The sequence below is a fragment of the Spermophilus citellus genome (assembly GCF_964194105.1).
Source record: "Spermophilus citellus genome assembly, chromosome: 1".
Lineage (NCBI taxonomy): Eukaryota > Metazoa > Chordata > Mammalia > Rodentia > Sciuridae > Spermophilus > Spermophilus citellus.
In genome coordinates, this window is record NC_138182.1 from 265400832 (window position 1) to 265545010 (window position 144179).

The following is a 144179-nucleotide window of genomic DNA, read 5'->3' on the forward strand; positions in this document are numbered from 1 at the left end:
AATTCCAGACTTTATGGAATCTATATTTTAATGATTTAATGCTGATTTAATTCAGAGTTTAAAATGTTCAAGATTATGGTATAAGATCAGATAAATAATTTTATGAGATGTTTCTGAAATTTGCCATATTCTTGTCCTGATAATGTTGCTCTTGAATTTAGCGTATGTGACATTATAACATATCTAGCTATTATGTAGATTTAAATATAACTTGGGTCAACTCATTTCTCCAAACAAAATCTGATACAATAGGGTAAAGCTATAGAACACCATAGTCCTGGACACATTGTAGAGGTTTAAAAAGTTTGAATTAAACAAGAGCATTAAGCTCTGGGCCAAACATTTTTATAGTCTGGGTAGTTAGTACATTATGGTACATTCTGCTACTCCTTCATTTATGTTAACATCTGTAATCTATAAATTAAATACATTCTTCCCAATACAATCCTCTTTGTGTTTCCTGCTTCCTCCTCCCTTCCAATCCTCAAAATCCTGTGCCTGGCACCACCTCTCCTGTTCCCCTTCATTTTTATTATCTTCTGATTGACCCTTGTCTCTCCTTATTCTCTTTAGTTCTCTCAGTCTGAATTCTAGAGGAGCCTTGGGGCTGTTATGGGTAGGTGCAGGGTGACAAATATTAGCTCCTGCTCTCTTTGCCCCATTATGGGGGAGAAAAAATATTGAACAGGCTCTTGTCACAAGCTTACCAGGAAATTGCTGAGGCTGGGAATCCAGGGCCAATACCAAAGTGATTGCCAAAAAGGTTCCCCCAGGGAGGCCACTGTTAATAAACAAACATTATAAAATAAGGTCTGTTGCAATTGAGTCACACATAAATCATATTTTTTTAGAGTTTTGAATTCATTTACTTATTTTATTATTTATTTATTTTTTGGACCTGGGATTGAACCCAGGGTTGCTTAACTACTGAGCCACATCCCCAGCCCTTTTTATATTTTATTTAGAGACATGGTCTCTCTAGGTTGCTTAGGGCCTTGCTAAGTTGCTGTGGCTGGCTTTGAACTTGTGATCCTCCTGCCTCAGCCTCTCGAGCCTCTGGGATTTCAGGCATGGGCTACTGCTCTTGGTCCTTGAATTTATTCATTTATTCATTCATCCCATAAACATTTATTGAACACTTTCTTGGTGTAATGTATATATATATATTTTTTTAACTAGGCATTGAAGGGAATGTTATAACAAGAGCTGCCATTTATTAATTTTCTGCAGTATACCAAGCGTTCAGCTTTCATTTTTTTTCTCAACCTAATTCTATAACCCAAGGATAATACCTCCATTTTAAAAGTGTGAGAATAGAGGAAACTGAAAGTCAAACAGGTCAGAAGATAACGTGCGGACTTATTTGTGAGGCTTCTGAGTGCGTGCTCTTTCTATGCTGCAAAACCCTGAAGACTTATTTCAACTCAGAGAGACTTCCTCATTAAATGGAAATATAATTCAGTGTGATCATGAACCAGGAATGTTATGGAAACTCAGATGGAAGAGCAGAACATTTCCGAGGCTTGGGTCCATTACTAAAGGTTTAAGGAGGAAAATAAATCCCAAGAGAGTAGGACCCACTGACTGTGCATGTTATCCTAAGTGAAAGTTTTCTAAAGTTCCATTTTATATATTTATGTGGCCTTCTAAAATGCTTTTTGGAAGAACACAGTGTGTAACTAAAGAAACCAATTAAACGCAGTCAATATTATACCCATGAAGTTGAAGTACAGATACTTTGGAGGTAATGTAATGTCTTGTTTTGTAATATAATAATCTACATGAAATAACTTTTCCATATGTCAATGAGACTGGGTAGCTTGCATTCTTATCTTAGTACTAAGGTCAAATCACAGAAAAGCAATACATTTTTCAGAGATCTTCCCAGTGCCACTTTGTCTCAGAATATCTTCAAGTAAAAGAATATTGTAATTGATAGACTAAAAGGATAATAATACACACAGTGGATTTTCAATAGAAGCCTTCTCAAGGCCACATTTAACTGCAGTTTCAGATGAAACAGAATCATAAATTTAAATAGAAAAAGACACAATTGCTATTAGAAAAGGAGTCCATTAATAGAATCCCTGCAAAGAAAGCTGAAACCCAGAGTCAAAGTTTTAATTTAGTTTTTTGATGTCTGTTAAGTTTTCTCCCACTTCTTGGGCAGTTAGTTCCCTCTGAAATATCAATTCTATTTTGGAAATGAAGATCTTGACACTCATTAAATTACTCTGGTTTCTCTTCAAATCACATAAACCTTTAAATTACAGAAATGTTCTTAAATTATGTGTCATGTTTTTTCATCTTTTCTGCCTCTAGGGGGAAGTGTGTTTTCAACAATTCTGTCCCCAGAAGGTATTTTCTTGTAGGCTATAGGCTTTCAGAGTGTTCTTTAGTGTGACTTCAGAGCTGACTGGACAAGGAAGAGGCCCCTTGAAAATCTGAACAGTCCACTTTAAAGGTTGCAGCCAGGATTCTGAGGGAGCAGGGTGGTAGAGATTGTTACGAATGGTTAGAGAAAACTTCATTCCAGTAGCTTTTCTACTACGTTACATAGATTCACGCTAGTTGCCTTATGTGGTGCTGTCTTTCCAGATAGAAGCAGAATGATATATGGACACAAATTTCAGTTCACAGAGCTGGAAACTAAGCAGTTGAATACTCTACGGAAACATTGCCTCCTTATATTAGTAGCTTAAAGTTTAAAAATCATGGTTTTTGGATATTGATGAAAACATATCTAAACCTATAAAAATCTATTAATTTCTATAACATCACATTTAGGACTAACATTGTCTTCAGGCTTTTAACTGGTTAATTTTGTTTTGTAGCATTTCTTCATAACTTTTATTTGTTTTCATGTGACATTTGAAGCCAGAAAAGACGCACCCATTAAAAAGCTTAGTGGGGTTTTTTTTTAATATGAAAATATGCTTCTTTTCTCCTATTTCAGTGTTTCACAGAGTGAAAAGGAATCATATTTAAAAATTGAGTCCAAGGATGAGTTATTTTTATTTTTCATTCCTTTTCTTTTTTCTTGTTTTAGTTTTATGATAGTATTACAAAAATTCTGTTATAAAATGATGTTAATTTTAGTTTTAGTGGGCCATATAGCTTGGAAACAGCAATATATAAGATTAAAAAAATCGTTACAAATAATGTTGTTACTTAAAGTGGGAGTTGGCTTTGTCTCTAACCCTCTTAAGATGTTCTCAGGGGTTGAAGAGGTATTTATATGTATGAATTATACTCTTTGGGCCTCAATTCTTCAACTAGAGAAGTGGAGATGTCAAGCTGAGTGACTTCTTGCAGAACTCCACTATATTTACACAAACTCTCAGCTGGCTATTAAAAAAATAATCTGATTTGATGGAAAGAAAACAAGCCCATACCATTAAAATTCATATACTTGTAATACTTGGTGAGTCTTTCTGTAATCTTCTGCCTGTTTGCATTTGAAGAACTTTCTTTGGAATCATAACTTCTGCTCACTGGAATTTTCAAGGGGTGTTTGGAGTATGTGCAAGGGTAGGAACACCAGCTTTCTTGGTGTTCAGTGACAGAACTGTTCAGTGACAAGCTGGAAGTTGAGGCTAAGGTGCTCACCCTAACGTAATCGCACTGCCCTGCAGCTGACCTTCGAGAGAAGCTGGGCAGCGCTGGGATAGGAGAGGCATTCATGCCGGTTGCCACTGAAACCCCAGACTCTCCGAGTAAGCCCACATCACACATTGCAGAATCATATCGCCCTTGGCGGGTGTTCCCCAGACACTGGGCATAACGGGGAGTAATCGGAAACCTCCGTCCTTCACGTCTCCTGGCAACCAGTTGAAATCCATTAAGACCCTTGGAATTTTGGATTTAGCTGTTGTCCTGTTGTCTTTTTTTTTTTTTTAAGTAACTATGATCCTATAAACAAACGTCCGCCCTACTAGAGCTCAGGAAGGATTTAATTGCTGTGAAGCGCTAAATCTAAATTTCCAGTGTGTGTGTGGATTACCTGTTTGTTGGAATTACATTTTATATAGATGCTGCTTTTGCTACTGGTTGGCAGCTCTAAATTAGTTCTCCTAGGAGTTAGAAGCTCCTACTTTAGGATTTAGGCAAAAACGGTGCATAATCTGAAATCTAAATGACCAAGAGGCTGAGAAGTTACCCATAATTACAGTTATGATGCCAGAAAGAGCGATAAGGAGAGTCGTTAAGAGCGAAGAGAGCTGATGCCAAAAGTTGCCACATCTCCGGAAACCTCAATTTGCCTTTTTCTCTGTCACAAATCAGAGCGAGGGCGCTTTAGGGCCTTAACGTTAAAAAAAAAAAAAAAAAAAAAAAAGCGCCTGGGCGGTGGCACCGGGGTTAAGATGTAAGCTTCTGCCGAGAGAGGGCGTACGTTTAAGACTAATAGAAATTTGTGGACTGGGACGCCCAGTCAAATGAAAGAACATTTTAAAACATTTTTCAATTTATGTTAATTTGCGGGACTTAAGTGTTAGAATTCTCTCGTGCAATGCAGCACGTTCACAGTGCAAATGACTTCGGTGTGTTAAGGCGTACAGAGGGTCCAGTTCCTTTTTGACCTGCCTAGCTGCGTGGCGAACTCCTTGCGATGCTCCTCCGTTTCCACCGCGTCTCTACTGCCGTAGTGGCCGTGACCAGTGAATAGACTGGGTCTAGGAAGCAGGACCTTCCTTGGCATCGCTAGCCTCCAGCCTAGTGCCTAGCGCACTCGGGAGAAGAAGCGGATGGATCTCCACGAGCTCGGTCTGGCAGAGTGCGTTCGTCCCCACTCAGGTGATCTTCCAGGAAGCAGAGCGAAGAGACAGTCCCTTTATTTAGTTACCTGGTTTAACAACAAAGCCTGGAGAACGTCTCGGCGATGCATTTCAAGCTTAGTGCCATCTCCAGGAGCCGAATCATTTGCTCGCTCTCGGGAGCAACAAGTTTCGCTTTCTTGCTCTCGGTGCGTTGGCCGAGGGTCTGCAGGCGGAAACATAGTGACCGACACCGACACCGCTACGACTCCCAGAGTGAACCTGCGCGGCTCAGAGGGAGGGGGCTGGCGGAGTCGGGAAAGGAAAGGTGAGGGTAACGCCCGGGTCGGCTGGGCACGTCGGTCCCTCAAATGAGCCTTCTGCATTGGGACCTTGCTCCTAGTTTTCTGACCTTTCTCCAGGCGAACAGGAAGGTCAGGTGCCCGACCGGGATAGGCTCACCAGGGAGGAATGTGCACGGATCATTAAAGAGGTGAGAGCAAAGGGGACCTACGACTTTTGCACCAAAACTATCAATTTCGAGAACCACTCCCTCCTTCCAATCCTGTCGTCCGCCCCCCCCCCCAGTTTGTGTTTGTGTGTGTGTGTGTGTGTGTGTGTGTGTGTGCGCGCGCGCATTTCTTTACTTTCAAACACATTTCCTCTTTTAAAGCCTGGAGCTGGAGAGAGCGTGGCCAGGGAAAGGCGGGGATCGGAGAGGCGCGCGGATCTGTAGGGGCTGCTGCGGGTGCAGACGTGGGCGGATGAGGGTTTAAGGAACCGGCTTAAGGCCGGCCAGGAGTGAGGGTTAGGGAAGAGGGGAGCGGCGGGCAAGGAAGGGGTGCGGGGAGGAGCCCTGATGTAAGAATGTTAATGACAGGCTCCCCCAGCCCAGCCCCCACCTTTCCCCACCCCCACCCACCCCACCCCCTGGAAATACAAGTCCGTCCTTGGCTCGCCTTGTGTGGTAACACGCACAGCCGCTGCCACGCTATTTAAACGCGGGCTATGGATCCAGGAACCGGCGCGAATCAATGAGATCAAACGCGAAGGAGATGCACCGTCAATTACAAGCACTTGGACAAGTCTAACTTTTTTTTTCTTTTACAAATACGCTTTCAAAAGCAACCTTAGCAACGCCCATATAAGAAGCCACCTCTAAGCAAATAGCATATGTATAAAGGGAGGGCGAATATATATATATATTTATAATAAGTATATATGTATATTACAGACGCACAGGTTTACACTCGGTGAACTTTTTCTTTTTTTAAAAAAACTAGTGACATTGAAGAGAAGGACTGTTCCTCTCTATCTTTTGGCGCGTTAGTGAAAGGGGTATTCTGTTTTCTTAGATCGCCCAAGGGGGCGCAGGGACCTCAGAAAGAAGAGTGGGGAAGAAAGAGGAAGGGTGGGTGGGGGGCAGAGGGTGAGTCGGCGGCGAAGGCGACCGCTTTCTTGCGGCACGATGCCGTCCCTGCTGGTGCTCACTTTCTCCGCGTGCGTCCTGCTCGGCTGGGCGTTGCTGGCTGGCGGCGCGGGTGGCGGCGGGGGCATGGGCCTAGGCAGCGGGCGCCGGGAAAGAGAGGCGCTGCCTCCTCAGAAGATCGAGGTGCTGGTGCTGTTGCCCCAGGACGACTCGTACTTGTTCTCACTGGCTCGGGTGCGGCCGGCCATCGAGTATGCTCTGCGCAGCGTGGAGGGCAACGGGACCGGGAGACGGCTTCTGCCGCCCGGCACTAGCTTCCAGGTGGCCTACGAGGACTCGGATTGCGGTAACCGCGCACTCTTCAGTCTAGTGGACCGCGTGGCGGCTGCACGAGGCGCCAAACCCGACCTCATCTTGGGGCCTGTTTGCGAGTACGCTGCAGCACCGGTGGCCCGACTTGCGTCGCACTGGGATCTGCCCATGTTGTCGGCCGGAGCACTGGCCGCGGGCTTCCAACACAAGGAAACTGAGTACTCGCACCTCACGCGCGTCGCGCCTGCCTACGCCAAAATGGGCGAGATGATGCTAGCCTTGTTCCGCCACCACCATTGGAGCCGCGCTGCGCTCGTCTACAGCGATGACAAACTGGAACGGAACTGTTACTTTACCCTTGAGGGTGTTCACGAGGTTTTCCAGGAGGAGGGTTTGCATACGTCTGCCTACAATTTCGACGAAACCAAAGATTTGGACCTGGACGACATCGTGCGCTACATCCAGGCCAGTGAGCGAGGTGAGCAGGAGCGCGTCCCGGACCCCTGGTCCTAACCCATCCTCTCTCCGCGACTCTCCTTACACACCGGTCCTGTCCTCTGCAGACCTCACTGTTCCCTGTGGCGCTAAGGATCCCGGGAGGGTGTGCGCGGGGACTTGCCAGGTGTGAGCTGTTTGGCAGCGATCTTTGAGGATCGCCCATCGCTGTGGAGGGGTGTACTTAGAGGGTCCTGGGGAGATGGAAAGGTCTGGGCAAGGAGAAAGCCGTCTTCTGAGGGTCCATGTCTGACAGGTGCTGTCAAACCACTCGGGGTTTTTCTTCCCAGCTCCCTCTTTGCCAGCGCAGGGTTGGCGATTAGAGGCGCACCACCAGTGCCCTGCTTCAGGGTCTGAAGCATGCCAAGGCCGAAAGAAGTTGTTATCCTCTCCATTGCTGTTGTGCGCTCTCGCTTAGTGGCAGCGTCCTGGGACGCTGTGCAGCTGCGCGCTGCCACTTGGCTCACGCCCGGGCCTCTTGATTTTCCTAGCTGCGCTTTCCCAGACCCCAGGCGTCTTTTAAAAGTCTCATTGTGTCGCTCTGTCATTCCTTCCATGACCCCTCTAGTCCCTTACAAACAAGTTTCTGTGGTTTCTACTAAAAAATGCTTCGTAGTGTTTGGAGTCGGGCAACACTCATTTTCCCCGGGGCTTTCGTCATCACAATCTCTAGAGCGCCCAGAACTAGACTTTGCGGGAGCGCTCTCGGAAAGCGGCCATTGAATCTCCTTTCCACCTGCCTCCACTCAGCGCCAAATTTTCTCGGCGGGTCTCTAGGGGGTTTGGAATAATACCCAAACTGGATAAAGTGCTCAAGACTGGAAATGGTGGCTATGGCTGCAGCGAGTATGGTCGAGGAAAGGTAATAGCGGAAGCCCCTATTGCGGCCCATTTTACTGCAGGTAGACTGCGAGGAGGGGGGTTGGTGGTGAGATCCCAGCATAGTGCAGTTTCCTCCTCCATAGTAGAGGGGTTGGCGTGAACTGCACTCAGGGAATCCCGCCTCCGATTTCCTTCAGTGCGCACGCGCCTGGAGTGCCTGGAGTGAAACCCAGCAAAACTCTTCGCAACCCCTGTGCCACCGAGGGGAGCAGGGTTGAGCCATGCGCAGGGTTTGTCTACATCTTGGTACGGACTGGCATCTGAGCTTTGGCCATAGGGGCCAGCACAACCTGAGGCTGGGAACCTCAGAAGCAGGTGAGAGTAGGCAGAGATTACATTGAGGATGAAGCTGTAGCCATCCCGCTTTCCATCTTGGCCTCGGACTTGAATGAACACACCCTTTAGATCGAAGGGGCAGGAGGTGTTGACAGTAGGGTGCCTGGCATGTTTTGAGCATTCGAACTCCAGGCTGTCTGCGCCGAATCCCTGCCAGCTAAGCAGGCGGGGCGCGGGCTCTGCTGATTGTGAAAAAGAGCATTTGTGTTCAACAGCTGCGGACTCGCCACGCTTGGCCTGGGAACCCACATCTGTTTCTCTCCGCCCTTTCGGTCCCCGGGTTGCCGCAGCCTCCTTGCAGATCTCGGACTGCTATAGACCCTGGAACCTGCTTCTTCAGCTCTCAGTTTTCCAGGGCCAGGAACTAGAAGTTGGAGACTTAGGGCTGGTTGGGGTTGGGGGTGTGTCTCTCTATCGGCGAGATCCGTGGTTTGCAAGCGCGTGTGTGCTGCCTTTGCTGGACTGGTTCCAGTGGGCAGTCAGAGACCTCAGCGCATGTGGCGTGGGATACAAGGCAGAGTGGATCTGTTTGCCCAAGTGAGGGTAGATCTCAGCCAGGGACCTCTCAACCTCACATGAGTTGCTGAGGCCCTGGCACAGGGAGGGCTGTAGTCCCGTGGTGGGCCTGGGGGGGCTGGTGGCCTCAGGCTTTAGAGGATTTGGGCTGCCTTGTGTTGCTACTGCGCGCTCCCTCCCCCCTTTTTGTGTTATATAGACATATATATATATATATATGTCTATATTACACATTATATAAAATTTATATACGTACTATATATATCTCAAAGCCTCATAGATATTACCAAGTCTCTGCTGTTTTTTTTCCTTCTAGATTTGAATTTAGCGATGAAAGTTTGCTGGGCTCAGGTTTATACCTTACAGGTGATAAAGTTATGATTTTTATGATTCTTACTTTAAAATATATTTCCAACAAGGACCTGACATATATTCGGAAATATGAAATAAAATAGTTTCTTTCCTAAACCATTTTCCCTACCTTCCAAATTCCTTGCTCTCAGGAGAGAAAGTTGCTTGATAATAAAGATCTCAGGGGATCTTCTACAAACACATTCAGTTATTACTTTACAGTTAATGTGTTAAATAGGGGGTTCAGTTTCAGTGGAGTCTGTAGCTCAGCCACTCACTGCCTGGTGAATCTTGGGCTGCTATTGAACTCTGTACCTGGGACTCTTTAGGTAAAACTGGGTTAGGGAGAGTGCCTGGTCTTTGGGATGATGGGAGGAACTAACTCCTGGAATGTGCTGAAACAGTGCCAGACCCATAGTAAGGGCTCAATAAATGTGGTTTTATCATAATGGTTGTTACTTTATATATGTGACGATAAGCGCCTTAACTGAGAAGGGAAGGTCCTGCCATGGGAGAAAACCCTGGGTTGAGAAGCAGATGCTTGGGGATCTGGTGTCTTAACTTACCAGCTTGGGTTTACCTGTGCAAGGCACTGTGCAGGAGCTTCCTACCCTGAGGCACAGGGACTCTGGTGAGAATTAGGCCTCTTCAAACTGATGTTTGGTGGTTCTGATTTGTGCATAGGCTCTTTTTTTTTTTTTTTTTAGAAATAATGGTTTTTATTTAAAATAGATTCACTTGTACACCTGACTACTACCTTCAATATTCCACGCTTAATGGTAGATTTATTTTAAAAAAGATAGAATGGACTAATTTTTTCAAGCAATGAAAGTCAGTCATTGTTTTGTTTATACACCTTAAAAGTATACTTTTAAGGTGTAACTGACAGTATTTCTGCCTTTGAAAATTCCTTATTAAGCATTATGAACTAGAGTATTCTCTAGAGTTCCTTTGCCCCTTCTTTTGTTGAGAACATTTAGCACTTGTTTTTGTGCTATGCTTGACTTCATGTTTAAATCCAAATGAATATTTTAATCTCTTAAATGGCACTCTCAATGGCACTATACAATGGCATTATCCCAAATAATCATATGACTATTTTTTTTTACTATAGATTGTATTAAATCCATAAACACTAAAAGACTTCAGTTATTTTTTCATCTTAGGGAGTTACTAAATGTAAGTCAATAATTTAAAACCATTTTTCCTCTCATGTCTTTAGCTTATGTCACCAACATACACATGACTGAGCATACATTTTTAAAATAATGGTCTTTATTTAAAACGGACTCACATATGCATATGAGCACTGCCCTCAATATTTCACACTTACATGATAGATAATAAGCTATATCCCCAACTGATAGATTTATCTTTAAAAAGACAGAGTTAGAATTAAGTCATCTTTTTCAAGCAATTAAAGCCAGGAGTTTTTCATTTATATTCCTTATAAAATACAGTACTCAGAGTATTCTACACACAAGATTTTTTTAAATGAAAAATTGGAGTTTTATTATTTTAGTTATTAATATGTCATCAAACTGGGCCTAGGTAATAGCTGTAGAGATAATAGTAATTAATCAATACAGGAATCATCCATTTTTAATAGTCTCGGGTAAATGAGTGGTAAATGATAAAGTGGTTGATCAGAATTTCTAAATAATGCACTATAAGTGTAAAATAACTTACACAGAATAACATGGAAAAAGAGAAGCACTGTAGGCTGCAATGCAGATTCCAGACCTTCAGAGAAGGTAGCGCTTTGTGAACAACAAAAAAGAAGATATATCTCATTTTTGCAAACAATATCCATTGCTATTAACTGTAGAAAACAGCCAGAGAAAACTTTTTTTTGAAAAAAAATAGATTTTAATTTAGCAAAAATAATTATAAGCCACATAATTTAAAATCAGAAAATTATACAAACCTGATTAAGAAAACTTTCATTGCTTTCTACTCCCCATTTCTGACTTTCCAGAGGCAATCATTTTTAGCTAATGTAGCTTTCTTGTAGTCATTTGTCTTTATATCTCTAAATAACAGATTATTTTATGGAAGATGATGATCAAGGTCGCTTCTACTGTCTGTTAACCACATACACATTTTCCTTTTAACATGGACCTGTCAAAATTTTGTTTAGCTCAGTATTCAGTATCAATATTATTATTTTCTTCTAAATACTGTTCACAGTCAAGACATGCAGGTTACTAGGATGACACTATCTTTCTTGCTCTGCTTTCAGGCTTAGGGTAAAAATTAAAAACAAAAACAAAAACAAAAACAACCTTTTTTTTTTGTTTGTTTTCTTAGTTTCCTATGGACTTAGAATTAAACCATTACAAAATTATCTGTTTTAAGCTCCTGAGCTGCTTCAGTGTGGTAGTGTTTGAGCTATACTTCATAGTTGTCATTCTGCGTCGTTCCTTTAATATCTTCCTAGGTCTCTAGTCACCTCTATTTTTGAGCTAGGTCCTAGTGCTCCTGTTTTTTGCTTCAAGCCCTTGTTTGGGGGAAGCATATCATCTAGGAACTTTCTGAGAAAGAATGAATGAGAATTTTCAGACTTGTCACAAATGGAAATTTCTTCATCTTGCCTTTAAACATGATTGTAGAATTCTAGGTTGGAAATAATTTTCTCCCAACATTTGACAACATGCTCTGTTGTCTTCTAAATCCTGATGTTACTATTAGGAAGCTTGAATAGATTCAGATTCTGGAAGTAATCTTATCTTTTTTCCCCCCTCTGCTGAAAAGTTCTAGAATCTTCTCTTTGCTCCCAGTGTTTTAACATTTCATTAGGATGTGCATTAATACCAGTATTTTGCCTTATTACTCTTGGTAGGCCGATTCTTTCCAGAAACTCTTGTCTTGTAATTCTTGGAAAATTTCTCAAATTATTTCTTTGATGAGTGTTTATTTGTGATGTGTGTGATGTGTGTATGTGTGTATATATTATGTATGTACCGAGCCACATCTCCTTCTTTGAAGATTTTTATCCCCACTGCTTTTCTCTTTCTAGATTTTTTTTTCTTATTTGGATTGATTTTCTATTTTTATGATTTTTTCCTATATACCACCTGATTTATCTTTAAATTTTTATTTTTCATGGTTGGAGGGTTTTCAGATTTTTATTTTTGCATTTCTTCCAAAATTACTATTGAGTTTGGGTTTTTCATTTGTTTTATCACACTTTTGGCTTGCAGGATGTGGTACACTTTGTCTTGCCTCCATGCAGTAACATCTATCTCTTTTTCCCTTCCAAATTTAGAATTAAAAGGAACATAGGTGCAGAAATCAGATGGAGAATATGAAAATGTCCTGTTTATTATTACTTAAATGTATTGGAGAATGTGGATTTAGATCTGATGCTAAAAGGGCCTGCTTACCAGTACTTCCTCCCCAAATTAGGCAGAGACATCTACCAAATCACAGCCAGTGCTTTGAAGCTGTAATTTCCCTCTCCAGGAGCAGTAACCCATAAAGGGTACTCTCTGTTAGTAGACATATCTCAAAGGGGAAGAAAGAGGACAGGGCCTGGAGCGCCCAGTGTTTTCTTTCAGACTCACCAAACATACAATCTCTCCTTTTCCTCTTGCTGGGAAATGTTACTGATGCTGGTGGGTAGTATATTTCTCTGGAATTTTCTAGGCACTTCTCATACTTCTCTGCATACTTTCCAAATCTGTTTATGCCACTTGTGCTTATTACTTAATTTAATTAGTTATTGTATAAACTGATTAGACATGAATAGGAAGAGAAAGCTATTTCAATGAAAACTATTTAAAACCTTTTGATAAACTGTATAAAGACAAGTTCCTAAAAATACTTGCTGTTTACTTAGGCATGAATAAGACAATTGAAGGAGATCAGAGAGCATCATAAAAATTTGGGATTCTGCATTCTGACTGCTTTGCTAGAGTCATTAAATACTTGCTTCAACTTGCACTGAAACTTGATGATAATGTATGTTATGGATTTGGTTTATTCAAGAGAGACATTGAGCTGCCCGTGAACTTGGGAATTAGGGGTTCCTTTTGAGAGTAAATCACAAGGTTAACACAAAATGGTAAGATTGAAAATAATCAAAGTCTGCATAGTTAGATAAATGCTATGTTATAACACTTTTGCTCAGACTAAGTGGGTACTAACATTTAAAGAAAGAATGTGCCCATCAGAAGGCTTGGGGTAGTGTTGATGGGGAGAGAGGAAGAGATGGGCCAGGAGTTTAAAGATAGGAGAAGAAGCCACAGAAGCCAGTGTTGGGCAGAACACACCCATGACCTGGGGAAGCGTGTGCTCTGGCCCTGAGACATAGTCTGTTCAGTCCTAGGCAGGTGTAGCTCTTATGTGGGTGTTTAAGGTTATCAGTGACTCATGCCTTTGGATGCCTGAATCCTTCAAATGATCTTTTTAATTCTAATTCCATCCTCACTGGCATCTTACTGCTCATCATTTGCCCCCTCCCCCACCCCGTTGGCATGCTCAAGGTACAGGGCAAGTTGACCCAAATATATTCATGGCCATTCAGGTCTCCATGAAACTTAAGTAATCTGCAGCCATAAATATCTGATGTAGGTTATTGGAAATCTGCCCCTAAGCAATGACATTACTCTCTATGTAATGGCAGAATCAGGTTTTGCACATGGGAACTGAGAAATACACCCTAGACTACAAGTAATTGATTAAAAAATGATAAGGACTGTCTAGTAGGCAGCCAGATAGAGCTTCCTGGCTCCTTTCGGGAGACGCTTATTCCTGGAATCCATATTCTTCAAACTTGTCTGGCCTTACCTCCTAGCTGGCTATTTTGTGGGACATCTTGACTGTTTTTTTTTTTTTTTTAAGTGAAAGGGCCAGATTTGAATGAGAGCTAAAACAAGGTTCTGTCATAGTGAATAATTAGGAGTTTCTTTGAGAGCTTCCCCACTGAGATATCATGACATTTGTTTATCCCAAATGCATATAACTGTATTTCCAAGCATAAGCAATACCTGCTCCCATCGTTATAGGTCTATTAGCAGTTTTACACTGTTTTAAAAACTTGTTCTCTAAAGCTTTTATCCCATGCACGAAGCCCTTCTGTAATACGAAATGACAGAATCAAGACCTAACCCTCTTGAGTTAATGTGCAGTAAATGAAATATCAGCAAGAGCCCAGCCCTCCATGCAGGTTGCCAAAGCTGCTCAGGCATAGCCTTTCAGCACCCCTGCTTTGACCAAGCACATAAACATCTTGGAGGTCTGTCATGCATCGTGATAACATGGTTTACAAAAACCAGGTCTCTGTGGGTCTCTTCTCTGCACAGTGTGTATGCAGCAAATACATGGTTGCGGAGTCTGAGACCATCAGAAGTGACCAAATTGGACAACAGCCAAGTCCTCACTTTACTTCAGCTGGTGTCCCTCTTAGGTGTCAGGCAACAATCATCTGGAGCTGCTTAAAGCCTCTCAAATCCCATAGCTTGGCTATAAACTGAGAGGACATGAAAAGGGAACATGGGAATCTTGTTAACTATTTCCTCTGTGTTGAGACAACCTGAAAATAATGTTTTAAAATACAGACAGTAAAATGTGTATGGAACTCACTGCATCTTCTGATATGCCAGAAAAAATGTTCTTTCTATAGCCACTGAGTTTTCTTTTTAAGGGAAATGCATTTGCCATGCTATTAAGTATGAAAAGCAGTTAGTACTTTTTCTTAGTTTATAATGGGAAAATCTAGTGATTTACTTAATGTATTACTTAGGAAAAAACCCTTTCATTTTGAGATACTAGAATTGAACCCAGAGCCTTGCACATACGGGTAAGGCAAGCACTCTGCCATGGAGCTACATCCCCATCCCTTTTTTAAATTTAATTTTGAGACAGGTCTCACTGAATTATTCAGGCTGGCCTTGAACTTGTTATTCTCTTATCTCAGCTTCTGGAGTAACTGGGATTACAGGTGTGTACTACCATGCTTAATGGAAAAATCCCTTTATTTTGAAATAGTTGTGCACTTTTGGAAAATCTAAAGAACTTTTATACAGCCTTCTCCCAGATTTTCACCAATTGTAAATATTAACATTTTGCTTTTTCAATACAAATCTGTTCCCTCCCTTCCCTTCCTCTTTTCTGTTTACACACACACACACACACACACACACACACACAGAGAGAGAGAGAGAGAGAGAGAGAGAGAGAGAGAGAGAGAGAGAGAATATGTATTTTTATAAGTACAGGATTGTTTTTCCTCTTTGCCCTCCCTTTTTGTAGCCCTCCCTCCTCCTTCTCCTCTGCTTTCCAGTACTGGGGATAGAATTCAGGTCCTCACACTTGCTAGGGAAGTGCCCTACTGCTGAGTTAAATCCCCAGCCCACAATCATTGTTTCTTTTGATTTTTCCCCCAGGGCCAAGGACTGAACTCAGGGCTTTGTGCATGCCAGGCACTTTGCCACTGAGCTACATCCCCAACCCCATCATTGTTTCTTTACTCCTAAATATTTAAGGGTATGTTTCCTAAGAATAAGGAGGAGTCATGAAAAGTGATAATGCAGTTCTATTATCTAGTTCACAGGAGTTAGTCAAATTTCACCAGCTGTTTAAACAATGCCCCCCTCCCCTTTTTACATATATATACTTAAGGTCCAGAGTCCAATTAAGTATCATACATTGCCATGTTTTATATTGGGAGTTGCCTGGCTCCAAAGACTGAGTTCCTCATTCCCCCCCCCCCCACCAGAAGAGCCGTCCAATGGTGAGCCCTGTTGGCTCACATGATCCTTACCCACTAATCAGACTAGCCCTGCTGGCTCACATGATCCTTACCCACCAATCAGACTAGCCCTGCTGACTCACATGATCGTTACCTACCAATCAGAAAGCACCCCATGCCAACTGTCAAACTGTTCAACCATTAAACTGTCATAACTGTCAAACCACCCCTGGCTCTATAAATATGCAGAGCTGTTCCTCAATAAAAGGGCATTTTTCGTTCTTTCATTTTCTAAGTCTCTTCCAGTCTAGAATGTGTCCTCAAGCTGTCTTTGTTTTTCATGAAGTTGACCATTTTAAAGAGCCCAGGTGAGTTATTCCACAGTCTGTCCCCAGCTGGGTTTGCGGCTGCTTCCTCTTGCCTACTGGCTGTGTTCTGTCAGGAGGCTGGTGAGCCTTCTTTTCCTCAGTTGGTGATGTTGTCTCACTTGTTTATGGTGGTTTCTGCTAGATCCCCCTCAATAAAGTTACTATGTTTTTGATTTTTAAATACAACCTTATTCTATGGGAAGACTAGAAAACACTAAAGATTATGATTGCAAATCTTTGATTTAGAAAAATTTCATTTATTCATCTTTAAAAGTTTATCAAGTATTTATTATAGAAGCTGGGCATGCATAAATGGATACATTTTAATTCAACAAATATTACACTATTTTCTATAACAGTGTTAGCGTCAAAGGGATAAATATTAAGTGAAATAGTTTAAATGATTTATTGTTCCTTTAATTTGAAGCTACAAATATTAAGAAAATATAAAGAAGCATTCCTCCTTATAATTTCTTTCAGTGATTTTTTATTAATTTCCATAAAGTTACCATTTTTCCCTTTGTGAATATAGTAGTCTCCTCTTTATCTGTGGTTTTGCTGTCTGAGGTTTCAGTTGCCTGTATTGAATTGTGGTCTGCAAATATTAAATGAAAAATTCTAAAAATAAACAATTCAAGGGGTTTTAAACACTTTTGTTATAGTATATTATTATAATTGTTCTATTTTATTATTAGTTGTTGTTGTTAGTCTCTTACTCTGCCTAATTTACAAATTAAGCTCTATCATAGGTATTTTCTTATAGGAAGAAATATGATATATATAGGGGTTGGCATCATCCACAGTTCCAGGCATCTGGTGGGTCCTTGGAACATTTCCCCTGCAGAGAAAGGGAACTACTGTAGAAAGTACTTTATGTGAGGAGATGCTTCAGGACCCTTTAACTACCCTGTCCCATGTCCAGCACTCCAGACTGGTTTTGCATGCTTACTGTCTGCTGTGTTGGGTGTCTCACATTTGTTGTTTGTTTCTCTCCCCAGTGGTGATCATGTGTGCGAGCGGTGACACCATCCGGAGTATCATGCTGGCAGCACACAGACATGGCATGACCAGTGGAGACTACGCTTTCTTCAACATTGAACTCTTCAACAGTTCTTCCTATGGTAACTCCACTTCCAGCTTCCCCCATAGTGCCAATAATGTTACTATGCCAAGGTGTCAAAGAGGGATTGGAAGGAAAAGTCAGACATTTGAGTTATACCCATAGAAGTGATTTCTGTAAATATGATTTTGGAAATTTGTGATTTGGAACACTTCTATAACATATCATAAATTCTCAAGCTTTTCTTCTTAAAGAACTCAATGAGAGCAAAATTAAACAGTGTACCTGTGGTGTCAGGGGGTCAGCATAGCTCTATCTCAGACTCCAAATGATCATAAATGCAGCCCCAAACACCCATTGCCCAATACTTTTCCAATTGCAGGTTGCTGCTGTGATGATGGACTAACAGAATAATTTTAATGAAATTTGGGTAGAAGTTTAAATTGAATGAATGCATTGGAACATAACATGATAGAATAGAACAAGGTGTATCACACAGTGTATGTATTGCTTCATAAAACTCTTATTTTAGTACTGTAAATGTGTGTGCTTATATTTATGCACAGTTCACATATGCTTGTAAAAGGTCACAATGGGAAAGTAACAATTACTGAACATTGAAGTAAAAATGTGAAAGCCACTGCTCCAAGCCCCTCTTTCTTCCAAGTTACTATGCTTTAAACCTCTCCTATGTGGAATTTGGGGAGCCATCAACATAGAGATTTGAAAACATTTAATTCCTTATAATGGATCTGGGCAATTCCCAGGGTCCCTGTGATGAAGGCTGTTTACACCCATGATCACGGGTATATTTCCCGCTCCCTCCCACCCTCCAGATGTGGTAAGGCTCTCGGAAATAGATATGAAGGCTACCAAGTATTTTCTCAAGTCTGAACACTGGCTGCTCAAAGCTGAGAAGTTCTGGGGGAATAGTAAGTGTGCAGATCCCACATATGGCATGTTTATATTGAGCTCCACTTTTGAATTCTTGCCGATGATATGTGATTAGACAGGATCTAAACCTTAAAACATACACCCTAGTTTCCTGCCTTGCTGTCCTGGCTTACTTAAGCAATAGACCATTGTGTATATATAGATACTATAACACATTTCTCATGGGGATAAAGAAAAGTCGATGAAACAAAAGTAGACACTGTTTTCTGCCATGGATAAAACAGGAGATTTAAGGCTTGCAAGATCAACTTGCTATCTTGCCCTCATGCCTGCCAGGATGATCTTTTCCTTTCTTCTTTCCAAAAATGGAGTGTTGCTTTCAATTCTTGACCTAACATCAGAATGTCTTTACATTATTGGTTGCACTTTGAGTTTTTAATTTTTTTTTTAGTTGTAGATAGACACAATATCTTTATTTATTTTTAGTGGTGCTGAGGATGGAACCCAGTGCCTCACACGTGGAAGGCAAGCACTCTTCCACTGAGCTACAGTCCTAGCTTTGAGTTTTTTGACACTGTGGTTGAAGCTGATGAAAATGAAAAGCATTTATTCTAAGTTTTGCAAGATGGCCACTGGCAAATATAGAATTTAGAGGCAATGCATATTAATGCATATGGGTGCACATTATATATGAAGAAGTGCATTTACAATGCACATTCACATACATTGTGCATTTAATACTTAATGCAACATGATGCTGCTGTTACTTTCAACTACAGATAAGACTGTATTATTTTTCCCTACTAATTGTAATACATAAATATTGTAGAAAATTTGGAAAACATAGGAAAAACACAGGGAAGAAGACATAGTTATAATTATACCACTTAGATAAAAGTACATTGTAATTTTTACAAGTATGCACACCCTGCTTTATAAATGCACACATATACATATACATTTATTTTATAAAATATTTTTTAATAAAATGATTATATCACTAACAGTATGGCTACATAGTATTTTATAATATTGACATGCTTTCTTTAATCAGTCTCTTATTTTTCAGTATTTATGTTGTTTCTAGCTTTTTGTTGTTGAGAACTGTTCCACATTGAGTACTTTGTGTGCACACATGCATTCACTCACATATTTATGTGTATATATTTTCTGTAAGAGAAATTTATAGAAAAATTGCTGACTCAAAAGTTATGTGAATTTAAGTTTTGACAAGTATTGCTCAGTTGTCCTGTGAAGAGGTTTACCAGTTTATACTTTTGCATAGAGAAGTATGAGATTATCTGTTTTTATTATTCTTGTCAACATTGTATAATCTTTCTTTCAAATTATTTTATTTATTTGAATTTCTTATTATATTCATAAGCAAAGATATGCAGTTTTCTTTTTTCAACATAAATATTTTAAATAATTTTAAATTTTAATAATATAAAGTTAATCACTTTAATGTGAACAGTTTTGTGACTCTTACTACATTGACGCTGTGGTTCAACTACCACCTTTTAATCTTTAAAAAAATATTAATTTAAATCAAATGAATTAACATTTGTCACATTATGTTATTTTTATGGTGATACTTTTGAAACTTACTCTTAGTTATTTTGAAACGTGTTTCCCTCTGTGACACTTTTGTTGAGTTTATTTTTGGGTATTTATGGTTTTGGTTGTTCTTATAATCATGATCTTTTCTGTTACATTTTGTACTATAGTTATATAGAAAAACCTATGAGTTCTTATTAATTTTTTAAGAATTCCACTTATTGAATCCTGTGTTCTAATTGCTTCTGTGTCATTATCACTTTACAGTAGCAGCATTTCCTCTTTTAATAGTTGAACATCTTTTTTTCTTATTCTTATTACATTGGCAAGATCCTAAAAAGTGATATTATATAACAGTGGTGATACTTAAGTTTCTGACCTCTTGTCTTGAAGTAGATGTTAAAGTATTCTTTTATACTTTAAAGTATGTGAATTGTGGGCTGAGGTTGTGGCTCAGCAGTGGAGCGCTTGCCTGGCACATGCAAGGCCCTGGGTTCGATCTCAACCCCACATAAAAATAAATAAAATAAAGATATTGTGTCTAAATACAACTAAAAAATAAATATATTTTAAAAAAGTATATGACTTGTGATTTTAAAAATAAGAGTTGAATGTTGATTTTATCAAATGCGTTTGCCCCATATTTTTAGTAAATTTCATAATAGTAAGCTATCATAACATTCTTAGAAGTAAGTGTACTGCATTATGATGGTATTTTGAGATGTATTTAAGGTTTTAGTATTTTATTTGGATTTTGAATTTGTATTCATGGGTGAGGTTAGATAGTAGTTTTCTTCCTTAAGATGATATTGCTAGATTTGAATGTGAGGTTTGCATTAACTTTATAGAACTAATTTGGACATGTTCTCATTTTAAATGCTCTGGAACAGTAAATATATACCATAGGTACATCCCTTGAAATATGAAAACAATTCAACTCTGTATTTGGAGTTCACTTCTGCTAGAGGTAATTGTTGGACAACTTTTTACAAAAATCTTTTTATTTTAGAATGATTTTAAACTTATAGAAAACTTGCAAAAATAATATAGAGAGTTCATGTATATGTTTTACCAAACTTCCTCTAATGTTAATAACTAAACCAATTATCAACTAAGACAATTAACATTTTTAGAGTACTACTAACTAAACTTCAGGCTGTATTTGAAATTTACCACCTTTCTTCCTAATGTTCATGTTCTGTTCCATATTCTGATCTAGTGATATAGTTGGGTCATATGGTGGTCCCATGCCCAGTGTTTTGAGAACCTGATTTTTGCTGTAGTTGTACTAATTTACAATTCTACCAACAGTGTTCCTTTTTTCTTCACATCCTCTTCAGAATTTATTATTGTTTGTATTCTTGATGGCTGCCGTTCTGATTGGTGTGAGTTGAAAACTCAGTGTAGTTTTGATTTGTATTTCCCTACTTTCTATTGCTGTTGAATATTTTTTTCATGTATTTGTTGGCCATTTGAATTTCTTCTTTTGATAAATATCTGTTTAGTTTATTTCCCATTTACTTATCAGTTTGTTTATTTATTTATTTATTTTGGTGTTCAGTTTTTTTGAGTTCTTTATATATTCTGGATATTAATCCTCTGTCAGAAGAACATTAGCATTTTTCTCCCATTCTTAATTGTTTCCTTTACTCTGAAGGAGCTTTTAAATTTGATGCCATCCCATTTATTAATTCTTGGCATTGTTTCTTGAACCTTAGTATTCCTCTTGAGAAAATTATTGCTTATGCCTATGTGTTGAGTATTAATCTTACATTTTTTTTCTAGGAATTACATAGTTTCTGGGCTAATTCCTAGCTCTTGATTCATTTTGAATTGGCTTTTGTGCAGAGTGAGAGATAAGGAAATAGACTCATTCTTCTACATATGGATAACCATTTTTTTCTAGCACCATGTGTTAAAAAGGCTGTCTTTTCTCCAGTGTATGTTTTTGGCTCCTTAGTATTGTATCAGATGACTGTGTTCCTGGGATTTTTCTCCAAGTCTTCTAATATGTACTTCTAATATGTACCAGTATATATTGATCCTATTTTATCGATTTTGCCTAATTATTTTCTTTCTTCTATTTGTTTTGGAATTGGTTTGCTCTTGTTTTTCTAGGGTCTTGAAATGCATCATTATATTTTTTATTTGGGATCTTTTTGATTTTCTTATGATTGCATTGAGCTCGTATATTGCTTGGTAGTATGACTATTTTAATGATGTTCTGCCTATCTTTGAACAAGGATATCCTGTGTTGTCTTCAATTTGTTTCTTCAGTGTGCTATAATTTTCATTGTAAAGGTATTTCACCTCCTTCGTAGATTTATTCCTTGGTATTTTTTTTAGGCTTTTGTGAATGGGATTGTTTTCTTGATTTATTTCTCAGCAGATTCATTATTGGTATATAAGAAATATATTGATTTTTGTATGTTGATTTTGTAAGTTGCTACTTTGGTGAATTTGTTTATTAGCTCTAGCAGTCTTCTGGTGGAGCTTTTTGGATGTTCTAAATATAAGATCATATCATCTGCAAACAGGGATAATTTAACTTCTTCCTTTCTTATTTTTATCCCTTTTCCTTTTTTTTTTTCTCTTGCCTAATTGCTCTGGTTAGAGTTTCTGGTACTGTATTGATAGGAGTGGTGAGAAGTAGACATCCTTGTCTTGTCCCAGATTTTAAAGGAAATACTTTCAGTTTTTCCCCATGTACTATAATGTTGGCTTTCAGTTTGTCATATGTAGCCTTTATGATATTGAGGTGGGTTCCTTCTATCCCTAGTTTCTTCAGTGTTTTTTTCATGAATGAGTGCTGATTTTTGTCAGAGGCTTTCCTGCATTTATTGAGATGACTGTGATTTTTGTCCTTAACTCAATATTTAAGTGGTGAATTACATTTATTGATTTTCAAATGCTGAGCCATGCTTGCAATTCTGGGATAAAACCAACCTGGTCGCCCTGTACAATATTCTTAATGTGGTGTTGTTATGGTTTGGATGTGAGGTGTCCTCCAAAACTTATGTGAGACAATGCAACAAGTTTCAGAGGAGAAATGATTGGGTTGTGAGAGTCTAAACCCAATCAGTGATTTAATCCCCTGGTAGGATTAACTGAGTGATAACTGAAGTGGTAGGGTGTGGCTGCAGGAGGTGGGTATTCGGGTGTGGCTTTGGATATATATTTGTTGTTGAATATGATTTGCTAATGTCTTATGAAGAATTTTTGAATCTAAGTTCATTAGGGATATTGATCTGTAGTTTTTTTTTCCTTGATGTACCTTATCTGGTTTTGGTATGAGGAGGATACTGGATTCATAGAATGAGTTTGGAAGTGTTCCATCTTTATATTTTATGAAATAATTGAGGAACATTGGGATTAATGCTTTTTGCAAGGGAGATAGAACTTGGCTCAGAATCTATCTGGTCCTGGCCTTTTCATGTTGGAAGACTTATTATTACTGCTTTTATCTCATGGATTGCCATTGGTCTGTTTACATTTTCTGTGTTCTTTCAGTTCTATTTTGGCAAGTCAGATGAGTCTAGAAATGTATCCACATTTTCTAGGTTTTCCAATTTATTGGAGTATAAGTTTTCAAAATAGTCCCTAATGATCCTCTGCATTTCTGTGATATCCATGGTGGTATCCCCTTTCTCATGTCTAGTTTTGTTAGTTTAGGTCTTTTCTCTTTTTCTTCTGGTTACTTTGACTAAGGGTTTATCAATCTTATTTATCGTTTCAAAGAACCAACTCTTTGTTTCATTGATCCTTTGTATTTTTTATTCTCTATTTTTATCGATTTTGCCTAATTATTTTCTTTCTTCTATTTGTTTTGGAATTGGTTTACTCCTTTTCTAGGGTCTTGAAATGCATCATTATATTTTTTTATTTGGGATCTTTTTGATTTTCTTATGTAGGTGCTCATAGCTGTAAACTTTCCTCTTAAAACCACTTTCATAGTGTCCAGAGGTTTTGTTATGTTGTATTGTTATCCTTGTTTGAGTCTAAAAATTGTTTAAAACTAATTTCTTCTGTCACCCATTCATTCAGAATTGTATTGTTTAGTGTCCATGTGTTTATATGTTTTCTGCAGGGTCTTATACTGGGGTCTGCCTGGGTCTTCAGTTTGAATAGTGTCAGTTTTTGTAATGAGGTGCACCAGCGTTTGAGGCATCAGTATTTATGATTCTATCTCTTCTTGTTGGATTGTTCCCTTTACCAATATGACTTTCTTTGTCTCTTTGGACTAATTTTAGCTTGAAGTCTACTTTCTCAGATATGACAGTAACTATTCCTGTTTGTCTTCAGACTCCATTTGTACAGTGTATCCATTTCCATCCTTTAATGTTCAGCCTGTGGCTGTCTTTGCCTGTAAGGTGAGTCTTTATAAACAACACATAGTTGGATCTTCTTTATAAATTCATTCTACCAGCCTATGTCTTTTGGTTGAAGATTTGAGACCATTTGCATACAATGTTATTATAGAGAGATGTTTATTAATTCCTGCCATTTTGATTTTTTATTTTGATTCTGTTTCTCATTTGCTTACTTTTCAAATAAGATTTATTCATTTGTGAGTTCTGGGGTTTTTTTGGGTAGCGTTTCTTTTTTTTTTTTAAGTATTTTCTTTAGTGCCATCTTAGTAGTCATGAATTCTTTAATGCATTTATCCAACCTGTATCTTTTAATTGAAGAATTAAGACCATTTACATTCAGGTTATTATTGAAAGGTTTATACTTGTTCTTGTTATTTTGTTGATTTTCTTTGGGTTGTTTTGAATATTCTGTGTTCATTGCTCATTGTTTTTTCACTTTAGACATTTGAAGGTTTACTATATTGGTAATATTTGATTCTTTTTATTTCTTATTTGCATGTCTACTCATCTAGTAAGATTTATTCTTTCCTGTGCTCTTGTGATTGTTAATCTTTCTTCCTCTTCTGGGTGTAGTATTCCCTTAAGTATCTTCTGTAATGCTGGTCTAGTGGTCATTAATTCCTTAAGTTTATGATTATCTTGGAAGGTTTGTACTTCTCCTTCAATATGAAGTTTAGCCTTGATAGTCATAGTAATCTTGATTGGCATTTATTTTCTTTCAGGACCTGAAATACGTCATTCCATGCCCTCCTGGCCTTTAGAGTTTCTACTGAGAAATCTGCTGAAAGGTTTGCCTTTCAATCTAGATTGGCACTTCTCAGTAGCAGCTTTTAATATTCTTTCTTTGTTCTGTATTTTTGACGATTTATAATGTGAAGCAGAGAGGTTCTTTTCTGATCATGTCTGTTTGGGGTTCTAAATACATCCTGTACCTGGGGATTCATGTCTTTTGTAAAATGTGGAAAATTTTCTGCTGTTATTTCCCTGAATAGGTTTTTAATTCCCTTAGCATGTATCTCTTCTCCCTTCAGTACGACAGTTATTCAGATGTTTAGTCTTTTAATGGTGTTTCAGAGTTTTTCTATGTTATCTTCAATCTTTTCTTATTTTTTCTTTGTATTTGAATTGCAACTATTTTGGCAGAGTTTCCTTCAAACTCTGATGTTCTTTCTTTTGCTTTTTCCTGGTCTGTTGTTAGACTTTCAACTGAGATTATTAACTGACTTATCGTACTTTTCATTTCTAAGATTTCTACTTGGTTTCTTTTAAAAAATTTTATCTCTTTATTGAAGTGCTCATCCAAAATCTCTTTATTGACATGCTCATTCACATCTTTCTTAATACATTCAGCTTTTTATTTGTACTCTCTTGGATTTCACTGAACTTTAAAAAAAATATTTTTTTGAATTATTTGTCCAGCATTGCATCTACTTTGATATCTTTGACATCCATTATCAGAGTTATGAACTTTAGGGGTTTCATATTGTTTTGCTTTTTCTAATTTCTAGTGGTTCTATGTTGAGATTTGCACATCTTTTATGATGAATATTTCTTTCACTTTTATGTTAGAGTTTGTTTTAGTAAATAGCCTTATCTTTATGATGTGTCCTGGGATATTGGTTTGCTGTGTTGAGTTTAATTTTAATTCAGAGTGTACTTTTCCTCTGGTTTCTTTGACTGTGATTAGTGGATTTTGAGAAAGTATTAATAAAAATTTTCCTTTGTTAAAATGTGCTAATAGAATTTCCCATCTTATGCTGACCAGATCTTTTCTCCATGTCTTCTTAGGCTGTGTACCCCTTGCTTAGAGCAAAACCTCGGGATTATTCACCCCCTCTTCTTTCCTTTGTGGTGCTCCTCAGGTGACTAGCAAGAGTGATTTGTGGCTGTAGTCAGTCATAGGGAAGAACACAGAGCTCCCTAGAAACAATTCTCTCCAGAGCATTTGGGTTATGCACTAAGAGCAGGATAGAAGTTGATGCTGTGGCTTATCATGGAGCTAGTGCAGAATGCAGATAACCCCAAAGTGCTCTGGAACTATGCTCTCAGAGGAAAGGGGGAACACCAGTCTTGTGACATGCCCCCTCACCACATGTCTCTCAGGGCATAACCTCTCTCTGCCCACAGGGACACAGAGGCAGGGGAATGCTACAGAGTGAGGTTATGGAGTTTCAAAGACCTGTGCTGTTGGGGGGATGTCGGTAATTTCTGAGTGATCCACCAGACCTGACTCCCTTGTGTCATAACACACGACTGCTTGCTTCTCCAGACTTTTATAGCTGGCCTGGAAAACCACTGATTCCCAAAGGAAATGCCTCTGTTCCTCCATGTGTTGATTCCCAAAGCAGTAAGCTCAGACAACGGGGCCTTTCTCAAAATGACTTCCAGTTATGGTACCATGAGAACATGTTGGCAAGTTCAGAGAACTTCTCCAGAGCCAGTTCACCTTGTAAATCTTAGGAATGTTGTTTGTTTAGCTTCTGTTTCTGTAGGATGCTGAATCCTGGGTAGTGGTACTCAAGGGGACTCTCCCCTTTCTCTTCTGTCCTTGCCAGGGGGCCCTTCTCCTCTCTCTGTCCTGCTTCTGTGCCATTGGTGCTGGGGTGTTTTCTTTCACTCTCTGTTCTCTAACCCATGTCTCTGGGTTTCTCCAAGTCCTGGTTGTCCATTGTTGAACTCTGGTGTTCTCCATGGTCATTCACCTCAAGGAGCAGCTAAATTCCAGTTGTTTTAATTCTATCACATGGAGAGATAGGTGAGTGTTCTAATCTGCCATTTTGGAAAGCTGGACAACTTTTAAAAACTTGTTATCCTGTGAGTGGAATTTTCTCCATCTTTAAAATTTAATTGCACAGAATTATACAATTTACAAAAATTCTTGAAGTGTCTTTTTTTTTTTTTTTTTTTTACCTTTTACACTGTTTGTTCAGACTGTGGACTCTTAGTATAAATCTACATGAGAGGCTAAGCCACATAGTAACTCATTTGTTGATTTATTTATTTTTGGTACTGGGGATTGAACCCCGGGGCACTGACTGAGCTACATTCCCAGTTCTTTTCAGTTTTTATTCTGAGACAGGGTCTTGCCAAGATGCTAAGGGCCTTGCTAAGTTGCAGAGGATGTCCTTCAATTTGTGATCATCCTTCCTCAACCTCCCATGTCACTGGGATTATAGGAGGGCACCACCACACCAGACACTGACTCCTCATTCTAAGAGCTAAAGATTAATATCTTAACTCTTAGCCCTGGCAAAGTGACTTAACCCTGCCCTTTTGGCAAGCCTTAGTTTCTTCTGATAGTAATAGCACTAGCCTTATGGCATCAGACTGACTAATAAATGAGGGGTGTATGTAAAATACCTAGCAAACTTTCTGGAATGTAACTTTGAACAAATGTTAGTTATATTTATTATTAGTCTTAGTTCACTTTGACCATTACACATGGTACTTAAAATTATAATTAAGTTTCTCTAGTTGTAGTTTCTTGATAAATTTAGGGCCATAAATTCTCTTATGAAACTAACAAACTTTTATCTACTATATCCTAAGGACATGGGTGCGTTAGGAATTACACCTACATGCACAAAACCAAGACTCTCAATTACAAAGGTGGAGATTTATTATCTCACTTTAAATAATTCCATAGGTAGAAAGTCAAAGGTGAAGATGAGAATCCACAATGTCATCAGGGTACAAGCTTCTTTTGTCTTCCTGTTCCCTCAGTCTTAGTGCATGGTGTCCATTTTCAAGATCAAAGATGGTGCCTAGGGCACCAAAGATCATGTCTTAATTCTAGACAAGATAGGGGAAAGACAAGAAAGGTGAAAAGAGATCCTTCCAGTTGACTTGGTTCTTTCAGGGCTCTTCTAGAAGCCTCACTCATTAACTTTTGGTTACATAAGATTGGCTATCATTTATTGCAAGGGAATTCAGGAATTGTATGCTTTTCCTTGTACTCACTGATACCCTAAATCAATTTGGGAATCCTTTAGTAAGAAAGAAAGGAGAGTGTTTATAAAAAGGCACCTGTCTTTCTTTGTTCTTGGAGCAGAAAGAGCAGATGGGTACATTCACCTAGACCAAAGTTCTGTTATACATCATTAATAAAGGGCCTTCCTAGAGATTTTATGTTTTAAAATGTATGCTTATGAAAAGTTCTTCAATACCCACTTTCCCTATGCCTCCTCACATCAAATCCTTATACTTGTTCTAGAGAAAGCCTTCTGTTTTAATCAATATTTACTTGATATTAGATTTTTAGAAAATATGTTGGTAGTATATCCATTTTTACTAATTACTAGATTGGTCTTGGTGAGCGCTCACAAAATATTCTCGAATTTGCCCAAATTATATGGCTATAATTCAGTACATAATATATTATGGGGTAGTTCAAATGGTTTAAAACAAGATTTAAAAGATAGGTTTAAAAATCTGGAGAGAAGATGATAGATATATTATCCTGTAGAGGTTTTAATAGCATCTATTGGCGTTTTTGTCCATTGGCATTATCTTAGAATGTAAGGTAGAAAGTTATTTGGGAAATCCTATCTGAGATATTTGAAATCATTACTATTAAAATTATTATAGAGCTTTCCTGCCTTCCAAGAAATCAGAAGGCACTAATTAAGGTGCTCCATGCTTTCAAAATAGTCCTGTCCAATGGAACTTTCTGTGTGATGTCTAGTTCTCTTCTGTGCCATTCAATATGGTAGCCACTAGCCATATGTGGCTGTTGAACATTTGAAAGGTGGCTAGTACCATCGATGAACTGAATTTTTAATTTTAATGAGTTTAAACTTAAACATGTGTCTAGTGGCTACTAGGTTAGACAGCATGACACTACAGCATCCAATATTGTTTCCATCCACCTGTTTCTGGAAATCCTATGCTCCCAGCTTTGATGACACAGCATTCTTCTGGTTCTGTTAGCTACTCTCTGTCTCTTCTTACTCCTCCTGCCCTCTAAAAATAGCCTCCCCAAAGTGTTTGTGCTTAACCCTTCCCCCTCTCTTCCTATACTCCCTTCTCCAGGGGAGGTAGCCCCTGAGCTCTAACAGTGAGCTCTGTGGAAATGACACCCAGGTCTTTTTCCCCCACACCACTGTTTCCAACCCCAGCCTGGTGGTGTTACTTGGACATTCTGTGGTCACCTTGGAACTGAACTGAAGCCATCACATCCATGTCTGTTGTTCACCTCCCTCCCCGCTCTTTCTTCTAACGATCACCTGATTTCCTCTTCTCCTTAGCATCCTCCCTCTCTGGCATCTCTTCCTCTCTGACTGTTGTGGAGTTTTGGAATTCCTCTGGCACAGCTCTCTACTTTCATTCTCAAGAGTGCTATCTTTTTTTAGGATGACAAAAAGTTTTCCTAAATGTTTATTGTTGCAAACTTAATGCATTGAGAAAAAAAATGTAAGAAATAAAAAAGAATGAAAGTATGTCATAAGCCTCAGCACCCAGAGTGCCATTTTTTTATTTTTTTGGTTGTGACTTCCCCCATGTGACCTCTCACAACCTCTTGTCTGCATCACTGTGGCTGTGAATGTTCAGCGTCTCCTCACTCTAATCCACCACTATTTCCCAAGGCATGATTCTCATCATGTCACTCTTCTGTTCCGCCCATAAATCTCTGAGGCACCCAGTTGTCTACTGAATTAAATTTGTCTCCACTGATGGGGTGTCATGCCAACCTGACCTTTGCTTTCTTAGTTTTCAACAGCGCTGATATGGGACACATGGCACTAAGAAATGCCCACAGGAGCAGGACTTGCAGGTTGTGAGTGGTTACTTATTTCACTTGGCTTCGATCCATGAAGCACTATTGTTTTCATTCTTTCTTCACGAAAACAAAACTCCAAAATTATTACCTGTTAGACTGTGGTAGACAGATTTATTGGCCTGGATTTCAATTCTTTCCTCCCAAAATATGTTTTTTTTTTCCATTTCTGTAACTGAGATAGTTGCTGTTTCTAGTTCTACTGTATTTTCTGATTACATAGCATAAAGCCCCATGGAGCTGAGTGTTCTTCATGTGCCCATGGAGAGAATTCTTTCCCTGAACTGAGAAACTCTAAGAAATTTCACTTCTGTGGAGTCTTGAGGCCTCGAGTCAATTAAAAATGAATCAATAAGTGTTTATTGCAAGTCTGTTCCTTCATGGGATGAAAATTTCCTAGGCATTCTTGAATTTGGCGTCTTTCTGGCCAATGGGTTTGGACCTTAGCAAACACCACCACATTTGTGTTTTGGGGCTTGGACACCCTGCTGGGTTTACCCAGCCTGGCGATGGTGAAGCTGGACTCACCGGCTCCCTGAGAACAGGCTTGCCTTTGCTCAGGCTGTAGCCTCTTCTGGATTTGGGAGGATTCAGAGCAGAGGAGGAGGACTTTGTCAAGTTGGGTTTGGTAGCTTGAAATTTAATCTACTGCTCATTGGGCATGCATGGATCTACTCCTTAATGAATTATGTCCTCGGCTCTGTCTTATTTATCTTTTAGCAGCTCCCTGGCACATGGTAAGCAATTAATAAATGGTTGCTATTATTAGGATTGTGATTATACTGATGCCTCCACAAACACATTCTTTGTCTCTGCTTTTTCTCTTGCTCCAGACTGAGGTTCCCAGCTGCCCACTGGATGTCATACACATTTGCACCTTTGCCCGTGTTGTAGATTCTGCCAGGCCTGCCTTTCCACCCTTCTCTCCTCCTATTAAAATCCTATTCACACATTTAGGACGAGGCTAATGCCTCCTTCTCGCATGAAAACTTCCCCCTGTTTGGAGAACATTGCCTGTTCATCTGTATTCTGCTCTGCTTCCTCTCCCCCACCTCTCCTCCCCTCCCTGGCATAGTAAACTGTTAGTTCTACCCTTTAATAACTTTAGTTGTTTACACGTCAGATGCTAAATTGCTCTTGAATTTGATGGAGACTATTCAAGACATTTATGATGCCCACCATGGCTGTCAGATTCTTGCATATAACGTGTACATAGTTTAGATATCTTTGGTTCAAGCTGTGATAGAAATTCAAGAGCCACCAGGTCTTTATTGAACTTCTGGAAGAGTACAGTGAGCACCGTATTCCAGAGATATCCTTGCTGCTTGGCTGTTGGGCTCCAGGCATTTCCTGTGCATTGGGAGCTTGAGGTGCACAGATTACTTGTGTTGGGACTTCAACAGATTGTGTTCCTTGTATTTTCAGAGATCTCTAGGAATTATAATCATAATTCAAAGGAAAAAAATTGTCAAAAACTGAGTGTCCCTGTTGCCTTTTAGGATCCCACAAGCCACATGTTTCTCAAAAATGAAATAAATAGAAGAATAATGATTTTTCTCCATGTAACTTGCCTTTGTTTTGGTGAAAGGCAGAGCTGTGAAGCAGCCAGCTCTCCAATGTCTCTGCCTCAGTTTCCTCATCTGTAAAATAGAAAGGATGATTGTACTCCCGTTAGAGCATCTCATGAGTTTATACAAAATGCTCAATAAATAAAGCCTTTATTATTATTACATATGTACTCAATACATTTATTTATTACCATCAATATATTGATGGATATTGTCCAATAAATGAGAAAGATACAAATCCTCAAATTTACCTAAGTTACTTTTCACCCCAGAGAGATGCAAATTCTTTTTTTTTAAACAGTTCCAAATTTATAATACTCATGCATATCCATTGTTGTGCGTGCTATAACCTGCTATTGCATGCCTACATAACATCAAGTTTATTATGCCATGCAAACAACTTGGTTCACCTCCTTGGTTGACTGTAGGTCTTGAAAAATAAGTATGAATGGAAAGGAACAAAGGCTTACTTACTTCTTGCTCTTGTAGTTCTGCAATTCCACAGGGTGTGGGGTGCGCTGAAAATTGCAGTTACATGGTTATTATAAGGCAATTACATCAACAGGGCTTTTCTTTCTCTCTCACATTTCAAAGGAACATGTGTCCCAAGAGCCTTGTTCTCCTTTAATGATCTCGACATTGTCACTTTATACCCAAGTGTAAAACTATGACAATGCCTTTCGCCCTGGCTGCCAAAAGTAACATGTAGGACACATTGCAGTTGAAAAGAGAGAATGGCCTCTTTATGGTGACTGGCCTGGAATTATAAATATTTTTATTTCTCCCGTAGGAGATGGCTCATGGAAGAGAGGAGACAAACACGACTTTGAGGCTAAGCAAGCATACTCATCCCTCCAAACAGTCACTCTACTGAGGACCGTGAAACCTGAGTTTGAGAAGTTTTCCATGGAGGTGAAAAGTTCTGTTGAGAAACAAGGGCTCAATGAGGAGGATTACGTAAGTGCTTGATTATGAGCCTAGCCCTTCAGCATTCTGAAAACGGTCTTATAATTAAGTCAAAGGTGACAAAGGGTTCCATTCTGAACCATTCAGAAATTCCGAGTTCAGGTCTGAATGTCACTGTCTCTGTGTTTTTTTCCCCCTGGCCAATTTTCCTCCCTCCTTCCCCCACTACACCTCTATCATCTCTGCCCTTCACTTATACTTTTTCTGGAAGGAAAATTGCTTTTTTATGGGGGTCTGTAATGCTGAGCAGAATGTCTGCAGACATCCATCACCTATTCAGCTAGAAGGGATCAGGAAAAGATGACCAAAAGAACACCCAGGTTCTGCATGCCTGATTTCTCCAAAGCATGGTGGCAGAAGTTATTTTTGGATTTGGAAGTCTCTTTTGACAATCTGTCTCTGCTTTATGGTCGGCTGCTTCTCTTTCTTGTAGACAGTGCCCTTGCTCCCTTCTGCTGCAAGCTGCTGCTTTTTTAGGCTTCCCACTCCTGCAGTGTTGTTGTTACTATTGCATTCCTAAGAATGGACTGAAGTCAGAAGCTTAGCCAGGACTAAGGATTAAGCAGGGGAACTTGTGTAAGAACTGCTGAAGTCAGCCAGCTACACCTTCCTGGGTGTCTTTGTTTTGCCATGTGTCTGAGGCGTCTGTGGTATCACCATGGCAAATCCTTTCTCAGAGCAGCAAGAACAGTGGGCCCTTGGGCTGGCTGAGTAGGTGTGCTGGTTTTCAAAACTGCTTACTCTACACTATCCAAAACAGAAGCCTCCTTAATGATCAATGTATGGCTTGGATAGTCCCTGCCCAAGTTAGATCAGGATCAACTTTACAAGAGATGGTCACTTCCAAACAGGTCGTCTCCCAGAGTCTTTGTTGAAATATGACAGTGTGCTGGTATTGGCATCAGACAGAACTACACTCAGCCTGTATCTCACACTTCTTCATGTTGTGTGAGCTTGGACAAATTACTCAGTCTCCTAGATCCAAACTGACACCTCACTGCTAGGAAAATGCAGATAATTGGTCTGATGCTTTTAGCACTATCTCTATCAAAAAGTTGGAACTTTAATAAATAGTACCTCTGTTATAAACAGTTACTGTTATAAGATTATACCTGTCTTTATAAAAATTTGCTTAACAGCCGGGCATGGTGGTTTACGCGTGTAATCCCAGCAGCTCGGGAGGCTGAGATAGGAGGGAGGATAGTGAGCCAGCCTCAGCAGAAGTGAGGAGCTAAGCAACTCAGTGAGACCCTGTGTCTAAATAAAATCCAAAATAGGACTGAGGATGTGGCTTAGTGCTCAAGTGCCCCTGTGTTCAATCCCTGGTCCTAAAAAAGAAAGAAAAAGAAAAAAAAAAAGAATATGCAATACAGAGAAATGCCTTGCATATATTGCCCAGTTTTTCCCAAGAGTAACATTTTGGAATTTGGAAAATTATTTATAAGCTCACAACAGGATATTGACACTGATACAAAGCATTGGTCATACTCAGATTTCTCTCCTTCCTTCTTGGAATTGAAGCCAGGGGTGCTCTACTATTGAGCTACATCCCCAACACAAGGTCCCCCTCAGTTGCTGAGGCTTGGCTTGAATTTATAATCCTCCTGCCTTAGCATCCCATGTTGCTGGGATTACAGACATGTCATGTAATGTGCTATTGTGCCCGGCTCTCAGATTTCTTGTGTGCATGTGTGTGTATGTGTGTTGAGTTCTATGCAATTTTTTCACCTGTGTGATTTGGAGCTTCAAATTTTATCAAATGCCTTTTCTACATCTATTGAGATAATTGATAGCTTTTTAAAAATTTGTTCTTTTTAGATATACATGACAGTGGAATGAACTTTGACATATTATACATACATGGAGTATAATTTATTCTAATTAGGATCCAATTCTTGTGGTTGTACATGATGTGGAGTTACACTGGTATTCATGTGCAAGGATAGGTTAGTTACGGCTGATTCCATTTACTGTCCATTTACTGGCAAATGCCATAATTTCATAATTTCTTGATGGCTGAGTAATATTCCCTTGTGTGTGTGTGTGTGTGTGTGTGTGTGTGTGTGTGTGTATGTGTATGTATATATGTGTATGATAATCTATCACATTTTCTTTATCTATTCATCTGTCGTAGGGCACTTAGATTGGTTCCATAGTTTGCTGTTGTGAATTAAGCTGCTGTACACATTGATGTGGCTGTGTCACTATAGTATGCAGATTTTAAGTCCTGTGGGTATAAACCAAGGAGTTTATTCTGTTATAAAATTGTAATGTGATGAATTGCATTACTAGATTTTTCCTAATTTTTGCCATCTGTATTCTCTCTACCTTAAGACTTTAAGGGGCTGGGGATGTGGCTCAGGGGCTGGGGATGTGGCTCAAGTGGTAGCACGCTCGTCTGGCATGCGTGCAGCCCAGGTTCGATCCTCAGCACCACATACAAACAAACAAAAAAAAGACTTTGAGCTTCTCAAAAAAAAAAAAAAAAAGACTTTGAGCTTCTCCCTCTCTCTCAGTTCATATTTTGGAGAGTATAAGTTTTAAAATATATATATCTTTTATTTTTTAGTTGTTCATGGACCTTTATTTTTTAAAATTTATTATGTGTGGTGCTGAGACTTGAACCCAGTGCCTCACACATGCTAGGCAAGTGCTCTACCACTGAGCCACCACCCTAGCCCTGGAGAGTGTAATTGTGGTCAATCCTCTACCTGTTTAGGTGGAACTCTTCAGGCTGGGCCATCTTAAAGGCTCTGGCAGCCTGTGAATCAGCTTTTCTGGGTCAAATATGTCCACTCCTGCTTTACTGAACTTTAGTGGTTGGTTGGGCAGTGTGTGTGTGTGTGTGTGTGTGTGTGTGTGTGTGTGTGGTGTGGTAGAAGCTGGGAGTGCTTACGGCTGAGTTTCTATCAGGACTGTGAGTGTTACATGTGCTATAATCATCTAGTTACTGGTGCATGTCACCTTGTATATTCCTTTGGGTAACATTTTATAAGTACATTTTCCTTGCTTGTGAACCTGTTGTATCCATTCCAATACAACAAGCTTTAATGGGGCCAGTGGCTACCATTGGATGAATCATTGCCCAGTGGTTAAACACACAGGCTTGGAGTATCATAGCCCTGGCTTTCTCTGTTACTAAGTAATTGTTTTTTGGGGCATGTTTCTGAAGCTGCCTTAAAAGTTTACTCACTATTAAACAAGAATGATAATTTTTAAAAAAATGTATTAGTTCTTTTTAGTTATACATGACAGCAGAATCCATTTTGATATAGTTACACAAGCATGGAGTGTGTCTTATTCTAGTTAAGATTCTATTCTTATGGATGTATATGATGGTGGGATTCACTGTGCTGTTTTCATATATGTACATAGGAAAGTTATGTCAGATTCATTCTATTGTCTTTCCTATTCCTACCCCATTTCCCTTCTCTCCATTCCCCATTGTCTAATCTACTGAATGTCTGTTGTTCTGCCCACCTCTGCCTTATTGTGGGTTAGCTTCCACATATCAAAGAAAGCATTAGGCCTTTGTCTTTTGGGGATTGACTTATTTCACTTGGCATGGTAGTCTCCAGATCCATCCATTTACTGGCAAATGTCATAAAGTCATTCTTCTTTATGGCTGAGTAATACTTCATTGTATATATATATACCACATTTTCTTTATCCATTCATCTGTGGAAGGACACCTAGGTTGGTTTCCATAGCTTGGCTATTGTGAGTTGTGCTGCAAGAAACATTCATGTGGCCATGTTACTGAAGTATGCTGATTTAAAATCCTTTGGCTATATACTGAGGAGTGGGATAATTGGGTCAAACGGTGGTTCCATTCAGGTTTTCTGAGTAATTCCTATTCTGTTTTCCATAGCAGTTGCACCAATTTGCAGTCCAATTTATGAGTGTACCTTTCCCCCACATCCTTGCCAATGTTTATTGTTACTTGTATTCTTGATAATTGCTATTCTGACTAGAGTGAGATGGGACCTCAGTGTAGTTTTAATTTACATTTTTCTAATTGTAGAGGATAATAATTTTTAATTGTTAAAAGTTGTTGATAGAGCTCAAGAATTGTATAAACAATAATCCACACTATTCCAGGCCCTTAGTGAGGATTCAGAGGGTTGTAAGTACTCAGTGGTGTTTTTCTTACTTTCTTTCCTTACACTCCAGGTCAAGTGAGTGATGCTCCTGCCTGCCCTGTGTCCCTAGTACTCCCCATATCCTGGTCAAATTCCACTTTCTCAGTATGTCCTCCCACACTGACTCACTTCACTCTAATCCCTTCTAGTAGAGCATATCTCTTAGGCATATCCCCATACCTTTGTGTAGGATTTTCTAGCCTTTGGTCTCTTCCACACCCTATGAGAACAGGTCCATGTCTGTTCACTCTTGGCATCCTCTTACTGTGTGTGTGGCACAGAGGAAGCAACTAATGAAAGAACTATTATAACAACAGGAGCATCCTCAATCTGAAAATCCCAAATCCCAAATGCTCCCAAATATGAAGCTCTCTGAGCACTGACACAGCATCACAAGAGGGAAATTGCCTACCTTACCTTGTTCTCACCTGACTGTCACAGTTGAAATACAGGTGCACTAAAGATGTACAATCTTACCTTCAGACTATGGTGTAAGGTATATATGGAACATCAGTGAATTTCATATTTAGACTTGGGTCCCATCCCCAAAATATCTCATCATGTATATGCCAAAAAAAAAATTCAGAAATACTTCTGGACCCAAGCATTTCAGATTAGGGATACTCGACCTGTATTATGCTTATTATTTTGTTATCATTGAATCAGAAACATCTCAGATCCAACCCCCTTCTTGTCCAGTGATGGAACAGGGAGTGTGAGGTAGCCTTTCCAGATGGAACTGGGGAATCACAGTCAGCACAGCAGTGTGTCTGTCCACTGTGCTTAGCCCGTCTCAGGTACACAAAGCCAGGTGTTCATTTGCACTTGTACTGTGGGGGATGGCTATGGGGAGCAGTAAAAGGGCTCCACATGGAGGTCCTGGAGACAATCTGGGGCTCATCAGAGTGGAAAGAAAAGCCCCACTGGAGAGGCCCTCAAGTATCAGAAGGGCTCTGGGCATGGCTTAGTCAAGTTTTTCCAAGTGCCTGCCTGACCTTCTCTAGTGGATTTTATTGGGTTGCCTACATGTGCAGTGGCTCCCACTCAAGGGCATCTTAATGGAGCTGCTTGGCCGCTGCCACACGAGCCTTTCCAATTCCAGAGCCCTGGCATCTGGCTTTAGAATGTGCTGTGATGGCCAAGCCAATATTAGTTGCATCCCCTCACTCCTGGGCCAGTGACTTTCTTTTTCCACTACATCAGTCTGACCCTTTAAACAACAAGGTGCCCAATAAGGAGGCAAACCTATGACCCGAGGATTAAGTGTCTCAGGCCCTGAGCAAGCCTGGCAGGGACCAGAAGCTGCAGCAGTTCCTTCTTTTCCTTGCACCCACATGCACAAATACACACTTTGAAGATGTCAGTTTCTTTTCACTCCTTTACACACTCAACGAAGTCTGGCTACGACTCTTGTCTTCATCTGCAGTGATCTGTCATCCCTATTTTTTTCTGAAGTGTAAAATTTGTTTTCTTGATCATCAGCTGCTATTGCTGGAGTGCTCCAGGGAGCATGGTTGTCAGCTTGCTTCTGGATAGTGAGTGGTACCATCAAGGGCAGGATCCTCACACCTACACATTCTTAAGTAGGCATATAAAATCTGTGGCCATGAGCTTCGGGGGTTTCTAAGAGCTGCATCCCCATGCCAGCACGCATGTAAAACATCATTCACTGTGGTGTGAAGCACTCTGAAACACTGATGGCACTCACGGAAGTGTGGGCACCAATTGTGGGGTATTGTGTGAAAATCTCCATTTTCTTAGGTAGATGAAATCAAAGGGCATGGGTTCACTACTTCTTCTTCTTTTTTTTTTTTTAAAGAGAGAGAGAGAGAATTTTAATATTTATTACTTTTTTTTTTTAGATTTTGGAGGACACAACATCTTTGTATGTGGTGCTGAGGATCAAACCTGGGCCGCATGCATGCCAGGCGAGCGTGCTACCTCTTGAGCCACATCCCCGGCCCCATGGGTTCACTTCTTTAGCAGGAGACTACTTTTCACATTCATCCAAGTTCCTATGAGCTTTGTCAGTGGACAAGGTTTCTTGACCTAATTTGCATTACCTTGTCATAATTATGTACAAAACTTTGGGTATAAGTGTTCATGTGTGTACTTTTGGGGAAAAGAGTCAGTACCCCTCATCTGATCCTTACTGGGATGGTAGGTGTGGGTTTACTAATTGCTAATTGTATTTGAGAGAATAAAAGCAAACCACAAGTTGACTTTTAACAGTAGCAAAAAGCTGAGAATCACTGAACTAGATCATAACTGTTTAGCATACCACTGGCTCAGTTATTGTCCTGACCCTGTTTATTCACATGGGTAGGGGATGATAACATTGTACAAACAGGGTGCATTGAAAAAAATCACTCCCTGGAAAAGAAGGAAGAAACACATAAATGCTCAACTACTACCTCATCTTATATTAAAAAATCACTTAGTTTTATTTCTGAGATTAAAGAGGTATTCATTCATTCATTCATTCCAGAATAGAGGATCAGTCCAATCTTTCCAATTCTATATTCTTGCTTTATGCCTTTAAAAGGTAGACTTAAATTTGTCCCTGCTGCTATTTCCCAGGCTAGACTGAGCCAACGTTGGAGACACTTTTTCCTCTCTGGCACCCTCTCTGGCTTCTCCTCCCTGTAAATCCCGCTCTTGGCCTTAACCCATTTTCCCTATTGTGTTTGGTATTTTTGAGACCCATTCACTGGCTGACCCTTTAACAGTTGGCTCTTCCCTCTCATGAAGCTCACCTTCTTTCTTTGATGTTGTTGTTTAAATCAGAATGATACATGAGTTTCCTGATTGAAAGGGCCCAACACAATGAGTGTAAAAAGCTTTGAATTAAAAATAACTCCATAGGACCATGAGAGTTATAGACAAATGTGAATTCTCTCTTGTCCTGTCCTTCTCTCCTTCTGATTCTCAGTCCTTTGGAGCAATAATCCTTCATGTTTTCATCTGATCTTTTTGCTCTTCCATATTTTTAAAATATTAGAGACATCATAAAATATTTGTATTGCTTTTTCCTCTTTTTTTGAGTTTTAAATTTCTTTTTAGATATATATGACAGTAAAATGTATTTTGACATATTATACATATATGGAGTATAACATATTTGAATTAGGATCCCATTCTGTATTGCTGTTTCTGATATTTTAATATTATCACTTAATTTCCTAAAATGGGAAAATATTTACCTTTTTTACATACTCTTCCTCTGCCAAAACTACTTTTTACTCCCACTCTCTCAATATTTTCCAATAACAGTTTCTGGTTAAAGAGATATTCACAAAATAAAATTTGAAGAAATGCTAAAAAAATCACATTCAGAAATTTTGTTATTATGATCATATAAATGTTCCCTTTGTAATATCTGGAGCTAGGAATTGTGTTCCATGTAGTCCCAATCAGGAAAATAGAATTCAGGCCAGATAATTCAATGGAAGGATTTTTTTTTTTTTTGTACTGCTGGTTTGAACCCAGGGGTGCTTAACCACTGAGCTACATCTCCAGCCCTTTTTATTTATTTTTTAAAATTTTGAGATAGGGTTTTGCTAAGTTGCATAGGGCCTTGCTAAATTGCTGAAGCTGGTTTTGAACTAGTGATCCTCCTGCCTCAGCTTCCTGAGCCACTGGGATTACAAGTGTGTGCCACTTTTACTTGGCCAGAAGGAACTTAATAGGAGGAACTTATTTTACGGTGCAGGAAGAGCTGCAAAAAGAAAAAAAGAGTAAGGCAAGCCAGAGATTAGCCACGGCAAAAAGGTATTAGCACCCTAGAGCTGGAAGGCCCAAGGACAAGAGAATTATTACCAGGACTCAAAAATCAGGGCTCTCCATGGGAGCTAGGAGCATGGAGCAATACAGTCTCTTCTGGAGATGGGACCCAAGGCAGCAGGGATGAGGAGAAATAAGTACCCTGATTTCCCTCCCTCCTGCCTCCATTTTCCCACCAGTTCTCATTGGAGCTGTTGTGGAGTGCTTGAGAAGCTCTGTGGGTATGGGTGAACCTTGTCTAGTGGTGTACTTTATGGTAGGTCATGTGTCTGTTCAAATGGTTATACCTAATAAAACCACTGGGAACTTGTTTCCCTTAGGTTGGTGAGTTTCACTGGAGAATTCTCCTTGGAGTCCTTCTTGAGGGTCCTAAGGCTGCACTGCATTCTGGGAGCCCTGGGAAGGGAAGTGTCTCCTGCCTTCAGGATTGCACACTTAGCACTTTAGCTCCTTTTGAGTTTCACATCTCAGCCAGTCTCCTTCAGGCCCAGGTACTCTCCTGATCACATCTCTCTGTTTTTCTTCAGCTCCAAATCGTTTGCCATTCTATGGCCATGCAAACTCCAATGTTGGACACACAGATTAAATAATCGCAGTGTTATCTGTCCAATTTGCATCTATAAAGAACTGCAAGTGTAATTTTGCAAGCATAGAATTAGAGGCTACATTCAAAGAGTGGATCAAAACTTCTCTGACTTACATCAGAGACAGATTTTGGGGGGTTTTGTTTAAGGTGTTTTAGTTATAAAAAATGTGTAGAGTCCAATTTTTTAATGAAATAATGCTGCATCCTTAGTATTTTGGCTTTCAAATTCAGTTTTATACTTCTTAATGAGACCTCTGTTCTTGACTTGGGGTAGAATTTGGTAAATGCTGTTTTTATTTCTAACCAGGTATTCTGAGCAGGGGGTGATTTTATAACTTTGGATATTTGCTCGTTTGAGGTTAGCAGGCCACCCATAGCTTGTTTTTTCCTCCTTATTTAAAAGTTGAAAATTTAACTAATTAAACAAATATTCCAGCAGTGTCCAATGCACAGAAATATTGTCAGGGAGGTGGGACATGTCTTTGGACATTTCCTCTGTCCCAGGCCTCCCTCTGACACTCAGAAATGAAATGTGAGGCTGAGGAGTGTGTAGTTTATCTAACCAGAGACAGGGTTTAATAAATAATTGTTTAAAGAGGCCAGACATTACATTTTGGAAAGTCCAAGATGTTGAAAAACAACATTCTAATTTCCTTAAAGGAGGAAGAAGCCCAGCCACAATGCTTTTGAAACTAACTTGTATTTTGACACTGATTTTGCACAGAAGCTGTGTGGGAGGTGACATTATTTAAAAGTTATCAGGTCATCAATAAAATCTTGGCCAGACATTTAATCCCCTCTTGTCTTATATAATATCACTTAATTGGGACTGTATACTCTACTGAAAAAGTTAAAAGATAGTTATTCAGTTAAATTAATGAAAGAAAAAGAAATAGCGATGCAAGCTGTATTTGCCTCACTTGTGGCGACACTACACAGACAAGCTTTTCTGCAAGAGCTGCTTCAGAATGCGGGGAGGCTGCCCTCTGCCCTGCTTGCCCTCACCCCTTTCTTTAAAACCAGCCAGGGAATAATTTGTCCAAATGAAAAGGCCCTTTCAGGCACTGGAGGGCTTTGCTAATTGTATTTGAGAGAATAAAAGCAAACCACAAGTTGACTTTTAACAATAGCAAAATCATGAGTTCACATGCCAGCATATTAATAAGATTAGCTCTATTGGGAAAATGTAATCAGATGGACAGAGGCAGTGCAAGAGGTTTTTTTCTAGCCAAAGAAATATTTTTCAGCTTTCCAAACACATTTAAATAAAGATGTATTGAAATGAAAAAAACCTTCACTTTACTTTTCTTGAAATAAAGGAGAAAATTGCTTTAAATTGTTTGTCCATGGAACATTTAAATAGCTTTCATTGTGCTATTTAAACGTTCCATGAGTATTTGAAGAGCTTGGAAATATCCTAATTAAATGTTTTTTGGTTTGATTATAAGTAAATATTCATTGTGCTTGTCACATGGTGGTAGGTGTGGGTTTACTAATTGCAAGAAAAACTGGTGAACTGGTATAATCTCCAAGTACTCAGTGAAGAACCACAGTGCTCATGAAAAAAGACTTTCCCCAGCAGTAAGCTTCATTTTGTCCTTTTGAAAGACAGTCACTAATTTGTTGTTGTTGTTGTTGTTATGTGTAGTGATGTAATTAATTTGAGTTAGAAAAATATTTTGCAGGGGCTGCAGTTGTAGCTCAGTGGTAGAGCACTTGCCTAGCACATGTGGGGCACAGGGTTCAACCCTCAGCACTGTATAAAACTAACTAACTAAATAAGGATATTAAAAAAAGAAAGATATTTTGTAGTGGTGACAATTATGTCACAAGTATGCATGACTAGAATAGCAATGCAGTGTGGAAATATGTTTCATGATCAAGAAGCTAAACTATTTTATTTCCCTTTTCCCCCTTTTTATTGTCACTGCTTAGAAAAGAAGAGCATTTCAGCTCACTCATATTTACCAACTTTTTTACAATTGAAATACAACTTAATTTTTTCCCCCAGAATGGTCAGATCACTTCAAATATGACATGTGACCAGTTTAGCTGGTGCAAGAACACGCATCAGCCTTAATAATTATAGCCATGAGTGTTAAGTGAAGGAGGCCAGCCAACTGATGGAGGGTGAACACTCAGATTCCTTGCTTCTCCTTTTCTCCCTCCTTCCAATTCCCATGCATCTCAGCATCCTTTTTTCTTTAGTTGGTGAAGATCTTAGGGCTGCAGTAGATCAACTTTACCAGAATGTTGTATTGAAAGGAGGAACCTGAAAAAAGTAGCCTAAAAGCAAGTGAATCTAAAGGTGGTGTTTTGCTGTCTAGTAGAGGAGACGAGATAGTAACCCTCAAATGCCAGGATTTCCTCCTTGTGCAGGGGAGCTCTACTCATGAATGTGTTGTTCATCATAGCACCCAATGGCTAGGGTGGTGTGGTACTTTCAAAACTTGAACTCTCTTCCATGAGAGTTTGCATGTAACTCACAGACCAGCAACGAAATAACTGTATTTCAGATCATTTGACAGGAACCAGAAGGGAACTCCCAGGTATTGAGCCTTCCAGCTTGGAATTAACGTGGCCGCTGCCAGCTGCCTTGGCCACTGTACTCACAGAAGACTCTGGTGTTTGATGCTGACAGCAGCCACAGGTTTTTAAAGTCTCAGGGCAGAGTTATGGTTCATAAGGCCTAGCCAGTGATGTTGCCATCCATGTGGGTAGATGTGGTGAAGCAGCCCAACACAGTGGTACAATAAATATTAATTGATGGGCATTAAAACAATTGATGACCCCCAGGCATCCGATCCTGTGTGCCAGAGACTTCATTCTGTTACATGGAGAAAACCACACGAAGTTGCCCTTGGACGTTATGAAAAATGATTGTAAAGGAGTTTTAAAAGCTTAACTGTGTTGAGTGACAGTGTCCAAAGAAAACAGCCCTGTCTGCTGCAAGAACATCCCTGTGGCCCTGTAAGGAGTATGTAGTAGCAGTTTTAAATGACATCCTTCTTTGGGTCCAGCCAGTTGTTAAAAGAGAGGAACTGGGATGATATATTCCTGGGGATTCAACCCTCTTAACTGGTCATGAAATCTGAAAGTAGCTTGTACTTTAGGAAATTATTTTGGAATTGATATTTATCTTCTGACATTTTCCCCCTGCAGTGAACTTGCTTCATTTTATAAAGATCTAAAAACCTTACCCCTGCAGGCTATGATTGGAGGTGGGGATTTTATTTTTTTGTGATATAGTGAACAATTTGACTTTTGGCACTAATTTGAGGATCTTTATTATTTCTTCTATCTATCTCTGTGTGGGTTAAAGAATAAATCTGAAGTCTGATAGATGTGTCTCTATCCTATTTTAGAGATCTTAAGGGGATTTAATTTTTTTTTAATATATTATTTTTAAAGAGAGAAAGAGAGAAGAGAGAGAGAGAGAGAGAGAGAGAGAGAGAGAGAGAGAGAAAATTCCTCAATATTTTATTTTTCAGTTTTCAGTGTACACAATATCTCCTTTTTAAAAATTTTTTTATGTGGTGCTGAGGATTGAACCCAGCGCCCCGCACATGCCAGGCGAGCACACTACCGCTTGAGCCACATCCCCAGCCCCATAATTTCTTTATTAATAAGCAGTCTTGTATGAGATTGGCATACTAATTCTCCCATTTTCACTGTACAAATTATATGCATTTAAATTTTAGGCCATTTTTTCTTTTATATACTCATTGGTGACATATTTATGGCTCCTGTATGTCCAAGAATTCCTTGAGCTGAACAGATTTTAGATTTAGTTCATTTATTTGGTGTCCTCTAGGAGCAAATATATTTTTCTGACCTCTTGACCAAGGTATAGCCATGCATGTGCAGTCAGGCCTGAAGATGGTTGTTGTTTGACCCTCTGTGCACACAAGCAAGCTTGCTGAGCTCCTCCTTTGGGTAAAGATTGTGTAGGTGAGGACAACTCAGTGCCTGAGTAGTGGCTTTTGGTGGATCAAAACAGAAGGGAGGGGAGGGGATGGGATTTGGGGATAGGAAAGATAGTAGAATGAAACAGACATTATTACTTTATGTGACTGCATGACCAATGTGATTCTATAACATGCACACTGAGAAAAATGAGAAATTATATCCCATCTATGTATGATATATCAAAGTGCATGAAAGCATTCTACTGTCATGTATAACTAATTAAAACAAAAAAAAATTACAAAAAAAGAGATGGGATCAAATGAGCCTCTTAAATGAAACAAAAAGGAATCCAAGCTTAGAAATAGGAATGGATTAGACCCATTTAAGGAATAGTGCAACAATTCAGCTTGAATGGAGCGATTCCTTAGGATGATACATTGGAAAGGTCTCTCTCTTTTTTTGAAGTGTGCTTCTCCACTGGCTGCACCCACACTGTGGTCTCCCAGTTCTCTGTCTACATTGCTGTGTGTGGCTGCTTCTTAGATAATTCCTCCTTTCTGCTTGCAGCACAAATGCTGGTATTTCCCAAAGTTCTTCCTTCTCTCTCTCTCTCTCTCTCTCTCTCTCTCTCTCTCTCTCTCTCTCTCTCTCTCTCTCTCCCCCCCCTCACTGTTTCTGGGCAATATATGTGCCTGTGCGGGTTGATCACCTCTATGTGGATAACACCTACATTTATGTCCCTGGCTCCAGCCTCTCTCCTAAGTAGTAGGACCTCACTCCTCATTTCTCATCGGCATCTCTGCCAGAATAACACTGTGACTATTTACTTCCTCTCCTTACTGGGACTGCTCCATTCAGAGCTCTGAGACCAAGCGAAGGGGAAAAGTCAAGGAGGGTGGAATTCCGACTGAGTCCAAAGGGCTTGTTCTGCATACAGGAGAGTATAGGAAGGAGAGGGAATTGTGGTAAAACATGACTTCAAGGATTTGGAAGGTTGAGCATCTAGGTGATGATAAGGTTGATTGTCTTGCTCCTCAAAGGGTGGTCCATGGAGCAGTGGCAATAACATCACCTGAGAGACTGTGGAAATGATGAAGCTTAGCCTTCCATCCCTGAGACCTACTGACTCATAATCTGCCTTTGAACAAGATCCTCAGGGGATCTGGACGCACATTAAAACCTGAGAAGCATTGATTGAGAGTGTGTGTCTGAGTGTGAGTTGATGGTATGTGTCATAGTAATAGCTGTCAGGAAACCAAGAGGCTATGGTGTTGAATGCATGGATAGTGGACCAGGACATTGAGGTGGCCCACTATGGCTGTGGTGCCAAGAAAGAATGTGAGTTACTGCCGGCCTTCTTGATGCATACCTCCTGCCCTGGGATTGAGGAAAGGCCCTTGCACCAGGTAATAGTGGTATTTGACATAGACTTTTTGATGTGTCTGTTTTTTTAGACACTTTTTTTTAGTTAATATGTTTTCTCTTTTAAATTTTGTTTCTCTTTTTGTAAAAATGTTTTTATTAGTGCGTTATAGTCATACATAATATTGGGGTTCATATTGACACAGTCATACATACATGTGGTATAATTTGCTCCACTTCAGTCCCCAGGGCTTCCTCTTTTCTTCCCGTTCCCTACTCCACTTCCCTTCATTTAATGGTTTTCCTTCTATTTGTTTATAGTTTTTTTAAAAAATCAGCGCTTTATAGATATACATAAAGGTGGAATTCACTGTGATATATTCATATGTGTTCATAGCATAGTTTGGTCAATTTAATTCCACTGCTCCTCCCTTTTCCCTTCCCTCTTCCCTCCTCCTCTATCCCCTTTCTCTATTCCACTGGTCTCTCTTCTATTTTCATGTGTCTCAACTCTTTTTTTTAAAAAAAATTATTTTGGATGTTGATGGACCTTTATTTTATTCATTTATTTATATGCAGTGCTGAGACTCAAACCCGGTGTCTCACACATGTTAGGCAAGCGCTCTACCACTGAGGCACAACCCCAGACCCATGTGTCTCAACTCTTAAAAAATTATAGCTGTCTCTTAAATAATGAGCATTGACTTTATCTCCGTGAGTTTAATGAGACTAAGCCTTTTTTTTTTCTGGATTCATGTCAGATTTACAATTTTTTCAGCAACTTGAAGCTGACTTTAACAACCCAATATCCAATATTACCTCCCATTCTTTTTTTATCCTGGTAGTGAAAAATTGTGTTTGCTAGGCAAAACTTCCTCATTCCCCTTCTTCCTGATGTGCAGATAACATCTTGGCAATCTTTATACATAATCAAGAAGTCAGATTTAAGTCTTCTAAAGAAGAGGGTGGTATCTTTGGCTCTCTGAGTGTGAGTTAGGTGTTTAGGGAGGAGTTTCACTTGATCCATTCATTAGCTGATGCTGAAGGTGCTTGTTTGGAGTCAGGCAACTTTGGTCTTAGTTGCATTCTCCCCTTCTCTCTGCACCACAATGGGCAAATCAGGCAACTGTTGTGGGTTCAGTTTTTCATTTGCACAATAGAGTTTTTGGACTTGATGAGCTCCCAGTTCCTTTCCAGTTGTGCAGTTTGTGATTCTGTAATTCTTTTGGACTTCTAAGATAAGAATGCCTATAAGGTTAAGATAATGCATCTCTGTAAGACATGTGCACTCAGGAGTCTCTTGTTTTGTGGCCAGTGTATTTATTAACCTCAGGTCATTATTCCACCTTTCAAAATATTGAGAATAGCTTCATGATTCAAATCATGATACATCTGTATCCAGAATCTGTATCTAGAATACCCTGTCTAGTTGAGGTAGCTTTCTTAAGAGAAACAAGTCTCTGCACATTAGGAGAGTATGTAAGTCCTAAAGATTTTTAAAAATAATTAGAATGTCTTTAAGTTTCTCAAGAGAGTGGAAGAAGTTTGAAACAGGCTAACAAGATCCAGCTCTTCAAAAAGATATCATAAGATGTAGCATTATCCAACCTTGTGAAGATTATGGGATATTCTTTAAAATTGGAGACTTAAGGGAGTTCTCAAACTGTAAACTTGAAGTAATACTTTAAGGATAGTTAAGAAGAATTGCTGGTTCTCCTGATAATTAGTAAGGATATGAAATTTATTATTGCATAGTTTCTAAAGACTATTTTAAAATGGGTTGCAGAATGTTTTAGATCAGTTCATTATGATGGGTCCCAAATGGGACTGAGGGGCATTTGGTATGTTGCCTTATTTATTTTAGGTTGATATTTGAGATCTGTAAGTGTCCTTTTAAAAAAATTATTTTGGTTCAGTGATATAGAAACATAGTACTGAACTGAACAAAATATAAATGTTGACTTTAATATCATTATATATTTTCCTATGTTCTAAATGCACTCCCTGACTGTGGGAAAGCGTCCAGGATTTTTCAGGTTTTGGTTGTTCATGTAGGGAACTGATAAACAAAAATACTTTAAAAAATAGCATATTTCAAAATATGTTCTCAGGTAGAGAGAGAGCCAGGTTCCCATCACTCAGCTCCTGCGGTTGTCAGCTCTAACTTCATCTGTGTTTTCCCATCCTCATTCCAAACAGATCAAGACATCGTTGTTCCATCTGTAACTATTGTAGTATGTGTCTAAAAGATAGACTTTCTATTATTTTGTCAAAATAGAATTTATATATAGTTAGCTGCATAGATCTTAGTTGTAGAATTTGGTTAGCTCTAGTAAACTTATAAATTCTTAAAAGCAGCACTTCATTCAAGATCTAGGACATTTGCACAGCCACATGCATTTCCTTTGTGTTACTTCCCACCATCCCCCTAAGCAAGCGTTTTTCTTAATTTTGTCAGTTCTTGAACTCATAGAGCACATACCTTATGAGTGGAATCATACATTAAATGTTTTTGTGTCTGGCTTCCTTCACCCCATATGCTGTTTTGAAGATTTTTGCCTGGTGTTGCATATTATTGTAGTGTGTTCTTCTTCTTTTTAAAAATTGGTGAATAATATTCCATTGTATAAATATACTACAGTTAGTTTATTATTCTGGTAGTTTGTAGGTGTAGGTTTGTGTGTGTGTGTGTGTGTGTGTGTGTGTGTGTGTGTATGTGTAAAACTGTGGTGTATTTATACAATGGAATGTTATTATTGTTATAATATAAAATAATAACATAAATATTATTCCCCCTAATTTGGGATTTTCATGACTAAAGCCACAATGAGAATTATTGTGGACATATGCTTTCATTTCTATCAAGTAAATATCTGGGAATGAAATTGCTGGTTATAACATAATGCATGTTGAATTTTATAAGAAACTGCCAAAGTAGAACCATTTGACATTCCACCAGCCATGAATGAATGAGAGTTCCATGACGCTTCTGCACTTGCTCTTGCCTGCATCCTAATGTTAGCTATTGTGATGAATGTGAATATCATCCTGTTGTGGTTTTAAATTGTACTCTGCCGATGACTAGGAATGTATAGCCTTTTTTCATATGCTTCCTGGTCACTTCACTTTGTGTCTTCTGCTGTGTTTTAAGTTGGGTTATTTGACTTTTTGTTATTGACTTAAATTTTTTTTAATATTCTGGATGTAAGTCAGATATATATGTATTGGATATTTTCTCTCTTGCTTTTTAATATTTTTAATGGCACATTTCAATGAGCAATTTTCTATTTAGATGAAATCAATTTCTTTTATGTTCAGTCCTTTTTTTGGTATTGTCTTTAATAACAACTTGCTAGCACCGACATCACAGTGATATTCTCCTGTTTTCTTTTAGAACTTTATAAAAGTTTTAACTTTTGTTCAGGTCTATGATCTATTACAAATGAGTTTTTGTATCTGCTGTGAGCAAAGAATCAAGTTTTAATTTTTATCTGTCTTTTTTTGTCCTACCACCATGTCCTGAAGACTTTATTTTTTTCCATTGAATTGCTCAGCTACCTTAGTCAAAACTCAAATGACTATTTGTGATTTTTAGACTCTACTCTGTCCCATCAGTCTATCTGTTTTTATACCAATTCATGGTAAATACTGAAGCTTTATAGTAATATTGAAATCTGGTAATGTAAGTCCTCTAATTTGTTTTTCTCTTTCAAGGAAGTTTTGCCTATTCTAAGATATTTCCTTTTAATGTATAAATATTAGAATTGACTTTCCAATTTCTTTAAAAAAAAACCTTCCTGTGATTTCTGATCTGGATTATATTGATCTATAGAACAGTTTAGGAGAAAATTTACATCTTGAATATATTGGTTCTTCTAATCCTTGTACTTAAGATATTTCTCCATTAATTGGGCCTTCTTTAATTTCTTTTTCTTTTTTTTTAAAAGAGAGAGTGAGAGAGGGAAAGAGAGAGAGAGAGAATTTTAACATTTATTTTTTTAGTTATCAGTGGACGCAACATCTTTGTTTGTATGTGGTGCTGAGGATCGAACCCGGGCCGCACGCATGCCAGGCGAGCGCGCTACCACTTGAGCCATATCCCCAGCCTGGCCTTCTTTAATTTCTATCAGCAATGTTTGAAGTTTTCTGTGGGGAGGTCCTGCACTTTTTGATTATTATTATTATTTTTTGATAATAACCTTATGTCTTTTGATGTTGCAAATAACCTTATGTCTTTTGATGTTGCAAACCAAAATAAAATAATTCCATTTCATTGTTTGTTGCTAGTTTACAGAAATACAACTTATTTTGGTATACTGACATTGTATTGTTTTTTTGTTACGCTGGCATATTTTCTACTGATGCATCGTCACAGACTCTTCTGCAGTCTGGATAGGCTTTTAAGCCTATTTAGTGAATCTTTCCCTTTTCAATATTGTACTTTTCAATTCTGTAATATTCATTTGTTCTTTTTTTATAGCTTCCATTTCCCTGCTGAAATCCTTCATCTGGTAATTTTTGTTTGTTTGTTTTTTCTTTAGGTTATTAAACACTTGATAATAGCAACTTTAAAGAATTTATCCTAGTTCCAGCATTTGAATCATCTCAGGGTCACTTTTTAGACGTTCTTTTCTTTACTACAGGCCAACTCCCTGCCCCTGCACATCTAGTAGTTTAAACTTTTATGCTGAATGTTAGTCTTAGGATGAATCCTTAGTCTTTGGACATAGCCTTGACTTCCTAGGGTGCCCTTGGTTCCCAAGAGTCTCTAACTTGGTGGTATTCAAGCTCCAAACTATCTTGATTGCAGAAGATCACAGTGCAAACTTTCCATTGGTCTTCCAGCCTTCCACTGAACTTACAGGTATTTCCTCTGGGCATGGTGCAGGTTAGGATCAGCCAAAGGTAGATGAAATTTATAGACAAAAGGTGTTCCCCTTTTGGGGATTTTTCCCCCCAGAAGTTATTCCCTGAACTTATGCCCTTGGTGTTTGTTCTCAATTACATCCTGAACTCAAAAGCCACAAATCCTGTCACTTTCTGTTTGAGTCCCATCTACTCCTTGCTTCTTGGACCAGGGAGGAAAATCCATGTAAATTTAGTTCCATGCAGTGTGGTTCTTCCTTTCAGGGGCCACATATATTGCAACTATATTACTTTTGGTCACTTCCTAGAGCTTTTTTTTTTAAAAAAATTTTTGTCTTGAGTGTTTTGTAGTATTAACTGGGTACAGACTATTCTGCTACTACTAGAACTCTCTTTAAAAATACTATTATCACACCCAAAATTTGACAATAATTCCTTAACTTTATCCATTAATGGTGTCCAAAATGTAGGAAATTAAGTTTCTTGTGAGGGAGATGAAATTTAGCTTGATCGCAAATTATTGATGGAAAAGATTTCTCAAGCAAAAATTGATCTTTCTCATCCACAGATTGAGATTGTTAGTTTCAGGATGTGCTTCTCTTAATAGCCTGAAAACCTTACCCATGGCAATAGCTCCTGAACCAATTTTATGGCAACCTGAGCTGGTAAAGAGCAAAGAAGGCCTTTGAGCATCTAGAATAGAAATGTGATTTATTAATTTTATCACAGGAGAGTTTCTCAAATCCTCATTTAGACCTGATTTGCCCTTTTTGATTTGTTTTGAGATGGTATCTTGCTATGTTGCCCAGGTCTGCCTTGAACTCCTGGGCTCAAGTAATCCTTCTGTCCCAGCCTTCTGAGTAGCTGGGACTACAGATATATGCCACAGTGCTTGGTTTATTCTTACTTTTGCTTTTCTAACTTTTTTTTCTCTTTGGTGCTGGGAATTGAGCCTATGCCTTCACCCCAGGGAAGCACTTTATCACTGAGCTAAACCATCAGCCCTACCCTTATATTAAGTATGGCTATAACAAGCCTTGCAATTTCTTTATAGAACATTAATATTAGCAAGCAAGAGAGAAGATTGCAAGCTAGAGGCAGGCACAGACAGAGTAGAAGGAAGTGACAGGTGGTAATGGAGTCACCTTGAGTGCAGTTTCTGAATTAGATGTGGGTCTGAGTCAAATATACTTATGGTATTGGTTGTGCATCCCGAGCTTATGCAGTGTCAGGGTGCCCAGGCATGAAAAAGCATTACATTGGTGAGGTAATCCCAGCTACTCAGGAGGCTGAGACAGGAAAGTCGCAAACTTAAGGCTAGCCTTAATAACTTAGCAAGAACCTGTCAATAACAACAACAACAACAACAACAACAACAACAACAATAGAGGGTTGGGGATGTAACTCAGAGATAAAGGACTGGCCTAGCATGCACCAGGCCCTGGCTTTAGTCCTCAATATAGGGGGAAAAGTGCAGAATCAATGAGTGAAAACACAAGTTTGCACTAAGGGAACCTGAAGAAGCAAGGAAGACCTTGGGTGGTTCAGAGTCTTCAGCAGGAACAAGTTTGAGTGGCTCATAGAAGGTTGTGTGAGGGTCCTTGGAGGAAATAGAAGCCAGTCTTACAGAAAATGGAAGAAACCTAATAAAGGTACTATTAGCAGAAATACTTGTGGGATTGAAGAAAACCAGGAAAGGATGGCAGAGAACTCCAAGGCTTGCAAAAGAGGAACCTGGAATTTGCTCATGTCTAGATTCCATGTGACCCCTGTGCTCAGCCTCTACTGCCATCCCAGTCATTATGGGAGGTGAATGAGGGGTCATGACTGAATGATCTCCCAAGACAAGTTTTCTTTAATAAGCTATTTTTTCTAGATATGAGAGAGAAGAAAAATCTATCTGCAGGCAGCTCTCTCTAGGCTGTAAGATCTGTTAATTTGCTAGTCAAGGGCATTGCTATATGGATGGAGCTGATCCCAGGATAGAGACAGATGTTAGGGAAACTTAGAGCAAACTCCTACCCCAGGAAGTCGTAACTTCAATCTAGGAAGAAAGAAGGCTGCCAAGCACAGAACCATAGGTGGAGATCTCAGCTCTCTCAACCTAACTGCCCTGTGCATTTCTCAAAGTTCAACTAAGATAAAGGGGTGGATGTTTAGTTTAATTCCCTCAAAGCTAAAAAAGTCATCTATAAAAGCCCAAGTGTGAATTCCACGAAGATAAGCCCAGAATAGAAAAGCAGATGTGGGGATGTCTATCAGCATGAGTGAGCCCCCCTAGGTTTGGTGTTAAGGAGTTGGGTGATGTCACTTGATACATGACGGTTTGCAGTTATTACCCTAAATTGTAGACTTCTGATTTTATGATTTAAAAGGAAATTGAATGAAAGCAGATGCTTTGGTTTTGAAGAAGAGAAGTTGCATGTAAAGTGTTCAACAGATGTAGAAATTCTTTGACATTTTGGCTACCGGTATAGCATTCCTAGGCCACATCTGCTGTCTTCCGTCTCCAGTGGTCCAGGAGAGCTGGACAAGGTTCATATGCAGGGCCTTTTTACTAATTGGACAATGTAATGCTGTCATCATTGGCTTTTAAGGAGGAAGGTCAGGTCATGGACTTTTGCTTGCTCTCCATCAAAATTTTGCTTTCCCCATCTGCCCTTCAGCTGAATGGGAGGTTAAAAGTCATGTCATTTTCAAAGGACTCTTAAGGAATTCTGCCCAAACCCTCTGCTTCCCTCTTTTGCATTGAGAACCACTGGTTTGTGGCAAGGAAGATAGATCCACCGAGTGATACATGTGAGTTCATGTGTATACCACAAGCAACATGCTGGACCTGCCTTGCCTTCCTTTGAACTCTGGTAGTGTTCTTCTAGGACCTTCTATCTCACAGCTTCACAGGCTTCCTCAGATATGCACGTGTCCTCATGTGACATGTCACTCCCTTTTTAACAACATCTGAGGCATGCAGCAGCCTTTGCTCTTATTTGTTTGGAATATAAGCATTGAGAAATTCATTTAAACATGAATTTGCCACCTCCTTCACAGGAATGAAGAAGATGCTGTCCAAAGTCACTGATAGGAGCCAAGTCATGAATGCCAACTCTTTATGCTCAGTTAAAAAACAAAAACAACCCTCACCCCAAGATGTCTATTCAGCTTTTGCTGTGATAGGGAATTTTCAAAAACTCTAATAAGGAGATGTGGCCGGCAGGCACTATTAGGGATGAAGGCCCTCATGCATGCACTTCTGAGCACGCAGCCCACCTCTGTGTGTACAGAGCAGCTGTCAGCCCACCTCTGTGTGTGTACAGAGCAGCTGTGCTATCTGGTACAGGTTGCAAACTGTATTGTCCTCTTAATGTAGCTGTTCAGTGGCTATCAGAGGAATGGCTGCCTTTAGGAATTTGATGACCTATGGCTAATGATGGTAAGGGAGAGCTTTCTGGCTAGAAAAGATGCTAAATGCTAAAACAAGTTTCTCAGGTGAGGGAATCCCATTTTCTGTGATTGGAAATAATGGCATGATCTGTGTTAGTCAGAACTTAGAGGATCAAGTGATATTGTGTCCAGAGGCAGGGGGACAGACCAGATGACCTGATTCCTTTCTGCTTGGAGGCCCAGTGGAAAGTGTTCCTAAGACAACTTAATACTCTGGTTTTTTTCTCTCTCTCTCTCAGTTCCTCCCCTTAATTTGCACTTCCAATTTTCAGTGTCTGTAATGTGCTAACGGGCTTTCCTCCCACTAAAAAACACGTGTAGATGTGAAAATGTTCTCCTCGAGAAAAGACGGTCTCTAGGGTTTTGCTTCTGGCTTGAGGTCTTATGAGGTAGGTGTTATGAAACCTCCTCCGCAGCAGGCTAGGGTGCCAGCAAACCTCGGCAGGGTCAGCAGCTCACCTGCTAAATTTGGCAGGAGAGGGAGACACTCAGCCACTTTGAGAGGAAAGGAGGTAAATGTTGCGATGCTCTTACAAATCGAGATAGACCGAGTTTTCAGACCCGAGCTTGTGTTCAGGGCTTATCTGTCCTCTTCTTTTATGTAACCTGTTGGACAAATAATCTAAGTGAATCTTTCTCAGGCAGATAATTGCTTTTCCCATCCTGGATTGTACAGGGTGTATCAAGAAGGGAGACAAAGAAAGGTCAGAGCGGGGCTGGGGCACATGTGTGGAGTGTCAGGTGGCCAACGTCAGTGTGGGAACCTTGGTTGAGGATTTTGAGAACAGGACAGGAGGAGAAGGAAGGGAGGTGGGCAGGTGAGGCCCACTTGTACTTTACAATTTAAGCTGGGGTATTCTAGGTACCCCAGGATCCAGGAGCTTACAGAGCACAACACTTGAGTACAGAACACAGGGAGACTGAGAAGAGCAATGCTCTTTTGGTCTTCAAAACAAGGAAGGGATTAAACTAGGGCTTTTCTAAGAGGCCTGCATTTTTGTGATTCCATGACTTCCTCTGTAACATCACCAAAGAGAAGACAGAGCTTTTGAAAAAGAAGTATGGCTTCAGAATTAAGTGACACAGCTAAAGTCTACTTGTTAAAATTCATCTGCATGCATGCTTTCTCAAACCCTGATGACTTCAGGGACTGAGCAAAAATTTCACATTCCTTTGGAAAATTGAGTTAGCACAGCCAAAGCAGCAGAAAATTATCTTTGACCAGTAGATGTTATTTCTGTATCTTTTTTTTTTTTTTGGTCCAAGAAAATAATGGCCCTAGGACATAAGCTTGATGGCCAACATTACCAGTGCTTCACTGTCCCAGGGACTGTTTCAGGTGTTCTATGGGCACTAGTTCATTGAAGCCCCGGAAAAGCCCTACGAGGTTCTAACTCCTGCTTTAGGGATGGGAACACTAAAGATTGGAGAGCATAAGTGACATCAGGGCTGGGCCTGGACTGTGGCTGCAGCCGCCATCTCGGCTCTCCTATGAACCTGCACTCTATCTCACCCTCAGCTCTCCCGGCGGGTCAGTGCGATTGACCAACTTGGGCTGCACCCAGGGCAGAATCAAGGTTATGGCCATGAGGAAGTAAGAGGGCATCAATGAGGAGCCATAGTTTCTAAGTGTTAGATGGTTTGATGGGATCTGTCATGCCTGTGAGTCACTTACTTCCTATGCTCCTTTTGGAATTAGAAGCTAAGCAGGATCCCTGGTTTGTGACTATCCATCTCTAGGTAGCTAAAGCCAATAGCAGGTGCTGATTCTGTCAGATGCTATTTGAAGTCTTACATTCACTAATTCTTTTTTTTTTTTTTTGAAACAGAACTTAGTTTAATTGAACTTTTCCCTAAAATCATTAGATGAGAATATGTTTGACTTGTAGAGAATCTTATTATTCTCTTTTTAAAATTTTTAAATTTGTTCTAATTAATTATTAGAATGCATTTTGACACATTGTACACAAGTGGAGCATAACTTCTCATTCCTCTGGCTGTACATGGTTCAGAGTCATCCCAGTAGTGTAATCTCACATGTATACAGGGTAATAATGTCTGTCTCATTTTACCTTCCTTCCCTTCTCCACAGCCCCACCCCTCCCCTCACTCCCCTCTGCACAATCCCGCCAGACTATGGATCGGCATTGTCTTATTAGAGAAAACATTCGGCCTTTGGTTTTTGGGGATTGGTTTATTTCACTTAGTGTGATAGTCTCTGCTTTTATCCATTTATTGGCAAATGCCATATTTTGTTCTTTTTCAAAGCCGAGTAATATTCAATTATGTATATGTACCACATTTTCTTTATCCATTCATCTGCTGAAGGGCATGTAGGTTAGTTCCATAGTTTAGCCATTGTGCATTCAGCTGCTATAAACATTGATGTGGCTGTGTCACTGTAGTATGCTGATTTTAAGTCCTTTGGGTATAAACCGAGGAGTGGGATAGCTGGGTCAACTGGTACATTCACTAATTCTTTTAAGCCTAACAGCCACCTGTGAGATAGGTACTGTTATTTCCTTCATATTCTAGATGAAGAAGCTGAGGCTTGGAATGGTGCCAAAACATGGTGAGGAGGTGACAGGGCTGCAAAGGGGACCCCGGCTCTTGAACCAGTATTTTAAGCTGTTTTTCATCCCTGGGATTTGGCAGACCTGGAACATTTGCTTCTGGAACACAAATAGGACTCCTCAACCTCAAGGGTGGAAGGAGGCCAAGAGGAGCAGGACATTGAGCTGAGGTCTGTCCCGTAAAGAGCCTGTGTTTGACCTGAGGACACAGGGCCAGTTGTGGTTCTCTTCTGCTGGGGCAGGTGGTGCCTCACACAAGAGCTTCCCGCTGGGCCCCTGAGGGACGCCCCATTTGTTCTGACGCTTTGAGGTTCCATCATTGACACTTTCTCCTGAGAGAAGGTGGCTTGGGTTCACTTTTAAAATGTTCGACTTTTGCCACCCCTGTTAGGCCTCTTCGACTTCCCTTCCCCAACCCATAATGTTGACTTCTCTTTCTCTTGTGCCCTGAACAGACCTCTGACACAGCCCCGGGGGACACTTCAGAGTCCATAAAAGAGTCACAGTAGTGCTGGCTCATATTCGTTGACTACTTGACGTGTGCTCACACCATGCATTAAGCACCCTAGGCTGCTGTGCCAAGTGGTTCTTGTAACCATCCCGTGAAGCAGGTGCTAGTCTCATGGTCAATATGTAGATGAAAGAAACAACGCTCACCATCATTAAGTGACAGCTCCAAGTTCACAGGGCCATCTTTTTTTTAAAAAATTTTTTATTATTTTTTTTAATGAAACTGTAAGTTGCCAGAGGGCAGGCCACCTTCACTAGAGACAGAACTCCACAGGTCGCACTGACGGCCCAAGCTCGTCACCCATTCCTGTCGGTGGAACTTGGCAGGGGTGGAAAGAGGAATTGAGGTGTCGTGGCTGATAGAGGTGAGACACCAGCCCTGGCCCCTCAGGCAGGCAGAAGTCATGGTGCACATTCTTCTCTGCTTCTTTAGCACTAGCTATTACCAGGCGCCCCGTAGAGTTGAGTATGGATGAATGGGTTCCTGCTGTTCCTGTAGCATATTCCACAGTAGAGCCTAGAGAGATCACCGAGGCTGTTGAAGGTGAAGAAAATCTTGGGATGTGGGGGTGTTGGGGTCATGTTGAAGTAGAGAGCAGAAGTGTGAGAGGAGGACACTCCTGAGAGGCAACTATTGGCAAAGGCCAGTATGCCTGGAACACTTCACCTGGCCAATTTTTTTTCCCCCACAATACCTTTATTTTATTTTCATGTGGTGCTGAGGATTGAACCCAGTGCCTCATGCATGCGAGATGAGTGCTCTACCTCTGAGCCCCAACATAGTCCTAATGTGTGTGATTTTCTTGGCTTCTGTAACACCCACACAGGGGGAGAGTTTTCTTCACTAAGCCAGTGCCAGGAAAACTATGACATGACTCTAGTTAGTTCCCCTCTGCCCATCCCTGAATTGCTCACGGACCCCCAGACCACTTGTTAACTGTTGTGATTGCTTCTGTTACGTGGTGAATGTGAGTCAGCTGGTCTTTGGGATCACCCAACGGGGCTTTCTTTCCAGGTGAACATGTTCGTTGAAGGATTCCATGATGCCATCCTCCTCTATGTCCTGGCTTTACATGAAGTACTCAGAGCTGGTTATAGCAAGAAGGATGGCGGGAAGATTATCCAGCAGACCTGGAACAGAACATTTGAAGGTAGGGATTTGATCTACGTGGAGACAGCATTGCAGCCCACTGAGCAGCTGCTTCGGTGGGTCTCTTTCTCTCTGTTGATCTGTGGGACCTTTCGATGTCTTGCTTTTCCTAGTTTAAAAGTATGGAAAAAAATCAGGATCAACCCACCTTATAGGCTTGTGAAAAATTAAATGAAATTAGGTTATGTGGATGTGCTTTGAGAAGGTCCCACCAAAATAGGAAATATCTTCTTGTCTTCTGATTATTTAGATAGCAACTTTCTGCTTTTTCAATTTACATTGAACACAAGCTTCATTCCCAGCAGGACAATCGGTTTGTGAAGAAATCCCAGGTAGACATTCCTTGTTCAGACTGTGTTGGTTTTTGCGATGCTCTGAAGACACTGCTGTCGTGGTTAAACCTGGTGATTAAAGATGGTGTGCAGGTCCACCTGGGCCCTCTGCTTTTATTTACTTTAAAAATGGCTAATATTCTCCTTCTCTCTCCTCCACTCCACTCTTTCTTTTGGTACTGGGGCTTGAATCCCGGGCCACTTAACCACTGAGCTACATCCCCAGCCCTTTTTATCTCTTTATTTTGAGATAGGATCTCACTAAATTGCTTAGGAACTCGCTAAGTTGCTGAGGCTGGCCTCAGACTTGCAACTCTTCTGCCTCAGCCTCCTGAGTTGCTGTAGTGTTGCTTTATTAAAAATAGAGAAGTCTGAGAACAACAGCAGTGGTGGGGAGGCCTATAGCCTCAACACTCAAGCAACCTCATTTGACATTTACAAATTATATACGAATGAGACTTTTGTTGGCTGACAAATTTAAACAGTACAAAATGAAAAGTTAAAGTTTTCCTTTCCACCCTAGTGCTCTTTCCCCAATGCCATCAATATCAACAGTTTTCTATGTGCTCCTGTCTAAAATTATGCCTTCTGCTTGCATGTATACTTTTAAACAAACGGATCATATGAGAACGTCATTTTTCATCTTACCATTTTTCCTGCTTGTATGTCAAATAAAAGATTTTTTCTGTATGAGCATTCATAGATCCATAATACAATGAGAATTATATATTATTCCACCTTATGGCTGTACCAGAATTTCTTTACTCAACTTTTAAGTGTTTACAGTTTTTGCTGTTATACAATATGCTATCACAGGTTTCTTGCCCATTTTAGTAAATTTTTGTGAATATTTCCAACAGAGAACATGCCTAGTTGTGAGATTTCTGGGTCTAAAAATACTTTGGTGCTTTATAAATTGCATTAGATATTGCCAAAACGTCTTTCAGAAAGGTCTACTAATCTATATTCTGCCAACAATGTACAGAAGAGTACAGGTTTCCTCTAACCTCAAAAAACAAAACAAAAAAAATCTAAAATGGGAATATTCATTCATTGATTCATTTGACAAACATCCTCTGAGTACCTGCTATGTACCAGGCAGTATTCAAGGTGCTGAGGATTTGCCAGTGAACTAAAAATGTTCCCTGTGATCAGTTGAGCTTACATCAAGAGGGAGGAACAGAGAGTTAAAAGGCATTCCATTTCAGGGGTTATGAAGTGAAGCAGGGTAGGGAGGTAGAAGGAGCTGGTTCAGTGGTCAGGGAAGGCCTGCCTGAGTTGGCAGTTGGTAGAGGCCTGAGAAGGGGGAGAGGTTATGGAGCTGTTGAGGAGAACCCTGCAGGAGGAGCAGCAATTGCAGAGAGCCTCACTGTCCCTGGTTACAAAGTGCAGTGTCCCCTGAGGAGCGGGGAGTCTGTGTGACTGACTCCCCCTGTGTGGGCAGTGTAATAGGGGTCAAAACCAGACAGCCTGTGGACCCAGATGCCTTGCTGAGGAACTGGGCTCCATATGGGTGATTTGGAAAGCCACCCATGGGTTTAGAGTGATAATCATCTGCATTATTTATTGAAATAAACTGTAGTATGCTGAGGGGCTTCTTCTGAGAACCATTAACATAAGTGCAGATGAAAGGACCAGGGATCAGGGACCCTCACCCCAGCCACTGACTAATCACCTCTGTCCTCTGGGCTTCTCTTTCTTGACCTGCTTGGTCAGGAGGTTGGACTAGCTGATGACTGGCAAGGACCCTTCTCCCAGTTCTACGTTGTGCTAACTCTTCCTTTGACCCTTTCATGGATTGGGGTATGCAGATGCATGTCTTTGTAATCACACTAGTGAAAAATCTCAACATCAGGAACAACCAAGTCCAGGTTTTGGGCACTTTTTATTTTTTCCCCATGAAGGTCTCCTAACCACTCTACGGCCTCACCTTGTCCTTAGTCATTACAAAGGTTAGGACAGAAGGAGGGGGTCAGGCTCCATTTAGTGTTGTCTGGGGAATAGCCATGGTGGCCATTGGTGGATTTCATTTTTCCATGGTGGTTTCAATGGATGCCATGTCTTACTTGAAACCAGAGTGACATCTCCTTTACTCTGGGCTGATAGTCGGATGTGAGTAAGTCTCCAGAGTGATCTTGCTTTACCTCTCACTGCTTTAGCTGAGGAGCTGGGATCAAACAGGGTGATTCAAGGGGCACATTAGGACAAGGTCGAATTTCCCAGAAGCTGTGCACAATACGCGGAGAAGCCCATGTGTGGGGACACAACCTTGGTCGGCCACATCCCATTTGTAGCTGTTACTCACTCCTGGTGTGGTCATCTGTTCTTGGTCTTTTGACAGAGGGACAGAAGCCAGAGTTGGGGGATGCTGGAGGGCACCACTGAGGGAGGTCGTTAAGGGAAGGACAGGTGCCCATGGTGGTTGGAATATAGTTTTTTTTAGAGCCAGGGCATGGGATGGATTTTCCTGTGGGCCATCTTGATTAGATATTTCCTTTCCAGAGTGGGGTCTACACATCAATATGAAATGAATCCTGAAACAATCAATTGTCTAGTTCGGTCTAAAATTAGCATCCCATATGTCCAAATGTAAAGATAATTGAAGCCAAGATAAGTTTTGGGTTTGAATGGTTTGCAGAGCCTTTTTATTTGCTAAAACAATGATCCATTTGAGGGTAGGCCCCCAAAGAATGCTAAGATATCTGTATGAAGAAAAACCTTAACCTTCCTAAAATTAAAAACAATTTTAATTTTAGTGGTCACCGTAAGTGATCATTAAGTTGTCAAGGTAAAAATACTCTGGATGTTATTTGACAAATTTGGATTTTATTGCCACGAACCCTGTGATCAACTCTCAAGACTTTCAATAAATGGCTTGGGAAGAAGCTGAGTTTCCTCTGTGTGAGAGGTCAGAGTGACAGCGTAAATAGGACTGTGGCTCAGACCTTGAGCTCCGTCCACTACAGGCAAATAGAGATGAGGGGGACGGTCTCATTACTCATGGACAGGAAAATTCTGCTGTCAGCCTGACAATCTCGCCTTATGTTCGATACTCTCAGGTGAAATCTCACTTTGCTAATTGGCCATCCTGAGGGTTCTCACCCCCTTTCTTGGCAGAATTGTTAAAACTTAAAGGTGTAATGAGGTCTTGGATTACTAGGGCCACCTTGCCTTATAAAATACTCTGAAAAACACTTAGCAGGACACACCCTCTCAAACACCTCTGCAGAGAAAGATAAATGGTTTTGGATAGCCAATATCACACACACACACACACACACACACACACACACAACATATTTATTGCTTAAATGTTTAAACGTTTTATAGCCTGTTAAGGATACACAAATTAAAGATAGGTGTATTCTTTATAACCAGTCTATATTAAGAAGACAAAAAATCAGGATGAATGGTAGCTCCATTCTGTTTCCAGCAAAGTAGACCAAAGTCTGGAAAAATCAGTGGACCTTAAAACCACAGCCCAAAGGACAGTAAACCCAAATACTTGCCCTCTCCAGACCACACCAGAGGATGGAACTTTCCCTTGGGATGCTTTTCCCCAGACAACCATTTTACTGGAGCCATCGGTACTTCCCAAGAGACCCAAATCAATAGAAATGCCAATTAAGAATTACATGGAACTCCCCCAAAATAAGACAAATAGCTTTAGTTAATCAGAATGTGGCCGATGTAAGCATTCTCCAACTTAGTGAATGAAAATGAGAATACAGATGTATTTAATATCAGCTCATCATTGCTGGCTGAAGCAAGTGTGTGTTGTTTTCTCCACTCTACGTTTCAGCCTTACCTCTTACTGTACTCCTTCATGCACGTGGGCCATCTCCCTGGAAACCTCACAGTTCTTCTGGTTCCTCTTAGCCTCTCTGCCTTGGTAAATACAAATAGGCCAACCTTTCTGCCTATATACTCACACTTCTCAATTGCTGCTTGTCTCAATTGTTACTTCCTCCCATGTACCTGTAAAATCCCTGCTCTTTTACTGAATCCCCTCTCGTTCTCCAACTCAATGAGCTAGTTCATTCTCTGAGAGATTGGGCATGGTCAGGTGTTTTCTGTCTGACCTCAAGCAAAGTAACAATAATAGTAATTATAAGATAAATACAGGATAAGCATCTTTAATTAAAATATCTGAAATTCAAAGTGCTCCAAAATCCGAAAGTTTTTGAGTGCTGAAATGACACTGCAGGTGGAAAGTTCCTCACTGTGAAAGTTTGTTTCGTGCACAAAGTTATTTAAAATATTATGTAAAATTAACCTTCTGGCTATGTGCATCAGATGCCTATGAAACATAAATGAATTTTCTGTTTAGATGTGAGTTCCATCCCTAAGATATCTCACATCTTATATGCAAGTGTTCTAAAATATGCAAAACCCTGAAACCCAAAACATTTCTGGTCCCAAACATTTGGTAAAGAATCTCAATCTGTAGTATTAGCAATAGTGATAGTTATAACACCAGAAGGAAACACCTAACTTCTCTTAAATATGTGTCGGAGTGCTTTACCTGCTTATCCCATGTCATCATCTCTTCTGCCCCTCGGGAGGGAAGTGTTATGATGCTTCTTTTACAGTTATGGTGACTGATACTCAGAGGAATAAGTGCCTTGCCCAAGGTCACAAAGGCAGGAAATGTTAATGCTGGAATTCAGTGCAAGCAGTTAGACTCTTGGGTGAGCCAGCTAAATCCCCAGTTCAGTCTGTCCCTCTCTTGAGCAGAGAATGTGTCTGATTGAAGTTGGCCTCAGCTGCCATACTAATTCAGCACCTAGTCACCTTCCAGACACGTGGATAAATAATGAGCCCATCGGGATAAAGAAGAATAGTGCTTCAGCTATTGGTTCTGATGACTCATGAAGGAGCCCTCTGCTTTCCTGTATAGGAAAGAAGCCTGTTTCAAGCATGTTCATGGGGTCTTGGGCCTGGAATGATTTTTCTTTGGTAACATTTGTCCAGTGATAATGGAACCTATGAAAAGGCTGTGAATGTACCCCACCTCCACTGCCTACTCAGCCATTTTTTTAGAAAAATTGATAAAAAAACTCAGGAATAAGCATGCTGCTTTCAGGATTAGTCTTAATCTTTTTTTTTTTTTTAACCATACTCTCCAAGGAAGATCATTTAATTCTCTTTCTTTTCATTTTTAAATGGAGAAATGTTAAGAATTTAGGAATGCAGACACAGATGAAATTACAATGTCTTTCCAAATGCCAACAAAAATGCTGAAGTCTGATGAGATTCCCTGTGGCATGAATTTGTTTAAAGAAATCCTCTCAATTAATTTTCTGGTTCTTCTTGGCAGACAGAGGTATTTTAAGTAACCAACTTGGAGTTCCTTACTTCTTGTCCTGTAGGTATTGCTGGGCAGGTCTCCATAGATGCCAATGGAGATCGGTACGGGGACTTCTCTGTAATCGCCATGACGGACGTCGAAGCAGGGACCCAGGAGGTGAGCAAATGAGACCTCTGCATCCATAGCTCCTTCTGCACATGGGGACTCCAAGAGTGGATTTGTCCTGGTATCCAAAGAGCTGTCCCCAAAGCAGCCCTCAGATGCAAAGGAATTGAAAACATGGGAGTTTCCAAGTAGGGAGAGCTCACTATTGGTTGAGGGTGTTGGGGAGGACGTCAGGAAATGATTCCATGTTTATTCTCCCTGGGGAAATCCAAACTTTCAAGTGATCAAGAATCACATGGAGTCCTCTGCAACAGGGGCATTGGATGAAAGAGGTAAAGTGAAACTGTATTTGTCCCTTAGATTTTGGGATTTATGTGTGTATGTGTGTGTGTGTGTGTGTGTATGAGAGTGGTTGGTTATAAACTCTACACATGTTAATATTTCAAAAGATGGTATAGTTTCAGGATAGCATCTGAAGTGAAAAGATGAGTCTGATGCTTGCTGGGGGTGTGAGCTCTCTATCTCAGTTTTCTCAGCTGTAACATAAAAATCATAATAGCTTCCTTGCTGATCTCACAAGACTGTTGTGAGGACCAGATAAGATGAAACCTAGAAAAGTACCATACACACTTGGTAATAAATATGTGTATAAGAATTTTACAAACATGTGATGTTCCAGAAATTTAATGCCACTTCCCCTGTGTTTCTTTAAAAGTTCTTGCCCAGGGTCATTGCTCTTGTTGCCCTTTATGGTCTTGGCATGTGGAAACTGTTGTTTTCTCCCTGTACAGATGTGCCTGGTATTTGTGCAAGAGGCACAAGGCAGCCGGAATTACCTTCACTGCTTACCTTTTTGGTGGTTTAGGTCTCATCTGTAGTACAGTGTCCTCCTCAAGGAAAGGTGGGAAGTAATATTCCATCATGGTCCATTGTGAGGCCGCAGGTGTGGGAGTATAAGGAACTTGGTAACAGCCTGGTGCACATTAGTGATTGGTATTATTTTAGTAAGGATCTAGAACTCTTTTTATTGTGATCCCATGTAGCCTGTGAGAGCCTGCTGGGCCCTAGTCAGGAAAGAGAGAGAGAGGAGCTATCCCCAGCTGCCTAGAAGCCATGTGCCTGTGCCCAGACAAAAGAAAGACGAATTCTGAGAACCCGGTGGGAGGATACTCCCAGATCCTGGCTTGGGGAGCTGGTTGGTCATCTTAACCAGAATCCAAGGGGGTGACCCTGAAACTGAACCAGGAAAAAGTAACAGTTTTCTAGGGGCTCTAGGACACAACTGAAAGAGTTCAGGTTGGTAATGAGGATAGAAAAGGGATGAATTTACTGGAGAGGAGAATGTGACCCCCAAAGGACTTGCCTGTCAACCAAATGAGGCAAAACAGGATGTTCTTAAAAGATACTATTTAATGCTTTAATTATATGCTAAACTAAATGAGGGGTAGCCTGGGTATTCAGTGACCCATGGCTTTCCTGCACTCCTCCCTGAGATTACTGGGACCTTACAAATGGCTGATTGTATGGCTGCTCTGTGGCAGGTAGGTGAAGCAATGTCCTGTCAGATGAGCAAGGAAAAGGCCATGAATTCCAAAATCACTGTTTTTGTGTGGAGGGGAGAACTCTTCTCTTTTCACTTGGTAGTGTAACTGCAGAATACCAGGGACAGCTCCTGCTGTCACTCCCTCAAGAGGTGAATTGATGTGAGGGGCTGTGGGGCTTCCTTGGTACTGGAGGCATTTAGTTCAGGCTGTGCATTTTTTGGGGTGGTAATGCAAGTCTGTGAGCTTAGTGTCTGTTTTGGAAACAGATACCTTTGACCTTTCCTTTTGTTAAATTTTTTTTTCCTCTTTGTAGGTTATTGGCGACTACTTTGGAAAAGAGGGTCGTTTTGAAATGCGTCCTAATGTTAAATATCCCTGGGGCCCTTTGAAACTGCGAATAGATGAAACCAGAACTGTGGAGCATAGCAACGGCCCTCCTTGCAAATCGTGTAAGTTTAGAGACTTAATCTGCTGTGTGTTTCCTCCTCTCAATCTCAGGATTGTGCGAAGTCTCACGTGCAGGTGTTCTGTGGAAGCTCCTGTTCTGAAAGTTTCCATTTCTTTTCTTTTTTTCCTTGATGTGATAAAGCACATGAGAACAGTTCACAAACTGGTGCTTATCTTTATTAGAGGCTTCTAGATCTTCCTTCTCTTCCATTCCTCTCTTCCAAAATAGTAGAAGCCTTCTCCCGGTTTTACATCTCTTATTGTAACTTTAGTTATTTGAGGTTTCCACTTTCAGGTGAAATCAAAATATCAATCACTAAACTCTGTGCACTTATTCATCTATCATAAGAGTCATAACAAGTCTCATTCGGATTTTTGGTCTGTAGTGATCCTCCAACTCCTCAGAATCAAACAGATAGTGCCTTTTAAACACCTGAAAATTTAATAAATTGCCAAATAAGCATGAAACATGTTATTTATGAAAAGCCTCTATACATAAACAGAGATGCAAATGGATATTTTTATGACTCATGTAGGAAGGAAAAGCATTAAATACCATCATTTTAGACCCTTTATGGCCTGGTGATACAGAATCAGGTGGGGATCCATATTTCAGGAAGGTTTATCATTTTAGGTGGATATACATATGCTCATTATTATTTGGGCCCATTGGTTTTTCAAAAGTATGTCTATCCAGGCAATAATAATGGAAAGGAATCTAGGAAGAACTAACTGTATGTGCTAAGTTTCTGAAGTTAGTAGACCTGGCTCTGATTGCTTACCCACATCACTTGCTGTTTTTTTTTTTTTTGACCCTTGGAGTATTCCCTTAACTCTTTCAAAGCCTCACTTTCCCCATATGTAAATGAAAGAAATGTGCCCAACTCTTAAGTCTTCTGTGTGGGGACTAAATGAGACAATACTCCAAAGGCCTTATGTTAAATTCTGTATGTATGAGCTAGTTATTTATCATTTTTATATAACTAGGACACTACCAAACAGGATTATTTCAAATTATGATTCACCTTTTCACAGAGTTATATAGGACATTTTGACATGGAACTCTGGCTTTTGTGAGAGAATATCTAAAAACAGAACCCTGCCCCAGTGAATTTTTCACCAAATCTTCTAGCGCCTTTAAGTGTTACCATCCATCTGTGAAAAAAAAAAGAGGTGCTGGGTCAGCGCCATGGTCCACCCAGTTGTCCTTGACTATCAACTTTAAAGAGTGTGGATATATCTGAAGTCTTTGGTTTCCAGTTTTCCTCAGATCCTTCTAGAATCTGTTTCGGTTGCCATTCTGCTCACTGTCTTGCAGCAGTATGCTTATCTAGTGCTTTCCCAAAAGCTTTACACTAAGCAAGGAAACAAAGAAACCAGGATCTCCTAGGAACTTTTTTCTTACAAAGAAAGGAAATTTTGTTTTGAGAGGGAGATTGAGAGATACTTTCCAATGAATGAAACTTTCATTTCTATCAGTTTCTCAAAATGATCCCTGATTGTCTGTTTCTTTTTCAAGCAGGTGGCCTAGAAGAATCAGCAGTGACAGGAATTGTTGTGGGGGCCCTACTTGGAGCTGGTTTGCTAATGGCCTTCTACTTTTTCAGGTAGGAACATATAAAGTCAAGAGTCACTCCCTTTACTGCCTCTGCCAATTATCCTTGCACAGTGCTCCTTGTGATTTGTCTATATCTTTCTTTCCCCCAAGAAGCTTGGAGGTTTAAAGATCCAAGCTATTCTTTTAGTGTGACCTGGGCTTGATGGTCAGTGGGTTAACGAAGTGGGTACTGGGGTCACAAATTTCTGTTGTAATGACCCTCAAGCCCCGGGGCCAGAGAGCTGCTGTGATCCTTTGACCACAGATATTCTGACAAGCATTCCTGGCACTCACCAAAAACTATGAATAGAGAGGGAATCTGGACAGAGGGTGCAAGGGACTTCCCCGTGTGCAGGCACCCTTCAGTTCAGAAATAGGTGCCTGTGTTTGCCTTCCTCATGAGGAGGAGGAGTCCGAGCATTCCTTGCTCTCGGGCTGCTCTGTGCGCTGTACTTGGAGAACTCGCATGCTGGGTTACCACAGTGGCTAAGCCCCAAGCCCTGTAAAATTGTATTCTGTTCATGTGTCCAAGGTGCTGATTGCTTCACTCTGCAAGGCAGTCCATTCCTTTCTAATCTCTGACTGCTGGGTCTGTGACTTCTTTTTAAGTCATCAGACCCAAGATTTCTTTACTTCTGCATGGAATTGTAACTCCCAGTGTGTGTGACCCTTTATGGAAACAATTGTACTCCTGTTCCTTTGGTCACAGTACCCTTCATCTGATGCTATCTGGAGCATATCCTGGGAGTCAAGCAGCGCCTCTGTGGCAGAATGGACAAGACCTCACCCACAAGGCACCCAGGGAAGAAGGGGAAGGCTTGTTCTATGGTCTTTCGGAGACCATGCCAATTTTTGTGCTTGAATAGAGACATAACGCCTTGGGGCACACTACTTTAATCTCTGACCAGGGTTTCATATTCTGTCACTTCTCATTTATCAAACCAAACCCAGATGTCCCTTGAGGGCATTCTCTGTAAGAGAAACCATAGTATTTTGTAGCCAGCAAGGTTTTATTACTACATTTACTTTCCCTTTACCCAGGAAGAAATACAGAATAACCATTGAGAGGCGAAACCAGCAAGAAGAAAGTAACATTGGAAAACATCGGGAGTTGCGGGAAGATTCCATCAGATCCCATTTTTCAGTGGCTTAAAAGAAGCCTTCCTCCCCGCCCACCCCCTCTGCTTGAGATTCTTAAGCTGGGATGAAAGACATCCATGGAACAGAAGGGGTGTTCTTGAAGAATTCATTCTTTTAAGCAGTTAGTCATTTTGTCTTAAAATTTCTTTAGAAGCTCAGGAACTATTATTAATCACCATCGGCCTCCTAGCCTTTCATCTCATGACAAAGAAATATAAGGATATAACGTCACTCTGTTAAATGTTCATACTGCTTGGAGGGCATAGGATTAGATTTGTGTTTTTACAACCTGCTGTCTCCATATCTGGATGGTTTCTGGGGACATTTCACACAAGGATATAAAAATGTGGTTTTCTTAAATGAAATGTTTTGTAGCTAGAATAAAATCATTTTTATAAGCAGAATATTCTTGGAAAGAATTTAACACCCAATGAGAGGAAACTGTAATGAAAAAAATTCGAGGTTGGAAATACAGTGTCCGTCTCTCTGGAGCTGGAGGACAGGTTGTGGTGGAGCAGGGCTCTGTCCAATGTCTACATTCAGGTCTGACTTCATATCTCGAGAAAGGATCCTCCTTGTCTCTCTCAGTGTCTCATAAAAGCTACTCTGGAAAGTTGTAAATATTAGTGAGGTAGGAGGGTTTTTACAAGAAAAGCAAGTCTGAAATGTTTCTTTCTTTTTTTTATGTAAAAAACCCTATTTGACACTAACATTTTTAAGTATTTTAATCTTATATTTTGGTATTAGAAAAATGTGTCTATTTTTTCATTTTGAAGATTAAATTTCACTTATATTTTAAATGAATGGGTAAAGTGTACAACAAATCAATGATGATGAAAGATACTTCTCTTTGTTTCTATCTTGGCTAGATTGCTGCTTTAATCACAGAAAGCTAGAACTGTATTCAGGTTATAGACACAGGAGTCATAAATTTCAAAAACCATTTTGCATTTTTGACTGTTTTAAGTGCAAATCATTTCAGGGTTATATCCCTTCCAATTCTGGCTAGATTATGAGTTTCAAGATCAGGAAGGAAAAGCTATTTAGAATTAAGCAGAGTTTTATAAAGACAGGTAGCGGTTTTTCCTCAAGAACAACTAAATAGAGAGAGAATTTGACAGTAAGCACAGAAATGAGAAATTGAAAAAAACACATACATGATATTTGCCAAAATTCACAGTGGTGATTTTGGCTAAAAGAGGGCATCTAAATGTCCACCATGTCCACTTGCAGTCAACTCCATAGAGCTTCATGGCCACCCCCTAAACACCTGTGTTAATGAGTGGGTTAGGTGCAGACATTAGGAATTTTGGAGAAGGAAAATAAGTACTTATTGGGTATCTACTTAGCATCCATGATGGTGCACAGAGGTTTAAACTAAGGTTGCCAATTTCACTTATCATACGTGGAAAAAATAGACAGTGGGTGGCTGTCTGATGAGTGTTCCATCTTATAGTTATGCCACCAGGGTTCTTCCTTAGTCACACTTTGAGGATCTGAGACATAGTTTTAAAAGTCATCTTCATATCTGTAAAGGCCACAGACAGGAGTCTGAACAGCTCCTCGGTGGTGGTGGTGGTGGTGGTGGTGGTGTGAAGGTGAGTGTGGAGGCAAGTTGAGTGGGTGCAGCATGTCCTTGTCCTTAGCCTGAGCCTGCTTCCCCAGGGGACTGCTCTGTGACTCACAATTCATCATCCTAAGGGAAGGAGTATTTCTGCATGGGCCAGTTTTCCCTCTATTGTTTAGAAAATGGGATGCAGGTTGCTGGGAGAGTGTGGAAGATGAATTAATAATAGTCACAGAAACAATGACAGTTGTAGGTCCCCATGCTGAATGCAAAGGAAAAAGTGCTGAATTCTAAAAACAATGGGGAAAAAAAAAGAAGTCAAGAAAGGCAAACTCCTGAAATCCAGATGTAGGAAGATTGAGAAGTAAAACACAGGAAAGCGATGTTTGATGGCTATGGGGTCCCCAGAGCCAAAACAGAGGTGAGGAGGGATCGCATCTACCTTAATTATGTGAATCAGAGAACTGATTTCTCTTTAACTCTTACTTTTTAATGGTGTTTTTCATATATTTTAGAGATACTCATTTTCTATTAATTTTTATTTGGTGAGAACATTTACCTTCCAAACCTAGGTGCTTATTACTCTACCTGGTTGTTGTCTTTGGTTATAAACACTTCTAATCTTTTAGTGTGCCCACAAACACCAACATTTTTAGAGTAAATATCTTTTTTTAATACTTCAGATAGAAAAGTAGTTCTAAATTTAATATTGTATCCCTAGATAAGATCTTAAAGACAAGTGAGAATTTAATCTTTTAAAAATGGCAGGACAGATCACTAGGTTTTTGGTATATGGAAATCATTCTGGTTGCTTATTTACATCTCTATTGTTTTTTCTTCCTTGAAATCTTCATATGAATTACTCCATTAAGTTCTGAAAGCTCCCCAGTGGGAAACCTTTGCTAAAAGTATAGATGTTTGGCCCAAGGTTGTCCTGCTTTAAGATCTCAGGAGGTTGTATTTTGGGACTTAAATTCCTAATTGTTAAGCAACATCTTGACAACTAGTCATTCATACTCTGCCAGTAGCCACAAATTATATAATAAAATAAATAGGGCTTTGGTTCTTAAAATAAAGTTTTACCCTGAAATCCAAGGTGTTCAGATTTCAAAAGGGATATTTTATCAGTATTCTTCATCTGGTCACATACAAGCTCACATTGATACAGGTCAAAATGAGCATATACTCTTTGATGTTAGAAATAAGTGTAGATTTTATGCCATTATTATTGTCTTAGATTTTGGAGGGTGGGAGAGGAACTCAGAAACAAAAACTTTCCCCACATGACAACTTGTATCTGGAAAGAACTTCCTGCATAGAGTCCATATTTTCCTGCAGCCTGATCACAGGTTTTATGAGGAAGCCCCTGGAAACTGCATTTGTCTGAAGAGCCATCAACTTGTTTTTCTCTGAACCACAGATATGGCTCCATAGGCTTTATAATAGTTCTCTAAATGTCAGAAGCCACATTTAATGGAGGGAGGGGAGAAATGTTTGGAAAGAACAAATGCCTCCTTTTCTCCTTCCTAAAGTTCAAAGACTTTTGCTTTGGAGTGCCAATCACGTCTCCCTGTTCACAGGCTTTGAGGACCATTAATTAGCTCAAGGCCCATGTGCTTTCTTTGCCCCTATCTTATCACTTTTCTTCTGGTTGGGACCGATTTGGGGCCTAAGATCTGCTGTGGGCAGTGAAAATCAAGGCCAAGGTAGACCTCACACAGACAGCGGTGGATTCAGAATCAGGTCCAGTGGCATCGTCGCCTTCCTGTAAGTGGGCACATGCTGGCTATTTGTGGAAGTCTCTTCAGGAGACTGAGTGGAATACTAGGCCACCAGTATTAAGGGAGTGTTCATAAATTGGAAGGAGCAAGTGTCTGTGTTTTTGGGACACAAAGAACTCTGATGCTGAATGGATGCAGTCCTCAAGGCAAACGCCAACCTAAATTAGGCTCCTTGATCTACGTGTCATGGGTTTTGTTTAGTTACACCCTGTGGTTCAGGGCCTCCTAAGGAAGCTGGTAATGAGCTCAATTTCTCGTTCAGTGGAAAAAACTGAAACTGTTTAAAAACACAGGATATGTTTAGGGGCAGCTTGGAAACAGAGAGAATGAGATGGTGATATTCAGAGGGATGAGTTTCTTTTTCAGTTTGTCTTATAATTGAAGAATAACCCACAATTTAGTCCCTCTCCAATGGCCACACTCAGTAGGCACTTCATCCACCAACAGAAATGGAAGAGTGTAGCTTTGCAGGCTGTCACTCTCTTTACACCCCAACCCCACCCTCCATCCGTTTTGGCTGAAAAGATGTGTTAGCAAGTGGGAACTTGTGAACAGGCCTCCGTACATCCTTAGAGGGAAAATGGCAAAAATAATGCTGGTTATAAGAAGGTAGCTGGCTTTTCATCAGAACCCCATACTAACTAGACCACACATGCCCGTCACAGTTCAAGCCTGTGATGTGCATCAACTCCAACAAGCCTGACTTTGGTTTTCAGCATGCAGATTTCACAAATATCTCTTGCAGGCATTACCCCACAGATCGACTGTAGAATTAAAATAACTTTCAAAAGGTGCTGGGTTGGAGTTTGTTCAAATTTCTCATTAACCACTAATGTCAATTCATACCAAAGGCAAAGCATGCTACACCAGATGATGCTGTTATGTTCATGTTATAAGATACTTCAAACACCGTGGAAGGGTTTCAGTGGGAACCGAGTCTCAGAAGCAAAAAAATCCATATATTATAATAGCTCTTTGATGTGTCAGGTGTAGGATGATTCCTAGTGGAGAGATTTGAACAAGTAGAATAAAATGTTTCATTGCTTTGATTCATGTTTGAAGACTTAAATTTCTATGCACAAGGAAGAAAGAGTCCACTTACTACACAATGTGTAAATTGTGTAAATTACAACACAAGCTACCAAATTATTTTTCATTTGCTATTAGAACAAAGCTGTTAAAATACATAATTAATATTGGACAGAGAAGGCTAGGAAAGGGGCGAGTTTGGATTTTGAAATGGGGTGCCTTATTTATTAGTCAATGCCAAGATCTGAAAATGTTCAGTGTAATGTAAGACAGCAAGAAGTGCCCCCTCAACAGCATGGAGATGCTGTGAGTTTGCAGACTGATATATCCGGGAAGGGGAGCTTTGTTCCCTGTGCATTAACGAAACCAGGAAGATATAGGATAGATATAGTTGAGTATCAATTCTGTGGTCCTCGTCTCCTAGACCATATCATACATTGTTAACATAAATATAGCACTACCAACCAATACAATCTACTACAAATCTGGTAGAGAAGTAAAAGTGAAAGCTGCACAAGCCACACACAGTTTATTATTCTAATGTAAGTAGAACTATCTGCATATAATGTGATTTAATTTATTGTTGTTTTGTGTAGAAAATGAGAATTAATGACTGTGGATATAACCCGTTTTGTATAATATATTTTATTTCTGGTGCAAACTGGTCATTTAAAATACCTACTTCATTTTGTGTTTGGATATAAATGTGTATGTGTTCTTGTAAATGTTTATATTAAGCAAGAATGCCACGTACTCAGAGTATAACAATGTGTTCTCATTAAAAAAATACAACCACAGAAGCCTTTCCCTGTGTATAATTCAACCAACATACACTGCACACATCCACATGTGGATAATCTGTTTTCTACCCTTTGAGGGCTTTCTATTTTAGGATTAGTTTAAGTGGAAGATCAGTCAGTGGGCCTGATGGATGTTTGAATGCTACCCATGAAAGGACTCAAGAATTTCTGCTCAGCAAAGGGAAATTTAAAGAAATAAGAATATTTTATTTAAATAAGGGACAGACCTTGAATTAACAGGTAAAGGAAGAAAGCTTCATGAATAATAACCACTCTCTTGAGTCTGTGCAGCTGGAGAACACTCATGGTTCCAGTTGACCTCATTATGTCCATCTTCCACTTTAAAGAGATTACAGTCTATTTTGTCATTCTCAAGAGCTCCCCAGGTTCCGGAGTATTAAGCAGAGTAATTGACCTCTAGCACCTTTAGCTGCCTCTGGGTGGCTTCACATTCTGAGAAGTTACTTATGACTTCCTTCAAATATGTAGCAAGTCCTATGGTTGGAGCAATCATCCCCTGGTCCCGCTGCTGTCACCACTGAGGTCCCCATCATCAACACCACAGCTTCCACTTAATACTGTGTCCACATTTGGTATTCTGCAGCTTCCATGACTCTCCTAATCTCAAAAAAGCTCTACTTTATTTGGGGACATTAGTCATCTCAGGGGTTATGATGGGTGTGTGTGTGGGGGGGGTCTACAGATGTATTTTGTGGGGCAACGTTTAGAAAAATATGGGATTTGAATGTCTTAGCATGGGGAAAGTGCTCTCCAATTTTCCCAAGTTCCTACTCTCCCAGTGTTCTTAGATCCAGACTTCTTCACTAATTTCTATGACAAACTTGGGGCTTGCAAACTCGTAAGTATGGCTAACTGGGCAAACATGGGGCCATGTGCCATCTCTCTTCTTGCCACATATTCTTTTAGCATCACAGATTTCAATCTGCCTATGTCCAAAGAATTCCCTGGCAGTGTAGATTCATTTCTCTCCCTTTGGCTTCTTGGTTAAATACTGACCCCAAAGCAAAATATTTCCTCCACAAAGAACTATTACTCAAAGAACTCCCGAGGGTTCTGCAATGTTAATACTTCATAATGTTTCTGTTTTCTGAAACCAGATTTTCTTAAAACTGGGATATTCTTCAATGGTTTCCCGTAACAAAAGCCATAGAGCTTCAATCCTGCTCTTCCATGGGCCAGCTCTGTGACTTCCACACACCACGGGACCATTTGGAGCCTCAGTTTTGTCCTTTGTACAGTTATAAGGATACTAATTCCTTTGTGGGATTTTGGGGGCAGTGCCTAATATGTATCAAAACAGGAAGCCATGAAGATCTTCATGAGGGAACCCTACAAGTGCCCCCTCGACTTCCTGGGCTCTTTGGATCATGATTGGCTCATCACTAAGGCTCTGAGGGCTTATTTTTCATGACCATAGAGCAGATTCACATTCTTTCCAATCCATACCCTTATTCCATAGCCGAGGACATGAGGCATACACAAGGTTGTGGGGGTGGGCCCCTAGCAAGGGGCTCAAGTGGATGGCACGGATCTTCTGCTGTGTGCTGGCCTAAGCCCTGTGTCTCACACAATCATCATCACCGCCCTGTGAAACCGTCACTGTGGTCATCTCTGAGACATGGAGTGGTTAGATAACTCACCCTGGTCATCTACCCAGGAAATGATAGAGCCAGGGTGTGAGAATAGGGACTCTAGCCCAAGAGCCCAGGGCCCTGTCTGCTCTGAAGTACACACCTTACCCCTTGTTTTGTATCCCAGTGACTTAGAAATTTCTATTGGTAAATCCGTGATTGCTGGTTCTTTTAAGGCCCACACAAAACCTGTGTGCTAGGCCAGATTTCTAATAGATCATCTCTATTCTTCTTTGAGAAATCTCTCATACTCTGACTATAGTCAAATGATTAACAAGTCACCCTGAGACCTAAACATTGGTAAAACAAGCATCTCTTTCCTTGGAAGATTTTCATAGCTCCCCCCCACCACCACCCCATTTTTTGGTCTTGTAGCTAAATATTCTATTCTATTTATTTATTTTTTATTTTTTCTAATTATAACTGACAATAGAATGCATTTTGACACATCATACGTAAACAGTATAATATCTCATTTTCCTGATTGTACATGATATAGAATTTTTCATAGTTTTTTTCAAAATGTTGAGAAATGTTTTAACCAAATGTTTCTCAAAATGTTTTAACTGAAATTATAAGCAGCTTTTATGGCAAAACATCTTGATTTCTTATCTTATTTTAATAATGGCAATAATGATAGTGATAGTAATGTGCCGACACTTCAGAGGTAGATCATTCTAAACTATGGAATGGAACCTTTCTTTCTTTCTTTCTTTCTTTCTTTCTTTCTTTCTTTCTTTCTTTCTTGCTTTCTTGCTTTCTTGCTTTCTTGCTTTCTTGCTTTCTTGCTTTCTTTCTTTCTCTTTCTCTGTAAGCCTTTTCTAAACTTAGCTGCTGTGGCTTAAGAGAAAAATAGAAAAGCTCAAATCCTGCACATCATTATGAGTTCTTTTTGCATTTTATTCTCATTTCTACACAGCCATGATCTTGTATCTTCTCATTCAAGTAAGCCTTGGCTCAAAGCTATTTTTAGATCTTATTTAAAAATTAACTGGCATTCTCTGGTTCCTCTCCATCATATAAAAGAAATGAAATCCTCTGGTGGTGTGCTGGAGCTGACCCACACCAGCTTAGGAGAACAAATGCTGAAGTCTTCAGGAATTTTGTGAGCTGGTTCATCAACAAGCTTTTCTTAAAAAAACAAAATTACAAAAACCTCCATTAAATTTGTGAAAAATCAAGGTAATAAAAATTCAAAATATTATTTGCTGCTTATTTGACTATGTTTTCCTATGACTATGATGTGGAGTTTTTGTTTGTTTGTTTGTTTTTTTACTTTTACTGTGGAAATACCTTCCTTATCTCAGTGGGTGCTGTGTATTTCTTCCCAACTCCGTGTCCAGTGATGTCACACTGGTGTCTTGGAATTGGTGCAAGTATTTATGTCATGGGAACCAACAAATGCTGTACAACAGGGCACATTCCCTGCAGACCAGGTGGTTAGGGATTGAACAGAAAACTGCTGTCCACCATTCTCTTCTTGTTAGGTGGACACAACTCAACCCATCAATGACACTTGTATTTCACAGATAAGGAGATTGATATTCTGGGATGTTAGGTGATCTGTTCAAAGTCTTACATATTCAAACAGTAAACCCAGGACTGGACCCCAGGGCTTCAAAACCCTACCTAGTCGTCCTTACGTTAGAGAATGAGGGATACCCTAAAAGAAGCCTTGGGTTTCAGGAGAAGCTTCCCAGCTTCATGATGCCTCTGTTGTGAGGGTCTGCCAGAAGATCAAAGATTTTGATTCCTGTAACAGACATCCTTAAAATATCAAAGGACTTTTGTGGCCTCAACTGAAAATCCTACATTTCAATTGAGGATTTGAATTTCAATTGTTATCTCAGTATTTTAGTGAGATTAGTGTGTGCACTGCTACTTGGTGATGCTAAAGGATGAGAAATATTAGGAGTCTGACAGTTGGAAGCTTTTCTGTGAATCTGCCAGGCCTCTGACTTCCTGAGTTTACAGTGCCCTCCCCACACCATACAGCACACAGGGCAAAGTTGGAAACATGATAAAAAGTCTAGAAAATCAAAATTCAGTGCAAAGTGATTGAGTCACTCTGCATAGGTCTTCCAAATAAGCTGAGTCCAAACCTTTCTGACATTTGAAATACGATATTTGTAATGTAGAACTAATCTAAGTGCATTCATATCAGAGAAATTTTTACAGGCTTCCTTGAGTAATGACTACAATTTCCTTAGAAAATTTAGATTCAGCCTGAGCCTTCATTTTGGAAACCATTTGTCTTAACTATACAATCCTCAGAGGCCAGCCATAGTCTTTAAAAAAATACTCTTATAGAATATTGAGTGTTTCTTAATAAGTGTTCCTTAATTTTATTCACATAAAATTTATAAAATGAATTGATAATATGACTTGGCTCCTATTTCTAGGATATCCTTGGCCTAGTCCAGCTACCATCCTCACACTGACATTTTTCTCTCTCACCTCCCTGGCCAGACATGCTCAGTGTCTCCATAAGCATCACATATGTGCTTCCAGAATGATATTTCTACTGAAAATATTGTTTTACACCCAACATCTCACAACTCAAACTTCATTTTCTACCTTAGAAACTCAGGTACATTGAAAATGTTTCCCTCAACAACCACAACAGTGCAAAAACTTGAGGGTCTAGCGGCAATGTTATGCTAAATAAAGAAGGGCAGAGAACATTCTCCATGCCATGCCGTAGACTTGGGTTTTCAAGTTGCAACGCTTTCTTGATTTTCTAAACTATGAGTGATGCTTTCTTCTATACAGATGAAGGACTGTGAAAGGAAAGAAAGGGGAACGATTCCATCTAGGGCTTCATCAGAATCCAGGGCTTCATCGACCTCTGGAGAGTTTGTGGCCATTTGGTGGTTGGTAAGATTTTCCTCATCACTATCATTACATCCAAATGGATAGTGGGCAGTGTAGAGACGTTATGTTGTTTAGCACAGAACATGCAATGAAGAAAAGAGAAGATCTTTCCAGACAGATTTCCTACTTCTGTGCTCATAGTGCTGTAGAAGATACAGAGTCCGGGCATGTCCTTGCTCACTGGAAGCCACCCTCTCCCACTTCACCATATTCACTGAAGAGGGTTCCTGAAGTGAGCTGGACTTCTCACCCCTTGCTTGGAAAGCCCACGGTAACTCAGCTGTACTGGTCGGTCCCCACAGGCTTCATTCTTTAAGTCCCTTTTGAACATGCATGGGAGACATTCCTGCAGCCTACTTAGGAAACTATTTCTTGAGGAGCGATCATCACATTTCTGAAAAATTATGATGGCAGCTGATCCAAAATCTTGACCTTGAACTCCAGCCAATGTTTTCTTGATTCCAATGTGTCCTGCCAAAACAAAGTAATTGCACAGCTGACAGAACCTCTCTTGTTACCTCTTAGGAATGACCATAACTTACAGCCGGCAATGCCGATGGGGGTCTCCCGGTGAATACACAGCTACTTTGATGCATGTCAGTGAGTCATCTCAGGGCTGACTGACCTTCTCATATTCACCTTCTCAGGGAAACACGGAATTCCTTGTTTGTGGAGAAAGAAAAGCCAGATCAGGAGCTCTGGTCTTACTGGTCGCATGCGCTCCTTTCCCCTCCAAGTGCCTGCTGGTTCCCTGCCCTAAGAGTCTGCTGCCATTTCCTCTGAACTCCAATTCATCTCCCAGGTGCTGGTCCCAGACTTGAGGTGGCCAATACCAGGCTGTCCCTATGGAGATCTGTTGAAGGACGGGCATCATGTTTGGCTTTAACAAAAGGCAAAGTCCTTCTTTCTAAAAGGAAGAATTGTTTCATTCTCTGAGAGAATATTTTAAGATTTACTATTTTTTTAAGGCAAGGTAGATTCTGGGCTCAGACTATTTGGGGTTATAGATCCCAGAATCTAGAAGCCTTGGAATGGAGCAGGCAGGGAGAGCAGAAGATGTACGTCTGAATCTCATGGGCCCAGGCAGCGCATGAGAACAGAAAATTCTAAGTCATGAAATGCTGCCAGTGCTGAAGGGTCCTGAGGATCTGTTATTGTAGTTATGGAGCTTAAATGTCCTCCATTTTCTAATAGAGATAAGTGTATCCAGAAGATACACCGAGGTAAGTTCACTGTATTCTTCCTCAGGACCGGCCAGTAGGAAGAAAGATCTGCAGCTGGTTTCAACCAGGAAAATACATGTCCTCTGGGGTCACCCAAGACAGACACTCCTCATGGCAAATTTTCTCTGAAACATTCATTCTGTTTCTGCATGGCTGTTAAGCCCAACTTATGAATTCTGAAAACTGGCAAACTGTCCCCCTCATGCCTGGGGCAGTGACCCTCTGGCCCATGCTCTTATCATTCATGTGTGCAAAGACCTAAAATGTGGGGCTCCTGGAGTTTTCCATTAATTTTCCGGCAAGCTCAGTTATGCATTTAAAAGGATGTTTGTTAGTGTTTATCCAGTGTGTTGTAGTGAACATTCCCAGGTATTCACATTGTCCACATTGCCAGCAACGAAGTCTTCATCACTGGGGTAATTGGAACGAGTTCCACAATGGACATCCTCTCGCACCATTAACAGGAAGTGTCAGGCATGGTGCAGTCCTGAGAGGTAAAATGAGTTTTCCTATGGAGTCATCTGGAGCTTTGTGATGGGTACATTGGGTCACATTTGGCCGTGGGGCTCCTGGCTCTGGTGCCTGGACCACCTGATTGAGCCTGAGCCTTCTATTGGTTTGACTTCCCATCTGGCGCCTGGTCGTGTCTGCAGGCTGGACTACTGGTCTCTGCTTCTTGGGCTCTGACCACAGACTGCCTTATGTTCAGTTCTTTTTTGCCTTGTCTTTTCTCTCTTCCTGTTTTTGAACCATTGCCTTGTTCTGGTCTACAGAAACATGCATAGCCTTCTTTGGATGACTCATCTGACCCCAGGCCTCCCGCAGGCTGAACTCACTCTTGTGTTTTAGTTTCTGGTTGTTGTATTTTCTCTTGGTCCTTGACAGAGGCAAATAATATTTAGATTCTGCTTTGAAAGTTCAAGTAGTATATAGAAGAGAAGAAGTATATAGAAGAGAGAGTGAGTCTGTGGTACCAAGAAATACAGATCTGCCAAATCATTCGGGACGAGGAGACCTCAAATTAGCAGAAAGGAGAACTTACATAAGTCTGCTGAGGAAAAACCTATATCAACCCTTGAGCTTCTCACAAATTTTGGAGGTCACACAACTGGGCAATACATTCTTGATCTCCAACTAGCTTTGATCTTGAAACACCTCTAACATGTGGGTTATAAAGATAATAGCTGCCTAGGTTACTTTTCAGGGACTTGAAGACTGCTTTTGCTGAAAACACAGACTCTTCCCTTGGGCCTGCAGATGTCCAGTGGGTGACTGGAATGAATGAAAGGCCTGGCGTCTGCCTTCATATTGTGTCTGCCTCTTTTACTGCCTTAACTTTTGGGTGAGAGCCCTACTCAGCTCTGTGTGTAGACGTGTTAAACAGTTGAGAAATGTTTTGTCTGGATCTACAACATAGGGAAGCTAGACTTGCCTAGCTTCTCTTCTCCCTATTCAAGGTCAGAAACACCTACCAGTTGTTATGATCAGAAGCACCAGACCTTGAAAGGAGTGAAAAGAGGTGGTATTTGAGTTCCCAGAAACTCTATTCCCTAGAATAGTCTTCCCTCTTATTAGCCTCTCTCTCTCCCTCATTATTCCTATCCTGTACCTGTAGACCCTCCACCCCCCTTGGAGTTGGGAAGTTGATTTGTAAGCAGAATTGCCGCTTCTCCACTTTTTGGCCTCTGAGTAAAGATCTCCTTTCTCTGCAACATTCTTCTCTTTGACTTTGGTTTTTCTATGGAATGAGCTTCCAGATCTCAGGAACAATACCTCTTGCATTCTAAGGTTATTATTTTGGCTGTATCTTTATTTACACTTTGTAGCCCAAATAGTGCCTAATTTCTGGGAGGCACAGGCAATCTAGACCCTTTAATACTCTGTATTCCTCCCCCAACTCATTTTTCTGTTCTTTATGAGGACATCTTCAATCCAGTCTTTCCTGAAGTTAATTGCCAGTGAAGGTATTGGTGATGCTTCTCTCTCTCTCTCTCTCTCTCTCTCTCTCTCTCTCATTATGTTAAAGGTATAACATAAAATTTACCATCTTAACCATTTTTAAAGTTCTTTAAAAAATTTGTTCTAATTAGTTACACATGACAGTAGAATGCATTTTGACACATAGTACCCAAATGGAGCGCAACTTCTCATTTCTCTGGCTGAATATGATGTAGAGTCACGCCAGTAGTGCAATCATACACATATATAGGTAATAATGTCTGTCTCATTCCACTGTCCTTCCCATGCACACATGCCCTCCCCTCCCCTCCCTCCCCTCTGCTCAATCCAAAGTTCTTTCATTCTTCCCCACCCACCCATGCCCCATTATGGTTTAGCATCTGATTATCAGAGAATACATTTGTTTTTTTGAGTTTGGCTTATTTCACTTAGCATGATATTCTCCCACTCTATCCATTTACCTGCAAATGCCATAATTTCATTTGCTGAGTAATATTCCATTATGTATATGTACCACATTTTCTTTATCCTTTCATCTGGTGAAGGGTATCTAGGTTGGTTCCATAGTTTAGCTATTGTGAATTGGGCAGCTATAAACATTGGTGTGGCTGTGTCACTATACTATGCTAACTTTAAGTCCTTTGGGTATAAACTGAGGAGTGGGATAACTGGGTAAAATGGTGGCTCCATTCCAAGTTTACCAAGGAATCTCCATAGTGCTTTACATAGTGTTGCACCAATTTGAAGTCTCAACAACAAAGTATGAGTGTACCTTTTTCCCTGCATCCTCACCAACACTTATTGTTGCTTGTATTCTTGATGATTGCCATTCTGACAGCAATTATCTCAGAGTATTAGAGATGATGAACATTTTTTTCATATGCTTATTAATCGATTGTATTTCCTGTTCTGTGAAGTGTCTGTTCGGTTCCTCAACCCACTTATTGATTGAGTTATTTGGTTTTTTGGTATTGTTTTTTGAGTTCTTTATATATCTTGGAGATTAGTGCTCTACCTGAGGTGTGTGTAGTAAAGATTTTCTCCCATTCTGTAGGCTCTATCTTTATGTTAATTGTTTCCTTTGTGAGAAGAAGCGTTTTAGTTTGAATACATCCCATTTATTGATTCTTGATTTTACTTCTTGTGCTTTAGGAGTCTGATTAGGAAAGTCATTTCCTAAGCTGACATGGTGGAGATTTGGGCTACTTTCTTGAATTAGGCACAGGATCTCTGTTCAGGTGCCTAAGTATTTGATCCTCTTTGAGTTGATTTTTATGCAGGGTGAGGGATAGAGGAGACATCACAATACCAGATCTTAAACAGAGCAACAGTAAAAAAAAAACCAAAAAAACATGGTACTGATGGTATTGGCACCAAAATAAATATGTAGACCAATTGTACAGAATAGAAGATGCAGAGACAAACCCCCATAAATATGGTTATCTCATAGTTGGCAAGGGTGCCGAAAACATTCATTGGAGAAAAGATAGACTATTCAACAATCTTGCTAAGGATTGCTTTGCTATTTTGGGTCTCTTATTTTTCCAAATAAATTTCAAGATTGTTTTTTCTATTTCTATGAAGAATGTCTTTGAAATTTTAATAGGAATTGCTTTAAATCTGTTTAACACTTTTGATAGTATGGCCATTTGGACAATATTAATTCTGCCTATCCATGAATATGAAGAGATCTTTCCATCTTCTAAGGTCTTTAATTTTTTTCTTTAGTGTTCTGTAGTTTTCTTTGCTTCACCTCTTTTGTTAGTTGATTCCCAAGTATTTTATTTATATATACATATATTTTTGAGGCTATTGTGAATGGAGTAGTTTTCCTAATTTCTCTTTCAGTAAAGTCATCACTGATGTATAAGAATGAATTTGATTTATGGGTGTTGATTTTACATCCTGCCACCTTGATGAATTCATTTATTAGCTCTAGAAGTTTTCTGGTAGATTTTTTTGGATTTTCTAAATATAGAATCATGTCATCATCAAATAGTGATAGTTTGTGAGTTTTTCTTCCTATTTGTATTCCTTTAATTTCTTTCTTTTGTCTAATTGCTTTGGCTAGAGTTTCCAGGACTAGAAATTATAATAGAAGTGGTGAAAGAGGGAACCCTGTATTGTTCCAGGTTTTAGAGGGAATGCTTTCAATTTTTCTCCATTTAGAATGATGTTGGGGCTTAGCATAGATAGCTCTTACACTGTTGAGGTATGTTCCTATCCTCCTTAGTTTTTCTAGTGTTTTGAATACGAAGGTCTGCTATCATTTGTCAAATGCTTATTCTGCATCTGTTGAGATGATTATTATCTTTAAGTCTATTGATGTGACAAATTACATTTATTGATTTCCATATGTTGAACCAACCTTGCATCCCTGGGATGAACCCCACTTGATCATGGTGCACTATCTTTTTGATATATTTTTGTATGCCATTTGTCAGAATTTTATTGAGAATTTTTGCATCTCTGTTCATCAGGGATATTGGTCTGAAGTTTTCTTTTCTTGATGTGTCTTTGTCTTGTTTTGTTATCAGGGTGATATTAGCCTCATAGAATGAGTTTGGAAGGGTTCCCTCCTTTTCTGTTTCATGGAATACTTTGAGGAGTATAGATGTTAATTCTTCTTTGAAGGTCTTGTAGAACTTGGCTGAAATCTGTCTGGTCCTGGGCTTTTCTTGGTTGGTAGGCTTTTGATGGCTTCTTCTAATTTATTGCTTGAAATAGATCTGTTTAAATTGTGTACGTTTTCTTGATTAAGTTTGGGTAGTTCATATGTCTCTGGAAATTTCTTAATGTTATTGAGTATATTTTCAAAATAGTTTCTAATTATATTCTGTATTTCAATAGTGTCCATCATGATATTTTCTTTTTCCATCATAAATTTTAGTAATTTGGGTTTTCTCTCTTTCTCTTCATTAGTGTGGTTAAGGTTTTGTCAATTTTATTTATTTTCCCAAAGAACCAACTTTTTGTTTTGTCAGTTTTTTTAATTGTTTCTTGTGTTTCAATTTCATTGATTTCAGCTCTGATTTTAATTATCTCCTGTCTTCTATTGCTTTTGGTGTTCATTTGTTCTTCTTTTTCTAAGGCTTTGAGATCTAATGTCAGATCGTTTATGTGTTGCCTTTGTCTTCTTTTAATGAATGAGCTCAATGCAATGAACTTCCCTCTTAACACTGCCTTCCTAGTGTCCCAGAGATTTTGATATGTGGTATCAGAGTTCTCATTTACTTCTTTTTTTAAATTGGTTTTATTTTTGAAGTACATGACAGCAGAATGCATCACAATTCTTGTTGCACATAGAGAACAATTTTTCATACCTCTGTATATAAAGTATGTTCACATCAATTCAAGTCTTCATACATGTACTTTGGATAATGATGTCCATCACATTCCACCATCTTTGCTAATCCCCTGCCCCCTCCCTTTCTCTCCCACCCCACTTCCTTATCTAGAATTCATCTATTCCTCCCATGCTTTCCCTCCCTACTCCACTATAAGTCAGCCTTCTTATATCAGAGAAAACATTCGGCATTTGTTTTTTGGGATTGGCTAACTTCACTTAGAATTATCTTCTCCAATGCCATCCATTTACCTGCAAATGCCATGATTTTATTCTTCAGAGTTCTCATTTACTTCTAAGAATTTTTTAAATTTATTGTGCTATCCATTTGTCATTCAATAGCATGTTCTTTAGTCTCCAGATGTTGGAATAACTTCTATTTTTTATTTTATTGTTGATTTCTATTTTATTCTGTTATGATGTGATAAAATCAGGATATTATCTCATTTTTTTGTATTTACTAAGGCTTAATTTTTGGCATAACATATGGTCTATTTTAGAGAAGGATCCATGTGCTGCTGAGAAGAAGGTGCGTTCATTCAATGATGGCTGAAATACTCTATATATGTCTGTTAAGTCTAAATAATTGATTGCATTATTTAGTTCTATATTTCCTTTGTTTAGTTTTTGTTTGGAAGGACTATCCAGTGGTGAGAGAGGTGTGTTAAAGTCACCCAGTATAATTGTGTTGTGGCCTATTTGCTTCTTGAAATTGAGAAGGGTTTGTTTGAAGTACATAAATGCTCCATTGTTTGGAGCATAGATATTTATGATTCCCCTAAACAGCATGAAATGTCCTTCTTTGTCTCTTTTGACTAACTTTTGCCTGAAGTCCACTTTATCTGATATGAGGATGGAAAACCCTCCTTGTTTACAAAGTCCAAGTGGGTGATATATTTTTTCCCAACCTTTCACCTTCAGTCTGTGGATGTCTTTTCCTGAGAGATGAGTCTCTTGAAGGCACATATTTTTGGGACCTCAAAAAAAAAAAAAAAAAACAATCTGCCTGTCTATGTCTTTTGATTAATTAGTTCAGGCCATTAACATTCTGAGTTATTATTGAAATATGATTTCTAATCCCAGTCATTTTGGTTCATTTTTGGTTTTTAATTTGACTTAGTTTCTCCTTTGATTGGCTTTTCCTTTAGTGTAGTTCCTCCCTTTGCTAGCTTTCAATTTTTTTTTCATTTCCTTCTCATGGAATATTTTGTGAGAATGTTCTGTTGTTCAGGCTTTCTAGTTGAGAATTCTTTTAACTTTGTCATGGAGGTTTTTATTTCATCTTCAAATCTGAATCTTAGTTTTTCTGGATATAAAATTCTCAATTGGCATCCATTTTCTTTCAGAGTTTGATATATGTTGTTCTAGGACCTCCTGGCATTGAGGGTCTGGGCTGAGAAATCAACTGAGATCTGAATTGGTTTCTCCCTATATGTAATTTGATTTTTTTCCTCTCACAGCTTTTAAAATTCTATCCTTATTCTGTATGTTAGTCATTCTCTTTCTAATGTGCTTTCATGTGGGTCTGCTGTAATTTTGTACATTTGAGATCCTGTAAGCCTCCTGTAGTTGATTTTCTATTTCATTCTTAAGAGTTGGGAAATTTTCTGATATTAAGTCATTGAAAAGATTGTGCATTCCTTTGGTTTGTGTCTCCATGCCTTCATCTATTCCAATAAATCTTAAATTTTCATGTTATTCCATATTTCTTGGGAAGCTCTGTTCATGGTTTCTTGCCATCTTCTCTGTACAGTCAACTGTATTTTTAAGAGTGTATATTTTGCCTTCATTGCTTGAGGTTCTATCTTCCAAGTGGTCTATTCTGTTGGTGATGCTTTCTATTGAATTTATAATTGAGTTTATTGATTCCTTAATTTTGAGGATTTCTGCTTATTTTTCTCCCACAATCTCTAACTCTTTATTGAAGTAATCTTTCACTACCTGTATTTTCTCTTTGATTTTCATTTCTTTGCATATCAGTTTTACTACGTACCTTCTAAACTCCTTCTCTGACATTTTTTCTACTTTATCATCTATGGATTCTACTTGGAACATCTTGGTTTAGGTACTTTGTTCCCAGTTTTTTTTTCATGTTGTTTGTGTGTCTTCCCATCTAATGGTATGGATCTGAGGCAGTAAAATTTCAACTCTGTAGTCTTATACCATCCCTGAAGGCTTCTGCTACCTCACCTTTAAGGGGAAGACCAATATTAACAGCACTCAATGCAAATAATATACAATCTTCAGCCAAATAGCTCCTATTGACCGTCTACAGTTTTGTCACCATAAACAGAGATGATGTGCTCAATTATTGTCTACAATATAAACTGTAAGTTTTCTGAAAGGATTTACCATTTTAAATGATGGATGAAGTAGTACAGGATGTGATGTTTATGAGGAAGAAGGAGAAAAGATAGAAGTAAAAATTTATAGTAAGAGCAAAGGAGGAATTAGTAGAAGTTATCTGTTAGCATGAGAGAAGTGTGAAAGAGAAATACAGGGAGAAAGATAAGTGAGAGAAAAAGTATATACAGATTTAAAAATTAAAAAAAATATATAAGAATATACAATCAAACTGTTATATACTATTTAGACAACCCACTGCTCAATAAATTGATGCATGAAAAATATTTGGATTCAAAGAAGGTAGAGATGTGGGCGGGAGGGCAGAGGGAGGAAAGTCTCTATGGAAAATTAATTGCTTCTGTTGGCTTTCAAAATTCTTCTCATCTTCCCTTCTTTACAGACAGGTGGAGTTGTCTGAAGCTTAATGGTAGCCAGATGGTGGCCACTAGCACACCTATCAGGAAGACCTCAGGTGCAATCAGACTTGCAGGTATCCTTATAATATAACTCTAGGCTCTGGCTGGTGACCCCAGGCTGAGGCAGCCATGTCCTGAGATGGCAGTGGTGTAGGTGGCAAGCAGGCCCCTTGGCCCTGGAATCCCAGGCCCTGGCCAGTATCCCAAGATTATGGTGACTGCCTAAAACAAAACCTGCAGATATCCTGACAATGGATTTCCAGGCAGCAACAGCAGAGCGCTGTTGTGGGTGGTCTGTGGGCCGTCTGGGGGCAAACAGAGGGCACTGGGTGGATGGATGTCTGGGCAGCAGGTGATGGGCAGGCAAAAGGTGGGCATATGGGCAACTGGTGGGCGCTTGGTGGTGGATAGCAAATGATCTGCATGCAAAAGGCAGACAATATACTGGCAAAGGGCTGGTGATTGGGGCGGACAAACAGGGCAAAGAGCAGGGGATTCATTGGCAGGGAGGGCTCTCTCGCCGAAAAACAGTATTTTCCTCTGCTTGAATCCCAAGTCATGGAGGGACAAGGAGTGCAGCCTCTCTCTAGTTCGTCATCTTGGTTCCATCTTAACCATTTTTAAGTGTATCTTTCAGTATTGTGAAATGTATTCACATTGCCATAAGACAGATCTCCACAACTTATTCATCTTGCAGATGTGAAACTCTACACTTATTAAAAAAATTCCCTTTCCCCCATCCTGCAGACGCTGGTAACCACTATTCTCCTTTCTGTTCCTATGAAATTTACTACTTTAGATACTCTATGTAAGTAGAACTGTACAGTATTTGACTTTCTACACCTGACTTATTTCACTTAGCATAATGTCCTCAAGATTCACTCATGTTGTAGCATGTGACTTGATGTTCTTCTTTTTTAAGGCTAATTAATATTCCATTTTATGTCTATACCACATTTGGTTTGTCCATTCTTCTGTTGATGGATATTTAAGTTGCTTCCATCTCTTGGCTATTGTGAATAATGCTGCTATGAACATGGATGTGCAAATAAATACCTTTTGGATCTCTGCTTTCAATTATTTTGGATATACTCTTGCAAGTGGGATTGCTGGGTCATATGGCAGTTTTACTGTTAATATTTTGAGGAACCTCCATACTGTTTTCCACAGTGATTGCAGCACTTTACAATCACACTAACTGCACAAGAGTTCAAGTTTCTCCTTGCTAACATTTATTATTTTTTGATAGTAGCTGACTTAATGTGTGTGAGGTGGCACTGTCTTTTTTATACTTCTCCATATGGTCTCTGGATTATGGCTGTTTTGAAAATAATCCAACCAGTCATCCTTGGGTAGCTAAGGTCAACTTTCAAAGTCAGATGGGTTGCAAAGTTTTGATAAATTGAGAGTGTTTTGATCAAGGGTGGAGAACATCCAGAATATTCATATTTGGTTTTCATCCCAAACTCTCACTCAGGTAACTTTCATTACCAAATTCCAAATAGTTCCATTACACAATGTGTAGAGCTTTTTTTTTTTTTTTTTGGTGGGGTGGGGGGAGGTGGGGAGGGCATGGTACTAGGGATTGAACTCAGGGGCACTTGAACTCTGAGCCACATCCCCAGCCCTATTTTGTATTTTATTTAGAGATAAGGTCTCACTGAGTTGCTTAGTGCCTCGATTTTTGCTGAGGCTGGCTTTGAACTTGCTATCTTATCTCAACCTCCCGATCTGCTGCTGGGATTACAGGTGTGCACCACTGCACCCGGTTTAGAGCCTTCTTTGTAAGCATTTTTGTGTGTATGTTCCTAATGATGGGAAGACCACTTCATCTTGGTTTCTGATTTTCTTCTGTGAGCTCATCATAGGGTCATCATGTCACGTGTTATATTCTTTTTTTTTTTTTTAATATTTATTTTTTAGTTCTCGGTGGACACAACATCTTTGTTTGTATGTGGTGCTGAGAATCGAACCCCGGGCCGCACGCATGCCAGGCGAGCGCGCTACCGCTTGAGCCACATCCCCAGTCCCACGTGTTATATTCTTGGACTAGACTAGAATAACAGTTGTCTATCCTTCCTGATCTTAGGTCTTCATCTCTCCTCCAGCTGAAATAGCTGACTTCTTTTGGAGGTCACAAAGACCAATTTGGCTACCTTTATGGAATGACCACAGGAACATCTTAAATGACTTTCTTGTTCATCAGGTTTTATTTGCAGCAAATATTGAATCAGAACCTGGTGCATTTACCTTGCAACCTGTGTTCCAGTTAGTATCATTCCATTTCCAAGGAGGGAAAGGCGACTTACCTCTGGGTATATTATGTTGGTATACCACAGTTTACGTCTCTTCTAATGTATGACTCTAAAATAAGAAATCACACTTCTTATATTAACTCTTGATTAACACAGCTAAGAGCATAACAAGGGGAGAATGTCTGACTCACGATTGAGGAATATGTCATTTTATTGGTACATGGTTAAAAAGCAACACAGTGTGTCAACATATGCTTGACCAAACACAATTAAACATTTTAGTCAAATACAATTGAGTTTTTCTGATTTTGAAACTCATTGACTGCTGGTGCTTTGCAAATAATTTGGCCCATGGGGTCATGATCTTCTTTGACTGTATGAGTAGGATAATGGTTCTCAAAATTGTGCACCCTGGTGAGACAGCATATCCCCTAAAGATTGTCTTCTTACACTTGAAAATTCCTTGTACAAAGATTCTCACTATAATTATATATGGTCATGAGGGCCTCTTTGAAAACAAGTCAGTGAACATTGAGTAGCTCAGTCAACTTTCAAGGACAGATGGGGATTCAAATAATCTTCATGTTGAAAAGTTTTCTCTTTTGTTTGTCACTGCTGGGGATTGGACTTGAATCATGAGAATCCTCCCAATTCTGAGATCCTTGATTATAAGATAATTCTGATTACTCCATGTTGTGATATTGAGGATAAATGCTGTTGATGTTTTGTTTAATCCTGCCAATCATAAATAATCCCTTCTGATTTTGACCTTTTAGTTTTTAGAGACCAGGGATTATGTCTTAATATTTTCTCTACTTCTCTTCCCAAACCATGCTCCCTAATAGGCAATGTGTTTTGCTTATAGTTGGAAATCAATACTTTTGGTAAAAGAATGCTTGGTAATACTGAGTGAAATTGTTAAAATTTTTCTTTTGTTAAATTTTTAGATATGATTTAGAGAATATGATTGAACTCAAAGATAAATAAAAAGCCCACCCTGGAGAGACCATGCCCCTGAAGTTCCCATCTGGTGAGCATCTAGCTACCTGTTTAAGGTTGTAAGAGCAGGACTAATCACAGACTTCCAGATTACTGATTCAATTTGATGATCAAAGCATACACAAAATAAAATAATCCTTATCCTGCCCAGTCATTCTTATATACCCAAAGCTAATAATTTCCCTTTTATAGCACATCCAGATTGGATCGTTCTTCAGTGGAGCGAGAAAAAAATGTTGCAATGGGTGAATGCACACTTCAAAAATGGATTCAACATCAAAGATTAGCATAATCTTCAGATAGTCAATTATCACCTTGGGTGCTACTCTAGTTTGTTTCATGTTGATGAATGAACTATGAACTATAGTTTGTTTGGATGATTAATGTCCATCTAAAACAATCCATTTGACATTTAGTTAATTACAAAATCCAAGATTTGGGCAAAGAGTTGGTTCATTATTCCTATGAACCAATTGAATAAAGCACAGAATGATAGATAAAATTAAATTATTTATTAAAGCGTTTTATTTGCTGGGCTCTTAAATATTGTTGCTTCTTTTTACATGTTTTTTGATTTTACCTATATGTTTCTAAGTAATTAAGAATTTGAATATCATTAGATAATTTATAATTATCAATTGATTAGGAAAAAACTGAATTAAATAATTTCAGATCCTAGGTTTTTAAGAAATCTAGATTGGCTTTTCTGTTTTCACATATCCAACAGTCTCTCAAAATTCCCTTTTCTTAAGCCAGCAACCATTAAGTTACTCTTAAACCCACACTAAGTACTATTTAACACAGAGGACAGAAAGCCAGATAGGTCTGGGTTTTAGTATCAGTAGTGTCTTTGTTGTGGAAAGATGTCAGCTCCCAAATTCTCACTACACTGTACAGACGTGTGTACCTCGAGCAACTTTATAGCTCAAACCCCACTCCTTGGGGACTTATAGCAACTTGTAAATCTATGAGGAATTTTTTAGCAAAGTTCTATTTCTTAGTTTATTCATGGATTAGGCTTGTAAGAGTAGATTCATTCTAAGGCTCTAATGTGCAGAGTCTTTTTTTTTTCACACTGGAAAGAACAGTTGCTTCTCTTTTTCCAACATTCAGCTTATGATGGTTTTAGAATTTATGTTCTCAGTTTTATCCCCCATTGACTTTGAAAACTGAGAAAATTCTTACCATGGTTCTTCCCAGAATTCAACTCTATTCAAAGCCTTTCTTTATGTAGCATTAGAAAGTGAAGACACACAAAACTATTTCGCATGAGTTTGTTGCTTTGGTTTACTTCTAAGAACATTGGCTTTGCTCTTACAACTAACCAGAGGTCAAGACAGCGGTTTAATAACCAAGCAATGTCTATTATTAGAGGTGCAGAACATGAAGAGGATTTCCAGGCTAAGTTTCTCAGTTGGGCTGAAGGTAAGTTCTTTCTTCTTTCAGCAGAAAAATCTTGAGTTTGTATTTTTGTCTAAGTTTGAGTTAGTTACATGCCTTCAGAGTAATGTCCACCAAAATAAACTGGAAAGTACAAAAGGCTCATTGCCCACTTGGCTGAGTATGCCAGTATCATACCTGTGGCTAGTCCAGGTCGTTTCACTTAATCAACTTTTCTGATCAGTATATGGGCTGCCATACTGTCTCCTTAGAGCTGAATTTTATGTTTGTCCCCCCTCCCCATTTTTGGCATTATAGTTATATATAATAATAGAATTTGTTGATACATATTTGTACATGCACAGAGTATAACAATGTAATTTGGCCAGTATCACTCCCCCACACTCCCCCCCTCTTGCCTCCCACCACTCAGTCCCTGTCCTCTACTGATCTCCCTTTGTTTTCCCTTTTCCTCTCTAGTTTCTGCATATAAGAGAAAACATATGACCTTTGACTTTCTGAGTTTGACTTATATTCCTTAACACAATGGTTTCTAGTTTTATCCATTTTCCTGCAAATGACATCATTTCATTTTTATTTATGGCTGAATAAAATTCCCTTTTGTATTGTTGGAATGTCTAGACTGGTTCCATCAGGTTGATGATTGTGAATTGTGCTGCTATAAACATGGGCATGCATCTATAACTGTAGTAAGATGACTTTAATTCTTCAGGATGAATACTGAGGAGTGATATAGCTGGGTCATATGGTGGTTCCATGTCTAGCCTTTTGAGAAAACTGCATGCTGATTTCCATAGTGGTTTTACTAATGTACAGTGCCACCAACAATGGAAAAGTCTTCTTTTTTCTTCACATCTTTACAGCATTTTTTATTATTTGTATTCTTGATGACTGCCATTCTAACTGGTGTGAAATGAAATCTGAGCATAGTTTTGATTTGCATTTCCCTAATTGCTAATGATGTTGAACATTCTTTTCATGTATTTGTTGGTCATCTGTATTTCTTCTTTTGAGAAGTGTCTGTTTAATTCATTTGCCCATTTATTAATAGGCAAATATTTGATTTTTTGATGTAAAGTTTCTGATCTCTTTATATATTTTAGATATTAATCCTTTGTCAGAAGAATAGCTAGAAAAGATTTTCTTCCATTCTGTAGGCTGTCTCTTCACATCCCTAATTGTTTCCTTTGCTGTGCAGGAGATTTTTAATTTGATGCTATCCCATTTATTAATACTTGGCATTATTTCCTGAACTTTAGGGATCCTATTGAGAAAGTCTTTGCCTGGGCCTGTATGCTGGAGTGTTGAGCCTACATTTTCTTTTAAGAGTTGCATAGTTTCTGGTCTAATACTTAGGTCTTTGATTCATTTTGAGTTGATTTTTATATAAGGTGAGAGAAAAGGGCCTGGTTTTATTTTTCTACATATGGATAATTCGTTTTCCCAGCATCAGTTGTTAAAATGGCTGTCTTTTCTCCAATATATGTTTTTGGCACCTTTTCAAGGATAAGGTAACTATAGATGTGGAGGTTTGTCTTTGTGTCTCCTATTCTGTCCATCAGTCTATGAGTTTGTTTTTATGCCAGTACCATGCAGTTTTTGTTACCATCACTCTGTAGTTTAATTTGAAGTAAGGTATTGTGATGCCTCCAGCATTGCTTTTTTTTTTTTTTTTTTTGGATTAAAATTGGTTTGGTTATTCTGGGTCTTTCATTTTTCAAATGTATTTTAAGATTTTTTTCTAGGTTTTTTTTTTTTTTTTTTTAAGAATGTTATTGGTATTGGATGTCATTGAATCTGTACATTGCTTTTGGTAGTATGGCCATTTTAAGAAAATTAATTCTGCTTATCCATGAATACGGAACATCTTTCTTTTTTCTGAGGTCCTCTTCAATTTCTTCCTTTGAACTTCTGAAGTTTTCATTGTAGAGGTCTTTCACCTTGGTTAGGTTTATTCCTAGGTATTTTATTTTATTTTATTTTTTGAGGCTGTTGTGAAGGGAATTGTTTTTCTGTTTTATTTTTCAGATTTTTTTGGTATGTAGGAAAGTTATTGATTTTTGTATGTTGATTTTATAACCTGCTATTGTGTCAATTTTGTTTATTAGCTCTAACAGTCTTTTGGTGGAATGCTTTAGATCTTCTAAGCATAGAATCATATCATCTACAAACAGTTATAATTTGATTGCTTCTTTTCCTATTTTTATCCCTTTTGTTTCCTTCTCTTGCCTAAGTGCTCTGGCTAGAATTTTTCTAGCACTATATTAAGTAGGAGTGGTGAGACTGGACATCTTTGTCTTGTGCCAGATTTTAAAGGAAATGCTATCAGTTTTCCCCCATTTACTATGAGGTTACCTTTGGGTTTTTCATACATAACCTTTTTGATGTTGAGGTAAGTTCCTTCTATCTCTACTTTCTTCAGTTTTTTTTTTTTCTATCATGAATGAGTGCTGAATTTTGTTGAAGGCTTTCTGTGCATATATTGAGATTACTAAGTGATTTTTGTGCTTAATTCTATTTAGGTGATGAATTACATTTATTGATTTGCATACATTAAACCATCTTTGTTTCTCTGGAATAAATCCAACTTGATTGTGGTGTACAATACTCTTACTATACTGTTGACACAATTTTATTATAATTTTTTAAGTATTTTTGCATCTAAGTTCATCAGAGATATTGGTCTACAGTTTTCTTTCCTTGATGTCTCTTTATCCGATTTTGGTATGAGTATGATATTGTCTTCATAGAATGAATTTGTAAGTGTTTCTATCCCTTTCTATTTTATGGAATAATATGAGGAGTATTGGAATTAGTTCTTCTTTAAAGGTTTGGTAGAATTTAGTTGAGAATACATTTGGTCTTGGACACTTCTTAGTCGGAAAATATTTTTATTACTTCTTATATCTCATTACAAGTTATTTGTCTGTTTAGGTTTTCTATGTCTCAATTCAGTTTTGGCAGATCGTATTGATCTAGATATGTATTTATTTTTTCTAGGTTTTCCAATTTATTGGAATTTAAGTTTTCAAAATAATACCTAATAATCTGCTGGATTTCCGTGATGTCTGTGTGATTTCTCCTTTTTCATTTCCAATTTTATTAATTAAGGGTTTTCTCTCTTTTTCTTTTGGTTAGTTTGGCTAAGTGCTCATCAATCTTGTTTATAATTTCAAAGAACCAATTCTGCATTTCATTGATCATTTTTTAAAAATTCTCAAATTCACTTATTTTAGCTCTAATCTTAATTATTTCTTTCCTTCTATTGGTTTTGGAATTTTTTTGTTCTTTTTTTTAAAGGTCCTTGAGATGCCTGATTAGGTTTTTCATTTGGGGATCTTCCTTACTTTTTATTTAGGCATTGATAGCTATCAACTTCCGTCTTAGGACTACCTTCATATTGTTCCAGATTTCTGGTATGTTGTATTACTATTCTCATTTGAGTCCAGAAATTTTTAAATTTCTGCCTTGATTTTGTCTATCATGTATTCATCATTCAAAAGAGTGTTGTTCAATCTCCATGTGTTTATATAGTTTCTGTAGAACTTTGTCATGTTATTTATAATTCAATTCCATTATAATTTTTAAGATACAAGAAATTATATCAGTTTTTCACATTTGCGAAGAATTGCTTTGTGGCCAAAATATTGTCTGTGTTGGAGAGGTTCTATGAGCCACTGAGGAGAAAGTGTATTCATTGTCATTGAATGAAATATTCTATAATTGTCTTTTAAGTCCATTTGATTTATAATATTTTTCATGTCCAAAGAGTCTTTGCCAAGTTTAGTCTGGATGACCTATCTTTGGTGAGAGAGGTGTGTTGAAATCACCCAGTATTATTGTACTTAGTGATTCAAATTGAGGCTTCAATTGAGTAGTGTCTCTTTATGTAATTTCTTGCATCTCTGTTTGGGGCATAAATATTTATTATTGTTATATCTTCTTGTTGGATTGTTCCCTTTATCAATAAGAAGTGACCTTTGTCTCTTCTGATTAATTTTGGTTTGAAATACTCTTTGTCAGATATGAGAGTAGCTACTCCTGCTTGTTTTTAGGTTCTATTCGCATGATATATCAATTTCCATCCTTTCACTTTCAGTCTGTGACTGTCTTTGACTGTAAGGTGCATCTCTTGCAAACAACGTATAGTTGGGTCTTATTTTAATCCATTCTTCCAGCCTATTTTTTAATTTTCCTCTTTAAAATTTTTTTTTTAGTTATACATGACAATAAAATGTATTTTGACATACATATATACATGGAGTATAACTTCCTGTTCTTGTGGTTGTACATGATGTGGAGTTATACTGGTCATGTATTCATCTATGAACATAGGAAAGTTATTTATGTACGATTCATTCAAGCATCTTTCCCATTTCTACCCCCTCCTTTCCTCCATATTTACTGTCTATTCAGGTGAACCTCCTTTCCTCTCTCCCCATCCCAGCCTATTGTGAGTCAGCATCTATATGTCAGAGAGAAAATTTGGCCTCTGTTTTTGGGGGGATTGGCTTATTTCCCTTAGCATGACAGCCTCCAGTTCCATCCATTTACTGGAAAATGCCATAATTTCATTCTTCTTTATGGTGGAGTAATATTCTGTTGTGTATATGTACCACATTTTCTTTACCCATTCATCCATTGAAGGATACCTAGGTTTGTTCCATAGTTTAGCGATTGTGAGTTGAGCTGTTTATAAACATTGATGTGGCTGCCTCACTGTAATATGTTGATTTTAAGTCCTTTGGAATCTTGTCTCTTCAGGGTTCTGAATGCCTCCTGTATCTGTATGTCCATATCATGCTGAAGGTTTAGGAAATTTTCCATTATTTTTTCCCTGAAAATGTTGTCCATTTCATTAGCCCACATCTCACTACCTTCCTTAATTCCAATTACTCTTAAATTTGGTCTCTTTTTGTCGTACTGGAGTTCTTGTACATTATAATCATGGTTAATTATTTTCTTTTCTTTGATACTGTCTGAATATTAAGGCTGGCCACTTTGTCTTCCAGCTCTTAGATTCTGACTTCAGCATGGTCTATGCTTTTAGAGAGATTTGAACAGTTTATTTGATTTATTGTGTCTTTCATTTTGGATATTTGTTTGGTTCTTTTTCAATATTTCTATATCCTTATTGAATTTTTTGTTCATATTCTGTACTGACTTCATTAATTCATTCAGTTGTTTTCTGTATTCTCTTGGAACTCATTGATTATTTTTATAATGATTATTTTGAATTTCTTATTTCATATTTCATTGACTTCAATATTTTGGGGGTTATTTGCTGGTCGTGACCTATAGGAGGAGTTGTGTTAGCTTTTTTTCATATTTCTTGTATTCCTGTGTTGGAATACAAAAAAGAAACAAATATGTATATAGGCCATGAAGCAATCAGCACAGAAAATACACACACATGAAAACGAAAACCAAAAAAAAAAAAAAAAGAAAGAAGAGTAAAGGAATCATTTCTACTGAGGTGGGGTGGTCAAAATAGAAGATGAGAAGAGATGGTCACTGTCTGTGCCTGACTGTCTTTCTTTCTATTTCTTCTTGAGCTGTGTACTGAGAGTGAGAGCACGGGCTGGGGGTTATTAACCCCTTCCTCTTTTAGTGTTGCTCACTAACCTGCCAGTTGGAGTGGTGGAAGACTGAAGGTGGTTCAAGTAATTCTCAACTTCTCTCTCCCCAGTCTGAGGTTAGATGGGATGGAAAGAACTGTCAGTTTTGTCTGTTCAGTGCAGATAGATGCACTCCCAAGGTGGGGCCACTGAAGAGTTCTATGAGTAGAGTTCCTGCAGCTGGGGTTTAGGTCCAATCAGGCCTCATGGGCTTTGTTGGGTGGTATCTGGTCTGGAGAGATTAGAACAACACAATCCTAGGGCCTGACAGTTGCCAATCTCAGCTGGGAGTCTGGATCTTGGGAGCCTCTCAAGGACTCTACTTGTGGGGCAAGGGAGCTAATCCTTCACCCCCTCTGCTGCCAATGAACACAGTCTTCATAGGCTTAGTCCCTGAGTGCATTCACATCTGCCTGTTCAGACTCCTGATTACTTCAGCTGGTCATGTGTGCTGTCTGACTCAGAAGAGAAGTTGGGCTCCTACTTGCTTTTCTGGCTGAATCCCCCTGGGCAAAATATTCTCTGTGCCTGTTTATCTCGCATTCTGCTAGGTATGAGAGTGATGTGGTAGGTGCTTTCCAGGACAGTACAACCATGTTTTCTCTGATCTTCTACTACTCACAGTAGTAGCTGCAGCTTGGATGCCTCAAAATGCCTCCTGCCTCAACTCTCTGCAGCCAGTTGAGAAACATGGGGGCACTTTTCAAGCACTGGTGCACAGTGCAGCCTCTGGATCAGCGAAAGGCAGACTGTTTTTTCTGATTTCAGATTTATCTGTACTAAATCTTTCTGTTGGGTTTCTGTCTGTGTTCTCCCTCCTTCTGTGCTGGACTAGCACTGCTACTGCTGCCACCACTGCTTCCATAACTGGCTTGACTCCAAAGTTGTCTTTCTTCTTTGTTCAATGTATTCAAATTACTGAGTCTCTATGACTGACTGCCCAATATTGAAATCCTTCTTTCACCTACCTTGCATAGAAGCAGTACTCCTGCTGCTTGAATCCTGAGTCACAGATCGACTAGGAAGGCAGCCTTCCTCTAGCCCCCCCATTTTGGATCTCTCATGTTAGTCTTTAATACTTGCTAATTTCTATTCTATTATTTCCAAGTAATTGGAAGTTATTTTACTTAAGTCCTTTCTGCGTCACCTCAATTCAAATTTATTTCAAAGATATTTCTCTCTTTGGATGATAGGGCATAAATTCTCTTACTTGAAATGACCCTTGGAGTCCTCCAAGTACAATGTCCCCATTTTAAAGATAAGAAAACTTAGGAAATTTAGGCACAGTGGATTGCTACTCATGAAACTACTTACTTGACTTTGCCTAGTTCCTATGTCTTCTGAGTTACCTGACAAAAGGAGCAGTACAAGCTGAAGCAGGGATTAGAACCCAGGCATGTGTCTGTACATTTTGTTCCTTTGCTCTTTGAACCTAGAATAATACTCTGTGCTGTGTCACAGTTGTCACACACATGGCATCTTGAAACAACACATGTTTACATCTTGCAATTTCTGAGAGTCAGAAGTCTGATAAAGGCTTAGCTGGAGTCTGTGGATTCAGGCTGCAATAATGAAAGCACAAGTCAGTCGTGTTCTCATCTGGAAGCCTGAGAGGAGAAGCATCTACCCCAATTCCCTGTGGCTATAAAAACTGGTTTTCCCTTTTGCTGTTCACTAGAGTGTTCTCAGTTCCCAGAGGTCATCCTCACCTCCTTGCCATATCATTTTAGTCAGTTTTATGTTGCTGTGACCAAAAAACCTGATAAGAATAACCTAGTGGGGAAAAAGTTTATTTTGGATCATGATTTCATAGGTTACGTCCATGATCGGTGTACTCCACAGCTCTGGGCCTGAGGTGAGACAGAACACCATGGCAGAGGGGCATGGTGGAGGAAAGCAGCTCAGGACAGACATGAAAATCAAAAAGCAGAGAAAAAGAGAGAGAGTTGCACTCACCAGAGACAAAATACAAACCCCATAGGCAAAGGCACACTTCCAGAGACCCATTTCTTTTAGCCACACCCTACCTGCCTACAGTAGGGTTGCCACTCAGTTGATCCACAGCAGATTAATCCACTGATTGGTTAGGTTTAATGGCTCTTGCAATCTAATCATTTTACCTCTGAGCATTCTTCCATTGTTTCACACTTGAGCTTTGAGAGACACTTCATATCTAAACCATAACACATCTGCACCTCCAAACATGCCCACTTCCTTTGTTGAAGTTGGTAAGGGAGAGTCTCTAGAAAGATGGAATCTTATTTGACTTAATAGTCCTGAGAGAGACACTGCCTCAAACTTTTCCAGATCACATCACTTAGAAGCCTACCACAAGTAGCTCCCAAATTCAAGGGGAAAAGATTATATAAGAGAACAGATACCAGAAGATGAGGATTATCAGGAATCACCTGCGTATCTTCCTATCACAACCCCAAACCAAGGATTTATTTGGGCTAACATATGAATAAAGTCTAGGCAATCAATATTTTCACTGTGGATCACTGTTAATTTGAAAATATGCTTCTAGTGCTAGGTTTCTAGAGCTCTATATGTCATCCAATAATTCTTATTTTTTATCAGTGATTTCATAAAGATACAGAGGGCAAATAATTCAAATTTATGGATGAATGAGATCAGAGTATTAGCAAATCATTTATATGACACAATTAGGTTTCAGTTTTATTTCCCTGCTAATGTATTGAGGATAGAATTTTTGATGCATAACAGTGATATTTTGATTTGAAATTGCCTGTATATAATTTTCTACTCATCTAGAGGCTTCAATTTGTCTTAGAGGAATTGGGATTATTGCAGTAGAAATACAAAGACAAAAGCCAATGCTCAGATTTTATATTTTAATTTGGAAGTTTTGAGTTTTCAAATTGACAATATTTTGAAAGACAGGGTTTGGCAAGAGAGAATAGATTTTCTAAGCTTCTTAAGATCTTAGTAATATTTTGATCACTGAGTTTTAATACAAGTAATAGGGAGGAGAAAATTTAGGTATGATGTCACAGAAACCTTTCTCATAAAGTAAGTGAGTTAGATTACTCTTGGAATCCCAATGGACTGTAAAAATGAGAAAGGAGTCAACCTAGGCTATGGAGGTCAGGTGCCAGGGCACTCAGAGACCAACTTCAAGGTCAAAAGTTCAAGGGCCACACAAATATCCATTTTTCAAAACCCAAACATTTTGGTGACAACTGGACAGTTTTCTTAGGAGTAGACCAAGGTAACCTGCAAACTTCAGGGATTAGCCTTGCAATTGGAGGCACAGACATAAATGCCAACATAGTGTGTCACTCATGAAGAGGTACATTGAGAGACAGACCCAGGCTATCACTCCCAGCCTCCTCTGAACTGTCTATATCCTTCTTTCAACCCCAAAGTTCTCACAGGATCCAAGGAGGGCACAAGGAGGAGCTGAGAGAGCTTGGACTCCAAGAGAGGTTGACTGTGACAATGTGGAACCCTGCCTGAGCTCAATAATCCTGAAAAACAAAACAAAACAAAAAACCCAAAAAAGCACAAGCAATAGTTAAGAAGTCCTATGTGTCACAATGAAACTAATTATTCTATAAAATTAAAATGTACTAATTATTAAGACAAACAAATAACAACAACAACAAAAAAATGAATTCTCTTGAGCCTATATATTCTGAGAGGGGGATTAGCTGCAAGGATCCATTCTTCCCCTTATGTTTTTTCTAAGACTCATGGATGTGGTCTGTTTACCTGTGACAGGATCACATAGAGACCTTCCAAATTCCCATATTTGCCTCATAAATGTTGCCAAACTGCATGTGTTCACTGATCAATCAGAACAAGATGCTTGTAAATTACACTTCAGTTAGGATGCTCTCCTCCCTCCAGGCCTCTAAACTTAGGTCCACCTTCAGCCTGGGGAAGCATATAACCCCTCAGCTGGCCATGGGATAAGTATTCTTGGATCTTCTGTTTCATCACCTGGTCTTTTCATCCCGTTTCTGCACACCTGGTACTTTTCAGCCTTGTTTATTTCTTTCTATAAAGACAAAAGTCTTTTATATCCAACTCTTGAGCCTTGTAGAACTAATGGCTGCAGCATTCTACCCTTGAAATAATTTGAACAGACTCTCTCCTTACTAAGTCTGGATTTGCTTTTATTTTACAACAGCATCTAGTGAGTTTGTGACCAGATGCACATGGCCAAGACCACTGACTCCAGCTGTGGAGGACAGTTTGCCACCCTAAGGCTCAGATGGGGGCCATCCATACCTGTCGCAGGCTTACATGAACACTCATCAGTGGACTTGGTGGAGTCATTTGTCCCCAAACCCCTTTTACTTCTTTAAAATTTGAAACAGCCCTTTATTTTCCCCTCCCCATAAGCATTTATATTCAAATGGCTGTTTTGAGGACTGATTTGTTTTTTTTAACATGGTTCTCTCTCATCCATACCTCAGGGATGAGACTAAAGAAGTTGTCCCATAGTACAGACTAGTGAGAAATGTCACTTGGATTTGGGACCCTTGTCCATGAGACCCTCCTTTTGCTCAGTTGACATTTTGGAGAACATGAGCTCAAATGCTCCAAAGAACTGACAATGTACTCGAAAGAAACCCAGTCACTTTCTTCCAGATTAAAAGTCTTTTATGAATGAGACACTGTTCCTGAAAAAGATTTTTCTCTTTGTTACTCTGTCACTAGCTTTGTTACCGAAAATTGACAAAAGCTACATTTTCTTAGCACAATTGACAGGAGTATGGGCAAATTTGTGACCTGTTACACCAGAATTATGAATCAAATAAAACAAGATGATAGTCCACAGAAGTAAGTGTGAGATCCTGCCCTTGCGTTCAGAGACGTGTAAGTACAGGATGCGAATATTTGGTTTAGGAGCAACATGGCTACACTCAAGCATCAAAAATTAAGGGTTGCATTAGTCAGGAATTTTTTGGTTGCAACTTACAGAAACCCACTGGGATTGGGCAAGAGGGCAAAAAGGGAATTTATTGGCTCTCAGAATCCAAGAACAACCTGACTGAAGGAAGGAAAGGGAGGCTGCTGGGTTTCGGGGCTAAACAGGACTAGGAACACAAGAGCCCTGGGGCTCTCTCCTCTCCTCGCCCTGGCTGGCCTCTTCTTGGGTGGCACTTTCTCTCTTGGGGTTTATTCTCTCTCACTACAGATCAGCCTTCTGCACAAGGCAGGATTATGGCCCTTAAGTGCTCTGAGTCTCACCTCTTTTGACTTTTGCTACTGGCCTTGAGAGAAGCCAATTTCAGAAACAGCCAGAAAATTTTTGTGGGGAGTTCTGATAGGAAACCTGGTAAGGGTTCCCCTGCAGCCAGGAGAGAGAACCAGGTTAAAAAAACAAATCAGTTCTCAAAACAGCCATTTAAATGTAAATGCTTATGGGGAGGGAAAGATAAAGGGCTGTTTCAAATTTTAAAGAACTAAAAGGGGTTTGGGGACAAATGACTCCATCAAGTCCACTGAGGAGTTTGTGGTTAATGTTCATGTTAAGCCTGTGACAGTGTGTTTTCCAGAGATGCCAGTAGGGCGGGAGGCTGCATCTCTGGGTGCAAAGAGTTTAGGGTGCAGCAGTTATGTACCTGGAGGCTGGGTTTTCATTTTGGGGGGGTGTCACTCCAAATGAAGTGAAAGGTGTTGTCAGGAGAGCACCAAGACTAGAGAGGCAGTTCAACCATCCCATGTTGTGGCTGATGTTGCTATCGGAGGGATCCCTAAAAAACCGGGGAAATTTAGACTAGAGAAGAGAAGGCCTGGGACACAGGATCGTTGGGTGGCTATTTCTCTTCCTTGTGAACTAATACACTGAAACTTCAGAGCAAGAGATTTTTATTCAACATAAGGACTTTCTCACAATTAAAGCTGTCCTGGGATGGATGGGCCCGCATGCAGAAGCAGTGAGATGACAATATATGGCACACAGGACACATCAATTCATGCCTCCTTCCCCTCATTCACGGCTACTATTCACTCACCACATAGACAGCATTAACCAGGAGACAGGTTCTACAAGAAAAGCTGTTGGTTCCTGTCCCCTACACTTGGCACAGTGCCTGATAGGTATTCGCACAGGGGAGCATGCGTGGGTGCGTGACGGGTGTAGTCACTGTTGCGCTGCACTGGAGGTAACCATGGGACTCTCATATGGACACTCTTCACCCTGGGGTGACCGATCTAATGATGCTGACGCTCTGCACACAGCGCTCTGTGGAGTGCGGGCATGGTGCTGTGAGAGCACAGGGAGCATCATGGTAGAGGAGGTTGCTGGAGCTTAGAGAAGGTCTGGCAGAGTTGGGCTCTTACTAGAAAAGGGGGCCAAGTTGAGAGGAAGAGGAAGAACATCACCAGAGGGAGAGAGAGGGCAGTGAAGGGAAAGAAGTGGGGCCTGCCACTCCTGTTGTACCCTATGGGCCTCGTGGTGCTCTGGCTCTGCCCCTTCCATTTCCACAAAGCAGTTTCCACTCCTGCCCCACATCCATGCAGGAATGGAGAGCAGATAGCCAGGGAACTCCAGGTGGGCCCAGGAGGCCTCAGTCCAGGTTCTCCCCATCCATATATTGGGAGGGGGCAACAGCCGAGTATCTCTGAGGATCACTAACTTCCTCAAAAGAGCCCCTTCCCCTCCCCTGCCTCAGAGCTTTCATGGGGCTCATTTCCCCCAACCTGCGCTCCTCCTTCACCCCACTTGACCTCCCTTTCTCACTGTGATGCCTGTGCAGTGCAGTGAACCCTACAGTGGACTCAACCCTGTCAAGGTCTGATTGATGGACCTGTTGTTTCAATGTGTTACCCATTCAGGCTTCATTTACATCTCAATAAGAGAGAAGCTTTTTGGCCAAGCAATGACATTCTTAATGGCAATTTTGGGCATCCTCCATAGGACTAGGAGAATTTGGAGGAATTGTGATAAACCTACCCCTTACCCATAAGAATGTTTTTCACATTGTGGGTGATGGATTGGGAAATCAGTTTCATGGGTCACAGCTGGTGGTGTGTGTTTGTTTTTGTTTTGTGGGGCTGGGTCTTGCACATACTAGGCAAGTGCTCTGCCATGGAGCCACACTCTCATCCCACAGCTAGTATATTTTTTTTTAAAGAATAAAATTGAATTGAATAGAATGGAATAGAACAGACTAAGTGTCAGAGTCCATAGCATATAGTGAAACATAATTTTGGTGAATATTTGTGTATGAATCATGTAAGTAAAACATATGTTTTTTTGTTTAGGGTTGTAGCTAGAACACACATTTGAAAAATACCATTTTAATACCTCCAAAAAATACCCTTTGGTTTTGACCTGAATAAGTCATCTTTTTCTTAGAATCAGGACTGCTGTGGCTAGTCCAATCTGCCCTGAGGTGTATTCAAAGAAGAATAGTTTGTCTTGTTCTATATCCTGTATCAGAGGAATGGCAGGAACTTGTATTTTCCAAGTCCTCTCAGGAAAGGAAACAAAATGAAGCACTAACAATGTCTTCCTACCTACCTAAGCAAGTGATTTGTGTTTGACATTTCTGCAGCAACAATTGCAGATGAAAACTTGACTCCTGTTTCTAAGTACTTTTGAGGATTAGAGTCATTAACAATGCATATCTACCATCCACAGGAGTAAATGTGGATTTCCTATTGGACTTTTCCCTTTGCTGAAGGCAGAGGCTTGTCTAAACTAAATAAGGTCTCTGCTCGAAGAACTTATCTTGTGGAAGAGCAGCAGGTGCTGTTAGTAGTGTTGGAAAATATGACCCGAGAGCTGAGCCCTGGAGCCCAGGACACCAGGCGATGGGAGCAGAAGAGTGCACAGGAGTGGGTTTCAAGATGATTCCACTTTGGGGCAATATATGTGAAAGCAGTAGTCCTGGAGAAATAGCCGTTTGACAGAATGGCTTCCTGAGCCCTGAGGAGAGGAATGGAGAATTCCATTTCACCAAGTTAAGAGAATGCCTGAAAAAGTCAAGTCTTTCAAGTTGAAGGCAAAAGAGATTCTCTGGAAGTTCAGAAGGATACTTTTGAGAATTTTTGCCCCAGGGAAACCACCCAGGATTGTAAACTGGCTGCTCATGTGATGAAACTTGCCTTGAGCCTGTACCACCCAGATGCAAACCAAACCAAATAAAAACACCCCCAAACCCACAACCATTCTTTGGCCAAACTAACAATGAGTAATGATTAACAAAATGTTCTTTTCCTTGGCTAGGTGCCCAGGAGAAAGACTGTTTCTCCTAGGTGGCTTAATGAGGACTGTGTTCTCTTCATTCCAAGGGGGAATAGCAGAGCTATTTCCTCCCCTACTGGCGAAGTTCTGGGTCTGAGATGGTCTTACAGACAAGGCTGCCTCCTAATTACATCCTGATTGTTTTAAAAGTGAAACCCCAGAAAGCTGCTGGACAGTGAGCAGTCCCTCCCATTTCCTGGAGCCCACCCCCACCTCCAGAAGCAGGGTAGCCAGTGGCTAGGTAACATCATCTTCCAAGAGCCACGGAACATATCCTTGATGAGTCCTCCCTGAAATTCTACATGACTTCAGTCCCAACTAAACCGCAGTCTACTGGAAGAAGTCGCTTCTAAGCCTTATCTTTTATCTGAATTTTAGTATGGAATATTTTTTACTTGCAAAGGAGTGGGTGGAAAGGCTGGATACCAAATGTTATCAGTATTTCTCTCACAAGTGGCCCCAAGCAACTCAAGCTGACTTGTTCATAGTGTAATAAGCAAACACAGGTTTATAAAAAAGCAATAAAATTAAAAGTGGCAAGCAGGGTCCCAGTAACTGCTATATTAGGAAGACACAGACCACAGTGATTATCAGAGGGAATGAGGATGCTGTGGTTGAGACACTGACAGAGAAATGGCAAACATGGTCTTTTAAATAGAAAGGTTGGCTTAGAAATGAATGGCCTGTCTCAGATTCTTGCAGTGTTACAGGAATCACACCAAATATGATCCAAGTTTCACTGAAACAGTTTATGAACCAGAGAAGTATGTTCAGAGACACAGTTGAAGAAAATTCAGTAAAAGCTATAAAATGTAAAAAAGCTTAAGAGGCTGGACCCTTCTGTGGATGCCTGCAAGGTGTCTGTCCCAAGTGGATTTCTTTTGGGAATGAAACTTTGAGCTCCAGTTGTTATCATTTGCATCCTAATAAATAAATGTATCTTTCTTCCACGTGTGCTGGGCATTTGCATATGTAATGTAATTAGCAGAATGTGTAAGTTTTTCAGGTAAATGCTTAAAGAATGTAAGGAAAAATTAAAGGGAAAGAAAAGGAAAGGATGTCAGTGGAGAAAATAAAGAGAGAAAGAAATGAAAGGAAAAGAAATAAAGAAAAAGGAAGGAAGGGAAGAAAAAAGAAGAAAGAGAAGGAAAAGAAAAGGAAGAATAAAGGAAGAAATAAGAAATTTCAAATATAGACTGAAAAATAGAACACAGAAATAGAAACAGGCTTCATTTGTCCGTTCCACAGTGTGGCTGTGGCTAGGACCCGTGTCTGTTTCATTGTTCTAGGAGCTGGCAAGATCTTATAGGTGTGAACCTGGGGTTATGACCAGGAATGGGATTCTAGAAACTTCAGTGCTAAGAGCCCTCTTACACTGGTCAATTGGAGTGACTCTTACAGAAGAGAGCAAGTGAGGAGGGAGAGAGGGTGCACAGAAGTTGTGCATAGGTGGAGGTGAGTGAGTTTATTCCTGATACAGCAAATGCTCTGCAGGCTGTACTAGTAGTGGATACATAAGATTGTAAGCACCTTATGAACTAGGTATTCACAACAGTTGTTGGGTATGGCCTTATTACAGAGTCTGTGGGTGGCGGAGAAATAGGTACTAAAAGACTTAAAAGAGTAAATGATTTTCAAGCATAATGAAAGCATTGAGTTTTCCAATTGATATGCCAGCTATAAATCATCTTATTCATTTTTTGGTGAAGCTGGTTCAGTAAGGATCATGTTGACAACATGGAGTTAATTCAAGACTCTGAAGTATTTTCTTCTGGTGACCTAGAGGCCAAACCAGAGGATTATCTCCCTTTCGGGGGGTTGAGGACCATCTTTCCCTTCTTCTGTTTCCTCACTGCTCATTTGCACCTTCATCACCCAGCAAGGACCATGCAAAATGTGGACACCTGCTACTGATTGCCCATGCTCACTAGTGATCTGTGTTTTGGTCACTGTATCACTCAGAATCTCCTCTTAGAAACTCCATTCTCTTTTTCAGAATTTCCACCTGTTTATTGTGAGTCCTGCCGACCACCATGGATGGATCAGAGACAATGAAGGGGGAGCCCCCTAAACACATCCTAAAGTCCTGAGTTGGAACTTGGGTTGTTTTTCTTCCAAAAGTAAAATTGAAAGTGGTGATAAGATTTCATGGTACTATTAGTATAGTACTGCATACATAATTCAAGCACAAGATGAGTTCAGGAGGCATCTGGCAGTTGGAAGCTGACCACAGTGTTTCTATGGCAAATTGGTTACTAATTTGCCAGTAATCAAATTAGAAAAAAACATTATTAGAATCAAGATGTATTCACTTAGAATAAATGGAACTGAATATGCTCTAACAATCTCACATTTCAGACTGCCCAGATCTCAGGAGGATCTTGCTTGTATGAATCAGGACCTTCAAAAAAGTCTATTGAATACATCCTACTCCAGCAGGCTTGCCCTGATTAAAGACAGCTCTGCCCATAGGGAAAGAGGCAATAAAGTCTAATACTCTGGTGGTGCTAACACCTTCACGATGTTTGTAAAAGGAGCAACCTTGGGCCAAGTGAACAAGAAAAGAGGAAGTTCCGAACCACTTCCAAAGGGTTGAGGCTAAAGAGCAGATGTCTCTGGACTGCCCAAATGTCTGCCACATGGCTCAGCAGTGCTGCCGCTGCCGAAACCCCAAGTCTACGACTCAGGGTGGTCTGGAAGGGAAGGATTGTTTTCCTGAGAGTGGTTTCAAGAATGTAGCTCCTCACCTAATAAAAGGAATGTGCAATGATTAACTGGGTCTAATATTAGTATCTGCAAAATAAAGAGCAATTGGGCTTGGTAGGAGACAGAACAAACCTCACATGCACCCACTGCCAGGTAAAATCTGTTCTTTTTCAGTCGTAAATCTTTCTTGGACGCCAGAGAAGAATTTCACTTCCGTCAGAAACATTGAATGAACCAAAGAGAAAGAACATGTTGTTTTGGAGATGAAAGCATATTAAGTTTAAAGCTCTTGGTGCCTTTTCTGCCTGTTGGGCTGGCATCTTTCTCATGGTGTCCTTGACTTGGCCAGGTCTTGCATTGTTTTGCATAGGAAGGGACAGAAGTGAGGAAAGGTCAGGATAGGCCATTTGCTTCAGGCTTTTGCTTGAGTCAGAGAACTTGCATTTGACATTCAGTCTCCCTCTTCTCTAGGCATACCATGAAGCTTGTTTTGAACAATAAACTCTTGATAATGGTGAAGAATACATCGATAGACTTTAGTGCATTTCTAACATCAAGAGCACCATTAACCATGAGGTAGAAGTTGACTCGACTTCATCAAATAAAGTTACCTTTCTTGCCAAACTAAGATTCAAATTGGCAGTAGCCACTTTATTTATTTATATTATTTATTTATATTATCTGATTTTACCTCCATGATTCCCTTTGATATAGGTCGGTTGTTCTCAATGTATAGTCCTCACAAAATCAGCATCACCTGAGAACTTGCTAGAACTGTACATTCTTGGGTCCCACCCCTGTCTTATTAGGCCCTAAATCTGTGTTCTAGCAAGTTCTCCAAGTAATTCAAATGCACACTAAGTTTGGGAACCATAGGTGTAGGAGACATTATCAACATATCACTATAGAATTTATTAAGTGCCAAACATGTCATGAATCTTAATTTATTTATTTATTGGTACTAGGGATGGAACACAGAGCTTCTCAGATCCTAGGCAAACAGTCTACCACTGAGCTACACCTCCAACCCTTTTAATTTTTTGAGACATGGTCTTACTAAGTTGCCCAGACTGGCCTTGAACTTAAAATCTTCGTATCATGAATCTTTGAAGTTCTTATAGTAAAATTTTCAATGTTAAATTCTATATTTCCAGTAATTACCATTCACTCAATTGGCAATCCAGAAATGTTCCCTTTAGGTACCGGGTGTTTAATGAAGTAGGCATCTTTCCCTTCCTTCCCTCTTGCCTCCCTCCCTCCCTTCCTTTCTGTCTGCCTCATGTCACTACAGGGTGTGTCCTTTTCTCCTTTACATGTATTTTAATTGTGCTGATAATCAAGGGGACATTGTCTGACCTGCCACTTGGAAGCCACTTAATCCATACTTACCATTTAAAGTGAGCCACCCCCTGGGCACAGAGATGGGTTTGGAGATATTAGAGGGCCACAGAATCTTTGGGGGTGGAGAACAATATGAACTCTATGATAGAAAGAATTTCCATATGACTGACTTTGTGAGCACCAAGTGAACTTGAAACTCCATGAAGCACATTTTCTTCTAGGTAGAGAGAGTCTGCCTAGGAATGACACCAACTCAGAGAAAAGCAAAGTGTTGGAGGGAGAGATGGGCAGGAGTGGATGTCATCTTTTTAATCTCTGGATTCACCATGCCCTTGACCCCAGGATCAGCTCTTTCCTTGACTTCATATACAATCCAACATTTCCTGTGAATGCTTTAACTCCAGAGCCTGGGGACATTCATAATCATGTTTTCTTGTTGTTCCTGATTACAAAAATTAAAAACAAAAATTTGCCATCCCACCACTGGCAGACACCTGCCAGAACTCAGGCCCAGCCCAGATCTGCCTCTGCCCAACAGTGTGAGACCCAGGGCCAGGGTAGCCCTGGTTCCATCTGCCACTGGCAGACACCTGATGGAGCTCAGACTCTGGCACAGAACCACCTCCTCCAACTAGCAGACCCTGCCAGAACTCAAGCCCGGTTTAGATCTGTTTCTGCCCACCTGCTCAGGACCCAGGCCCAGGATAGGTCTGGGATGGTCACCCCCACACACACACCTGGAAGCCACTTCCATCTTGGGACACTGCAGACATTGCCATAGTCTTCCCGATGTAGTAGCCTCTACTTTTCAACAACAGACAGGGCCTAGAAGTAGCTGCATCTCGGAGCGGGCATTCCAAAGCCAGTGTAAGGCCCACCAATCCAGCCCCATCTCTGAAAGACCTTGCATCCATTGGGGCACCTCCATTGCTATCTCGAGTTACCTCCACTATTGCCACCACCACCATTAGTACCATCCATTGTGGGATACCTGCAGGGTTTGCAAGCCCAGAATCAAGGTGAGGTACAGAGACGCTGCATGAATACTACAAGATTATCAGGTAGAAACTGTAATATTCATATCCACACTGCAAGAAAGGAAGACACATAGACAACATTTAAAAACCAAGGAGGAAATTGTCCCAAACAAACCAGGATACTATAATAACAGATCTGATGGACAGTGAAGTTGATGAAATGTCAGAGAAGGAGTTCAGAATGTTCACAATTAAAATAATCTGTGAATTAAAGAATGACCTAAATGAGCAAATATAGGTGAAAATTTATCACCTCAACAAAGAGATAAGAGAGAAAAAGATAATTTCAAGAAAGAAATGAAGGAAACAATAAAAAACTCAATAGAAAGTATAACCAACAGACTAGAGATCACTTAGAAGACAAAAGTCAGATAATGAAGACAAAGTATACAATCTGGAAAATAAAGTTGTCCACACAGTGAAGATAGTAAAAATCCATGAACAGAAAATCCAAGAATTATGGGACAGCATCAAAAGACCAAATATAAGAGTTACTGGGATAGAGGAAGGCACAGAGTTTCAAACCAAAAAATGCACATTCTCTTCAATGAGATAATATCAGAAAATTTCCCAAGCATGAAGAATGAATCGAAAAATCAAATACAAGAGGCTTAAAGGGCATCAAATGTACAAAATTACAACAGATCTACACCAAGGCACATTATAATGAAAATGCCTAGCAGATGGATAGAATCTTAAAAGATGCAAGAGAGAGAAATCAGATCACATATAGGGGGAGACCAATTCATATCTCAGCATATTTTTCAACCCAGACCTTCAAAGCCAAGAGATCATGGAACAACATACATCAAGCTCTGAAAGAAAATGGATTTTGAAAACTTGTACTCCAATAAAATAGAAAATACCAAAGACATTAACAAATTTCTAGAGTCATATGATTTGCCCAAATTGAATCAGATCAGTTTAAACAGATCAATTTCAAGCAATGAAATAGAGAAGGCCATCAGACATCTACCAATCAAGAAAAGCTCAAGATCAGCTGGATATACAGCTGAGTTCTACAAGACTTTAAATATAACATAGCTACAGTTATCTTATATTAGATAAAGGCTCCAAAAACATACATTGGAGAAAGGATAGCCTCTTCAATAAATGGTGCTGGGAAAACTGGAAATCTATATTTATCAAAATGAAATTAAGTCCCTATCCCTCAACATTCACAAAACTTAACTCAAAGTGGATCAAGGATCTAGGAATTAAATCATAGACACTGGGTTTGCTCAGGATCACTAGGCAATGCTGAGCTGACATGGATCTGGGGCGAACAGTCTGGGCCTCTCAGAACACACACTGAGCCCGGATCAGCTGAATTCAAGCTCCCGTTCGCCTGAGTCTCGCAGACAAACCACTGTGACTCAGCACTAAACAATCCTGCTGAAACAACTGGTCGGCCCTTCTGAACCTGCGGAGGTTAATACCAACCGAGCCTTCATAGGCAGTGGCCACAGGATTGAGACGGGGCTTGGGAGAGCCAGTCAGGACCCACCCATTGCATTGGTCACCTGGCAAAGGGAACGAACTGTCGCCATTTGCATGGGATACCACCATGGCAGAGAACTGACGTCACCAGAATGCAGCGGAGGAGATAACTTCATTGAAACCGGCGGCGACAGTGACTTCTTCCCTTCCCTTCTAATACCTTTCCTCCCAAGCATCAAATAAATTTATAGGAGTAAACAGTAACTCAGCAGTCAAACAGAACAAGAAGTAACATGAGCAGCATGAAAAAGCAAGGAAGAAAAGAGTACAAACAATGCAGGACAGCCTAAATATTCAGGGGGACCTAGAGGCATCAGAAAAATGGTCAAATAAAGAACTCAAGGAATACCTTAGATGGAATGGAATCTTAAAGAGGATATGAGACAGCAAGTTCAAACAGAGAAAGAACACATTGAAAATGAATTACATAAACAGATAAAAGAAGCAAATAAGCATCTTTATCAGGAGATAGAGATTATAAAAAAAATAATTCTAGAAATGAAGGAAACTATAAACCAAATTGAAAATTCAAATGAGAGTATCACTAACAGAGTGGAGCAAGTAGAAGCCAGAACGTCAGATAATGAAGACAAAATATATCATCTTGAAAAGAGTCTAGCCAACTCAGAAAGGCTGGTAAAAAATCACGAGAAAAACATCCAAGAGATATGGGATAACCAAACATAAGAGTCATCAGAATAGAGTAGGGTATAGAGGTTCAAACCAAGGGAATGAGCAACCTGTTGAATGAAATAATTATAGAAAACTTCCCAGAAATAAAAATGGAAATGTAAATTGTAGATGCATACAGGACACCGAGCATACAAAATCACAGTAGACCAATGCCAAGACATTGTTATGAAGATATCCAATATATAGAACAAAGAGAAAATATTAAAAGCTACAAGAGAAAGGAGGCAGATTACATTCAGGGGTAAACCAATAAGGTTAACAACGGAATTTTCATCACAGATGCTGAAAGCGAGAAGATCCTGGAACAATGTATTTCAAACACTGAAAGACAATGGATGCCAACCAAGAATTTTGTATCCAGCAAAACTAAGCGTCAGGTACGACAATGAAATAAAAATCTTTCATGATAAACAAAAGTTAAAAGAATTTGCAGCCAGAAAACCAGCATTGCAAAGCATCTTGAGCAAAACACTACACGAGGAAGAAATGAAAAACAATAACCAAAACCAACAGTGGGAAGTAACTCAGTAAAGACAGAGGGTGGGGGGAAAGCTAATCATGGAGAAACAAACCAAATTAAAAAAAAGATAAATAATTAATCATGGCTGGAAGTACAAACCATATATCAATAGTCACTCTAAATGTTAATGGCTTAAACTCTCCAATAAAGTGACGTAGGCTTGTATCATGGATTAAAAAAAACAAATCCAACAATATGCTGCCTCCAGGAGACACATCTGATTGGAAAAGACATACACAGGCTGAAGGTGAACGGCTGGGAAAAAATATAACATGCACACGGTCCTCGTAAGCAAGCAGGGGTGGCCATCCTCATATCGAATAAAATCGACTTCAAGAATAAGTTAATCAAAAGGGATAAGGAAGGACTTTATATACTGTTAAAATGAACCATTCACCAACAAGACATAACAATTGTCAATATTTATGCACCAAATAAGGGTGCTGCGACGTTCATAAAACAAACTCTCCTCAAGTTCAAGAATCAAATAGACCACAACACAATAATTATGGGTGACTTCAACACACCTCTCTCACCATTGGACAGATCCTCCAAACAAAAGTTGAATAAAGAAACTATAGAATTCAGTATCACAATCAATAACCTAGACTTAACTGACATATATAGAATATATCAACCATCATCAAGTGGATATACTTTTTTTCTCAGCAGCACATGGATCCTTCTCAAAAATAGACCATATATTATGCCATGGGGCAACCCTCAGTAAATATAAACGGGTGGAGATAATACCATGCATTTTATCTGATCATAATGGAATGAAACTGGAAATCAATGATAAAAGAAGGAAGGAAAAATCCTACATCACATGGAAAATGAACAATATGTTACTGAATGATCAATGGGTTACAGAAGACATAAAGGAGGAAATCAAAAAATTCTTAGAGATAAACGAAAATACAGACACAACATATCGGAATCTATGGGACACAATGAAAGCAGTTTTAAGAGGGAAATTCATCGCCTGGAGGTCATTCCTCAAAAAAGAAAAAAACAACAAATAAATGAGCTCACACTTCATCTCAAAGCCCTAGAAAAGGAAGAGCAAAACAACAGCAAATGTAGCAGAAGTCAAGACATAATTAAAATCAGAGCTAAAATCAACGAAATTGAAACAAAAGAAATTATTGAAAAAATTGACAAAACTAAAAGTTGGTTCTTTGAAAAAATAAGCAAGATCGATAGACACATAGCCATGCTAATGAAGAGAAGAAGAGAGAGAACTCAAATTACTAACATACGGGATGAAAAAGGCAATATCACAACAGATGCTACAGAAATACAGAAGACAATTAGAAATTATTTTGAAAACCTATATTCCAATAAAATAGAAGATAGTGAAGACATCGATAAATTTCTTAAGTCATATGATTTGCCCAGACTGAGTCAGGAGGATACCCAGAATTTGAACAGACCAATATCAATGGATGAAATAGAAGAAGCAATCAAAAGACTACCAACCAAGAAAAGCCCAGGACCGGATGAGTATACAGTGGAGTTTTACAAAACCTTTAAAGAAGAATTAATACCAATACTTTTCAAGTTATTTCAGGAAATAGAAAAAGAGGGAGCTCTTCCAAATTCATTCTATGAGGCCAACATCACCCTGATTCCGAAACCAGACAAAGACACCTCAAAGAAAGAAAACTACAGACCAATATCTCTGATGAACCTAGATGCAAAAATCCTCAATAAAATTCTGGCGAATCGAATACAAAAACACATCAAAAAAATTGTGCACCATGATCAAGTAGGATTCATCCCTGGGATGCAAGGATGGTTCAATATACAGAAATCAATAAATGTTATTCACCACATCAATAGACTTAAAGATAAGAACCATATGATCATCTCAATAGATGCAGAGAAAGCATTCGACAAAGCACAGCAACCCTTTATGTTCAAAACATTAGAAAAACTAGGGATAATAGGGACTTACCTTGACATTGTAAAAGCTATCTATGCTAAGCCTCAGGCTAGCATCATTCTGAATGGAGAAAAGTTGAAGGCATTCCCTCTAAAATCTGGAACAAGACAGGGATGCCCTCTCTCACCACTTCTATTTAATTTAGTCCTTGAAATACTAGCCAGAGCAATTAGACAGATAAAAGAAATTAAAGGCATAAAAATAGGAAAAGAAGAACTTAAATTATCACTATTTGTAGACGACATGATTCTATACCTAGAAGACCCAAAAGGGTCTACAAAGAAACTTATAGAACTAATAAATGAATTCAGCAAAGTGGCAGGATATAAAATCAACACGCATAAATCAAAGGCATTCCTGTATATCAGCAACAAAACTTCTGAAACAGAAATGAGGAAAAACACCCCATTCACAATATCCTCAAAAACATAAAATAAAATACTTGGGAATCAACCTAACAAAAGAGGTAAAAGACTTATACAATGAAAACTACAGAACCCTAAAGAGAGAACTAGAAGAAGATCTTAGAAGATGGAAAAATATACCCTGTTCATGGATAGGCAGAACTAACATTACCAAAATGGCGATATTACCAAAAGTTCTCTATAGGTTTAATGCAATGCCAATCAAAATCCCAATGGCATTTCTTGTAGAAATAGATAAAGCAATCATGAAATTCATATGGAAAAATAAAAGACCCAGAATAGCAAAAGCAATTCTAAGCAGGAAGTGTGAATCAGGCGGTATAGCCATACCAGATTTCAAACTATATTACAGAGCAATAGTGACAAAAACAGCATGGTACTGGTACCAAAACAGGCGGGTGGACCAATGGTACAGAATAGAGGACACAGAGCCTAATCCACAAAGTTACAACTATTTTATATTTGATAAAGGAGCTAAAAGCATGCGATGGAGGAAGGATAGCATCTTCAACAAATGGTGCTGGGAAAACTGGAAATCCATATGCAACAAAATGAAGCTGAATCCCTTTCTCTCGCCATGCACAAAAGTTAACTCAAAATGGACCAAGGAGCTTGATATCAAATCAGAGACTCTGCGTCTGATAGAAGAAAAAGTTAGCTCCGATCTACATATTGTGGGGTCGGGCTCCAAATTCCTTAATAGGATACCCATAGCATAAGAGTTAATAGCAAGAATCAACAAATGGGACTTATTAAACTAAAAAGTTTTTTCTCAGCAAGAGAAACAATAAGAGAGGTAAATAGGGAGCCTACCTCATGGGAACAAGTTTTTACCCCTCACACTTCAGATAGAGCCCTAAAATCCAGAGTATATAAAGAACTCAAAAAATTAAACAATAAGATATCAAATAACCCAATCAACAAATGTGCCAAGATCCTGAACAGACACTTCTCAGAGGAGGACATGCAATCAATCAACAAGTACATGAAAAAATGCTCACCATCTCTAGCAGTCAGAGAAATGCAAATCAAAACCACCCTAAGATACCATCTCACTCCAGTAAGATTGGCCGCCATTATGAAGTCAAAGAACAACAAGTGCTCTTGTACATTGCTGGTGGGACTGCAAATTGGTGCAGCCAATTTGGAAAGCAGTATGGAGATTCTGGGAAAGCTGGGAATGGAACCACCATTTGACCTAGCTATTGCCTTTCTCGGACTATTCCCTGAGGACCTTAAAAGAGAGTACTATAGGGATACTGCTACATCGATGTTCATAGCAGCACAATTCACAATAGCTAGACTGTGGAACCAACCTAGATGCCCTTCAATAGATGAATGGATAAAAGAATGTGGCATTTATACACAATGGAGTATTACTCTGCACTAAAAAATGACAAAATCATGGAATTTTCAGGGGGATGGCACTAGAGCAGATTATGCTAAGTGAAGCCAGCCAATCCCTAAAAAACAAATGCAAAATGTCATCTTTGATATAAGGAGAGCAATTAAGAACAGAATAGGGAGGAAGAGCATGAGAAGAAGATCACCATTCAACAGGGTCGAGAGGGGGGAGGGAAAGAGAGAGAGAAGGGAAACTGCATGGTACAGGAAGGAGACCCTCATTGTTATACAAAATTACATATAAGAGGAAGTGAGGGGAAAGGGGAAAAAACAAGAGAGAGAAACGAATTACAGTAGATGGTGTAGAGAGAGAAGATGGGAGGAGAGGTGAGGGGGGATAGTAGAGGATAGGAAGGGCAGCAGAATACAACAGACACTAGTATGGCAGTATGTAAAACAGTGGATGTGGAACCAATGTGAATCTGCAATATGTATACAGGGTAAAAATGGGAGTTCATAATCTGCTTGAATCAAATATATGAAATATGATATGTCAAGAGCTTTGTAATATTTTTAACAACTAATAATAACAAAAGAATCAAAAATAAATAAATAAATAAATAAATAAAATAAATACACATTTTTTAATTGTAAAAATAAATAAATAAATCATAGACACTGTGCCTAATAGAAGAAAAAGTAGGCCCAAATCTCCATCATGTCAGATTAGGCCCCGACTTCCTTAATAATATTTCTATAGCACAAGAATTAAAATCAAGAGTCAATAAATGGATGGATTCAAACTAAAAAGCTTCTCAGCAAAAGAAACAATCAGTGAGGTGAATAGAGAGCCTATATATGGGAGCAACTTTTTAACCACTTCACATCAGATAGAACACTAAACTCTAGGATATAAAAATAACTCAAAAATCTTAACACCATAAAACAAATACCCAATCAATAAATGGGCCAAGGAACTAAATAGACACTTCTCAGAAGATGACATATAATCAATCAACAAATATATGAAAAAATGTTCATCATCTCTGGCAATTAGAGAAATGCAAATCAAAACTACTCAAAGATTTCATCTCACTCCAGTCAGAATGGTAGATATAAAGAATACAAACAACAATAAGTGTTGGCAAGGATGTGGGGAGAAAGGCACACTCATGCATTGCTGGTGGGACTGCAAATTGGTGCAGCCAATATTGAAAGCAGTATGGAGAATACTTGGAAAACTGGGAATGGAACCACCATTTGACCCAGCTATCCTTCTTCTCCATCTATATCCAAAGGACTTAAAAACAGCATACTACAGGGACACAGCCACATTAATGTTTATAGCAGCACAATTCACAATAGCTCAACTGTGGAGCCAACCTAGATGTCCTTCAGTAGATGAATGGATAACGAAAATGTGGTATATATACACAATGGAATACTATTCAGCATTAAAGAGAATAAAATGGCATTTGCCAGTAAATGAATGGAGTTGGAGAATATAATGCTAAGTGAAGTTATCCAATCCCCCAAAACCAAATGCTGAATGTTTTCTCTGATATAAGGAGGCTGATTCATAATGGGGGTTTCGGGGGTGGGGGAGCATGGAAAGACTTGACAAACTCTAGATAGGGCAAAGGGAAAGGAAGGAAAGGGAAGGGGCATGAGGGTAGGAAAGATGGTGGAATGAGATGGACATCATTACCCTAAGTACATGTATGAAGACACGAAAGGTGTGACTCTACTTTGTGTATAACTGGAGATATGAAAAATTGTGCTCTATATGTGAAATATGAATTGTAATGCATTCTGCTGTCATACATAATAAATTAGAATTAAAAAAATATTTAAAAAGTTTGCACTTAGTAGAATAGTCCTGTAAAAAATCAAAGTACCTGAGGGAGCACCTTCATTTCCTTGAAAATGACTTTTGTATGTGTTTCTTCTGATTTTTTTCACAAATATGCTAATGAAATGGGATGCTCATTGAGACTTTGTTCTTGCTATTTGGATTTGCTAGAGGCCCACAGAGTCAATAACAATACGTTAGGTGCCAATATCTACATTCTAGAGTGAAGTTATCAGAGTGTTTAATGCAAATAAACTTTGCAAAGTTGAGACCTAGGACTAGTTCTGCCATTATTAGATTATAGGAGGAGCTATATTTAGAAAGTCGGTGAACTCTTGAAGACGTCGCCAAGCCAGGGGCATATTTCTGAAGAACATTTTCAACATGGTGGTGAGAGCAGGGGATACTCACTCTCACCTAAGTCACATGGGGAGGGGCTTCAAGAAAATCACTCAGAAGCTGTCATATGTATCTACTGGAATTTGGAGATGCAGGTTTTGTCACGTTGTTCAGCTTTAAAGCTGGGTGACCCCGTATACAGGGCAGTTGAGGGAACAGATATGACCACACTCATATGGTTTGATTTGACTTGATCAACTCAAATTTGACTTGATCTTCTTTCTGACTGTCTGCCAGGGTTTCCAAAGTGGAGCCTTTGCTAAACAGAATCATCTGGGAAGAATACATCTGCCTGGGTTGGTAGACACTGAAAACCTTCCTCTATCACACCCAACGTGACTTCTCCAAACTCTTGCCCTTTCTTCTACACTCTCTGGAGTCATTGCTCCTATCATGTATCGTCTCCATACAACAAATTCAGGCACAGCACAATGTGGCTATTATTGCTTAAGAACTTTGTAAGATGAGTTATATGTGCATTGACTTTAGTGATTGGCTTTCACAGACGGTGGAAATCTTTATGATAATTTCCAGGGCTATGGCTCAGCTAGCGTTAGAACTTTGGAACCACATGTCTTTTTCTGGACTATATATGTATCTCTCCATCCCCAGATCCTTCTCCCTGAACCCCTATGAGCTCCACTGTGTAAAGCTTCTGAGTTCTGTCCATGACATCTCCCCACACTGAATCCCCTCTTTGAACATCTATCCCTAGGTTCTACTTCCTTATAAATATTGTAGAGACACTGTCTATAACAACCCTTTATAAACTCTTAACAAGGGTTTTTTTTAATCACATCATCTCATTTACTCCTCACAGTATCCCTGTGAGGTATTATTGTCTCCATTTTTAAGATGGGGGACTAGAAGCTCAGAAGGATTGAGTGATTTGCTCATGTCACCCAGTAAGTTAGTGGAACCAGGACAAGAGTTTAGATTTTCCTATCTATATTCTTTTCCTTAGAACCCCCATTTCTCAGTTGCCTGTTCTCTAATGCCAAGGTTACACCCAGTTTCCACGGGCTGCAGCTGTTATTTTCTGTTCCATACAGCCATCATTTCTCTTCAAACTCCTTAGAGTCACTTCAACTCTTTCAGAAATTTGGAGCAGTAAAGTTACATTATCAGTACACAGAGGCCAGACTGAGAACCACTGGTCTAAAACGAATTTTGGGGAATAAATATCCTTGGTGGATCAATTCAACTTGAATACTTGAATCTTCTTAACTTTTCCTTAGAGGTGTTTCCTCCCTCCCACCCTCCATCCCTCCCGTCCTTCTTACCTCTTTCTTCTCCTCTCCTCCTCCTTCTTCTTTTTTAAAAAGAACAAACATTCCCTCTTAACAGAAAAGAATCTGAAATTCCCATTTGTGGGATTGGGTGAGGTCTCTAAACAAACACCCAAACCAGAAAACAAAAAAAGGACTTTCTTTCTCCAAAGAACTTGAGGAAATATTTGAAAAATATTGGTAAATTAAAATACTTTTAAAAATCATTGTTTTATTTCCATCCTGTATATGTATACCATATTTACTTTTCCTGTTCCCTTATAACTCTTAGCAAGTTCCATCTAATCATGTTTGGTAGCTTTTCAGTTTAAAATAAAGGGTAATCTTTAATATTACTTGCTTTTTCTATCATTTTAGAAAAGTGACATTACATAATGATGGAAATAAAGAATCATGTATCATACTGAAAAGGTTATTTTTACTTGCATGTGGTGGCCTCAACAGATACTTGGTGATTTTTTCATAGCTAGTTTCAAAATTCGAATCATTCTTAAAAAAATTCTTTCAAGTATATTTGTTTTAATCTTAATCTGTTTAAATATTAGGCTTCCTGATTTATATGCTCACTGAAAGTGGCTTGGATTAACAACATTTATTCTTGGTTCTTGAGGAAAAAAAGTGACATAACTTCTTCATTTCCTATGTCCCAATTTGCAAGACTGAAAACAGCATTTACAGTAAATGTTTACATACATAACCTCACTTGACCTTCAAAACAGCCCAGTGAAATGTTATCATTGCTTACAAGGTGAGAAGCTGAAGTTGGAAGGCTCTCATTCTGCAAATATTGTTAAGGTTTACAAGGCCTCGGAGACGAAGGTGCAATGGGGCTGTTTGGTCCAACCTGTGAGCTTAAGAGGGACATTCATTTTGGCTCTTATTGACTGGAGGTTTTGTCTCTGTAAACAGGGTCTGTCCTTGTTTCTGATGCCAGCTTCAACCCAGAATTACTCTTCTATCTTTCTCAAAAAGCCACACTGCTGTCATTTCAGAACTGTGATGGTCAGAGCTACTGAGAGATGACAAGCTGGTAGGGGTGCCAGATAAAATACAGGACACTGGGTTTAATTTGAATTTTAGATAAACAGTGAATAATTTTAATATCAGGTACTTACCATATGATATTGGGGCATACTTATACTAAAAATTATTCATTGTTAATCAGAAATTGAATTTTTAGAAGAGTGTCCTGGATTTTTATTTGCTAAATCTGGCAACCCTCCCTTCTAGCTTCCTAGGCTAAAACCTTTAAGGCCCAAGTTATAAGGACAGTGAACCTACTAATAACATCAGGGAGGCAGAAAACCAAAGAGCCTGACTCTACTGTATGGGGTTTATATTCTGATTCCATTGCTTACTAACTTCCTTCACCTTCCTGACCCTCAGTTTCTTTATCTTTATCAATAGCCATCCTGTTTCCTTGGGATTGTTGTGAGAATTGAACTTCTTTTTCTTTTTCTTTTTCCTTTGGGTACATGGGATTGAACTCAGAGGAACTTGAACAATGAACCACATGCCCAGCCCTATTTTGTATTTTACTTAGAGACAAGGTCTGTCTGAGTTGCTTAGCGCCTCTGTTTTGCTGAGGCTGACTTTGAACTTGTGATCCTCCTGCCTCAGCCTCTTGAGCCGTTGGGATTATAGGCATGCACCACCATGCCCAGAAAGAATTGAATTTCTATTTCCCTGATTGCTAAAGATGTTGAAAAATTTTTTCATATACTTGTTGACCATTTTTATTTCTTCTTTTGAGAATTGTCTATTTAGCTCATTTGCCAGTTTACTGATTGGGTTATTTGTTTTTGTTGAGGTAAGTTTTTAAAAAACTTCTTTATGTATTCTGGATTTTAATCCTCTGTTAGAAGAGTTGTATTTATTATTAGGGTTTTAACTCTGGTTCATGTAAAAGGAAGGGTATTGCTTTTATTGTAAGATAAATTTGAATATGGGTATATTAATATTTTTGTTGGCTACTTCATAAAATTTGCAAAGTTTTAACACATAATACATTGTATACTTTTAATATGTATGTTTGCTGAGTTAAAAACCAATTGTTCTGTTACACCCTCCATTTCTTGAATTTAGATGTTAGTTAGAAAGCAATTTTGGTGAAAATGCAATTGTTGTATACTTAGAATAGTGAAGATATTGCAGTTTTGTCGAACATCATTCTCTCTCTGTGTATGTATATGACTTTATATCTATACAATGCTGATTTTTCTATATTTGTCTCTTTATATTTTAATTTAGGATTACTGCTATGGTTTGGATAAGTAGCCCCCAAATCCTATATCTTTTAAAGAGTTGGTCTGTAGTGCTTGTCGTTATCGGGAGATGGTGGAACCTTCAAGAATTGGGGCCTGGTGGGAGCTCTTAGGTTACTGGGGGTATGCCTTTGTAGGAGATAGTGGGACTGGGCAAGGGGTCATTGTTCTTGCCAGGTACTCCTGTTGTGATATTCTATGCTGGACCCACCTAGAAGCCTAAAAGCAGTTTTGTTTGGCAATAGATTAAAATCTCCAAAATTGTGAGCCAAAGTAAATCTTTTTAGCTTTGTAAGTTGATTTAGCTCAGGTATTCCTTATAGTAAGGGAAAGCGGACAAACATAGTTGCCACATGATTGTATCTGAAATTTATCAGCCTAATAATAGCTCTACATGAGGGTAGGAGGATATGTTGAGGGAATTCAACATGTATAAACTGTTTGAATTTTCCTGATGCTTTTAGGAAGTCTGATGACGATTATATACTTGTTGCAATGGGAACATACAAAATTGAGTGCAATCCAGAGGACTTACAATTTATTTGAGGTTGAAAGGGTAGGAAAAAAAATTCACACACTAACCATGGGATGAAGCAGCAAATGATAAAGGCCTGATGATGAGCACTGATAACCTATGCCATGGGACTAGGTGTAGTCACGTGACAAGTGATGGTGTTAACCTCCACATTTAAGAATGACAACTTTAAGGTAAGATACTTTCCCACTGAAGTTTAAGTTTTCTTTTCTTCTCACTTTCCCTTTTCTCTCTTCTGTTGGACACAGACCTTTTCATTAAAATCCACACAAAAGGTGACTTATTATTTTCTATTTTTTGTTACTGGGGGTTGAACCCAGGGGCACTTTACCACTGAACTACCTCTTTTTTTAAAAATTTTGTGATAGGGTCTCTCTAAGTTGCCTCGAGCTTCACAAAATTGCTGAGGCTGGCCTTGAACTTGTGATCCTCTTGCCTCAGCCTCCTGAGTCACTGGGAATACAGGAATGTGCTACCATGCCTGGCAAAAGGTGACATTTAAAAAGTACTGTCCATCCCATGATATTACTAAACAGCGTGCTTAATGATTTAAAATTTTGATCATTGTATTAATTGTAAAATATAAAAAGTATGCAAAATAATATTTTAGCTCAAATTAAAATGAATTTTTTCTGTATTAGCTGTTTTTCATATTAAATGAATGGTTTACCTGGTACACAGTACCTTGCAGTGCCCAAGGGGATATGATCAAACTGTCCTGTCGGAATTTGCTGATGGCACCAGACACCACACTTTTCAACAAAGTCATCGGCTAGTATGAATCAAAAGCCTCAATGATGTTTACATCTCTTAGTAATCCTGCATCTGAAAACTAGTCTAAGAAAATAACAAGAGCAACCATATGCACATAAATGCATGTGTGCACATATCCATCTGTTTATCTAAAGCATTTGGAGAATTTTTTTAAAAGAGAGAGAGAGAGAGAGAGAGAGAGAGAGAGAGAGAGAGAGAGAGAATTTTTTAATATTTATTTTTTAATTTTCGGCGAACACAACATCTTTGTTTGTATGTGGTGCTGAGGATCGAACCTGGGCCGCACGCATGCCAGGCGAGCGTGTTACCGCTTGAGCCACATCCCCAGCCTCTTATAGAAATGTTTGTACTTGTTAGTCTCATAATATTTCCTGCATCAGGGGAAAGCCAGGCTGGCTTCACATGTGGGTCCAGTTGCCTAGATACTCCCACTCAGAAAGGGATGCCATACTTGAGTTCTCAGGTTCTCAGGTTGCCATCTCACAGTTCCTAATAGTTTTTTCCTTTGAATTTGTACTATGTCAGTGAAGTATGATGAGCTGATAGGGTACGCACAGGGCCTTTAGAGTCTTGATTTACTTGTGCTCCTATTTCCTACTGCCTTCTCTAGATCATCTTCCAGTTATTGCTGTTGTCTTTTGTCCCTGGTGGGGCTTGGGCCTGGGTGGAAGGAGGTTCAAGGTCAAGTGCATGTTACTCAGTATTATGAGGTGAATCTTTGAGGGTCTCCATTTTCTTTGAGATTCCTTATTGTCCTTAAAGAACTGCAACATTAAATAACAAAAACAAAACAAACAAACAAGAAATGACACTTTGACAAACCAAAAAGAGACCACAGAAGAAAAGAAAAAAATTTTCCTGCTCTTTTAGACAGAGGCCCATATTTTCATTTTGCACTGGGCCCCATATATTCTGTAGTTGGCTCTGCATGAGAAATGCTGGGCGGTGAAATTCAGAGTCTTTGGGGGTCCCAATTCAGCTTTACTGAGAAGTTTTTAGATGAAATAGAACAAAGGCAAATGCATGCATTTCACTTTATTATTTTTTAATTATAATCTTTTATTTTTACTAAAAATGTAGTTACATTTTTTCCCCTCACTTCCCTTTAGACCCAGGCTGCAGGAATCGGGCCAGGAAGGGAGAGAATGTTCTCAGAGCTGTGGAGGTCCCACCAGCAGAGCCTCCAGCCTTTCCCACACTGGTAATTAAACATCTTCAACTCTCAACCCTGAGAATCATTGCCCTTTTGGAGAGTGTGTGTGTGTGTGTGTGTGTGTGTGTGTGTGTGTGTGTATGTAGGAGGGAGGTGTGGAAGCCAGTACTTCCTGAGTCATTTTCTGCAATAATTGCTTGTAGCTTTCCTCTTGGCTTTTTTTTAAGTTCCATTTAAAGAAATCTTCCCATTATTTGCATCAAGAGTCTCTTGTGTGTGGATTTTTTTTAAAGGAAATACACACACACACACACACACACACACACACTCCTAAGGTAGATTTAGCACACCAGGCAGACCCATCAATCTTGTCTGTAATTGGGGCTGCCCTTGGTGAGTGGTCACTTGGGAGGAAATTGCTCACCCAAGTGGAGTGAATGAGCCCTTTCAGGGTACTGGGCCTCCATGGAGGGCCCCACCATGGCCTCCTGCCAGATGACATCCTCATCGTGCCTGGCATGGCTGCAGACTCAGGTTCAGAGCAGAGAGCAGTTTGTCCCCCTGCTCATGGAGATAAGCATCTGTTTGCTCTCCCTCTTCCTGGTTCAGCAGAGCTGGGCTCCTTTTAGTGAGGCATGGACTTCTACACACTTTAGGGCTTTTGGTGACCAGAATGGGGAAAGTTCTCACCAAGGCTCTGAGGGCCTTTGTTTGACAAAGGGAAGAGCAAGCCACAGTAGTGTGACGTCAAGGTGAGGCTGATGAGGCCTTTCCTCCTTCCAGTCCATTAATCTCAGGGTCACTTGGAGCCCGCTGTTTATAGAGAAGTGCCAGCTCTCTTGGCAGTTGCTCCATAATTGTTCTGTGAATTGGCATTACTTTTCTTTCCTCCAGATATTCCAAATAATGCCTTGCTGCTTATCCAAGTCAACAACGCAAGACCACCTCTTTTATCCATCAGAGGCGCTGGAGACAGATTGATAAGGAAGTGGAAGTCCCGTGTTTATGCTTTCAGACAGGTTTTCTGAAAGAACATTTAGCTGCCACTGCTTCCTGTTTTTTGAGAACCTTCTGTTTAGCAGGCCAATGACTGGGTTCACATCTTCAGTATACTGCACAAGTTTCTCAAAGCAGAAAGCCTCTTGCTCCTAAATGAATTCTGGGGCACAAACGTGCATGTGCCTTGCAGGTACTGCCTCAACAGGCATGATGCCTTGGAGAAATCTCCCAATCACTTTTCTGAGAAGGGGTCTGTGGTGTAACCATCATAGAAGAAGGACCAGCAGCATTAGTACAACACTCTTAGTCTTTCAGGGCTCTTCCATCAGAAAGAATGGAGAATGACGCTCTCTTCTGGAAAGGGCCGAGCTAAAGGAGAGGTGTTTCCATTCAGGCAGAGCGAAAAGTCAAAGACTGCAAAACTGTGGAGATGAACCCATGATTTAGTTGAGGACAAGACTGTTGAAAATATTCCAAAAGCATTTTGTTCCAAATCTCGTAACAGTAATCACCTTGGATTTTGGTTTTGTGTTGACTTGTAGATATCTCCCATTTGTCTAAGCCCTCTAAGCTCAGTATTAGGAATAAATAGAATCCTTAAAGGCTTAGTGAATGAAAAGATAAGTAAAAAGATTTGTTTCTGCATGTTGTAAGGTATAGAATGAGGAGGGGCAGCCAGGGTGCCATGACACCCTGAGCAAAGCAATGTACTTCTAAGTCCTCTTCCTCAAACAAGCCAGATGAAAATATTGAAGGAAAAAATGCTCTCTGAAGGGCAGGGCACATAGGCAACACCCAAAGTGTTTTAAGCAACATTAAACAACTTATAGTTCTTGATAGATGAGCTAAGAATTTGGAACATATATGCCCCTGGGAAATGAGCCCTGAACACTCCATAGCTATATATCTTCAATCTATAGCAACAGCTTGGACAAAATGAGTCAGAGTTTTTCTCAGCTCTGACTCTTGTGGGGCTCCTCCCTGGTTAAAGCTGCTTTCCTTCCCATTGGTGTTCTTACTTTACTCCCTGGAAGAGAGCAAAATGTTCTGCATGGAGTATCTTTACTTTCCTGTGGCAGGCGAGGAGAGCCCTAGAGCAGGCCTCAGGGAGATGGAAGGGTCCCCGTGTGTGCAGCTTCTTCATTTTCTTACATGAATTTGACACTTTAATTGTCTAAACTGAGCTTGGAACCTTTGTCAACTTGGGGAAAATCATGCATTGGAGAATGGATTCTGTGCAATTCAACTCCAGCCTGTTAACCAGAGTCAAAGGTCACAGCTAAGTGCCTTAGTATTTTTCATCAGTCATTTAAACAGACTCGTGAGACAATGTGGTTGTCTAGAATAACGCTCTTGCACAGGTGAAGCTGACAGGATGGGGACATTAATCAGGGAATGAAATTCATGCCAGGAATGGACATATTTTAGCTGTCTGTTTGTTGCTGCGATTAATTTTGTTACAGTATAGGGTCCTTTTTTGCCTGGTCTACCTGTTGAACAGTCGCTACTGCAGGATCCCAGCAGCCTTCTCATTCCTCAGAGGCAGATGAAACTGTCTTACTCCAGTTTGTGCATCATAGAGAGCAACCTAGTGTGGTGGGGCTAGTGTACTGTAAGAGCAGAAGAGTAAGAAGCAGAAAACTTTCCATTGGGGGCATCTGCCGTGGGACTGATTTACACCCATGAAATGGAACAGAGCAGGATGCCTCCCAGCTTCTAGAAGCCTGTCTCCAAGGGCTGACACACGATCCCCCTCGGGGATAGGTGTTTAGTAAAGAGCGGTCCTCCCACTGGCAGATTCCTACTCAATAAAGATGTCCCTCAAATAGAGCAAAAGGAGCTAAGCAAAAGTCAGACAGTTGCACATGCTCCTAGTGCAAACAGGATGCTGCTGTGAACTTAAACCCCTTCACCAGGGCCTCCCTGGCCACTGAAAACCCTTGGAAGGACAGTCCTGCTCTGCAGAGGGCTTCCTCTCCATCCACAGTGGCGTCTCTTTGCCTACAGTCTTAAGTCCCAGTCTCCCTGACATTGTATCACTTAATTTATGGCCTTTCCAGCTTCACATTTTATGCCACCCTTCTGTTTCTAGATACTCCAGGTTGTATTCAGTTTCTGCTTCTATTCAGAGTCCTTGTAATATTCTTGTGCGCCATGCTTCCTTTGTCTGGATAAAATTTTGTTTAGCCTTTAGGATTCAAGTCAAGAGTCACCTGTCCAGAAGTTTTTTCAAGACCCTGAGACTGCATTGGGTGGCCTGCTGGACACCCATGTATCCTGTGCTTATCTCCATGGCTGACCTGATGATAGTTTTGTATAATTATGCTTCCTCTCCTTCCCTCCTGTGAGGGATGCTGATCCTGCTCAGGAATGAAGAGTGTATTCCTTCTGATGCTGGGAGCTCTCAGCTATCCGCTCTCTTCAGGGATTATTTTTGTGGAAAAGAGCTGTTTGAGCCAAGTCACGTCCCCTTTTTGGGGTGATCACCACCCAGTGACACATCAGTGCAAAGGTGGGGAGTTTTCTGTCCTTAAGCTGGTGGTGGTTCAAGTCTGAAACCTCTCCTGAGCCTCCCAGCTCTCACTGGGGTCTGCTAAGGTATCCATGGAGACTGTTTCCAGCTCAGCCTCTCTTGTGGCTTCCTCTCTGCTTTCCCATGGGGGTTGATACCCAGACATCCCTCATAAACCTACTGCATGCTTGTCTCCATCTCAGCATCAGCTTCCTGAACCCTGCTGTGGGATGTTTAACTTCATCGGACCTGTGTAGTGACGGTGGGGAATATGCTTTATTCTCCTTTGTATTTTTAGCACCCAGCCAAGTGCCTGGCATGGAGTCTGGTCTCAATAACCATTGGTGGGCAGGCTGAATACATGAGGTCAAGGGAGAGAGGCATTTGATGTTAAAAACTGGGATGAGTGCCATAGCGCATGCCTGTAATCCCAGAGGCTTAGGAGGCTGAGACAGGAGAATCGTGAGTTCAAAGCCAGCCTCAGCAACTTGGTGAGGCCCTGAGCAACTCAGCAAGACCTTGTCTCTAAATAACATATAAAAAGGCCTGGGGATGAGGCTCAGTGGTTCAATGCCTCTGGGCTCAATCGCCCATATCAGGAATAAATAAATAAATAAATAAAAGAAGGAAGCACCAGGTGCCAGGTATGGTGGCACACACAGCGACTCAAGAGGCTGAGGCAGGAGGATAACACGTTTGAGGCCAGCCTGGGCAACTTAGTAAGACCCCGCCTCAAATTTAAAAACAAAAGAGAAGGGGATGTGGCTCTGTGGTAGAGTGCTGCCAGGTTCAATTCCCAGCATGGAAAAACAAAACAAAACGGAAAGCCAAGGAGGCAGGCAGTCAGGTTTCCCTGTTTCCTCTGGGTGTCCAGCTCTTATCTGAGAACCTCTGTCATCAAACATGGGAAGAGGCCCGGCCTCTGAGTCAGCAGAGGTGGGGTCAGGTGATGCTGCTCCCCTTGTAGGTGGATGTGTAGCTGGACCCTACCAGGAAACCCGTGGTACACTCAAGCCAGGTGACCTGAGGACAGCTTAGTCAAAGAGATGCTGTGGTGTGAATGTGACCTTCAGAGTTCGTGTGTGGCAAACTTAATCCCCAAGGTGACAGTGCTTTAAGAGGTAAATAAGCCACTATGGCCCTGCCTGAATGAATGGATTAATGCTGTTATCATGGAACAGAGTTATTTTGGGAGTAAATTCCTGATGAAAGGATTAGTTTGACTCCCTTCTTTTCTCTCTCTCCCTTCCCTGAGGTAAGGCAGCATGAAGGGTTTTTTTCCAGGTGGGAGTCCTTTGACCTGGGGCCCAAAGCCTCCAGAACTGTAAGAAATAAAACTCTGTCTTATATAACTTACCCAGTTTTAACAGCCAACAGATCTTCCATTTCATTTATTTTATTACTTTTAATATTTATTCTTTCTTTGGTGTGTGTGTGTGTGTGTGTGTGTGTGTGTTTGTGTGTATAGATATATAAGAACTGAAAGCTGGAGAATTTGAATTCTTCCTACTCCCTCCTCCTTCTGTCCCTCTTTCCTTTTTCTTTCACAAATGCATGCATTAAGTTAATAGGTACTTACTGAACACCTACCACATACAGGGCACTCTTCCAGGCAGTAGGGCTACAGTAGTGAACAGACTGAGAAAAATCACCACTTATATTCTAGTGGGGGTGGGTAGACAATAAACAAAATATATGGTGACAGAAATATCATGTTTGATGTTGACAATTGCTTGGGAGAAAAAGAAACTAAGATAGGGAAATAGGGAAAGTAGGTTCCAAATTTTCAAAGGGAGATCAAGAAAAGTCTATATTTGACAATTTAGATAGTGCTAAACTGATGCAAAATCAAGTCAGACTACATACTGCAAAGGTAAACAATTTTGACTCTGAATCACTTAACTGTGTAGGAATCTTGGATAACTCAGGGAAATTCTTTGCATCCTGCATTTTTCACCTCAAAAGTAAGAGCAGGTGGGGACAGAGGAGGTAGAAGTGCTCTAATTACAGTGAGAAGACTTGGCATTATATGAGAAGATGCTATTTGGGGCTGTTCTCTCTTGTTCTTTCCCGGTCTGTCAGAAAATCCTCTAGATTCTACCAGCAACCTACATCCAGAATTGGACCACTGCTGCCACCTGGTTCAAACCTCACGATGTCTTGTCTGGTTCACTGTAATGAACACACACTGGCATCCCAGCCTCTGGCCCTCCCATATTAGCTGGAAAGAGACTTTAAGAAGTCAAATAGGTCACTCCTCTGTTCAAACCCTTCAGTGGTTCCTAGTTCAGACAGAGTCACCACCGAAGCCCTTTTCAGAGTGGCCTTCAGGTTTCACTCTGACCCTTCCTATACTCCTGTCCTTACTCACTCTTCTCTGAACACAAAGAGAATCTTTCTTGAATGTCAAGGATCTTCTTTCTTTTATATCCCTGCTCTACCTTCCCCTGCCTGGGATCCTTTCATCAACTTGCCCTATTTTTCTACCCTCAGGTCTCTGCTCAGTTCCCTCCTTCTCAGGGAGGCCTCTAATGACCTAATGAAACCTCTTGACTCCTCTTGCATTATTTTTATTCCACACGGCTCATTATTTTTAGACATCCAGTATAATGTACTAAATAATCGACTATTGTGTTAATGCAGGTCTCCACCTGCTGGAACATTAACTCAGTGGAGACAGGGGCTTGTCTGTTTTGTTCATGATGTATCCATGGGCTTGGCTTTCCTATTTATTTAGAAATAACTAATGCCCCTTTGATGTGCGTTCCTGTGTATAACACACATATACGCACACCCACACACACCTATACATACACACTTTCCCGACATCTTCATTTCTCTCATGCTGTATTTGGACTGGAGCACTTTCTCTCACACTCTTTGGTCATGTCCCACTGTTATGAGTGTTTGTCTCCTCCTGAATTCACATGTTAAAGCTGTAAGCCCCCATACAGCCGTATTAGAGCTGCTGCTTCTAAGGAAGTCATCAAGGTTAAGTAAGGTTATGCAGGTGGGTCCATGAGCTGCCAGGGTTAGTGTCCTTATAAGAGGGGACACCAGGCCTCATTATCCCACTTTCTCTCTTTCTACATGAAAGCACCGAGGAAAGCCCAAGAGAACACAGAGTGAAAAGGTGGCTCTTTGCTATCCAGGAAAACACCCTTACCAGGAGCCAAATTGGCCAGCACCTCTAACTGGGACTTCTGGCCTCCAGAACTGTGAGGAAACAATTTCTGCCATGTGAGCCTCTGACTCTATGGCATTTTGTCATGGCAGCCCAAGCAGACTAGGACCTGGCCATGCTCTTGGTCACCTTGCGTCTCCCATCCTCAAGTTGTTGCCAACTATGTTAGCCCACAGGGACACCTGTTTCTGACTTTCTGCAGCATTTTGAGATGCACAAAAGTTTTAGAATTTGGCTATTACCCACCCTGACTTGCTGTCTGTTTTATGTGTGATATTCATCACACAGTATAAAGTGCAAACTGTCCTATGGGTTCAGAGGCTGAGACACATATGAATCCACAGTGGCAGGTTTCACTGGAGGAAGGCAACCGTGTCTTATTCCTAGGGAGGATTTTGATTTTACAATTGTGTTGTGGCCTGAGGTCACTCAAATGGACAGAACTTGGCTTAGTTCTCCTAAACTCTAGTCTAAGACTCCGTTTTTGAGCAAGTACTGGACCTTGAACACAGAAGGTACTCAAATTGCGATGTTGAATTCCTGAACAAGGGACATCTCGTAACAATATTTTTATGACAAAATGTAGTTTCTAGGCAGGTCTTCCTGATTCTAGACTAGGGAATAAGAGCCAGGGTGTCCGAATTAAGTCCTGGTTCTCGTCTCATCTCTCAAATATCACCATGTCCCATGTGTCTCCTCATGCTATGTGGGCAAGTTAGTCACCCACGGGAGACTGGGACAATGAGGTAGAACAGGATGCAAAGGGAAGGAGCATGGATTGTGCAGATGTTGATCAGACAGCTAGATAGTCAAAAGGGTCACAAAGATAAGCACATTTAGATGATTATCTTCATGGGAAAAAAATCAGTGATGACCCTTTGGTATATAAGACCATGGAAAAGGGGAGGCTGCTGTCCAACTAAACAAGATTTCACAGACCAGCTGCAGACATCATACCTCCACATTTCTGTATTATATATTTCCACAAAATTTGCAACTGCAAATGGGGTTTTAGAAAATTCATTTTCCTGAGTTAAAATCTCATGTTTGCTGGTTGGGTTCCCAAGTCAGACTGAAAAGTTCTCTTTAACGTAGTGCTCCTGGAATGTCCAATTTTGGAATAAAAATGAACACAAACAAAAATTCAAAGAAAAACAATTCAAAGAAAAACTTTGAAATTATTTTTACTGCTAATGACTGAGGAAAATAATATTTCATTGGATAAAGGAGAAAGTAGATGCACATTCTTATAGAAATTCTGGGTGTCCCAAATTTCCAAACTTTGAATAATGCTATTGCTTATTTTGTCTCTTTTCACTTATAAAAAAGCACAAATTTTATTTCCTCTGATAGGTACCTGATTATTACTACTTTTTTTTTTTTTTTTTTACAGATAGAACTATCAAACAGAACAAGTGAACAAGCAATGTGAGAATAAATAGAAAAAGCAGGAGAGAAAGTTTTACCAGGTACATGAGCAAGAGGAAGTCAAGAGAAGGAGGTTAGAGCCATGTATGGTAATTCACACTTGTAATCCCAGTGGCTTGTGAGGCTGAGGCAGAAGGATCTCAAGTTCAAAGCCAGCATCAGCAACCGTGAGGCACTAAACAACTCATTGAGACCCTGTCTCTAACATAAAATACAAAATAGGGCTTGGGATGTGGCTCAGTGGTTGAATGGCCCTGCGTTCAATCTGAGAGAGAGAGAGAGAGAGAGAGAGAGAGAGAGAGAGAGAGAGAGAGAGAGAGAAGAGAAGAGGAGGTAAGAGACAGTGTGACTCTGTTAAAAAAGGAGTGGGTTTGACAGGAACTAGAGATGCATAAAAGAAGGGAAGGAGTTTCAGGGATGTGCATGATTCAGTGAAAGTTGATAGAAAGTGCAGTACTTTAGAGTCCAAGGAGACTTGGATTTGCTTTTGGGCTCTGGCACCTTGGGCAAATTATTCCCTGAACTTCTCAGTCTTAATTTCATCTGTAAAATATGACAACCCTGGTCTTATGAGATTGATGTGAGGAGTAAATGAGTGAATGTAGCTCAAAAAGAGAGGAGGGGACTCTAAGTAAGAGGAATCCTGCAGCTGGTGCTGTGGTGGGTGACCCTGGTGGGAGTGTGGAGACGGAGGTATTAGGGACAGGAATCGGGATTGGCTGGCTGTCATCTGGAATGCACAGAAAGCAGGAAGGTGGAATGTCTTGGAGACACACGGGAGAAAACCTAGTGGATGCAGAGAGCATGCCCCGAGTGGACTATTCCTCCACTAGAGGCCTGCAGCAGAGGGAATCAATGCATAATGGAGTGTATTCTATGGTGCTGTGTTTAGCAGATCCTCAATCCTTTTTTCCCCACTGAGAAAATGGCATAATAACTCTGGGGTTGTTATCTTCACACACTATTACATTGTGCATGTTAAAAAGAAATTAGGGTTGCAGCCCCAGGGCACCTTCTCTGAGGACCCTTGTCCTGTGGGAGAACAATGGGAGCATTGCTCAGTAAAGCACTGTGTCTATTTGTCACCTCCCCAGGGGCTGTTTGATTGGGAGGCTATAGTGAACAGTAAGATATTTTCACATCTTCCCTAGGAGCAACTGCTTTGCTTTGCATCTAGTTTGGCCAATCCACCGTCCTGCTATCCCAGCATGGCTGTTTCATCTCACTTCTCTTTTACCACAGGGGTTCCAGTGGGCATACCAGGGGAGAGTCTATCAGAAATAGCAGAGTGGCATCAGTCACTGGCCCCTCACTGAGATAACTCAGTGCATAGTCACATCTCTGACTCAGCTGCCCCTTATACCTGCACTTGTAGAAACTTCTCTTCTGAGTCCTCATCATCTCCCCATCAGTCAGGAACTTATTATTCTAAATTCCCTAGTTAATCTCAGCAAGTCATTTGCATTTAAGGAAGAATGGACTTATTGTTCAGCTATTGATATTTTCAAGAGTTAATCATAAATAACTTCAAAACTCTTTCAAACTTCATTGAAAAAGAATTGCAGATTCCCTATGTGACAGGATTCCATCTTCTCACTTTCTACAAAAGCTAAAATATATAGTTAAGAATGAAGACTTGGCTTGTGACTTAGTGGTGTGACTAGCATTATTCTTTGCAAAAGGAAGAAGAAATCAATGAATGAGGGATGAAGGGGACTGCAAGCCCCAGGAAACTAAGGAGGGGCAGAAAGTCATGACAATTTCCCACTCACTTTTAAGAAAATCTCTTAGCCCAAGACATGGCCCAGATACATTGTTTCCAAGGCAGGGAAACCCCTGTAGGGTGTTGAACAGACTATTCTAAGAATCTTTTAAATCAACAGCTCTGCCCCTTGACTATGAGGAATGTGCCCTCCCTGGGGATGCCTGGAGAAGATGGAATGCACACAAGCAGTGGAGCCTTCCCCCAGCCTCCTCCATACTCTGCTGGCCCTCCTTCTGCAACATGATAGCTGGACCTTTGTGCTCCCTGCATCTGCATGCTGGGCAAAGACTGTGAACTGGACTCAAGCTGCCTTTGATTGCATCCATTTCCTCCTCCAACAACACTTTATGCCTCATGCTGCCCCCTGGCTGCTCCACACTTGTTTTAGAGGGGAAACATTATATAAAAGTTTGCAAATGGATGGCTCATTTACAGATATTTTATCTCAAAAATTTTTTAAATTTTTAATTAGAACTGGTTACCAGCATTTGAAATTTAGGAGATAAAATTTCAGATTCACGGCTTCTCGTACAAACATCTTGAGTTTCTAGCCTTTCATAAAGTGTCCATTTTAGACAGGGACTGGCCTGTTGAGTTTGCTACAGTCATCACTCCTCCATTATATTAAACAGATCTGTTTCATTCGATTATTTTTATTATTTACCTATATGCTCACAGATACTATGGTTGGGTACCCGCTGCCCCCAGTGCGAGGATGTGGTTTTCTCAAGATGAGAGAGAAAGCGAATACAGTACCAGAGAAGAAAAATTTTAGAAGCAGATTCTCATCCCTAGTTAAGCCTCCAGATGAGAACACAGCCTGGTTGACCCCTTGACTGCAGCCCTGTAAGGCATTTAATATGGCTATTCATTTAGAAGACCCAAGCAAGTTCATGAATAAACTTTTAGAACTAGTGAAGTAATGTCATGAGCTTGAAAACAAGTTAAACTTACAAAAAGCAATGTATACCAGCAATATTCAAGTAGATCCTTAACTATGACATTCACAAAACAAAAATGAATTCCAGATCTGGTAAAGACACCAGTATGCAAAAACCTACTTAAAGCTATAAGGAGAAAATATGAGGAGAACATGCCTTTACCTAGGCATAGAAAACACTTTCTTAAGACCCAGTATGAACTAGTTATAAGGAAAATAATACATGTGACTAAATCAAAATGAAAAAAAAATTACTGTATATATTAGATATATAAAAATTACAAAAAAATTCACAGGTTAAAGTCAAAAAGCAAGATAAATATGAGGAGAAAATAACTACAACACATTTAACATATAGAATTAATTAATTATATTTAAAATTTCCATATATAAATAAAGAAAAATACACAACCAAAGAAAAATGGGCACAGGCTATGGATAAAAAATTACAGAGAGAGCATGAGAAGAAGATTACCATTAAATAGGGATGAGAGGTGCATGGGAATGGGAGAGAGAAGGGGAACTGCACAGAAGATGGTAGGAGACCCTCATTGTTATGCAAAATTACATATAAGATGGTGTGAGGGGGAAGGAAAAAGAGAGAGAGAAACATGTCACAGTAGATTGGGTAGAAAGAGGGGAGGGGAGGGGAGGGGGGGACAGGAAGGGCAGCACAATACAATAAACACTAGTATGGCCCTATGCATAAACGTGGCTGTATAACCAATGTGATCCTGCAATCTGTACACGTGGAAAAATAAGAGTAAGATTACATACCCCATTTGAATCAAATATATGATATGTCAAGATCATTGTAATGTTTTGAGCAACTAATAAAAAAAATTAAAAAAAGAAGAGTATAATTATATAATTTGCCAGTAAATGGTTGGAGTTGGAGAATATCATGTTAAGCAAAATAAGCCAATCCCACAAAACCAAAGGCCAAATATTTTCTCTAATATGCGGATGCTAATTCACAATAAAGAGGGGAGCACTAGGGAAGAATAGTGTTACCTTAGATTAGGTAGAGAGAAGTGATGGGAAGGGAGGGGAGAGGATGGGGAGACAGAAAAGACAGTAGAATGAAACAGATAGTATTACTGTATGTATATACGTGACTGCATGACATGTACACTTCTGCAACATGTACACTCAGAAAAATGAGAAATTATATCCCATCTATGTATGATATATCAAAGTGCATAAATGCATTCAACTGTCATGTATAACTAATTAAAACAATAAAAATTTCCAAAAAAATTACAGAGAGGAGATAAAAGTGTCATATATATATATACATGCACATATATAATATATACATTTTCTCATTTTACTAGTTACCTGAGAATGTATATGTATATGTATGTCTGTAATATGTGTGTGTGTGTGTGTGTGTGTGTACTCAAGTGACCTGAGAATTTAAGCAAAAAGATATAATTTTACAGCTATCTGATTGGTAACACTCTAAAAAGTTTTTTTCATTTTCAATTTTTTAAATTAATCATAGTAAAATTAACATAACAAAATTTACCATCTTAACCATTTTAAAGTACACAGTTCAATATTGTTAACTATATTTACATGTTGTGAAAGATCTCTACAACTTTTTAATCTTGCAAATCTGAAATTCAATACCCACTAATTAGAAACTTTTCCCCCTTTATCCAGTTCCTGGTAACCACCATTCTACTTTTGTTTCTGTGAATTAGAGTGATTTAGATTCCTTCCAGAAATGGAATAGTACAATATTTGTCTTTTTGTGTCTGGCTTATTTCCCTTTGCACAATGTTCTTAAGGTTCATTCATGTTACGGTATGTGTTGAGATTTTCTTACTTTTTAAGGTTAATATATACCACAATTTGCTTACCCATTCCCATGATTATCATGTGGGTTACTTTTACCTTGGCTATTGATTCCTTCAGTTTATACCCAGAAGTGGGGTTGCGTGTGGTGGTTCTATTTTTAGTCTTTTTAAGGAACTTCCATACTGATTTCTGTAGTGATTGCATCATTTTACAATCCTCCCAGGATGTTATAGGGGTTCCAATTTATTCAACATACTCAACAACACTTGTGCTTTTCTGATTTTTTTATAATAATCATCTGAATGGATGTGAGGTGATATCTTATTGCAGTTTGGTTTGTGATTCTCTGATTATTAATGATATTAAGCATCATTTCAATCTTATATGTTTATTGGTCATCTATGTATATTCTTTGGAGAAATGTCTATTCAAGTCCTTTGCTCATGTTTTAATTGTGTTATTTGACTTTTTGTGATTGGAGTTCTGAGAAAATATATTAGAAGATCAACTATGAGCAACATATCATATAGCAATTTATAGGAACTGAAGGAAAATGCCCAAAATGTACAAATTACTGGAATGGAGAGTGTAATCCAATTAATAAATTTAATTAATATGTGATTGCTAAGAAATAATAGTAATTTAGAAATACCTCCTAGGAATAATTTAGAAATTTAGTTTAGAATTTTTGTGATTTCCCTAATCTTCTTTCATTCTCATATAAAAATCTAAATTTTGAACTTTAAAAATATATTATGACAGGTGTTTCCAGTGTAGCCACTCACTCATTTATTTATTCACTCACTCACTGACTCAGTCCATCACCCAAGAGATTAATTAGCATCTATCAAGTGCACTATCCTAGGTATATGGAGGAACAAGAATTAAGAAGTAGAAAAAGACTCTGGCCCCATCAGCCTCTGATGACCCTAACAATTAAATCAAGCCATAGGGTAGAGTAAGGGCTATGGTAGGACAGAGCTGTGAAACATATGCATGTCCCAAGCCTTCTTAGAAACACTGGTGAAGAGGACTCGATTTATGGAATCACACAGGAAGAAAGTTTAGACTGTTATTGGTCCTTCACAAGAGTGTTGTTTCTCCTGAAGGTAGGTGAACTTGGAAAGATCTACTACTCTTATTTTAGAAGAAAAAGTAAACATTTCCACCAATTCAGGTTGGCCTTTAATTTAAAGGAAGAGAGTTGAGATGGCTGCAAATTGTGCCATACTGGCCCAAACCTGTGACACCTTCCCAACATCAAAGAACTTAACATGCTAAAATTAAAGTATCCCTGCCCAGAACCAGGACTAAAATATCCCTGCCCAATTCATGAATGGTTATGTGTGTTTAATACAAGGCAATGGGCATTTATAAAGGCATTATAAAGGAACCCAGAAAATTCTGTTAAAATTTAACTATAAGTTACATATCTTTTTAAAAACTTGTGACTTTGCAATTATATTTAACTTGGAACCAACAGATTATTGACTCTTTCACCTTAAAAGAAGACGTATGTCTTAACTCCTGCTTTCTTAGCCAAGTTCAGAGACAAGATACCACATAAAGAACTATTGGCTGTCAAACAACCAAGAGATACCAGTTGCAATATACCAAGAAATTGAAATTGAGCAATAGCGAAGGTTCTCTTGACTTAATCCTGCAAACTAGTTTTGCACAAAATATAGGAATTTTTCAAATTCAAAATTGGGAAGGAAAAATGGAGATAGGGATTACTATGCAAAGATAAAGGCTGTTATACAATTTTCTTTAAATATGACCATTGTTTTCTTCAAATATGTGTGTTGAAAATAAACGTGTGTTGTCTCTAGGCATGAAAATGTTAGAAATTTGGGGAATTATATGCCTCGTGGTATTAATCTTCTATACCAGCCTTATTAATCTAAATCTGCAAGATTCCAAAAGCTGGGTTTAAGAGACATCATCACATCGAAAAGGTGGATTCTGTTGTAACCACTTATTAAAAACAAACCAAACCAAACTTGTGGTTTAGAAATTGAGAACAGATGATGCTTATAAGCATGAAATGCTTTCGTGTCATAAACGAGAACCAGGTGTGGAGATAGGCAGCATGGAGCTGGGCATGGCCACCCTACAAGCAGGACTCATCTTCCTCCCAAGGAGTAAATTGATCACTAACTGCACAGGTTGCCTATTGCCTCATCTTCCTCGGGTGCAATGTCCATCCACAAAGAAGAAAGATACACTGGAAGTGCAGGAGACCACGAAGGCTGTCTTTTTAAAAACTATGTGTATGTTCTGAAATCAAAGCAACCAGAGGAAGACAGGGAGGACATGAATGAATTGCTCAATGGTAAAGCAAGTCCCAGAGCTTCCGGATGGGGTTACTCTTAAATTATCCTTACCCAAGTATCTAACTCCCCAGTAACTATTGGCAAGATGATTCTGACTTTTTCCTCAATAAGACTTTCTCTTTCTTGAATGCTGGGAAAAATTGGGTGACCTCTGGTGGACCAGTTCATCTGTTGGGCCTCCATTTTCTCATTTGTAAAACGTGGGGGTGAAACCTTATTATGCAAGGTCACTTTCAGCAATGGGATTCTGTGGTAATCCTCCAAAATACATCTGTCCAAGGCAGCAATTCTGTTTGTCTGTTTCACTCCGACGTCAAGCTTTACATTATTGGCTTCTACATTATTGGCTCTGACTTCAAAGGAGCAAGATGAACAAACCCATCACCCAAGAAAAAACTCAGTTCTGCTCTTTTCCCCTCTATTCCTACCAATCTACTAAAGAAAAGGTCTCCAAGCCCACATATCTCCCAGGGCATCTTTCTGTGCATTTCTATTAAATAGTCCTGGCTGGTAAACAGTAGAAGACGGAGAGTGATAAGGAGTAACAAGAAGCTATGGACTTGCCTCTCAAGGGGCTGACAATGTCATGACCTAATGGTTGCCAATTTTCACCACACACTAGAATCATCTCAGGGCTTTTTACAGCACAGAAAACTGAACCACCATCATGGTTTCGGACTCAGTAAGTCAGGTGAGGACCAAGGATTTGCATTTCTAACAAATTACCAGGTGATGCTGATGCTGCTGGTTCACGCTTTTCACTACATGAACCAGCACACACTGAATCTAAGGAAGCCTGTAGTCCAGGTAAACAAACATGACGTCATCTTGGCACCATCATTATTTCTAATGTGTCTTAGAACATTCCACTCTGCTAGACACCATGAATCAAATAACTTCACTTATGGAGGTATCTTTCAAACTATGTCCCTACTGTTTTTCTACATTTGCATAGCATTAAGGCCATTTGAAGAGGAGCCTATTGACAAAGTCATGGCGTTGACATGAAAGTCACATCAGCCACCATCCTCAACGTGGTTCTCAGAATGACTATATAAATGGTGGGGCTTCTTCAAAAATTATAGAGTCAAGGTGGTAATACAGAGAGTTAAATGAAGCATCATGCTCTTCTGACTACAGGGTCCTGTGTGACTGTCCAGATAACACAAGCATGAAGCTGGTCTGACTTACTTTTGTCTTTGGTTATAAAGTCAGCTTCTATAAAAAGCAGCTGCTAGGAGTCAGAGAGAGGCTTTTAAGATGCAGCAGAGAAAGCAAGGACAAGAGAACTTCTACCTGGGACTACTGAGAACATTTGTTATCAATATTAAAATATTAATTACCCACTAAATTCAGTCTGTTGAACCATTCAAAGAGAATGAAGGCTCAGCTCCTGTTCCAGGAATTTTTAATTTATTGGAAAAAAAAATAATATGCATTTAAGGGGTGATATATTTTAAGCCCCATCAGGGTAAGGAAATATTGTCTTTTATTTACCTCTGTAAACCTAGCATCCAGCATAGTGCTCCAACAAAGTGGATATTCATTAGTTCAGAGTACTACGTGAAGGAGAGAATTTCTCTCTCCCTAGAGGCAGTTTTCTGTCAATGGGCAAAATTTCAGCCAAGGAGTAAGAATTCTCAATAATTAGAATGAGAATATTTAACAACTCCAAGACAAAAAGTAGTGAGTTCCTATAATATTTTCAGTACTTAACACTAAATTAAGTTGGATTGAATTGCAGAAGCTAGCAGCACAAACTGCTAAAGAAAGAACTCACCATTGAGACAAAGAATAAAACCTGGAGTCATAAGACCTGGGTTTGAAACCAGTCCTATGAATCATCATTGAGAATAAATACACTAGCCCCTTTTTCTGGAGCCTCATTTTATTTTTTATATTTATTTTTTTAGATATATGTGATGACAGAGTATATTTTGACATACATACATGGAGTATAGCTTATTCTAATTAGGATCCCATTCTTCTGGTTGTACATGATGTGGAGTTACACTGGTCGTGTATTCACATATGAACATAGGAAAGTTATGTCCAATTCATTATGCTGTCTTTCCTCTTTCCCAGCCCCTTTCCCTTCCCTTCATTTTCCTTTGTCTACTCCACTGAATTTCTATTCTTACTCCCGCCCCGCCCCCCCACCCCGCCCAACCTTGTTGTGTGTTAGCATCCACATATCAGAGAGAACATTTGGCCTTTGGTTTTTTTTTGGGATTGGCTTATTTCACTTAGCATGATAGTCTCCACTTCCATCCATTTACTAGAAAAATCATAAAGTGTTTATGGCCAAGTAGTATTCAATTGTGTATATATGCCACAATTCCTTTATCTGTTTAAGGGTACCTATGTTGGTTCCATAGCTTAGCTATTTTGAATTGAGCTGCTATAAACATTGATATGGCTGAGTCATTGTAGTATGCTGTTTTTAAGTCATTTGGGTATGTACCAAGGAGTGGGATAACTGGGTCAAATTGTGGTTCCATTGCAAGTTTTCTGAGGACTCTCCATATTGCTTTCCATAGTGGTAATACCAATTTGTAGTCCCACTAGCAATATAGGAGTGTACCTTTCCTCCTACATCCTTGCCAACATTTACTGTTTCTTGTATTCTTGATAATTGCCTTTCTGACTGGAGTGAGCTGGAATCTCAGTGTAGTTTTAATTTGCATTTCTCTAATTGCTAGATAAATTGAACATATATTTTTCATATATTTGTTGATCAATTGTATTTCTTCTTCTGTGAAGTGTCTGTTAAGTTACTTTGCCCATTTATTGATTGGGTTATTTGGATT

At 39.6% G+C, this 144179-nt stretch overlaps 1 protein-coding gene and 1 long non-coding RNA gene across 6 annotated transcripts; one reads left to right on the top strand and one right to left on the bottom strand.

Moving 5' to 3' along the window:
- Window positions 1–4467: 4467 nt before the first annotated feature.
- On the top strand, window positions 4468–74303 carry NPR3 (natriuretic peptide receptor 3). Of its 5 annotated transcripts, none has more exons than XM_081301343.1 (8): window positions 4468–5082; window positions 17136–17258; window positions 32153–32319; window positions 58516–58651; window positions 64355–64449; window positions 66256–66391; window positions 67909–67996; window positions 69028–74303. In XM_081301343.1, the coding sequence occupies exons 1-8, from the start codon at window positions 4746–4748 to the stop codon at window positions 69137–69139; spliced, it is 1194 nt and encodes a 397-aa protein (XP_081157469.1). In that variant the 5' UTR covers window positions 4468–4745; the 3' UTR covers window positions 69140–74303. The 5 variants fall into 5 exon arrangements, with proteins under 5 accessions (XP_081157469.1, XP_081157471.1, XP_081157468.1 ...); XM_081301345.1 differs by having other exon boundaries at window positions 4947–5247; XM_081301342.1 differs by lacking the exon at window positions 4468–5082 and adding an exon at window positions 5447–6973 and having other exon boundaries at window positions 67912–67996.
- Window positions 27598–32128, bottom strand: LOC308653054. The gene is made up of 3 exons (XR_014022977.1): window positions 31837–32128; window positions 31366–31434; window positions 27598–27810 (listed from the first exon to the last, which is right to left on the bottom strand). It is a non-coding gene; the product is annotated as an uncharacterized lncRNA (long non-coding RNA).
- Window positions 74304–144179: the final 69876 nt, after the last annotated feature.

What these genes read in the sequence shown, in the direction of transcription:
- NPR3 (XM_081301341.1), top strand. Translation starts at nt 6,223, where the DNA reads ATGCCGTCCCTGCTGGTGCTCACTTTCTCCGCGTGCGTCCTGCTCGGC. An exon ending in TCGAAGCAGGGACCCAGGAG is followed by an intron (nt 64,450 to 66,255) that starts GTGAGCAAATGA and finishes TCCTCTTTGTAG; the next exon opens with GTTATTGGCGACTACTTTGG. An exon ending in ATGGCCTTCTACTTTTTCAG is followed by an intron (nt 67,997 to 69,027) that starts GTAGGAACATAT and finishes CCCTTTACCCAG; the next exon opens with GAAGAAATACAGAATAACCA.